Source organism: Bufo gargarizans, chromosome 2 (genome assembly GCF_014858855.1).
Source record: "Bufo gargarizans isolate SCDJY-AF-19 chromosome 2, ASM1485885v1, whole genome shotgun sequence".
NCBI classification, from domain to species: domain Eukaryota; kingdom Metazoa; phylum Chordata; class Amphibia; order Anura; family Bufonidae; genus Bufo; species Bufo gargarizans.
Genome location: NC_058081.1, coordinates 101,391,486 through 101,535,664, shown reverse-complemented (window position 1 = coordinate 101,535,664; position 144,179 = coordinate 101,391,486). Strand labels below are relative to the sequence as shown.

Genomic DNA, 144,179 nt, shown 5'->3' with positions numbered 1-144,179 from the left:
TTTCTCCACTTTAGGGGACTATAAACTTCCTTCCCGACTCCAATCAGGCCATCAGAATAACTCCCTGGATCAACGACCCCTCTCTAGTAGCTATAGCCTGTAATATTATTAAGCTCCAGAAATACGTCCAGGGCCCTCTTGAATTCCTTTATTGTACTCACCATCACCACCTCCTCAGGCAGAGAGTTCCATATTCTCACTGCTCTTACCGTAAAGAATCCTTTTCTATGTTTGTGTACAAACCTTCTTTCCTCCAGACGCAGAGGATGTCCCCTCGTCACAGTCACAGTCCTGGGGATAAATAGCTGATGGGATAGATCTCTGTACTGACCCCTGATATATTTATACATATTAATTAGATCTCCCCTCAGTCATCTTTTTTCTAAAGTGAATAACCCTAATTTTGATAATCTTTCAGGGTACTGTAGTTGCCCCCATTCCAGTTATTACTTTAGATGCCCTCCTCTGGACCTTCTCCAGCTCTGCTATGTCTGCCTTGTTTACAGGTGCCCAGAACTGTACACAGTACTCCATGTGTGGTCTGACCAGCGATTTGTAAAGTGGTAGGACTATGTTCTTATCACGGGAATCTATGCCCCTTCTGATGCAACCCATTATCTTGTTGGCCTTGGCAGCAGCTGCCTGACACTGGTTTTTGCAGCTTAGTTTGCTGTTTATTAAAATTCCTAGATCCTTTTCCATGTCAGTGTTACCGAGTGTTTTACCATTTAGTATGTACGGGTGACTTGCATTTTTCCTTCCCATGTGCATAACTTTACATTTACCAGTGTTAAACCCCATCTGCCACTTATCTGCCCAAGCCTCAAATCTATACAGATCCCTCTGTAGTAGTATACTGTCCTCATCAGTGTAAATTACTTTACACAGTTTAGTGTCATCTGCGAAAATTGATACTTTACTATGCAAGCCTTCTACAAGATCATTAATAAATATATTGAAGAGAATAGGGCCCAATACTGACCCCTGAGGTACCCCACTAGTGACAGTGACCCAATCTGAGTGTGTACCGTTAATAACCACCCTCTGTTTTCTATCACTGAGCCAGTTACTTACCCACATACAGATGTTTTCTCCCAGTCCAAGCATTCTCATTTTATATACTAACCTTTTATGTGGTACAGTGTCAAATGCTTTGGAGAAGTCCAGATATACGACATCCATTGATTCGCCGCTGTCAAGTCTAGAACTTACCTCCTCATAGAAACTGATTAAATTAGTCTGACATGACCGATCACTAATGAAGCCATGCTGATATGGCGTTATTTGCTTATTTCTGTTGAGATGCTCTAATATAGCATCTCTCAGAAAACCTTCAAACAGTTTACCCACAACAGATGTTAAACTTACCGGCCTATAGTTTCCAGGCTCTGTTTTTGGCCCCTTTTTGAATATTGGCACCACATATGCCATGCGCCAATCCTGTGGGACATTCCCTGTCAGTATAGAGTCTGCAAATATCAGAAATAAGGGTCTGGCTATGACATTACTTAATTCCTTTAGGATACGGGGGTGTATGTCATCCGGTCCTGGCGATTTGTCTATTTTAATCTTTTTAAGTCGCTGATGTACTTCTTCCTGGGTCAGACAGGACACTTTTAATGGGGAATTTATTTTTGCATTCTGCATGTCATCTGACAATTTATTTTCCTCAGTGAATACATTGGAGAAAAAAATATTTAACAGCTTTGCTTTCTCCTCATCGCTCTCTGCGACTTCCCCCTCATTACTCTTTAAAGGGCCGACACCTTCAGATTTATACTTTTTAACATTTATATAATTGAAGAACATTTTAGGGTTAGTTTTACTCTCTTTGGCAATTAATCTCTCGGTCTCTAGTTTGGCCGCTTTTATTTGTTTTTTACATGTTCTATTTTTTTCCTTATAGTTTTTCAGTGCTTCCGTGCTCCCCTCCTGTTTCAGTGAATGATATGCTTTCTTTTTGTCATTTATTGCTTTCGTTACAGTTCTATTTATCCACATTGGTTTCTTTTTGTTCCTTAACCTTTTATTGCCATACGGTATGTACCTCTCACAATGAGATTTTAGGATGTTTTTAAAGATATCCCATTTTGTGGCTGTATTTTTATTTTTGAGGACTTTGTCCCAGTTAGTTTGGCCTATGGCCTCTCTTAGTTGGCTAAATTTAGCTTTTTTGAAGTTTGGTATTTTTGTTCCTCCCTGTAGAAACGCTCTTTTGAATGATAATTGGAAGGTTATTACTTTGTGGTCACTATTTCCCAGGTGTCCCCCAACCTGCACGTCTGTTGTTCTGTCCGGCCTATTGGTTAATACTAAGTCCAGTATGGCCGTCCCTCTAGTCGGGTCCTGAACCAGTTGGGAGAGGTAATTGTCTTTGGTTATTGCCAAGAACCTGTTTCCTTTATGAGATATACAAGTTTCAGTTTCCCAGTCTATATCTGGGTAGTTGAAGTCCCCCATAATAACCACCTCATTATGATTTGCCGCCTCGTCTATCTCGTTTAGTAATAGATTTTCTGTGGACTCTGGTATATTAGGTGGTTTATAGTAAACTCCTATTAGTAATTTATTGTTGTTTTTAGCTCCATGTATCTCTACCCACACTGACTCCACATGTTCATGTCCCTCACTTATATCTTCGCGGAGTGTGGGCTTTAGACCAGACTTTACATAAAGGCAGACCCCTCCCCCTCTCCGGTTTTGACGATCCTTTCTAAACAGACTGTAACCTTGTACATTAACCGCCCAGTCATAGCTATCATCCAGCCATGTCTCAGTTATTCCCACTATGTCATAGTTCTCCTCACACATCAGTAATTTCAGCTCACCAGTTTTATTAGTCAGACTTCTGGCATTAGTATACATACATTTGAGAGGTTTATGTATATTTTTTACCCTACACCTTTCCTTCTGAACTGTTCTAGTCCCTCCTTCCATTCCTCCCCCAGTCCCATTACCTTGCCCCCGGTCTCTATCTGCGCTATCTTCCCGTCCTATAACGTAATTACCCTCCCCCCCAGTCCCTAGTTTAAACACTCCTCCAACCTTCTAGCCATCTTTTTCCCCAGCACAGCTGCCCCTTCCCCATTGAGGTGCAGCCCGTCCCTACGATAGAGCCTGTAGCCGATAGAAAAATCGGCCCAGTTCTCCAGGAACCCAAACCCCTCCTTCCTACACCAGTTCTTGAGCCACTTGTTAATCTCCATTATCTCCCGTTGCCTTTCTTGTGTGGCTCGTGGTACAGGCAGTATTTCGGAAAATACTACCTTTGTGGTCCTTGCCCTCAGCTTTTGACCTAAATCCCTGAAATCATTTTTAAGGACTCTCCACCTACCTCTAACTTTGTCATTGGTTCCGATATGGACCATGACCGCTGGATCTTCTCCAGCCCCTCCCAGTAATCTGTCAACCCGATCCGCGATGTGTCGAACTCTAGCGCCAGGAAGACAGCACACTATTCGGCGATCACGGTCTTTGTGACAGATTTCCCTATCAGTTCCCCTAATAATGGAGTCGCCCACTACCAGCACCTGTCTGGCCTGCCCTGCTCTCCTGGTTCCCTGCTTACTGGAGCTGACATTCCCCTGACTGGCAGAGGAAGTGTCCGGCTGCAGCAGTGCCGTCCCCGGACTGACATCCCCCTCATCTGCCAAACGTGCAAACTTGTTGGGGTGTGTCAGATCAGGGCTAGCCTCCCTGGCACTCTTCCCTCTACCCCGCTTTCTAACTGTTACCCTGCTAGCTACCTCACTTTCCTCAGCCTCCTCTCTGTCACCCTCCCCCTCATCTACCCCAAAGAGTGCTTGCTCGGTGAGAAGCAAACTCTTTTGCTAATTATCAATGCCTCTCAGTGTTGCAACTTGCCCGTTTAGAGACTCGATTTGCGATTCCAAACGGCTACAGGTCTACCTATTGTTTAGTAGTGATTTTCTCTAGCTATGTGATTCAAAAGACAAATACACAGTAAAAATAAAAGTCTCGAGTTTTCTAGGGATCAATAAAATGTAAATTTTATTTTAAGACTGATAGGGGTTTTGAACCCAAGAACACTGCATGTAAGGCAAGTAACTAAACTACTGAGCTATAGCTTAAGACAGCAAACTATAAGATTTTCTTTATCTATCTAATGGAGCATAGGAAAAGTACAACAAGGCTAAAAGTCAATGCAATGCTGATTAGTGAGAAGAGAAAATTCAGACATCAGGGTCACACATCACTTGAATTTGTCTCTTTTCTAGGGCTCAATAACATTTCCATTTTTTTTTTTAAAGACGGAAAGGGGTTTTAACCTCAAGAACACTGCATGCAAGGCAAGCAGCTAAACCACTGAACTATATCTTCAGACACAGAACTGAAGGATTTTCTTCCTATAACTCATTCTCACTTTGACCTTGACCTATTTAGACGATTAGTCAGAGTCAGGTGTCAGAGTCAGGTGTCACACTGGCATTATTCTGATACTTGACAATGATATCTGACCATGTCCTAAAATGATATATGATATAAGTAAACAACCGGCACTTGCAGTAAGGTATGATCTTCAATCTTTCTTTATTTCGCCATATAGAGGACTGAAAAAACAAAGCGTTTCGACACACAAACTGAGTCTTTGTCAAGCACAATTTAAACAAAAAATATGGGATTTAAATAGTCCGTCACTGATGACGCCTATAACACGTGACAACAGGGTTGTCATGGAAACAAAATACAAACAATAAACGGCAGACTACATAAGCATGGAAAGCAACATGCTGACAATATAAATGTGGATATATATATATATATATATATATATATATATACACACACACACACACACAGTGGACTAAGGATGTTAAATCACAAACATAAAGAAAAGAAACATAGACCTAATAAATTGTTAGTGCACATAGAATAAACAACCTGCAATAGATTTTTAAAAAAATCAGGTTATCTGAAAAAAATAGAAAAAGTTATAAATATATGATAAAAATTCAAATAAATACATATACATTTGATATAAAATATCCTTACAAAACAACTTATGTTTTATATTCGTATTTTACAAAAAGGCACTCCTATTCACGATTGAGTCCCTTTGGTTCCAGGGTCTGCAACCTGTGAATCCTCACGTTTTTTTAGTAACTGTATTCTATCTCCACCCTTGCGTGGTGGCAGTACGGCTCAATCACCTGAAAGTGGAGCTGGGAGATGTTGTGGCCTCATCGATCAAAATGAAAAGGAACAGGTAACAACAAATTTTTCTTTCTGATAGTAGATTTATGTTTACAAAATCTGTCCTTCCTCCTGGTCGAGGTCTCCCCAACATATATCAGCCCGCATGGACACTTCAAAGGGTATACAACAAAATTGCTGTTGCAAGTAAAAAAAGCCTTTTATAGGGAATTTTTGTCCTGTGTGCGGATGAGTAAAAAAATTCTTCCTTTATGATGCTGGAACAATGAATACATCCTAAACAGGGATATGTTCCTCTTTTTGGTGTGGATAACAACATCTGACGTGGTAAGTTTATGTTACTCCCAATATCAGCCTAGTTTTTCGGTATGAGCGAGATGATATTTTTTAATCAACCTCTTAGCATGAATCCTATTCATTGGCACCCAGGACCTTACCTCGGGTCCATAACCTTTCCAATCGACCAGGTATTGAATTGAGTTATGAACTCTCCCAACATCAATGATTTTAGAGATAATAAATTCATTTTGATCATTCAACTGTACTGGAGAAGGGATTGTCTGTGACGGAACTATGGGTTAAATATATTTCTTAAGCAATGATTTATGAAATACGTTGTGAATACGAAACGAGTCTGGCAGCTTCAACTGAAATGATATGGGATTAATAATGTCGAGAATTTCATCTGGTCCAACAAATCGTGGAGTAAATTTCCTTAAAGACACCTTTAACAACAAATTTTTGGTGGACAACCAAACTTTTTCCCCGACTTTAAAATCTACCCCTTTGGAATGCTTCCTATTAGCTTTAATTTTCTGAACCTTCTGAGCTTTTTCAAGGTTCATTTGAACCCAAGCCCAGACTGTGCACAGCTTCAGGTTTAGGTGAGGAAATCAATGAACAAGAATTAAATCAAGGATGGAAGCCAAAATTACAAAAAAATGGAGACACTCCAGTGGAAGCGTTCACAGGGTTATTGAATCAATCAGTTTGTCCATTAGTCTTGGGATAAAAAGTTGATGAAAAGGACAATGATATCTCACATCTCTGACAAAAGACTCTCCAAAACTTAGAAACAAACTGAATACCCTTGTCAGACACAAAGTTCTCAGGAACTCCATGCAATCGTACCACTTGATCAATAAAAACAGAAGCCAGAGTCTTGACATTCTGGAGCTTGGTCAAAGGAATGTAGTGTACCATTTTACTAAACCTATCGACCACTACCAAAACCACAGATATACCCTCAGAGGGTGTCAAGCCAGTAATGATATCCATAGAAATAGGTGACCAGGGTTTACTAGAAATGGGTAGTGGTCTTAACACACCAGCAGGATGTGTTCTAGGAGTCCTGGGCCTGGCACATACCTCGCAAGCAGAGACAAATGAACTGACATCCTTCGATAACGTGGGCCACCAATAAGACCTCGACACCAGTTCCCTGGTGACCACATAAAACAGAATCATGGCCTTCATCCAGCAGCTGGAGACTGAATTGCCCAGGAACAAATAACTTATATGTGGGTGTCTGTGCCGGAGCTAGGTGTTGTGCTGCCTCAATATCAGAAGCAAGATCCACGGATAATGATGCCACAATGATTTTAGCCAGTAAGATGGATTCAGGAGGAGTATCAGGAGGTTGAAAAGCACAAAAGCTTTGAGACAAAGCATCAGCTTTCACATTCTTACTGCCTGGCCTGAAAGTAATAGAGAAGTTAAAAAGCGTGAAGAATAATGCCTATCTGGCTTGATGAGGTTTCAGACGTTTCGCGGATTTGAGAAATAATACATTTTGATGGCCACTAAGAACAGTGATACAATGTTTGGCCCCCTCCAAAAAATGATCGGAGTCACCACAGTAAAAACATATACAACGGCAGCAGCATTGGTCTCTTCTGGTCATACCAAGCTGCATAGGTTCATCAGTACAAGGCTTGGACTTGACCCCCACAGGACTGGTCTCTGGTTTGGACATAATCTGTGGAAAAAACAGATGCTCCCGCTGTCTCTCCCTAATGCGTCTGTCCAGTCTCACAGCAAGAGTCATGGTTTGTTCCAAGGTCCCAGGAGAAGGATAACATACTAACATGTCTTTAAGGGTCTCAGACAGACCAAACCAAAACTGGCTTTTGAGATCACGTTTATTCCAACTAGAGGGAATGCACCATTTTCTAAACTGAGTACAGTAGTCTTCTACAGGTTGATCACCCTGCACAAGAGATTTTGACTCTCCACTACAGTAGCTCTGTCTGGTAGTGTTGAGCGCGAATATTCGAATATCTAATTTTTTTCGCGAATATCGGCACTTCGCTAATTCGCGAATATTTCGAATATAGTGATATAAATTCGATATTTCGAATATTCGTTTTTTTTTTTTTTTTTTTTTTTTTTTTTATTGTTATATTTTTTTCTTTCCCACTTCCCTAAAGTTGTTCTTACCTGTCCTTTGGATTCCTGGCTTCCTGGCTGCTCCAGTCAGTGCCCGTTGCCGCTTCTGCCGACTTCCATGCTCATGGAGCGTCCCCATCACCATGGGAACATCTCCATATACTAGAATGTACTGTCGGATTTGAGAATTACGTTGAAATCGCAATTCGATTTTTTCAAGTTATAATAATCGAATTTCGATTTTAACTTAGCACTGCTATATGCCATATTAGTTATCCTAATATGGCATATAGCAGTGCTAAGTTAAAATCGAAATTCGATTATTATAACTTGAAAAAATCGAATTGCGATTTCAATAGGAGAGTAGCCTTTAAGTTAAAATCGAAATTCGATTATTTAAATCGCATATTAATCGCGATAACAAGAATAATGACGAATATTCGATTTCGACGAATATAAAACGAATATTCTATCGAATATTCGCGAATTTCGTCGAAATCGAATATGGCACCTGCCGCTCATCACTACTGTCTGGTTCATCATATAGAGCCCCAAAGGTCTGAAAAAACGTGTCAACTGATCTAAGACACTGAGAGTTGGGGGTAACGAAAGCACCCACTCCTGGGGGGTCACCTTGTAGTAAGGACATAATAATTCCCACTCTTTGTTGTACAGAACTAGAAAAATGGGGCCGCAGACGGAAATACAGTTTACAACTCTCCTTAAAGGCTAAAAAACCATTGCAATCCGCCGAGAACCTATCTGGAAGCTTAACATGGCGTTCCGCCTGTAGTGCGGACGGAAAAAAAACAGAGGTTTCGGGCAGCTTACTGCACTTTTAACCTCTCCCCTAACGCCTGGACAATTTGGGCCAGGTTCTGGACATGATCCGTGAGAGTTTGCAATGGATCCATAGTAAGGTAAGGTAGGTCTGCGATTCTTTCACAAGTAAGGGGTAGGGAAGGGTGCAAAACTGACTCCACCCACACCTCTGTCCCTGCCTACTTGAATTTACCCATCCTAGGCAACGGAGCACAACTGGGCAGCGATCCCTAACCTGAGTAAGTGCGGGAGAGACAAGCAAGACAGACAAACACAAAGTCGTAAAGCGAGCAAGGTCTAAACCAGGAGGTCAAGGCAGTACCAGGGAGCAAGCGGAAGCTAAGTCAGAGCACAAACCAAGAGTCAATAGCAGGAGAAGCAAATAGACACAGGGAGCAGATGAGAACAAGTCAAAGGCTAAGCAGAAGTCAAATACCAGGAAATGCAACTGGACACAGGGAACAAGTGAGGACGTAGTCAATAAACGAGCCAAGATTCAAATAACCTAAACTGAAATAACACTGAGGAAGATACACTTGGTGTAGGACCTAAATCACAGGCAACCTGTGGCAAGCAGGCTGCCTGTTAAATAAAGGGGAGAAGGAGTCATGTGACGTGGCCACTGCCACAAGACTCGTTCCCCTGCATACAGCTGAGTCACTCGGCGCTCAGATTCCTACAGTAAGCATGGGAGCGGAGAACACCATCTTTTGAACTCATCGCAGGGCGCCGGTGGCACTGGGGAGGAGGAGCGCAAAGCCGGCGCCCTGTGACAGTACCCGCCCATCAGAGCCGGTGACGTCACCGGGCTGACTGCTGGGCAGAAGCCTCTGTACAGCAGTGTAATAATATAAACAAAAAAGCCCTTGCCCTGCGTGAAACAGCACAGGGGTAAGGGAGAGCGTCAGAGCATGAAATGCTCCAATGTTTATAACAGGAAGCTGTCTGGGTGAAATTGTGGGTATGTCCAGGTTCAGCTCTGAACCCAGACAACGCCTTTAAGTAACCATTTCTTGCTATTTCTAACCACAAAACTGAGTACTTCATATTGCTCCCACTTCATACCAAAAAATAGGATGCAATAAAAAAATAATAATCTGTATTCATATAGCGCCAACATATTCCACAGCACTTTACAGTTCAGGGGTTCATGTACAGTCATAAATAACATAGCAACAGACAAGTCAATAATTACAACCAGAGGAGCGAGGCCAACAGCTTACAAAATACATTTTCATACAGTCCTGATCAAAAGTTTAAGACCACTTGAAAAATGGCAAAAAATCATATTTTACATTGTTGGATCTTAACAAGGTTCCAAGTAGAGCTTCAACATGCAACAAGAAGAAATGAGAGTTAGACAAAACATTTTATGAGCATTCAATTAATTGAAAATATTGATTAAACTGAAAAAGGCTGTTTTTCAGCTGATCGAAATTTTAGGACCACATGCCTATAAAAAGCCAAATCTGTGCAAAGATGTGGATTCATTGTCATTCTCTGTCAGGTAGTCACATGTTGTGATGGCAAAGGCAAAAAAACTCTCCCTTTTTGAACGTGGTCTGGTTGTTAAACTGTATAAGCAGGGTCTCTCACAGCGCGCCACTGAGGTGGGACGCAGTAAGACAGTCATTTGGAATTTCTTAAAAGATCCTGAGGGTTATGGAACAAAAAAAGTCAAGTGGAAGACCCAAAAAAATTTCATCAGCACTGAGCAGGAGGATACAATTGGCTGTCCATCAAGACACTGGACGATCCTCAACCCAAATTAAGGCCCTTACTGGTGCTGACTGCAGCCCCATCTGACAGCATCTGAGACTGAAGGGCTTCAAAAACCAAAACTTCTTCAAAGACCTTGTCTCCTTGAACACCACAGAACTGCTTGTTTGGACTTTGCAAGAGAGCACCAAACATGGGACATTCAAAGGTGGAAGAAAGGTTTATTCTCTGATGAGAAAAAATGTAACCTTGATGGTTTCCAACGTTACTGGTATGACAAGCAGATCCCACCTGAGATGTTTTCTACGCGCCACAGTGGAGGGGGCGCCATAATGGTCTGGGGTGCTTTTTCCTTCAGTGGAACAATGGAGCTTCAGGAAGTGCAGGGGCGTCAAACGGCCGCTGGCTATGTCCATATGTTGCAGAGAGCATTCCTCATGACTGAGGGCCCTCGTCTGTGTGGTAACGACTGGGTTTTTCAACAGGACAACACTACAGTACACAATGCCCGCAGGACACGGGACTTCTTCCAGGAGAATAACATGACTCTTTTGGCCCATCCTGCATGTTCCCCTGATCTAAATCCAATTGAGAACCTTTGGGGATGGATGGCAAGGGAAGTTTACAAAAATGGACAACAGTTCCAGACAGTAGATGGCCTTCATGCGGCCGTCTTCACCACTTGGAGAAATGTTCCCATGTGAACCGAGAGCAAGGCAGGTGGTTTGACTCCGCAACCAGAAAAGAGTGCGTACGCAGAAGTTAAGATTAAGAAAATTGCATTTACTATAAATTAATAAAAGCAGGTTAACAGTGAAGTTACAGAGATAAAGACAAGCAAAATATTCAAAACAGTATAAACAATACAAGTCAAATACTGCAACAATTTTCACCTTTACTGTGTCCGTATTCACAGTGCAGACACTAAGAAATAACAGTCCCAGGAACTATCCCTAACTGACCTAATTTTCCCAAAATTGCCAAAAGTGAGCAATGCCTCAATGTTTCTCTGCTGTGCCCAACTGTGGGCTGCAATCCTAGATTAGAAGGCTAGTCCATCTAAGTGTGGTGGACGCCAAAAGCAATATGACTGAAACCATGGACAGTTAAGTTTAAAGCCATAAGAAGCCTTGCATGGCCTTAAAGTGGCCCTCAACCTTTTACAATTATTCAAAGTTTCTTTACCTCAGAAGTTACTTGGCAACGGTAACTAGTGATGATCGAGCATGCTCGGCCGAACTCCAGTTCGGCTCGAGCATCGAGATGCTCGGCACATCGTTGTGTTCGGCTGAATACTGCATATGCTCGAGTGCCCTGCTCAAGTCTCCTCCCCGCACGTTTGCTGCCTGCTACGCAGCCAATAAACGTGCGGGTAAGCACTGTCACTCACTGTAATGCCATAGCCATGTTGGTTACTGGCATTACAGTGATTGGCTGGCCAGAATGCATCATCTTCGAACTTCGGCAAGTCTTAGTCAGGGAGAGCTGTGCTGTAGAAGGGACAGATAGTGTAGGGAATTTTATTTTATTTTCTGGTTAGGCAGGGTTGGTGCTAGAGACCCAACAGTCCTTTTAAGGACTATAGTGGTATCTGGAAGCAATATATATTTTTAGCGCAACCTGCACTAAATAGCTTGCAATTGTTTGGCCGCTGCAGACAGCGACATTATCTGAGCTACATCTCCTGTGTAACGTGTGCGCAGCCTAAAAATATCTGTGACATCCAGTGTACATTTTCCATAGCCAGCGTCCACTGCGGACAGTTACATTACCTGCGCTACATCTCCTGTATAACGTTTGCACATCCTAAAAATATCTGTGATATCCAGTGTACTTTTTCCGTGGACACTGCGGACAGCGACATTAACTGTGCTACATCTCCTGTTTAACGTGAGCGCAACCTAACAATATCTGTGACATCCAGTGTACTTTTTCTGTTGATGCTGCGGACAGTGACATTATCTGCACTGCATCTCCTGTTTAACGTGTGCGCATACTAAAAATATCTGTGACATCTGGTGTACTATTTCCATAGATGGTGTCCGCTGTGGACAGTTACATTACCTGCGCTACATAGCCTGTATAACGTTTGCACATTATAAATATCAGTGACATTCAGCCTAATTTTTTCGCTACTGGTGGCAGTGACATTACCTGTGCTACATCTTCTATAAAACGTTTGCACATCCTAAATATCAGTGATATTCAGTTTAATTTATTTGTGCATACACTTACAAAACCTGCACTACTGTATGTGTGACATACTTGCAAGCAAATATACCATTTAATATGCAGAAGGCGAGCGGTAAGGGATAGGGAAGTGGCCGTGCTGCTGATGGTGCACGCAGAGGCTGTGGCCCTGGGCGCGGTGAAACTGTGCCTGCTGCCAGAGCACAAGAAACACACTCATCCACGATACCTAGCTTCATGTCCCAATTTGCAGGGCGGTGCAGGACACCACTCTTGAAGTCATACCAGTGCCACCAGGTGGTCAGTTGGATTGCAGCAGATAATGCTTCCAGTCGGTTAAGCACCACCCTATCTTTCACAAAGTCCAGTCTCAGTGGCCAAGAGTCTGGTCAACAGAATACTCACCCTGATCCTCCTTCCTCCCACCATGGAGAGTCTTGCCAATCAAGTGATCCCACACTTGGATATTCAGAGGAGCTCTTTTCAGTGCCATTCCTTGATTTGATCCTCTCGCCAAGCCCGCTTGAAGAGGGACATAAAGAGATTGTGTGCACTGATGCCCAAGCATCCACAGTCACAAAAAGATGACAGTGGGGAACGGCAATTAGTGTTTCACGAGGTGGATGATGATGATGAGACACAGTTATCAATAAGTCAACGGCAATTAGTGTCTCAAAAGGTTGATGATGATGGATGAGACACAGTTGTCAACAACTGAGGTTGTTGATAGGTCAACAAGTCAGGAGGATGATCAGAGTGAGGAAGAGGAGGTGGTGGTCAATAAAATCACTGACCAAACCTGGTAAGGTGGCAAGCCGAGCGAGGACAGCAGTACAGTTCCAAAAGGCTGGAAGAGGCAGTGGGGTGGCAAAAGGGAGAAGGCGGGCCACAGCAAACAGGCCCACAACTGTTCCCCGGAGCACCCTCTTGCGGCAATCTCCCTTGCCAAGGGCTAGGTGTTCCACAGTCTGGCACTTTTTTGAGGAAAGTGTGGACGATAAAATAATTGTCATTTGCAACCTGTTCCGTACCAAAATGAGCAGGGGCGTGTACTGTAGCAACCTCACCACCACCAGCATGATCCGACACATGGTATCAAAGCACCCTAATAGGTGGGCCGAACGCCTGGGTCCACAATCAGTGTCTGCGGGTCACACCACTGCCTCCTCTTCCCCTGTTTTTGCGTTCTTGCCAACCCCCTGTCCAGGACACAGGCCCGGATGCCGCCCGCCCTGCATCTGGACCTTTGCAAGCACCATCAGCTAGCACATCAACTTCTGTGTCCCAGCGAAGTGTACAGATGTCCATACCTTAGGCCTTTGAACGAAAGCGCAAATACCCAGCCACCCACCCACAGGCCATAGCACTAAATGCATACCTTTCCAAATTGCTGGCCCTGGAAATGTTGCCATTTAGGCTTGCGGACACTGAGGCTTTCCACAGCCTGATGGCAGCGGCGGTCCCTCGATAATCAGTCCCCAGCCACCACTATTTTTCCCTGTGTGCCGTCCCCGCCTTACACCAGCATGTGTCCCGTAACATCACCCATGCCCTGACCAACGCAGTTATTGGGAAGGTCCACTTAATGACTGACACATGGACAAGTGCTTTTGGCCAGGGACGCTACATTTCCCTGACGGCACACTGGGTGAATGTTGTGGAGGCTGGGAGCGAGTCGTACCCAGGGATGGCACAGGTGCTACCACATCAAGGTTTGCAAACCCTACTTCCATCAGGATTTCCGCCACCATCTACATTAGTGGCTTCAACCCCACCCCTTCTCCTCCTCTTCCAACTCCACTTCCACCTCTGAATTATTATCTTGCAGCACCAGTCTGCCATAAGTCAGTACCTAGAAGCAGTGTAGCACTGCAGTGGGGAAGCTGCAACAGGCCGTGCTTTAACTAATATGTTTAGGTGACAGCACACCTCTGCAGAGCTGCGTCAGGGTATATGGGACCAGACTGAGCTGTGACTCTCGCCACTCAATCTACAACCAGGCATGGTTGTGTCTGATAATGGCCGTAACTTGGTGGCGGCTTTGGAGCTCGGCAAGCTCAAATACATACCATGCCTAGCCCACATGTTCAACTTAGTGATTCAGCGGTTTCTCAAAATGTACCCAATTTGCCTGAGGTACTGGTGAAGGCGCTGCATGTGTGCCCATTCCTGAAAGTCATTGACAGCTGTTGCCATTCTGGCAACACTGCAGCAGCGCTTGCAATTGCCAGCTCACCGACTGTTGTGCGATGTGAGGATGCTCTGGAACTCTATTTTACACATGTTGGCCAGGCTTTGTGAGCAGCATAGGGCAGTAGTGGAATACTAGCTGCAACATGGTCATCGCTTTTCCAGTCAGCTTCCGCTCTTCACAAGCAACGAGTGGGCATGGATGTCTGACCTCTGTGAGGTTTTACGCAACTTTGAGGAATCAACACAGATGGTGAGCGGTGATGCCGCTATTATAAGCGTAATCATCCCACTTCTGTGTCTCCTGAAACGCTTGCTGCTCACAATGAAGGAGGAAGCTTTACATGTGGTAGAGGTGGAACCAAGGGAAGACAGTACACAGGGTGATAGCCAGACCACCCTCTGTTCGTCTTCTCAGCGTGAATTGGATGAGGAGGAGGAGGAGGAGCAGAAGACGGCTGCCTCTGCTACTGAGGGTAGTACCCACAGCAGGTTTATTCTATCTGTTCAGTGTAGATGGGCCGAAGAGGAGGAAGAGGAGATTGAGAGTCATCCTCCTGATGAGGACAGTCTTGTCTGATGGGACTCTGGCACACATGGCTGACTTTATGTTATGCTGCCTTTCCCGTGACCCTGGCGTTATACGCATTTTGACCAACACTGATTGCTGGTTGTTCACTCTTCTCCACCCCTGCTACAATGAGAACTTCTCATCTCTCATTCCTATGGTGGAGAGGGCTACCAAAATGGTGCAATACCAGAAGGTCCTTGTGGAAAAATTGCACCAGATTTTTTTGACAACGTTGGCAGCAGAGTACGTAGTTCACGAGTGTCACGGATGGTGTAACAGAAAACAAGAAGTTACAAATAAGGCTCCGACTGGCTTGATCCGAATCTAAGGAACAAAAGGGTGACCCCTATTTAAGCCCTGAAACTCTCCCTGTCTTCTCAGCCCATGCAAAGATCTCTATGATAGAAAATTGCATGCCCTCGTGCCTCGACTGTATGACACCTGAACACCCTATAATAGTGAGGAGACACGACCACCGGCTCCCTACACTTAATACAGAGGGAGTCAGGGTCACCTAGGATCAAGCAAACAAATAAATGAACAGACTTATCTGTAGAAGCCTCAGTTGCAGCATCCAGCATGTACACACTCCAGGAAGTTGTATAAATTACAAAGTGATGCAGTATGGGAGGGGATTTAAAGGGATGCAATCAGTGCAACTAGATGACAGCTGAGAGAGGGAAACGAGATGACAAAATGAAAGCAAAACAAAAGAACCTCAAGCAGGAGGTTCTGAAGAACGTCTGTCAGAGCTTTTCAGATGTCTGGCGGTGACAGTACCCCTCCTTCTACGAGTGGACTCCGGACACTCAGAGCCCACCTTCACAGGATGGGATCTATGGAAAGCCCTGATGAGACGAGTGGCCTTAATGTCCGTCACTGGGACCCACATCCTCTCCTCAGGACCATAACCCTCCCAATAAACGAGGTACTGGAGAGAACCGCGGACAACACGAGAATCCACAAGCCTAGAGAACTGAAATTCAAGATTACCATCAACCACAATCGTAGGAGGAGGCAAAGAGGAGGGTACAATGGGTTGGACATAAGGTTTTAATAGGGACTTATGAAAAACATTATGGATCTTCCAAGTCTGTGGAAGATCAAGACGGTAGGCAGCAGGATTGATGACGGACAAGATTTTGTAAGGCCCAATAAACTTAGGACCCAATTTCCAGGAGGGAACCTTCAATTTGATATTGTTAGTAGACAACCACACCAGATCACCAACATTCATGTCCAGACCAAGCACACGTCTCTTATCCGCCACACGCTTATATCGCTCACTCATGCTCTTTAGATTATCCTGAATCTTTTGCCAAATAGATGGCAAAGACGAGAAGAATCTCTTCTCATCAGGTAAACCAGAAGACCCCTCTCCAGAGAATGTCCCAAACTGTGGATGAAATCCATATGCACCAAAAAATGGTGACTTATCAGAGGACTCCTGACGACGGTTATTTAAAGCAAACTCAGCAAGGGACAAAAAAGAACACCAATCCTCCTGATTCTCCGCCACAAAACAGCGCAGATATGTCTCCAGATTCTGATTGACGCGCTCTGTCTGGCCATTCGACTGCGGGTGGAAAGCAGAAGAGAATGACAACCGAAGCCCCAAGCGAGAACAGAAAGCCTTCCAGAATCTGGAAACAAACTGCATGCCCCTATCAGAGACTATGTCTGAAGGAATACCGTGCAATTTGACAATGTGATCAATAAATGCCTTCGCCAGCGTCTTAGTATTGGGAAACCCAGGAAAAGGAATGAAATGCGCCATTTTGCTAAAACGGTCCACCACCACCAGAATCACAGTCTTCCCGAGGAACGAGGCAGGTCCGTAATGAAGTCCATGGACAGATGTGTCCAAGGACGGGAAGGAATGGGTAACGGAAGAAGAGGACCTGATGGCACGAGCGCAGGTCTCGCAGGCTGCCACAAAAACCCTCAACCGACTTACGAAGCACCGGCCACCAGAATCTCCGAGCGATGAGATCCACTGTGGCTCTACCCCCCGGGTGCCCAGCAAGGACAGTATCGTGGTGCTCCTTAAAAACCTTGTGTCTTAAAGCGAGAGGCACAAACAACCTCCCAGGAGGACAAAGATCAGGAGCCTCTGCCTGGGCTGCCTGAACCTCTGCCTCCAATTCAGGATAAAGAGCAAAGACCACCACACCTTCAGCCAAAATGGGACCCGGGTCTTCAAAATTCCCACCTCCCGGAAAACAACGTGACAGGGCATCCGCCTTTACATTCTTAACCCCAGGGTGGACTGTGACAACAAAATTAAACCTTGAAAAGAACAAAGACCATCTGGCCTGTCTTGGGTTCAGACGCTTGGCTGACTCCAAATAGGCCAGATTCTTATGGTCGGTAAACACGGTAATAGGGTGTCTGGCTCCTTCTAGCCAATGGCGCCATTCCTCAAAAGCTAACTTGATGGCCAACAACTCCCTATCTCCCACATCGTAATTTCTCTCTGCGGAGGAGAGTTTCTTCGAGAAAAAGGCACATGGTCACCATTTGGCAGGAGAGGGACCCTGAGACAAGACCGCACCCACACCCACCTCAGAAGCGTCCACCTCAACTATGAAGGGCAGAGAGATATCAGGTTGTACCAAGATGGGAGCAGAAGCAAAACTCTCCTTGATACTAGAAAAGGCCTTACGCGCCTCTACCGACCAGGAGGAAAAATCTACCCCCTTTCTAGTCATATCAGTGAGTGGTTTAACAACAGAGGAATAATTCAAAATAAACTTCCTGTAATAATTGGCAAAACCCAAAAAACGCATCAGCGCCTTCTGATTCTCAGGAAGCTCTCACTCAAGCACAGCGTGGAACTTCTCGGGGTCCATGCGAAAACCAGAAGTGGAGAGAAGAAACCCCAGAAATTGAATTTTTGGAACCGCAAACACACATTTTTCCAGTTTAGCGTACAATTTTGCTCCCGCAAGATGAGCAAGACCTGACGTAGGTGGTCCTTATGAGTTTTGAAATCAGGAGAAAAAATCTAAATGTCATCTAGATACACTAGTACAAATTTCCCCATTAAATGATAAAAAATGCTGTTCACAAAATGCTGAAAGACGGCTGGAGCATTCATCAAACCAAAAGTCATAACCAAATTCTCAAAATGGCCCTCGGGGGTATTGAAGGCCGTCTTCCATTCGTCTCCTTCTCTGACCCTGACCAGGTTGTATGCCCCTCTTAGATCCAACTTGGAAAAAACTTTAGCCCCAACAACCAGGTTAAACAGGTCCAGCATCAGAGGAAGCGGAAAAGGGTCACGAATTGTAATACTGTTCAGCTCCCTGAAATCCAGACATGGTCTTAAAGAACCATCTTTTTTCTTAACAAAGAAAACACCAGCGGCAACAGGTGACTTCGAGGGTCGTATGTGTCCCTTTCTCAGGCTCTCAGAGATATAAGCACTAGTGATGAGCGGGAGGTGCCATATTCGATTTCGCAATATTTCGCGAATATTCGATTGAATATTCATGTTATATTCGTCGAAATCGAATATTCACAATTATTCCAATTATCGTGAATAATATGCGATTTAATTAATCGCGTATTGCGATTTTTTCTTTTGATAGTATAAGGCAACGTTCCTATGACTAATTGACTATGGCTAGGCTAATATGTGTATTTTACGAAATTTCGCAATATTGCTCTAACTTCGTCTTTTAGAATATTACAAATATTCTAAAAGACGAAGTTAGAGCAATATTACGAAATTTTGTAAAATACACATATAGATTGTAATTTAGCTAATATAGTGCTATATAATCCTTTTTTTTTCTCAAATTTTTTTGCCTCTCCCGAACTTACGTTTTGTAAAATATGTACACTATTAAAAAAATTACTATAGCAGTATATTAGCTAAATTACAATCTATGTGTATTTTACGAAATTTTGTAATATTGCTCTAACTTCATCTTTTAGAATATTCGTAATATTCTAAAAGACGAAGTTAGAGCAATATTGCGAAATTTCATAAAATACGCATATAGATTGTAATTTAGCTAATATAGTGCTATAATCCTTTTTTTTCTCTATTTTTTTTGCCTCTTCTGAACTTAAGTTTTGTAAAATATGTACACTATTAAAAAAAATTACTATAGCAGTATATTAGCTAAATTACAATCTATATGTGTATTTTACGAATATTCGTAATATTGCTCTAACTTCGTCTTTTAGAATATTACGAATGTTCTAAAAGACGAAGTTAGAGCAATATTAAGAATATACGTAAAAAGTTGAAATCGCAATTCGATTATTATAACTTGAATTAATCGGATTGCGATTTCAACTTAGCACTGCTATATTCCATATTAGGCCAGAATTAACGAATATGGAATATAGCAGTGTTAAGTTGAAATCGCAATTCAATTATTTTAACTTGAATTAATCGGATTGCGATTTCAACGTAATTCTCAAATCCGACAGTACATTCTAGTATATGGAGACGTTCCCATGGTGATGGGGATGCTCCATGAGCACGGAAGTCGGCAGAAGCGGCAATGGGCACTGACTGGAGCAGCCAGGAAGCCAGGAATCCAAAGGACAGGTAAGAACAACTTTAGGGAAGTGGGAAAGAAAAAAATATAACAATAAAAAAAAAAAAAAAAAAAAACGAATATTCGATTTCGCGAATATATAGAACAATATTCTAAATATTCGCGAAATCTCGAAGTTGCGATATTCGAGAAAAAAAATCGCAATTAGAATATTCGCGCTCAACACTAATAAGCACGCATAGCAACCCTTTCAGGTTGGGAGAGATTGTATAAACGAGATTTAGGCAGCTTGGCGCCTGGGATGAGATTAATAGGGCAATAGTACTCCCTGTGAGGGGGCAACTCCTGAACACCACTCTCAGAAAACACATCCGAAAATTCAGAGAGAAAAGATGGTACAGTCTTAGTAGAAACCTCTCAAACAGATGTTGTGAGGCAAAAGTCACTCCAACCATTTATTTGCCTTGCTTGCCAATCAATGGTGGGGTTATGTTTAGTGAGCCAGGGTAGCCCCAACACTAGAGGAGTAGCAACCAGCTTAAGACGAAACATGACACATCCTCAATATGAGTATCACTCACAATCAAACGGATATTGTGAACTATGCCCTTTAACGATTTCTGAGAAAGTGGAGCAGAATCAATAGCAAAAACAGGAATATCCTTTCCCAAAGTGCCTACCTGGAAACCATGTGTTATAGCAAATTGATTATCAATGACATTGACAGCTGCTCCACTATCTACAAAAATCTCAAAAAATAAATTCTTGCTCTCTAGCAGGTAGGACAAAATGGGAACTACAAGCAAACGGAAAACCTTCAATTTCCGCATCAATCTTGCCAATGGTAACAGATGGAATGTTTTTAGAGGATTTTTTTCTTTTTGTTTCTTTATTACTCTCAAAAAACTGCCTGAATCTCCTAGAGGGACAAACATTTGCCAAATGATCTATACCTCCACAACAGAAACAAACCCTCCTCTGAGAGCTGAATCTTCTATTGTCAGAGGCAAGCAAACCCAGCTGCATGGGCTCCTGCTCAGAGGGGATTGAGAGAGACTGAGACCCCTTCACACTGAATGAGACCGCCGCACTGTCCTTGGACTGAGTATGACAGGAAGGAGTGATCTCTCCTCTCTCTCTAAGATGCCTGTCAATACGAACGGCTCGAGACATGGCAGAGTCCAATGAGGTAGGTCTCTCATGAAAGGCAAATGCATCTTTCAATCCCTCTGAAAGACCATGGCAAAATTGACTTCGGAGTGCAGCATCATTCCAACCAGTATCAGCTGCCCATCTCCGAAATTCTGAACAGTATATCTCTGCGGACTGTTTACCCTGGCATAAAAAGACTAGCCAGAGTAATACGATCCGGATAATTATATATCTGACCCAGGGCTAAAAAAGAATTATCCACTGAACGGAGGGGCCGTGCCCCCACCGGCAGCGAAAAGGCCCAAGACTGAGCATTATCCCTGAGCAGTGAGATGATGATCCCCACCCTCTGCTCCTCATCACCAGAGAAATGGGGAAGTAGGCGAAAATGGAGTTTGCAAACCTCTCTAAAATGAACAAAATTCTCACTACCCCCGGAGAACGTATCCGGGAGCGAGATCTTAGGCTCAGAACAAACTCCATGAACGCAAGCTGAACCGGTCACCTGAAACTGAGATACAGTTTTACGGAGATATGCTACCTCCAATGAAAGACCCTGCATGTGTTCAGTCAAAAGTGAAACCGGATCCATACTTGAGACGTTTTGGCGGTTTATAATGTCACAGATGGTGTAACAGAAAACAAGAAGTTACAAATAAGGCTCCGACTGGCTTGATCCGAAACTAAGGAACAAAAAGGTGACCCCTATTTAAGCCCTGAAACTCTCCCTGTCTTCTCAGCCCATGCAAAGATCTCTATGATAGAAAATTGCATGCCCTCGTGCCTCGACTGTATGACACCTGAACACCCTATAATAGTGAGGGGACATGACCACCGGCTCCCTACACTTAATATGGAGGGAGTCAGGGTCACCTAGGATAAAGCAAACAGGAAAACACAAATAAATGAACAGACTTATCTGTAGAAGCCTCAGTTGTAGCATCCAGCATGTACACACTCCAGGAAGTTGTATAAACCGCAAAGTGATGCAGTATGGGAGGGGATTTAAAGGGATGCAATCAGTACAACTAGATGACAGCTGAGAGAGGGAAACGAGATGACAAAACGAAAGCAAAACAAAAGAACCTCAAGCAGGAGGTTCTGAAGAATGTCTGTCAGAGCTTCTCAGATGTCTGGCGGTGACACCGAGCAACCGAGGAGGGGAGGGGAGGGAAACACACAGCAGTACCAACAGTGGCAAAGCAACACTCTCCAAGGCCTGGGGCAGTTTCATGACACCCCGCCAGCAACCTCACCCTGATGCGCGGCCTAGTGTCACAAGGAGAGAAAAGTTTTGAAAGATGGTGAAGAAGTACATAGGAGACCATGTCAGTGTCCTCAATGATCCTTCTGTGCCTTACAACTATTAGATGTCCAAGCTGGACACGTGTCACAAACTGGCGCTCTACGCCTTGGAGGTGCTGGCCTGCCCCGCCGCCAGCATCTTGTCAGAGCAGGTATTTATTGGTGCTGGGGGCATAATAACTGATAAGCACATCTGACTGCCAACTGAAAATGCTGACAGGTTGACTCTTACCAAAATGAACAAGGCCTGGATTGCCCCTGACTTCTCTACTCCACCAGAGGAAAGTGCCTGAATATAAAGGCACATTAAATGTGGCTTTTATGGTGTATTGAATACACTGTATTCCCATGTACCCCTTCCACCACAAAAAAGGGTATATGGTTCAATCTTCCTTTTCTCGTCCTCCTCCTCCTCCATCATATCAACATGCTTATTAGGCTACCCTCACTCCTAATGTTTTAGAGGGTAAGATCAGCAGCAGGCCCTCAACCATAATTTTTTCGATGATCTCCTCAGCAGCAGGCCCTCAACTGTAATTTTTTCGATGGTCAGCTCAGCAGCAGACCCTCAACCATAATTTTTTTGTTGGTCAGCTCAGCAGCAGGCACTCGCCCCTAATGTTTTAGAGAGTCAGCTCAGCGGCAGGCCCTCGCCTATAATGTTTTAGATGGTCAGATCAGCAGCAGGCACTAGCCGCTAATTTTTTAGAGAGTCAGCTTAGCAGCAGATCTTCACCCCTAATGTTTTAGATGGTCAGTTTGGCTGCAGGCCCTCACCGCTAATGTTTTAGATGGTCAGATCAGCAGCAGGCCAACGCCCATAATGTTTTAGATGGTCAGCTCAGCAGCAGACCCTTACCCCTAATTTTTGAGATGGTCAGATCAGCAGCAGGCCCTCGCCCCTAATGTTTTAGAGGGTCACCAGCAGGCCCTTGCTCCTAATGTTTTTGAGGGTCACCAACATGCCATCAATCCTATTTTTTTTAAGGGTGTGTATGATGCCCTCATTTATGTGTAATAAAGGGTGTATTGGAGTGCCGGATCTTTGTAATTTTTGGCAGCACTTGCACTTTATATACAAGTAAATATACAGGAAGGAATGCTTCCTAACAATTGTTCCTCTAAAATCGATTTTATCTTTGGTTTGTTGCGTATTATTGTCAGTCTGTATAAGTGGCCTACTACTCGGACAACATTGTTTCCAGCAGCGACCTGGGAGTCCAAGATGCATCCAGACATCCTCCCCATGCTGTTCCCGAACCATTTTAGTGGTGTTTCCATCAATTTCTGACCTTTTCCTATGAACCAAACACCCTCCTCTATTCAGAGCAGGGGTGCCTGGTTTAATGCTCGGGTTCTCCAATTGACTTCCATTGTGCTCAGGTGCTCTGTAGAGCACCCAAGCATTCCGAAGTGTTCTACTTGAGCACCCAAGCACTTTGGTGCTCGATTAACACTAACGGTAACTAAGAAGTGCCACTTAATTTTTTCATAACCATATTCAACCTTTTGGAATACACAGTGCATAGTGAAGATACATTACAGCAGGTTGTGTATAGTTAACCCTTTAGAAGTGAACCAGAGAGTCACTGCACACCTTCCCCATCAGTTTTTTTTAGAAACATTACACTATAGGCTCAGTGATTAGATTAGTTGTAAAACATGATTTGTTGCATGATTTTGTTCTTCATTTTTAGAAACCCACAGAGAATCCTCAAAATTTCACTCTTAACCCAACAATGAAGAGGCTATTGAACTTTATTAATTGATAAACATCTAAATGGGTCCATCTTATAACAAAATGCTACATTCTGATAATTTTGATGCTCATCTTAGTAGTTCTTTAGTTTGGAAAATATACAGGTGAAACTCGAAAAATTAGAATATCGTGCAAAAGTACATTTATTTCAGTAATGCAAATTAAAAGGAATTGCATTAATGCAGCTTAAAATTAGAATTTTGTGAAAAGGTTCAATATTCTAGGCTCAAAGTGTCACACTCTAGTCAGCTAGCTAATCCATATCCCCTGAGCAAAGGGTACCTCAAAATTGTGACTTTGGGGTTTCATAAACTGTAAGCCATAATCATCCATATTATAACAAATAAAGGCTTGAAATATCTCGCTTTGCATGTAATGAGTCTATCTCATATGTTAGTTTCACCTTTTAAGTTGCATTACTAAAATAAATGAACTTTGCACGATATTCAAATTTTTCGAGTTTCACCCGTTTCTGGAAACTGAACATCTTTACAATGCAGATCTTCTGAATGCTGTCATAACTATTAAGTTCTAAAATATTTCTTTATGTTTTTTCTAGGAATGGAAATTTTGTCTCGAGAAAGCAGAAGGATTGAATTCTGTTTTGTGGAAATACTTGTCTTAATGATGTATATGTCGTAAAAGAAACACATCACAGAGCAAGTGAAGTTGTAATTTCCTCTCTCTTTTGGCTAGCACTCGTCACATATCTTTCCATAATCCTAAAATATTGGAAATGTCCTTCATTAAATGTATAAAGTTTGGAAGAAAATCTTTATATTAACTCTAAATGAAAGGCTATTGATGTCTTACCATACAAAAGCCAGTGAATTAAAAGATATTTAGAGGTCACGTGCAAAGGAAGTGAAAGATCTACAAGTTCTAGTGCTTTAGACTACTAAAAAAACTCATTAGAATTGTGCGATGTAATGGTGATATTGATTTATTATAGAAACTGGCTGAAAATATGGAAAGCACTAGTGGCAGGAGCTATGGACCTGCCAATCTTACAATCTACAGGGTCAAACTCAACAGCTCCAACTCAAGCTCAGAGTTCACTGGTGTCCAGCTCATACAGTCCTACAAGCCAGTCATCATACCATGCTACACTTTAGTAGTATTGATTGGAATATTTGGGAACTATCTGCTCTTGTACGTAATCTGGAGAACCAAGAAAATGCACAATGTAACCAATTTCTTCACTGGAAATCTGGCTTTTTCAGACATGCTCATGTGTGCCACGTGTGTGCCCTTCACCCTCGCCTATGCTTTTAACTCCCAGGGCTGGGTATTTGGCAAGTTTATGTGTTACTTTGTGTTCCTGATACAGCCAGTAACAGTGTATGTCTCTGTCTTCACCTTGACGGCCATTGCTGTGGACAGGTAAAAATCCCTTACATCTAGTCTTTATTTATTTAAAGCATCAGTTTACAATGTCATAAAACGCTAATGTCATAACTTCAGACAATGTCACAATGATGATTTCTTCACTAACCTAGACTACCAACGAGCTCCAATTCACTGTATCTGGCTTTATGATTTTTACTGTCTGCCTTGTTCAAATGTGTTTTACTCAAACCAGAGAATAAATGCAATATGCAATATAATTATAGAATAAAAATACTCAATAATATAGACCATACTTAAGCCTACGATTCCATAAGGGGGCTCACAGAAGTTTTGTGTGTGTGTGTGTGTGTGTGTGTGTGTTGAGAGTCCATATGAATCAAACTTAAAAACAATTAACATCTGTATACTTCATTACAGAGGAATTTTTTTCACACCAATGCATTGCCTGATTTTGTTCCTTTGGGTAAATGATAATTGTGTTCCTGCTATCTTTGCTCCCATTGCAGATTACATGCCTGAATTAACAGACTGTAGTCTTCCTTGTACAGCACTACCACCATTTTTTTTTTTTTTAGAACATGATGTAGATTTTCTTGTTGACTAGAGTGAAATCAATCATAGCAGAAGCTCCTGGGCAGACAAGAATTTTTGAGATCCTTCTCCCCAATAATATCATCTTTGGCTAAGTAAGAGGAATTTTGCAGGGATTTAAGATACGACGACAACATACAGAAATAATAAAAGGTCCAATATTTTTACCTAACCAGTGCTCCTGGTTTACAAAGATACATGATCTCCACCACATCTTCTACATAATAGTGCAGGCAACCGAGCTCCAGGGAGACATCATTTTTGGTAATATATGCACAAATATCAAAACTTTTATCAACTTTAATATTGTTAGGAGAAGACTTAAAAACTTTTCGATACACAATCTCTTGTTTAGAAAATGCTTTGAGGGAGCTGGTATTTATGAGCCTATAGACATTGAAGGTCAGCAGACCATTATCCTATTTGCCCTCCCTCTAATCTGCTCCTGTTGTTGACTATGGTGACTCTTGTTTTGCAATGTTTTAGTGAGCGATTGATAAATATGCCTGAATGAATAGTTGGTGTATATCCCGTAATTAAGTAGAAGAGATGTTCATATTCTTTTATCATGCAAATTTCTCACAACAATTTGATTCAGTCTGTGCTTTTTCTGTAAGCCAATGCCAGAATATGGGCAAAGAACCATCACATGGGAGAGTTGCAAACATCCTAACTTGTTTTTTTCAGCCAGATTAGCCTTCACAAAGCCCCAGACTGTCATAGCAACCGAACGGAACCCCATAATTTCACCATTGGGGGTCCTATCAGATGTCAGAGGGAGAGCGATCCCTCTGATTATCCTTTCAGATGCCACGGTCACTATTGTCCGCAGTATCTGAGCATCATTTTAAATTACCTAGATCAGCGCTGTCTTTGATCTTGGTAATTGTGTGCAGACGTCAGCTGTATTAGAGTCCATTCACACGGCCAGGAAATGGATCCGCATACGTTCCGCAATTTTGCAGAAAGGATGCAGACCCATTCATTTTCAATGGGGCCCGAATGTGCTGTCCGCATCCACATTTGCAGATCCGCACTTCCGTTCCGCATAAAAATAGAACATGTCCTATTCTTGTCCGCAATTGCGGACAAGAAAGGGCATTTTCTATGAGAATGTCCGCAAATGCGGACGTGTGAGTGGACCCTAACGCAGCTGGTACTCTCTGCTTTTGGAGCAGGCTCAACTCTTTAGGTCAGCTCCATACATCCCTTGAACACCTCAGATGTACAGATACATGAAGGTACATAAAGGAGTTGTCCTTTTAAAGGCATTCCAATTTATCCAGTTTCTCTGAGTTGTATAAAATTAGTAAGATTATTTTTTCTGCCAGAAGCATTGCCATGTTGTGACCAGTATTGCAGCTCAGATCCACTGAAGAGAATAAGGCTGATCTGCAATGCCACACATAATCAGTTGACAGATGATCTTTGTTTCTGGGTTTTTGAAAATAATAATCAACCATGTTTTTTTAATCCACTAGAACTCCTTTAGGAAAAAAACGTGCTTGCACTTTGTCCTGCATAATGCATTTAGATAGTTGTTTAAATGTAAAATATACAAAAAGTGCTTGATAGAAAAAAAAAGTAATTGTAATTGGCCATTAGTTAAAAGTAAGCCAATATATTGTGTAATCTTACAACTCTTCCTCTTTGTAATGGGCTGAAAGCGTGTCTTATCCGCCAATTATCTTATATTTGATGCATTCGAGCACAATTTTATTCTGCTAATGGTGTTTACTTTAGATCATTTAATTTTTATGCCACCAGGCTCCGTGTGTGGTGTTTGGATTAAGTACACTTGTCTTTCACTTTGGCATATTCGCTAAGGGAACTAGCAGCAGCGCTGTCTTTGCATATTAACTGGGCCGGTGCAAGGATTTTTGCACACATTTTGCCCCCTCCCCCCACAACTCGGTGGGGGTGATGTAAAAAGGAGGGCATGATGTGACATGGAGGGGGATGAGAAATGTGACATGAAGGGGGGAGAAATGTGACTTGGAGGGGGATGAGAAATGTGACATGGAGGGGGGAGAAATATGACATGGAGGGGGGAGAAATGTGACATGGAGGGGGGAGAAATGTGACATAGGGGGTGATGTGACATGGAGGGGGAAAATGTCTCCATGTCACATTTCTCCCCCTCCATGTCACATTTCTCCCCCTCCATGTCACATCACCCCCTGCTTTTTATATCACCCCCTTTGTGTCACATTTCTCCCCCCATGTCACATTTCAACCCCTCCATGTCACATTTCTCCCCCTCCATGGCACATTTCTCCCCCCCATGTCACATTTCTCCCCCCACCATGGCACATTTCACCCCCCCATGTCACATTTTTCCCCCCTCCATGGCACATTTCAACCCCTCCATGGCACATTTCTCCCGCAGCTGTGTCATGTGTCAGACCAGTGATTGGCTCAGCAGGAAATCACTGCCCTGACACGTGACACAGCTGCAGCCACTGATTGGCAGAATGGGAAAGGTCCTCAAACAACTTGTCAGGACTCGGGAGCCCAGATAGAAGATATGAGGACCACCACACAGAGGAGAACAGCCGCAGGAGGCCGGCGGCATGCAAGTGATTAATGAATTATTATTTTTTTTTCATTTTTCCGCCCCCCCCCCCCCCTTCTCAGCACCCTAAGGTGGCCGCTTGGTCTGCCTTATTATAGCACCAGGCCTGCATATTAACCTCAGAAGGGTAGAGGACACCCAGAGAAGTAAACAAACCAAGACGCACTTTAGATGCATTAGAAACTTTTCAGTGTCTGTGAACTGGATGGTACTTTTATTTGTTAAAACAGTTTGCACTTTTTCTCATCAGTACACTCTCATGATTGCACTAGAATATCTGCTAGGAAACCACTGCTAAGGACAGGCAACAAGCAGAAGAGACTTGTTTGGGCTAAAGAACACAAGGAATGGACATTAGACCAGTGGAAATCTGTGCTTTGGTCTGATGAGTCCAAATTTGAGATCTTTGGTTCCAACCACCGTGTCTTTGTGCGACGCAGAAAAGGTGAACGGATGGACTCTACATGCCTGGTTCCCACCGTGAAGCATGGAGGAGGAGGTGTGATGGTGTGGGGGTGCTTTGCTGGTGACACTGTTGGGGATTTATTCACAATTGAAGGCATACTGAACCAGCATGGCTACCACAGCATCTTGCAGCGGCATGCTATTCCATCCGGTTTGCGTTTAGTTGTCCCATAATTTATTTTTCAACAGGACAATGACCCCAAACACACCTCCAGGCTGTGTAAGAGCAATTTGACCATGAAGGAGAGTGATGGAGTGCTGCGTCAGATGACCTGGCCTCCACAGTCACCGGACCTGAACCCAATCGAGATGGTTTGGGGTGAGCTGGACCGCAGAGTAAAGGCAAAAGGGCCAACAAGTGCTAAGCATCTCTGGGAACTCCTTCAAGACTGTTGGAAGACCATTTCAGGTGACTACCTCTTGAAGCTCATCAAGAGAATGCCAAGAGTGTACAAAGCAGTAATCAAAGCAAAAGGTGGCTACTTTGAAGAACCTAGAATATGACATATTTTCAGTTGTTTCACACTTTTTTGTTATGTATATCATTCCACATGTGTTAATTCATAGTTTTGATGCCTTCAGTGTGAATCTACAATTTTCATAGTCATGAAAATAAAGAAAACTCTTTGAATGAGAAGGTGTGTCCAAACTTTTGGTCTGTACTGTATGTGTGAAGTGAAAAGAAAGTATTAAGAGGTATGTCTCTACCAACTTTGCACATCTAGAAGCTGATTTATTTTTTCTATTGTTCTTTGCAAGATAGCTCAAGCTCAGTCAGATTGGATTGAGTGCAGCAGTTTTTATGTTTTGCCACAGATTCTCAATGGTATTTAGGTCTGGACTTTGACTGGGCCATTCTAACACATAAATATGCTTTGATTAAAAACATTCAATTGTAGCTCTGGCTGTATGTTTAGGGTCTTTGTCCTGCTGGAGAGTGAACTTCTGCCCCAGTCTCAAGTCTTTCGCAGTCTCTACCGGGTTTTCCTCCAGGATAGCACCATCCATCTTCCCATCAACTCTGACCAGCTTCCCTGTCCCTGCTGATCAAAAGCATCCCCACAGCATCATGCTGCCACTACCATGTTTCATGGTGGGGATGGCGTGTTCAAGGTGATGTGCAGTTTTGCTCCACACATAGCACAGTACCTTCTTCAACATGTTTGCTGTGTCTCCTACATGATTTGTGGCAAACTGCAAACAGGATTTCTTATGACTTGCGTTCAGAAATGGTTTTCTTATTGTCATTCTTCCATGAAGGCCATATTTGTAGAGTACACGACTAATAGTTGTCCTGGGGACAGATTCTACCACTTGAGCTGTGGATCTTTGTAGCTACTCCAGAGTGACCACAAGCCTCTTAGTGGCTGCTTCTCTAATTAGTGTTCTCCTTGCCTGGGCTGTCAGTTTAGGTGGACAGCCATGTCTTGATAGATTTGCAGTTGTGCCATACTCCTTCCATTTTCAGATGATGGATTGAACAGTGCTCTGTAAGATCTTTAGAGCTTGAGATTTTTTTTTATAACTTAACCTAGCTTTACACTTCTCCACAACTTTATCCCTGACCTGTCTGGTGTGTTACCTGGTTTTCATGATTCTGTTTGATCACTAATGTTCACTATAAAACCCCTGAAGCCTTCACAGAACAGCTGTAGTCATGCTGAAAATAAATTACACACAGGTGTACTCTATTTACTAATTAGGTGATGACTGAAGGCATTTGGTCACAATGGATTTTATTAAGGGGTATCAGAGTATGGGGGCTGAATACAAATGCACGCCACACTGTTCAGATTTTTATTTACTAAAACATTTGAAAAACATGTATCATTTTCTTTTCACTTCACACATACTTGCTACTTTGTGTTGGTCTATACTACAGGGAGTGCAGAATTATTAGGCAAGTTGTATTTTTGAGGATTAATTTTATTATTGAACAACAACCATGTTCTCAATGAACCCAAAAAACTCATTAATATCAAAGCTGAATATTTTTGGAAGTAGTTTTTAGTTTGTTTTTAGTTTTAGCTATTTTAGGGGGATATCTGTGTGTGCAGGTGACTATTATTGTACATAATTATTAGGCAACTTAACAAAAAACAAATATATACCCATTTCAATTATTTATTTTTACCAGTGAAACCAATATAACATCTCAACATTCACAAATATACATTTCTGACATTCAAAAACAAAACAAAAACAAATCAGTGACCAATATAGCCACCTTTCTTTGCAAGGACACTCAAAAGCCTGCCATCCATGGATTCTGTCAGTGTTTTGATCTGTTCACCATCAACATTGCGTGCAGCAGCAACCACAGCCTCCCAGACACTGTTCAGAGAGGTGTACTGTTTTCCCTCCTTGTAAATCTCACATTTGATGATGGACCACAGGTTCTCAATGGGGTTCAGATCAGGTGAACAAGGAGGCCATGTCATTAGATTTTCTTCTTTTATACCCTTTCTTGCCAGCCACGTTGTGGAGTACTTGGACGCGTGTGATGGAGCATTGTCCTGCATGAAAATCATGTTTTTCTTACCTTGCAGACTTCTTCCTGTACCACTACTTGAAGAAGGTGTCTTCCAGAAACTGGCAGTAGGACTGGGAGTTGAGATTGACTCCATCCTCAACCCAAAAAGGCCCCACAAGCTCATCTTTGATGATACCAGCCCAAACCAGTACTCCACCTCCACCTTGCTGGCGTCTGAGTCGGACTGGAGCTCTCTGCCCTTTACCAATCCAGCCATCTGGCCCATCAAGACTCACTCTCATTTCATCAGTCCATAAAACCTTAGAAAAATCAGTCTTGAGATATTTCTTGGCCCAGTCTTGACTTTTCAGCTTGTGTGTCTTGTTCAGTGGTGGTCGTCTTTCAGCCTTTCTTACCTTGGCCATGTCTCTGAGTATTGCACACCTTGTGCTTTTGGGCACTCCAGTGATGTTGCAGCTCTGAAATATGGCCAAACTGGTGGCAAGTGGCATCTTGGCAGCTGCACGCTTGACTTTTCTCAGTTCATGGGCAGTTATTTTGCGCCTTGGTTTTTCCACACGCTTCTTGCGACCCTGTTGACTATTTTGAATGAAACGCTTGATTGTTCGATGATCACGCTTCAGAAGCTTTGCAATTTTAAGAGTGCTGCATCCCTCTGCAAGACATCTCACTATTTTTGACTTTTCTGAGCCTGTCAAGTCCTTCTTTTGACCCATTTTGCCAAAGGAAAGGAAGTTGCCTAATAATTATGCACACCTGATATAGGGTGTTGATGTCATTAGACCACACCCCTTCTCATAACAGAGATGCACATCACCTAATATGCTTAATTGGTAGTAGGCTTTCGAGCCTATACAGCTTGGAGTAAGACAACATGCATAAAGAGGATGATGTGGTCAAAATACTCATTTGCCTAATAATTCTGCACGTAGTGTATAAAAGCCCAACGTGAAAAACATGTGGAAAGGTTTAGGGGTATGAATACTTTTTCAAGGCACTGTAAAGTGACAGAGAGATCCCTAAAACTCAAAACAACAACACAAATGTTGATCAGTGTGATTAAGTCATGAAGGAAGTATATCCTCCCTCATCACCCTCAGAGGATCATTATTAGTCACAACAAAGGTATATGAGTACAGCCCAACACGCCATCACCCCTAGGAGTTGGAAGGTGAATGCTTTGTTGGGTCATGCCCATTACACTGTACTTGTGACAACAAAATGAGAAAGAATAGATATTTAGACAGGTTAGTTTCAGGGGTGCACAATCAATTAGGCCAGCACCAGATAGGGGCAAGAGGGGGGCAGTACAAGGGCCATGGGCAATGAGCGCTTTTATTGTCGCAAAGGGGTTAGGTTAAGAAATTGGTATTGGGGGGGGTCCTCAGTTTTAGCCTCAGGCAACAGAATGGCTAGGTGCATCCCTGGTTGGTGTTAGCTGTCAGAGCAAAATATGACTTTTCATTTATTCCAGGGACGACGTAAAATATTTCAACCCACACAGGAGTATATTTAAATCTCTATATTTAATAAAGCCCCTAAATGGGTCAAAATATTGAAATAAAAACAGAATGGTTGATGGAACCCAACAATGGAAACTCTTAACATTAGTAAAAACAAAGCCTAACATGTTCCTATGTTTTTGGTTTTGCTGCCTTTGTCTTCTGCGTCCATAATTTGATGCTGTTTCTTAGTGTTATGGACTCTACCAATGCCCTTTGCTTTTTTCCTGTTTTTACTAACATAAACCTAAAGTCTCTGTCAACTTATGTGTTGTTGTCTATGATGAATCACCATTTTCTTTATTCTTCATTGTCATTTAGTAATGGTGTAGAAGATTTTTGGCTCTATACACCACCACAATGGATTGATTTGAAATTAAATGAACAAGATGTACTTTAACTGCAGACTGTCAGCTTTAATTTGAGGGTATTTACATCCAAATCAGGTGAACGGTGTAGGAATTACAACAGTTTGCATATGTGCCTCCCACTTGTTAAAGGACCAAAAGTAACGGGACAATTGGCATTTGGAATATGTTGCTGTCAACTCTCAAGATGAGATCCAAAGAGCTGTCACTATCAGAGAAGCAAGCCATCATTAGGCTGAAAAAGCAAAACAAACCCATCAGAGATAGCAAAAATTTTAGGCGTGGCCAAAACAGCTGTTTGGAACATTCTTAAAAGAAGGAACACACCGGTGAGCTCAGCAACACCAAAAGACCCGAAAGACCACGGAAAACAACTGTGGTGGATGACCAAAGAATTCTTTCCCTGGTGAAGAAAACACCCTTTACAACAGTTGGCTAAATCAAGAACACTCTCCATGAGGTAGGTGTATGTGTGTCAAAGTCAACAATCAAGAGAAGACTTCACCAGAGTGAATAAAGAGGGTTCACCACAAGATGTAAACCATTGGTGAGCCTCAAAAACAGGGAGGCCAGATTAGAGTTTGCCAAACGACATCTAAAAACGCCTTCACAGTTCTGGAACAACATCCTATGGACAGATGAGACCAAGATAAACTTGTACCAGAGTGATGGGAAGAGAAGAGCATGGAGAAGGAAAGGAACTGCTCATGATCCTAAGCATACCACCTCATCAGTGAAGCATGGTGGTGGTAGTGTCATGGCATGGGCATGTATGGCTGCCAATGGAACTGGTTCTCTTGTATTTATTGATGATGTGACTGCTGACAAAAGCAGCAGGATGAATTCTGAAGTGTTTCGGGCAATATTATCTGCTCATATTCAGCCAAATGCTTCAGAATTCATTGGACGGCACTTCACAGTGCAGATGGACAATGACCCAAAGCATACTGCAAAAGCAACAAAAGAGTTTTTTAAGGGAAAGAAGTGGAATGTTATGCAATGGCCAAGTCAATCACTTGACCTGAATCCGATTGAGCATGCATTTTACTTGCTGAAGACAAAACTGAAGGGAAAATGCCCCCAAAAACAAGCAGGAACTGAAGACAGTTGCAGTAGAGGCCTAGCAGAGCATCACCAGGGATGAAACCCAGCACCTGGTGATGTCTATGCGTTCCAGACTTCAGGCTGTAATTGACTGCAAAGGATTTGCAACCAAGTATTAAAAAGTGAAAGTTTGATTTATGATTATTCTGTCCCATTACTTTTGGTTCCTTAACTAGTATCAGGCACATATGCAAAGTGTTGTAATTCCTACACCGTTCACCTGATTTGGATGTAAATACACTCAAATTAAAGCTGACAGTCTTCAGTTAAAGTACATCTTGTTCGTTTTATTTCAAATCCATTGTGGTGGTGTATAGAGCCAAAAATGTTACAATTGTGTGGATGTCCCAATATTTATGGACCTGACTGTATATGAGGATGTGCTAATGCTTTGTAAAACTGTAAGAATATGGAGATTTGACGCAAAGTAAAACTGATTTAGTTGCCCATAGCAACAATCATTGAAAAACATATATGTGCTACCTAAATGCTTAAATAAAGACAATGACTGAATGATTCCAGATAATGGAAAGGTACAGGATTCTTGCATGCTGCATCAACTGTCCTTTTACTTCTAATCACTCTGTGAAATTTTGGCTATATTTGTCAAGATCAGTATTTTTTTAATCAAATTTATCTATTTGCTTGTAAATTGAAGAATATAATATAATCTATTATAAGTACCAGGGTGTTTAACTCTGAGGATTGTTGCTATGGTTTTATAACTCATAATTGTATTGAGATATACAGTACATCTCCTTTTATGGTGGTGCTGCAATATATGTGCAACTTCAATGTGAGCTATTTACAATATAAAATTCCTTTTTTTTAAATCAGATATTTTTATTAATAGTTTTTTTTTAAAGAGAAACACAAAAACCCAGATACAAATAGTACCAAATCCCACCCTCCCTCTCCCTCCCTCTCCCTCCCCCCTCCCTCTCAGATCTGCGGCACAGCCAGAGTCCATGTCGATGGTCAAGAATTTTGAAGAGTCTTATTTGGTCACATCGTATTTCTTCATTATGTGTGCAGTACGCAGCCCTGCCGGGTGAGCGATGGTGTGGTCACAGGGGCAGTTAACAGACCGAGGGTTGCTATTGTTACTCACAGTTTTTATATACCCTGCGCAGGCGTACAGCAGTGATGGAGAGGCTGGCACATGGATCCTCTGGGGCACTCTCTGTATATAGGAACCAGGCTGGGTGATAGGTGAGGTGCCCTGGGTGTTGAAGGTTTAATGTGCCCTATGGCAAGATCCCTTAAAGCTTGTGACGCCAGTGCCGGTAACAGTGGCACACTGATTTGTTGCAGGAATAATTGAGGAACACAAGTTGCAGTAAAACAGAACTTCCTTTTACTGAACAGTTTAACTATTTACAGTCTTTGGTTGGTTCTACATATAAAAGGTTGTAACAGGCAGGCTTTATATACACGGCAGGCAAAGTCCTTGCAAGATACTCAGAGGGAATAATATTTACAGATCAGGCTGTATTTCTCCTCAGTTCCTGTCTGGCTTTCTCCAAGGCCCGTATGCCCTATTGCTGGCTTTATCCTTGGGTAGGGAAACCTTCCTCTGGTATATATCTCCTTGCTGTAGAATATCCTTCTGCCCTTCAGCTCTCTGTTTGGCTGGAAATAAACTTGGCTCTGCACTGTACTTTTGAGGGAACTTGTTATTCTCAGGAGGCTAACTCTTCCCCTGAATGCAACTTCTGAGCTTACTTTTGCTCAGGAAACTCAGACAGACTAGACTGCACTAACTAGCCTCCTGGACTATACTGCACTGACTCTTTCCTGTCTGGGCCTAACTATATATACTAGGGGTTCCCTAGCTCCCTCTACTGTCTAGGAGGAGGAACTACCCCTAACAGGCCTGATACAGGAGATAACAGGAAAAACACATAAAAAACATCATATAAAATACAATGACCATGTTCCAAAGGAGGTGGAGAATAACGTGGCCATATTGACCCTTGTGTAGTGCCCACATTTACCTAGTGGGACACTACATGTGTAGCTTCTGTCTTCTCAGAACCAATACACTTTTAACACATTCAGCCATACATCCACACACCTAGTATAATATAACAAATAAGACCTAAACAAGTTAGAACTAGGGATGAGCGAACTCGAACTGTATAGTTCGGGTTCGTACCGAATTTTGGGGTGTCCGTGACACGGACCCGAACCCGGACATTTTCGTAAAAGTCCGGGTTCGGTGTTCGTCGCTTTCTTGCCGCTTTTGTGACGCTTTCTTGCCGCTTTTTGAAAGGCTGCAAAGCAGCCAATCAACAAGCGTCATACTACTTGCCCCAAGAGGCCGTCACAGCCATGCCTACTATTGGCATGGCTGTGATTGGCCAGAGCACCATGTGACCCAGCCTCTATTTAAGCTGGAGTCACATAGCGCCGCCCGTCACTCTGCTCTGATTAGCGTAGGGAGAGGTTGCGGCTGCAACAGTAGGGCGAGATTAGGCAGATTAACTCCTCCAAAGGACTTGATTAATCGATCGATCTGCAGCTGTGCATCATTGAGCTGCTGAAATTCAATTGCTCACTGTTTTTAGGCTGCCCAGACCGTTTGTCAGTCAGTTTTTTCTGGGGTGATCGGCGGTCTTGTGGTGCGCCAGCACAAGCTGCGACCAAGTGCATTTAACCCTCAATGGTGTGGTTGTTTTTTGGCTAAAGCCTACATCAGGGTGAAGCTGTCACACCAAGTGCATTTAACCAGCAATAGTCTGTTTATTTTTTGGCCATATACTACATCAGGGGCAAGCTGCGCCCGTCACCAAGTGCATTTAACCCTCAGTAGTGTGGTTGGTCAAGCTGTCACACCAAGTGCATTTAACCAGCAATAGTCTGTTCATTTTTTGGCCATATACTACATCAGGGGCAAGCTGCGCCCGTCACCAAGTGCATTTAACCCTCAGTAGTGTGGTTGGTCAAGCTGTCACATCAAGTGCATTTAACCAGCAATAGTCTGTTCATTTTTTGGCCATATACTACATCAGGGGCAAGCTGCGCCTGTCACCAAGTGCATTTAACCCTCAATGGTGTGGTTGTTTTTTGGCTAAAGCCTACATCAGGGTGAAGCTGTCACACCAAGTGCATTTAACCAGCAATAGTCTGTTTATTTTTTGGCCATATACTACATCAGGGGCAAGCTGCGCCCGTCACCAAGTGCATTTAACCCTCAGTAGTGTGGTTGGTCAAGCTGTCACACCAAGTGCATTTAACCAGCAATAGTCTGTTCATTTTTTGGCCATATACTACATCAGGGGCAAGCTGCGCCTGTCACCAAGTGCATTTAACCCTCAGTAGTGTGGTTGGTCAAGCTGTCACACCAAGTGCATTTAACCAGCAATAGTGTGGTTATTTTTTGGCCATATCCCAGTCTAATTCTGTCAGTAAATCCATACCGGTCACCCAGCGCCTAAATACTAGGCCTCAAATTTATATCCCGCTAAATCTGTCGTTACCGCTGTACTGTTCTGGCTGGGCAAGTTATTTAGTGTCCGTCAAAGCACATTTTTTGTTCTGGGTTGAAATACAATTCCCAATTTAGCAATTTCATAATTTAGTGGTTTCTGCTATATCAGAGCTATTTGAAATCTATCCCTAAAAGGGTATATAATATTCAAGGTGCACATAGGGTCATTCAGAATAACTTCACACACACGCTACTGTGCATTTCCAAGTTTAATTCTGTCAGTAAATCCATACCGGTCACCCAGCGCCTAAATACTAGGCCTCAAATTTATTTCCCGCTAAATCTGTCGTTACCGCTGTACTGTTCTGGCTGGGCAAGTTATTTAGTGTCCGTCAAAGCACATTTTTTGTTCTGGGTTGAAATACAATTCCCAATTTAGCAATTTCATAATTTAGTGGTTTCTGCTATATCAGAGCTATTTGAAATCTATCCCTAAAAGGGTATATAATATTCAAGGTGCACATCGGGTCATTCAGAATAACTTCACACACACGCTACTGTGCATTTCCAAGTTTAATTCTGTCAGTAAATCCATACTGGTCACCCAGCGCCTAAATACTAGGCCTCAAATTTATATCCCGCTAAATCTGTCGTTACCGCTGTACTGTTCTGGCTGGGCAAGTTATTTAGTGTCCGTCAAAGCACATTTTTTGTTCTGGGTTGAAATACAATTCCCATTTTAGCAATTTCCTAATTTAGTGGTTTCTGCTGTATCAGAGCTATTTGAAATCTATCCCTAAAAGGGTATATAATATTCAAGGTGCACACAGGGTCATTCAGAATAACTTCACACACACGCTACTGTGCATTTCCAAGTTTAATTCTGTCAGTAAATCCATACCGGTCACCCAGCGCCTAAATACTAGGCCTCAAATTTATTTCCCGCTAAATCTGTCGTTACAGCTGTACTGTTCTGGCTGGGCAAGTTATTTAGTGTCCGTCAAAGCACATTTTTTGTTCTGGGTTGAAAAACAATTCCCAATTTAGCAATTTCCTAATTTAGTGGTTTCTGCTGTATCAGAGCTATTTGAAATCTATCCCTAAAAGGGTATATAATATTCAAGGTGCACATCAGGTCATTCAGAATAACTTCACACACACGCTACTGTGCATTTCCAAGTCTAATTCTGTCAGTAAATCCATACCGGTCACCCAGCGCCTGAATACTAGGCCTCAAATTTATATCCCGCTAAATCTGTCGTTACCGCTGTACTGTTCTGGCTGGGCAAGTTATTTAGTGTCCGTCAAAGCACATTTTTTGTTCTGGGTTGAAATACAATTCCCAATTTAGCAATTTCCTAATTTAGTAGTTTCTGCTATATCAGAGCTATTTTAAATCTATCCCTAAAAGGGTATATAATATTCAAGGTGCACATAGGGTCATTCAGAATAACTTCACACACACGCTACTGTGCATTTCCAAGTCTAATTCTGTCAGTAAATCTATACCGGTCACCCAGCGCCTAAATACTAGGCCTCAAATTTATATTCAGCTGAATTTGAATACAATACATTGAGCCAAATAATATTTTTGTTGTTGTGGTGAACAATAACAATGAGGAAAACATCTAGTAAGGGACGCGGACGTGGACATGGTCGTGGTGTTGTTAGTGGACCCTCTAGTGCTGGGAGAGGACGTGGCCGTTCTGCCACATCCACACGTCCTAGTGTACCAACTACCTCAGGTCCCAGTAGCCGCCAGAATTTACAGCGATATATGGTGGGGCCCAATGCCGTTCTAAGGATGGTAAGGCCTGAGCAGGTACAGGCATTAGTCAATTGGGTGGCGGACAGTGGATCCAGCACATTCACATTATCTCCCACCCAGTCTTCTGCAGAAAGCGCACAGATGGCGCCTGAAAACCAACCCCATCAGTCTGTCACATCACCCCCATGCATACCAGGGAAACTGTCTGAGCCTCAAGTTATGCAGCAGTCTCTTATGCTGTTTGAAGACTCCGCTGGCAGGGTTTCCCAAGGGCATCCACCTAGCCCTTCCCCAGCGGTGAAAGACATAGAATGCACTGACGCACAACCACTTATGTTTCCTGATGATGAGGACATGGGAATACCACCTCAGCATGTCTCTGATGATGACGAAACACAGATGCCAACTGCTCCGTATTTCTGCAGTGTGCAGACTGAACAGGAGGTCAGGGATCAAGACTGGGTGGAAGACGATGCAGGGGACGATGAGGTCCTAGACCCCACATGGAATGAAGGTCGTGCCACTGACTTTCACAGTTCGGAGGAAGAGGCAGTGGTGAGACCGAGCCAACAGCGTAGGAAAAGAGGGAGCAGTGGGCAAAAGCAGAACACCCGCCGCCAAGAGACTCCGCCTGCTACTGACCGCCGCCATCTGGGACCGAGCACCCCAAAGGCAGCTTCAAGGAGTTCCCTGGCATGGCACTTCTTCAAACAATGTGCTGACGACAAGACCCGAGTGGTTTGCACTCTGTGCCATCAGAGCCTGAAGCGAGGCATTAACATTCTGAACCTGAGCACAACCTGCATGACCAGGCACCTGCATGCAAAGCATGAACTGCAGTGGAGTAAACACCTTAAAACCAAGTAAGTCACTCAGGCTCCCCCTGCTACCTCTTCTGCTGCTGCCGCCTCGGCCTCTTCTGCTGCTGCCGCCTCGGCCTCTTCCTCCGCCTCTGGAGGAACGTTGGCACCTGCCGCCCAGCAAACAGGGGATGTACCACCAACACCACCACCACCTCCGTCACCAAGCATCTCAACCATGTCACACGGCAGCGTTCAGCTCTCCATCTCACAAACATTTGAGAGAAAGCGTAAATTCCCACCTAGCCACCCTCGATCCCTGGCCCTGAATGCCAGCATTTCTAAACTACTGGCCTATGAAATGCTGTCATTTAGGCTGGTGGACACAGACAGCTTCAAACAGCTCATGTCGCTTGCTGTCCCACAGTATGTTGTTCACAGCCACCACTACTTCTCCAAGAGAGCCGTGCCTTCCCTGCACAACCAAGTATCCGATAAAATCAAGTGTGCACTGCGCAACGCCATCTGTGGCAAGGTCCACCTAACCACAGATACGTGGACCAGTAAGCACGGCCAGGGACGCTATATCTCCCTAACTGCACACTGGGTAAATGTAGTGGCAGCTGGGCCCCAGGCGGAGAGCTGTTTGGCGCACGTCCTTCCGCCGCCAAGGATCGCAGGGCAACATTCTTTGCCTCCTGTTGCCACCTCCTCCTACTCGACTTCCTCCTCCTCTTCTTCCACCTGCTCATCTAGTCAGCTACACACCTTCACCACCAACTTCAGCACAGCCCGGGGTAAACGTCAGCAGGCCATTCTGAAACTCATATGTTTGGGGGACAGGCCCCACACCGCACAGGAATTGTGGCAGGGTATAGAACAACAGACCGACGAGTGGTTGCTGCCGATGAGCCTCAAGCCCGGCCTGGTGGTGTGTGATAATGGGCGAAATCTCGTTGCAGCTCTGGGACTAGCCAGTTTGACGCACATCCCTTGCTTGGCGCATGTGCTGAATTTGGTGGTGCAGAAGTTCATTCACAACTCCCCCGACATGTCAGAGCTGCTGCATAAAGTGCGGGCCGCCTGTTCGCACTTCCGGCGTTCACATCCTGCTGCTGCTCGCCTGTCTGCGCTACAGCGTAACTTCGGCCTTCCCGCTCACCGCCTCATATGCGACGTGCCCACCAGGTGGAACTCCACCTTGCACATGCTGGACAGACTGTGCGAGCAGCAGCAGGCCATAGTGGAGTTTCAGCTGCAGCACGCACGGGTCAGTCGCACTACAGAACAGCACCACTTCACCACCAATGACTGGGCCTCCATGCGAGACCTGTGTGCCCTGTTGCGCTGTTTCGAGTACTCCGCCAACATGGCCAGTGGCGATGACGCCGTTATCAGCGTTACAATACCACTTCTATGTCTCCTTGAGAAAACACTTAGGGCGATGATGGAAGAGGAGGTGGCCCAGGAGGAGGAGGAGGAGGAGGAAGAGGGGTCATTTTTAGCACTTTCAGGCCAGTCTCTTCGAAGTGACTCAGAGGTAGGTTTTTGGCAACAGCAGAGGCCAGGTACAAATGTGGCCAGCCAGGGCCCACTACTGGAGGACGAGGAGGATGAGGATGAGGAGGAGGTGGAGGAGGATGAGGATGAAGCATGGTCACAGCGGGGTGGCACCCAACGCAGCTCGGGTCCATCACTGGTGCGTGGCTGGGGGGAAAGGCAGGACGATGACGATACGCCTCCCACAGAGGACAGCTTGCCCTTACCCCTGGGCAGCCTGGCACACATGAGCGACTACATGCTGCAGTTTCCTAATTTAGTAGTTTCTGCTGTATCAGAGCTATTTGAAATCTATCCCTAAAAGGGTATATAATATTCAAGGTGCACATAGGGTCATTCAGAATAACTTCACACACACGCTAATGTGCATTACCAAGTCTAATTCTGTCAGTAAATCCATACCGGTCACCCAGCGCCTAAATACTAGGCCTCAAATTTATTTCCCGCTAAATCTGTCGTTACCGCTGTACTGTTCTGGCTGGGCAAGTTATTTAGTGTCCGTCAAAGCACATTTTTTGTTCTGGGTTGAAAAACAATTCCCAATTTAGCAATTTCCTAATTTAGTGGTTTCTGCTGTATCAGAGCTATTTGAAATCTATCCCTAAAAGGGTATATAATATTCAAGGTGCACATAGGGTCATTCACAATGGACTGTGAAGCCAGATTCTCTTCTATGGGACCTCTCTCCAATTGATTTTGGTTAATTTTTATTTATTTAATTTTTATTTTAATTCATTTCCCTATCCACATTTGTTTGCAGGGGATTTACCTACATGTTGCTGCCTTTTGCAGTCCTCTAGCCCTTTCCTGGGCTGTTTTACAGCCTTTTTAGTACCGAAAAGTTCGGGTCCCAATTGACTTCAATGGGGTTCGGGTTCGGGACGAAGTTCGGATCGGGTTCGGATCCCGAACCCGAACATTTCCGGGAAGTTCGGCCGAACTTCTCGAACCCGAACATCCAGGTGTTCGCTCAACTCTAGTTAGAACCTCTAGATTATTTCTTAATCCCGTTTAGAACTATCCCGGTCCCTATAGAGTAATGTTATAATGCTGCAACCATGGTCTCCATTTTTTGACTGTTTCTTTTCTAGCAAACATAGCTTTCCATACGAATCAAGGTATGCACCTTTTCTACCAGCTCTGAAACTTTCGGAGGATGTTGATTAATCCAATGATATGCAATCAATTTCCTAGCTTGGTATAATATACGTGTTAAGGCCAATTTAATTTCGGGAGACCTTTGCAGCGTTCTAACATGCCCCAATACACAGAGAATTGCTGACTGACCTATCTGCATATCTTATACCTGCTGTAATAAATCGACAATCTTATTCCAGTATCGTCTAAGTCTGGGGCAGTTCCACATAAAGTGGATTAGATTAGCATTTTGCGTTCCACATCTTGGGCAATTATCGTCATCCCTATATCCAATTTTCTTTAATAAAACCGGAATTCTATAGACCCTGTGTAATAGAAACAGCTGGGACACTTTATGGGCCTCACTTACCGCCACTGCCGTGAACTCCTCCAGTACCCCTTCCCATTGTTCCACAGTTAGTCCAGGAATATCCTCCTTCCATTTATCATATAACTCTAAAGGAAACTTTTTGAGTTGCACCTCTAGCAAAACTTTATAATGTAGAGAGATGACACCACTGGAACTCCCTTGCGAGCCAGTAAGATCCAGAATTGAATTTTTATTAGCCGGTGCTATCGTTTCAATTTGCTCCTGTGTTTGTATCACATGTCGGAGCTGCAGATAAAGATATAACTGACTTTTGGGTAGAGAATACTCTTTTTGTAACAGCGCAAACTCTTTAAGAGATCCATTCTCAAAGAGCTGATGCATACTGTTAAGCCCAAATTTTTCCCACACCCGAGCATTTTCTATTTTATTCAATTCTTTATACGTATGGTTGGGCCAAATGGGGGTGAATTGAGTGTATCCACTGAGCCCCACTACTGTTTTGGTCTAACACCACACCTTGTGTATAGTGTTGAGTAAGCCAACATGTTTCCCAATTTCCAGAAATGTGCCATCCTGTATAGCCGACACTATATTTTTATTATCGGCCCAATGTTTTACAATCCTGCCAGATGTGTTAAAGCCTTCATCCACCCCCCAGCCCCTAATATGCTGCAGCTGAGCCGCCAGATAGTAGATCCATGGGTCTGGGACACTCAAACCTCCTTGGGTTTTAGGTAAACACAAAGTAGCCAGTTTTATACGTGGTATTCCCTTTTTCCAAATTAGGTCTCTGAATATAGCGTTCACAGTATAGAAAAATCGGAGGGGAATCCAAAGTGGGGCATTATGTAGCATATAAAGAAGTTGGGGCATGAAAATCATTTTGATTAGATTTGTTCGCCCGATCATAGTAAGGGGCAAGCGTTTCCAAGCCTGAACTTTTTGTCTAAACCTGTGTAGCAACGGTGTCAGGTTAAGTTTCTCATATTTCTGCACATTATTCGAGATTTGGATGCCAAGGTATTTAAAAGAGGAGACTATTTGCAAATCTGCTGCATGTGTTGAGGAGGTTTCTCCATTGTTGTTAGATAGCGGTAGCAATACCGATTTTGTCCAGTTTATGGTCAAACCGGATAACCTCCCAAAACTATTTATAATGTTCATGGCTTCTGGAAGAGAAGAACTCCAGCTGTCCAAAGACAGGAGAAGGTCATCAGCATATAGCGCTACCTTTTCCGTTAATGATCCATACCTAAGTCCTTTCACTGTCACCGCCTCCCTTAAGGCTTGTGCTAGGGGTTCTATCGCCATTGCAAACAGCAACGGGGACAGAGGACATCCCTGCCTGGTTCCTCTAAACAGTTTAAAGGGTTTAGAAAGTCTACCATTTAATTGAATTCTTGCTGTGGGGGAATTATACATTAACTGTATCCATTGAACAAATACTGGTCCTATACCCATTCTCTGGAATACTAGCCATAAATATTGGCACTCCACACTGTCAAGGGATGCGACCACCTAATTCAAGGCATGGACCTGACACCCCTGGATATTAAGGAATAACCTCCTAATATTTACAACTGTTGACATATTAGGCATGAATCCTGCCTGATCAGTATGTATAAGTGAGGTTATCACTAAGTTGGGGGAGAGGACAGGGAGGTTATTGGCACTTATATCTAGGGCTCAACATCCATCAGCATACATTCCTGCTCTAAGTAATTCAGCCGGGGTTATGTGCACAGCAACAGATCAGATCCTAGAAGTGATGCATGAGTTATATTCCTCATTATATAAATCAAAGATAGATGTCACAGATGCAGAGATTAAAAGGTTTCTGGATAGACTGCAACTCCCTTCACTATCTGAGGAGCAGCAAACCTTCTTAGACGCCCCTATAACCATAAAGGAAATGGAAGACGCCCTGGGAACTATGTCAAATAATAAGGCACCGGGAGGTGATGGGTTGCCTGTGGAAATATATAGAACTTATGCCTCAACACTTTTGCCTCAAATGTTAGAGGTTTATAAGGAAGCGCAAAGACAGGGTACACTACCTGGGTCTATGAATGAAGCTATTATTGTGGTCATACCCAAACCTGAGAAAGACAGCATGGAGGAAGAATCATATACAGTAGGCCCATATCCTTGCTACAGGTAGTTGATAAAATTCCTTAGTAGTACAGGTTGCTTTGTATCTGACTACTGCATTAAACAGCCATCTGTGTAGAGGTTACATGTCAGGAATATATTGGAGGTACGGACAAGGACAGCAAGGGTCTGAACTGAGACCACCCCGCTGTCCCTACCTACTTGTAGTATCAGCCCTAAATGACTGAACTGCAACTGGACGACAACCGAAATAGGTGCAGAGACGAACACATGGACAGACCAAACACAAAAGTAGAGTTGACAGAAATGGATGAAAACCAAGGCTGCGCAGTACAAGAACATGAGACAGAGGTCAGAAATACAGATTACAAACAGCAGTACAGGAATCGGGAACAAGGGAACAACACAAGTGAACCCTGGATCAGAACCTGATAGGTCCAGTAGTCCAGCACTACATAGATCAGAACACAAACCCCACTTATGACTGAGCAGCTGCTTGTCTCCCTCAGCGCACAAGTACTGTGGGGAGAAATAGAGCATTGCATCCCATTGCTAGGGATACAGTTGAATCACTAGGGGGCATGGCTCAGCAGCGCATCTCTCCCAGCGTGAGCGTGCCGAAGCTGAGGATCATGCCTCTGGAGCCTGGACTGGTACACTGTACATTTATTACATTACAAGTTGAGATGAGCGAATCGAAGCTTACAAAGTGTAATTCAATTTGAATTTCAGGAACAATTCGATTCGCACCGAATGCAAATTTCCTTGCACCTCATGGTAAAGAATTGCATTTTTTCCTAAAATGGCTGCTACACGTGTGAGGACATGGGGCAAGGAACTCTGGAAAGGCGGAATCACCCATACTGATATGCATGCAGCCAATCAACAGCAGCCAAGCCTGTGATGTCACAGCCCTATAAATACGGCAGCCATCTTAGATTCTGCCATTCACCAGCGTGCTTAGTGCAGGGAAAAACGTGTCTGCAGGCGCTAGGGACAGTGCTAGGAAAGACTTGATTGTGGTAAAAAAAAAATGATTTACAAGTGCAGGGAAAGATTACTCAAGGTGTAGGGAAAGGATAGGGAGGAATCAATCTACAGCACTTATGTTGAACAGGGTTCAGTAGGGGAGTTTACAGCCTGGTCAATAGGAACAATCCTTATTACACCTTACAGCACTGACTGCGGATGCAAATTGCCATTATACTGCTCTGTAATTCCAGCAAACCTGTCTTATTAGGGTGCGAGTGCGGTTTGATACAGGCATTAACAGTTTTTTTTTTACAAGGAAATATTTCTACGTTTTATTTGCCCTTAATGTGGTGCAGTTATACTGTATGTTCTAAAGTATTTTTTGGCTTGTGTTAGTGGGAAAATTGATTATTAGCTGTTGTGTGGTGAAGGGCGAAAATTACAGCACTTTTTGTTGTGTATTAGTGGGAAAAGTAAACTATATTTGCCGCTCAGCGGTGCAGTTATCTGTTTTAAAGCCCTTTTTTGTGTGTATTAGTAGAAAAAGGAAAAATAAATATGCCGCTCAGCGGTGCAGTTATCTGTTTTAAAGCCCTTTTTTGTGTGTATTAGTGGAAAAAGGAAAAATCTATTTGCCGCTCAGCGGTGCAGTTATCTGTTTTAAAGCCCTTTTTTCCGTGTATTAGTGAAAAAAAATATATAAGATTTGCCGCACAGTGGTGCAGTTATCAGGTTTAAAGCCTTTTTTTGCATGTATTAGTGGAAAAAGGACAAATATATTAGCCGATCAGCAGTGCAGTTATCTGTTTTAAAGCCCTTTTTTCTGTGTATTAGCGAAAAAAGAAAAAATATATTTGCTGCTCAACGGTGCAGTTATCCGTTTCAAAGGCCTTTTTTGAGTGTATTCGTTGAAAAAGGAAAAATATATTTGCCGCTCAGCGTTGCAGTTATCTGTTTTAACCCCTTAAGGACTCGGCCCTATTTCACCTTCTGGACTTGGCCATTTTTTGCAAATCTGACCAGTGTCACTTTAAGTGCTGATAACTTTAAAACTCTTTGACTTATCCAGGCCATTCTGAGGTTGTTTTTTTTTCGTCACATATTGTACTTCATGACACTGGTAAAATGAAGTTAAAAAAACTTTTTTATTTATAAAAAATACCACATTTACCAAAAACGAAGTAAAAAAATTGCAAATTTCCAAGTTTCAATTTCTCTACTTCTATAATACATAGTAATACCTCCAAAAATAGTTATTACTTTACATTCCCCATATGTCTACTTCATGTTTGGATCATTTTGGGAATGATATTTTATTTTTGGGGGATGTTACAAGGCTTAGAGGTTTAGAAGCAAATCTTGAAATTTTTCAGAAATTTTCAAAAACCCAATTTTTAGGGACCAGTTCAGGTCTGAAGTTACTTTGCGAGGCTTACATAATAGAAACCACCCAAAAATGACCTCATTCTATAAACTACACCCCTCAAGGTATTCAAAGCTGATTTTACAAACTTTGTTAACCCCTTAGGTGTTCCACAAGAATTAATGGAAAATAGAGATACAATTTCAAAATTTCCCTTTTTTGGCACATTTTCCATTTTAATCATTTTTTCCAGTTGCAAAGCAAGGGTTAACAGCCAAACCAAACTCAATATTTATGGCTCTGATTCTGTAGTTTACAGAAACACCCCATATGTGGTCATAAACCACTGTACGGGCACACGGCAGGGCACAGAAGGAAAGGAATGCCATATGGTTTTAGGAAAGCAGATTTTGCTGGACAGTTTCTTTTTACACCATGTCCCATCTGAAGCCCCCCTGATGCAACCCTAGAGTAGAAACTCCATAAAAGTGACTTCATCTAAGAAACTACACCCCTCAAGGTATTCAAAACTGATTTTACAAATGGTGTTAACCCTTAGGTGTTCCACAAGAATTTATGGAAAATAGAGATACAATTTCAAAATTTCACTTTTTGGGCAGATTTTCCATTTTAATATTTGTTTTACTTTTATAAAGCAAGGGTTAACAGCCAAACAAAAAATCAATATTTATGGCCCTGATTCTGTAGTTTACAGTAACATCCCATAGGTGGTCGTAAACTACTGTACAGGCAAACGGCAGGGCGCAGAAGGAAAGGAATGCCATACGGTTTTAGGAAAGCAGTTTTTTTTACACCATGTCCCATCTGAAGCCCCCCTGATGCAACCCTAGAGTAGAAACTCCTTAAAACTGACTTCATCTAAGAAACTACACCCCTCAAGGTATTCAAAACAGATTTTACAAACAAATGGAGATGAAATTTCAGAATTAAAATTTTTGAGCAAATTTTCCATTTTAATCCATGTTTCCCAGTAACAAAGCAAGGGTTAACAGCCAAATCAAACTCAATATTTATGGCTCTGATTATGTAGTTTACAGAAACACCCCATATGTGGTCGTAAACAGCTGTACGGGCACACAGCAGGGCTCAGAAGGAAAGAAATGCCAATACGGTTTTTGGAAGGCAGATTTTGCTGGACAGTTTTTTTTTACACCATGTCCCATTTGAAGCCCCCCTGATGCACCCCTAGAGTAGAAACTCCAAAAAAGTGGTCCCATTTTAGAAACTACGGGATAGGTTGGCAGTATTGTTGGTACTAGTTTAGGGTACATATTTTTGGTTGCTCTATATTACAAGAAATAGCTGTTTTGGCACCGTTTTAATTTTTTGTTATTTACAACATTTATCTAACAGGTTAGATCATGTGATATTTTTATATACCAGGTTGTCACGGTTGCCTAATATGTATACTTTTTTTATTTATGTAAGTTTTACACAATGATTTCATTTTTGAAGCAAAAAAAAATCATGTTTTAGTGTTTCCACAGAGCCATAATTTTTTCAGTTTTTGGGCGATTACCTTGGGTAGGGTATGATTTTTGCAGGATCAGATGAAGGTTTTATTGGCACTATTTTGGAGTGCGTGTGACTTTTTGATCGCTTGCTATTACACTTTTTGTGATGTAAGGTGACAAAAAATGGTTTATTTAGCACAGTTTTTATTTAAAATTTTTTACGGTGTTCATCTGAGGGGTTAGGTCATGTGATTTTTATAGAGACGGTCGATACGGACGCGGCGATACCTAATGTATATTTTTTTTATTTATGTAAGTTTTACACAATAATATCATCTTTGAAACAAAAAAAAATCATGTTTTAGTGTCTCCATGTTCGAAGAGCTATAGTTTTTTCAGTTTTTGGGCAATTATCTTAGGTAGGGTCTCATTTTTTGCGGGATGAGATGATGGTTTGATTGGCACTATCTTGGGGTGCATATGACGTTTTGATCGCTTGCTATTACACTTTTTATGATGTAAGGTGACAAAAAATGATTTATTTAGCACAGTTTTTATTTTTTATTTTTTACGGTGTTCATATGAGGGGTTAGGTCATGTGATATTTTTATAGAGCCGGTCGATACAAACGCGGCGATACCAAATATGTATACTTTTTTTCCCACTATTTATTACCAATTTTATTTTACTTTATTTGGGGAAAATGAAGTTTTTGTTCATTTTTACTTGATACTTAAAATTTTTAATTAACTTTATTTTTAATTAACTTTATTTTTTCAACTTTTTTTCCCGTTATTTTTTTGTCCCACTTTGGGACTTGAACTTTTGGGGGTCTAATCCTTTACAATGCATTCCAATACTTCTGAGTGTATTAGTCATACAGCTTCCGGCCTGTGAGATCCAGGGGGCTGGATCTCAGAGGCTCGTCACCGGAAGGCAGCGCAGATGCCTCAGGAAGGCATCACGCTGCCTTCCATGCCATCGGGTCCCCCCACAGCCCCATGGGGACCCGATGGCACCACCGCCGCTGCACCAGGTAAAAGCCGCAAACCGCAGGTCTGAATTCACCTGCGGTTTGCGGCAATCCCCGACACGGGGGGGGGGGGTCACATTTAGCCGAGGTGCCTGCTCAATGATTTGAGCAGACACCTTGTTCCGATCACCGCCCGCCAGGTGGCGGTGATCGGAACAACACATGACGTACCAGTACGTCATGGGTTCTTAGGGACTCAGGAACCATGCTGTACCGATACGTCATGGGTCCCTAAGGGATTAAAGCCCTTTTTTGAGTGTATTAATGGAAAAAGGAAAAATATATTTGCTGCTCAGCGGTGCACTTAACTTTAAAGCCCTTTTTTGCTTGTAGTAGTGAAAAAATATATATATATTTGCCGCTCAACGGTGCAGTTATCCGTTTTAAAGGCTTTTTTTGTGTTTATTAGTGGAAAAAGAAATAAAAAATTGCCGCTCAGCGGTGCAGTGATATATTTGGAAGCTCTGTTTTCAGTGTAATACTGGCAAAATAAAAATATATTCGCCGTCCAGCATTGTACTTCTCTGTTGAAAAGCATGTTGTGTAAAAGTAGAACAAAATTTGGGCCTAATTGACGTTCTGCAGTGCAGTGATCTATTGTGAAGCCCTGTTTGCAGTGCATTACTGGCGAAATAAAAATATATTCTTCGTCCAGCTTTGCATATATTTGTTGAAAAGCCTTTTGTGTAAAAGTAGAGCAAAATTTGTGCCTAATTGACGTTCTGCAGTGCAGTGATCTATTCTAAAGCCCTGTTTTCATTTTATTACTGGCAAAAAATATATATATTCTCCGTCCAGCGTTGTTCTTCTCTGTTTGCAGTGTATTACTGGCAAAATAAAAATATATTCTCCGTCCAGCGTTTCATATATTTGTTGAAAAGCCTGTTGTGTAAAAGTAGAGCAAAATTTGTGCCTAATTGAAGTTCTGCGGTGCAGTGATCTATTCTAAAGCCCTGTTTTCATTTTATTACTGGCAAAATATATATATTCTCCGTCCATTCTCATCAGGTAAACCAGAAGACCCCTCTCCAGAGAATGTCCCGAACTGCGGATGAAACCCATATGCACCAAAAAATGGTGACTTATCAGAGGACTCCTGGCGACAGTTATTTATAGCATACTCAGCAAGGGACAAAAAAGAACACCAATCCTCCTGATTCTCCACCACAAAACAGCGCAGATATGTCTCCAGATTCTGATTGACGAGTTCGGTCTGACCATTCGACTGTAGGTGAAAAGCAGAAGAGAACGACAACCAAACCCCCAAGTGAGAACAGAAGGCCTTCCAGAATCTGGAAACAAATTGTGTGCCCCTATCAGAAACGATGTCTGAAGGAAAGCCATGCAATTTAACAATGTGATCAACAAACGCTTGCGCCAGCGTCTTAGCATTAGGTAACCCAGGAAAGGGAATGAAATGCATCATTTTGCTAAAACGGTCCACTACTACCAGAATCACAGTCTTCCCCGAGGAACGAGGTAGGTCCGTAATGAAGTCCATGGACAGATGCGTCCAAGGACGGGAAGGAATGGGTAGCAGGAGGAGAGAACCCGATGGCCGTGAATGAGGGACCTTGGCACGAGCACAGGTCTCGCAGGCTGCCACAAAACCCTCAACCGTCTTACGAAGAGCCGGCCACCAGAATCTCCGAGCAATGAGATCCACTGTGGCTCTGCTCCCCGGGTGCCCAGCAAGGACAGTATCGTGGTGCTCCTTAAAAACCTTGTGTCGTAAAGCGAGAGGCACAAACAACCTCCCAGGGGGACAAAGATCAGGAGCCTCTGCCTGGGCTGCCTGAACCTCTGCCTCCAAATGAGGATAAAGAGCAGAGACGACCACCCCTTCAGATAAATGGGACCCCTTCAGATAAATGGGACCCGGGTCTTCAAAGTTCCCCCCTCCCGGAAAACAATTGACAGGGCATCTGCCTTCACATTTTTAACCCCAGGGTGGAATGTAACAACAAAATTAAACCTAGAAAAGAACAAAGACCATCTGGCCTGTCTCGGCTTCAGACGCTTGGCCGATTCCAAGTAGGCCAGATTCTTATGGTCTGTAAACACTGTAATAGGGTGTCTGGCTCCCTCTAGCCAATGGTGCCATTCCTCAAAAGCTAATTTGATGTCCAACAACTCCCTATCTCCCACATCGTAATTTCTCTCTGCAGAGGAGAGTTTTCGTGAGAAAAAGGCACACGGTCGCCATTTGGCAGGAGAGGGACCCTGAGATAAGAATGCACCCACACCCACCTCAGAAGCGTCCACCTCAATAATAAAAAGTAGAGAGACATCAGGTTGTACCAAAATGGGAGCGGAAGCAAAACTCTCTTTGATATTAGAAAAGGCTTTCAGCGCATCTACCGACCACGAAGAAAAATCTACCCCCTTTTTAGTCATATCAGTGAGTGGCTTAACAACAGAGGAATAATTAAAAATGAACTTTCTGTAATAATTGGCAAAACCTAAAAACTGCATCAGCGCCTTCTGATTCTCAGGAAGCTCCCAATCAAGCACAGCACGGACCTTCTCAGGGTCCATGCGAAAACCAGAAGCGGAGAGAAGAAAACCAAGAAATTGAATCTCCGGAGCCGCAAACACACATTTTTCCAGTTTAGCGTACAATTTATTATCCCGCAGAATCAGCAAGACCTGACACAGGTGGTCCCGATGAGTCTTGAAATCAGGAGAAAAAATCTAAATGTCATCTAGATACACCAGTACAAATTTCCCCATTAAATGATTTAAAATGCTGTTCACAAAATGTTGGAAGACGGCCGGAGCATTCATCAAACCAAAGGGCATAACCAAATTCTCGAAATGACCCTCAGGGTTATTGAAGGTCGTCTTCCATTCGTCCCCTTCCCTGACCCTGACTAGGTTGTATGCTCCTCTAAAATCCAACTTAGAAAAAACCTTAGCCCCAACAATCTGGTTAAACAGGTCCGGGGATCAGAGGAAACGGATATGGGTCACGAACCATGATACGGTTCAGCTCCCTGAAATCCAGACAAGGTCTTAAAGAACCATCTTTTTTCTTAAAAAAAAAAAAACAGCGGCAACAGGTGACTTCGAGGGTCGGATGTGTCCCTTTCTCGGGCTCTCAGAGATATAAGTACGCATAGCGACTCTTTCAGGTTGGGAGAGATTGCAAAAAACATGATTTTGGCAGTTTGGCGCCTGGGATGAGATTAATAGTGCAGTCGTACTCCCGGTGCGGGGGCAACTCCTGGACACCACTCTCGGAAAACACATCCGAAAATTCAGAGAGAAAAGATGGCACAGTCTTGGTAGAAATCTCTGAAAGAGACGCCGTGAGGCAATTCTCTCTGCAAAACTCACTCCAACCATTTATTTGCCTTGCTTGCCAATCAAAGGCGGGGTTATGTTTAGTGAGCCAGGGTAGTCCCAACACTAGAGGAGTAGGTAATAAAACATGACATATCCTCAACATGAGCGTCACCCACAGTCAAACGGATATTGTGAACTATGCCCTTTAACGATCTTTGAGAAAGTGGAGCGGAATCGATAGCAAAAACAGGTATATCCTTTTCCAAAGTGCATACCTAGAAACCATGCGTTATTGCAAATTGATTATCAATGAGATTGACAGCTTCTCCACTATCTACAAAAATCTCACAAACAATGTTCTTGCTGTCTAGCGTCACCCTGGCAGGTAGGAGAAAATGGGAACTACAAGTAAATGGCAAACCTTCAATTTCCGCATCAACCTTGCCAATAGTAGCAAATGGAAAGTTTTTAGAGCGTTTTTTCTTTTTGTTTTTCTTTTATTACCCTCAGAAAACTCCATGAATCTCCTAGAGGGGCAAACATTAGCCAAATAATTTATACCCCCACAACAGAAACAAACCCTCCTCTGAGAGCTGAATCCTCTACTATCAGAGGCAAGCAAACCCAGCTGCATGGCCTCCTCCTCAGAGGAGATTGAGAGAGACTGAGACCCCTGCGCACTGAATGAGACAGCCCCACTGTCCTTGGACTGAATATGACAGGAAGGAGTAGTCTCCTCTCTCTCTCTAAGACGCCTGTCAATACGAACAGCTAGAGACATGGCAGATTCTAACGAGGCTAGTCTCTCATGAAAAGCAAATGCATCTTTCAATCTTTCCGAAAGACCATGGCAAAATTGACTTCGGAGTGCAGCATCATTCCAACCAGTATCAGCTGCCCATCTCCGGAATTCTGAACAATATATCTCTGCGGACTGTTTACCCTGGCATAAAAGACGCAGTTTAGATTCAGCCAGAGCAATACGATCCGGGTCATCATATATCTGTCCCAGGGCTACAAAAAATTCATCCACCGATCGGAGGGGCTGTTCCCCGACCGGCAGCGAAAAGGCCCAAGACTGAGCGTTATCCCTGAGCAGCGAGATGATGATCCCCACCCTCTGCTCCTCATCACCAGAGGAATGGGGAAGTAGGCAAAAATTGAGTTTGCAAGCCTCTCTAAAGCGAACAAAATTCTCACTACACCCGGAGAACGTATCTGGAAGCGAGATCTTAGGCTCGGAACAAACTCCATGAACGCAAGCAGAACTGGTCACCTGAAACTGGGACACAGTTTTACGGAGATCTGCTACCTCCTGTGAAGGACCTTGCATGCGGTCAATCAAGGCTGAAACCGGATCAATGCTTAAGACGGTTATGGTGGTTTATAATGTCCCGGATGGTGTTGCAGAAAGCTGGAACTTATAAATAAACATCCGACTGGCTTGATCCCAAACTAAGGAGCATATGGGTGAGTCCTATAAAACCCCTAGAGCTCTCCCTGACTGCTATGCCCATGCAAAGGTCTTTATGGTAGACGATCGCATGCCCTGGTACCTTATACTATGTGACACCTAATAGTGAGGCGACATGACCACCGGCTCCCTGCACTTAATACGGACGGAGTCAGAGTCACCTACAATCAAGCCAGCAAGGAACCACAAATAAAGGAAACAGACTTATCTGAGGAATTAGGAGAAGCAGCCTCCAGCAGTGAACACAATCCAGGAAGAAGTATAAACCACAAAGTGAGGCTGTATGGGAGGGAATATAAAGGGAGACAATCAGTGCAAATAGGTGACAGCTGGGAGAAGGAAAGGAGATGAGAAAGTTAAAAAAAAACAAAGAACATTATACAACACGTAGAGAAGAACGTCTGCCAGATCTTCTCACCGTGCTGGCTGTGACAGATATATTCTGAAGCCCTGTTTGCAGTGTATTAGTGGCGAAATAAAAAATATTTCATCTAACATTGGATTATTTTATCTAATCGTGTCAGACAGAGACTTGCCAGGCCCTGCAAAGGGGAGTGGCGGAGGCGTAAATGTTTCTGGTGCAGGCAGAGGTCGCAGCAGAGTAAGGGGGCATGGCAGCAGGGGTCACGTTTGGACCAGCAACCCAGGGGTTCTTGAATGGTTGACTTGGTGACACCTGACACCCCCAATTGACACCCGCAATCAAATGTCGGTGGGATCCTCTGATACGATGCTTAGTTGGCAGGCCCGGGAGCAGGCCTTGTGCTTTCACCTGTCCTCAACCTGCCTCTGTCCTTTTCTGTTCCCTCAGCCAAAGAAGTATTATATGCTGTGGGCTCAGCTCCACTTTTCAGTGTGGACGAGCTACTAGATGACAGTCAGCAGCTACTGACCAGCAAAGATATGGAGGAGACATCCACCGCTTCCTCCACTAGGCGGGCAAGTAGTGATGAGGAGAGTGGTGTGGGAGCTGGTGTTGCGAATGGTCAGGCTCCTGACCCAGAGACGGTTGAGGAGGACACCAGTGACATGCAGACAGTACTCGATGATGATGATGTAGTTGATCGCACTTGGGAGCCAAGTGACAAAGGGGCTTCATCATTATCGGGAGAAGTGGGTGGCAGCTTGCCCGTGAGCCAGCGGCGGAGTGAGCAAATCACTAGCGTGGCTGGGAGTGAGCAGCGTGGCAGCAGTGGGAGGTCGGGAGTGAAACGTGCCTGGGGTAGACCACCCGCTTCACAGGAGCCTACCTGCCCGGGAAGTAGCGGTGCAAGGGTTCATGGAGGCAGCGACAGTAGCAGTCAGTCAGTGTGGATTGTTAGGGGTAAAATCACCTACTCGGTGGTGTAGCAGTTTTTTGTTAAGCCGCCAGAGGAGTTGAACATTGCCATATGTAGAATATGTGGGCAAAAGGTGAATGTTGGCACCACGGCCCTGAATCAACATATGCAGCGTCACCATAAAGTGGCTTGGGTCAACCGTGGCTCCGATGTAGTGGTCTAGCCTGCCACAGCAACCGCTGCATCACCCAGTAGCACACACCCAATTTTAGGCAGTCAAGGCTCCACCACCTTGGCCAAAGAAAGCTGTCTGTCCTTCCCATCATCTGCTGGTCCTGATGCTCCTGCTCCTCCTCCTCCTACTACTACTCATGAGTTATTCCATCAGCAATCAAACACTAAAGTGATTGCCAAGAGACAACAGTATGGGTGCACGCATCCAACGGCGCAGAAGCTGCATGTGTTCCTGTCCAAGTTGCTGGTGCTGCAGCCCTCCCTTTTCAAGGGGTGGACTCTGCACTTTTCAGAGAACTGATGGCTTGTGCAGAGCCGAGGTGGAGAGTCTGAAGCTGTAATTTATTTGCAAAAAAGGCAGTACCAGCCCTGCACACAGATGTAGAACAGAAGGTGGGTCAGTCCTTGAGCCTGACGGTGTCTGCCGAAATGCACTGCAGCGCCGACGTTTGTAGCTGTAACTATAGGCAGGGACAATACATGTCCTTTACAGCCCACTGGGTGAATGTGGTTCCTGCACAGCCACACCGGCAACTTGGACAGGTGACGCCGCTTCCGCCTCCACGTTCCCACACCGTTGGGCCTGCTACAATGTCCGCCTCTGCCTCCTCATCCTCCACCATGTCCTCAGCCTCGACTGCAGAGATAATTCACAGGGGCCCTCTAGGATACTACATGTTCAGGGCACGGCGATGTCACGTTGTTCTGCACCTTGTTTTCCAGGGCAAATGGAGTCACACAGGGGAGGAACTGCTCCGTGTTCTTCGTCAAGAAATCGAATCCTGGCTTTCCCAGCGACAACTGAAAATTGGAACCATGTTGACCGACAACGGGAAGAACATTATGTCGGCCCTGGATCAAGGAGGGCTGAGCCATATGCCCTGCATGGCACACGTGTTCAATCTGGTTGTCAAGCGGTTCCTGAAGTCTTCCACCCATCTGCAAAACATCCTAAAATGGCCAGGAGACTTTGCATGCTTTTCAGCCACTCGTTCACCGCAAAGCACACCCTCCTTTAGCTGCAGCGGCAGAAGGGCATCCCCCAACATAGGCTGATATGTGACGTTTCCACCCGTTGGAATTCCATCCTCCATATGTTATACCGACTAAACGAACACAGAAAGGCCATAAACTATTTCTTAATGATCCAAGAGGACAGGAGTACTCCCCTGCGTAACTTCAATGTCAGTGAGTAGTAGCTCATGCGTGACACCAGCCATCTGCTCAGGCCCTTTGAGGATGCCACGTTATTTGTCAGTGTACTACGGGATGAACAATGTCATTCCACTGCTTCATGTTCTAGATCAGATGCTGGTAAATATGGCTGGTTAGGGGACTGGAGATGTGGTGCCTCGATCCAACGGCCACATGAGCCCTGTGAGGGCTGAACTGGAGGAGGAGGAGGACATTGGAGCACAAGCAATGTGTAGTAAAATGGGTGGTTTTTCTATACAGGTGACAGGAGAGGAGGAGCAGATTCAGAGGAGCTACAGGGTGATGAGGAAGATGAGGCAGAGGACCCAGACACACCGTGGCAGTATGCAGTGGAGATGGAGGCAGGGAGTCCCTCCGAGTCACTGGCACAAATGGCCCTATGCATGCATACTTGCTTGCGTAGTGACAGCTGAATTGTCACCATTCAGCAAAGGGATGACTTCTTACCCTCCACCTTGTTGGACCCTCGCTACCAGTCCAAAATGTGGGCTTTTTTTTATACCCGCGGATAGGGAGGACAAACTGAACTACTATAAAGACATCCTATGTAGTCAGTTGGCCGCTGCCTATCTGCGCCATAGTCCATCCTCTCGCAGGTCCGACCGGGGGGGCCCTCTGCTATCAAGTTCCACTCGCCAGGACTATGGGATGAACAACGTTTCCACTGCTTCATATCCTGGAACAGATTCTGGTACATCTGGCTGGTCAGGGGACTGAAGACATGACACCTACATCTCACGGCCACATGAGCCCTGTGGGGGCTGAACTGGAGCAGGAGGACATTGGAGCACAAGCAAGGTGTAGCGAAAGGGGATGGTTTTCTACACAGGTGACAGCAGAAGAGGAGCAGGAGCAGCCGGAGGAGCAAGAAGAAGAAGAGGAAGACAAGGCAGATGACCCAGGCACACCGTGGCAGTATGTAGTGGAGATGAAGTCAAGGAGTCCCTCCGAGTCACTTGAGCAAATGGCCTGCTGCATGCTCACTTGCTTGGGTAGTGACAGCCAAATTGTCACCATTCGGCAGAGGAATGACTTCTGGCTCTCCACCTTGTTGGACCCTTACTACCGGTCCAAAATGGGGGCCTTTTTTTACACCCGCTAAGAGGAAGGACAAACTGAACTACTATAGAGACATTATATGTAGTTAGTTGGCCGCTGCCTATCTGCTCCATCATCAATCCTCTCGCACGTCTGACCGGGGGGCCCTCTGCACTCACGTTCCACTGCCATGGCTGCTGGGGAGGGGTGGGGTGGCAGGAGCAGTAGCAGCTTCAGCCTGAGTCTAGAGTCGTTGATAAGCAGCTTTCTTCACGTGCATAAGAAAGTACTCACCAACCATAGTCCTGCCCCAAAAAGAACTCGCCATTCCACCCAAAATGTGGAGAGACTGACCTTTGTCAAGAGGAATCAGGCATGGATCAGCCAGGATCTCCACCCACCAATTCCTAATGCTTCAGATTAGATCATCCATGCTGCCTCACCCAAACCTTGACTAAAGAGACCGGTTTCTTCTGGCTACCTGCCTAAGCTACTATTCTGATGCTGCCACCTGCTGATGCCACACATCTGATGCCAAGTGCTCCTTCTTACACCCACCTTCGTCAGCGGGTACTGTTATTGCCACCCACCTCCACACACTGTCGTCATGCCACTCTGTGGCCTCCTGATGATGCTGCTGCCACCTCCACTCTCTGTCATTGGGCCACTCTGTGGACTCCTGATGCTGCCACCACCTCCACACTCTGTCATTGTCCCACCATGTGGCCGTCTCCTGATGCTGCTGCCACCTCCACAATCTCTCGTCATCGTGCCACTCTGTGACTTCCTGATGTTGCTGCTGCCACTTCCACTCTCTGTTGTCGTGCCACTCTGTGGCCTCCTCATGCTGCCCCCACCTCCAGACTCTGTCATTGTGCAACTCAGTGGCCTCCTGATGCTGCCGCTACTTCCAGACTCTGTCATTGTGCCACTCTGTGGCCTCCTGATGATAATGCTTCCGCCACTTCCACACGCTGTGATTGTGCCACTCTGTTAACTCCTGATGCTGCCATCACCTCCACACTCTGTCATCGTCCCACCCTGTGGCCTCCTCCTGATGCTGCTGCTGCCACCTCCGCAATCTCTCATCGTCAGCCTCTGTGGCTTACTGATGTTGCTGCTGCCACCTCCAGACTCTGTCATTGTGCCACTCTGTGGCCTCCTGATGATGCTGCTTCCGCCCCCTCCACACTTTGTCATTGTGCCACTCTGTGGCCTCCTGATGCTGCCTCCACCTCCAGACTCTGTCATTGTGCCACTCTGTGGCCTCTTGATGCTGCTGTTGCCACCTCCACAATCTCTCGTCGTCGTGCCACTCTGTGCCTTCCTCATGCTGCTGCCACCTCCACAATCTGTCGTCGTCGTGTCACTCTGTGGCCTCATGATGCTGCTGCCACTTCCACAATCTCTCATCATTGTGCCACTCTGTGGCCTGATGCTGCTGCCACCTCCGCAATCTCTCGTCATCGTGCCATTCTGTGGCCTCCTGATGCTTGTGCCACCTCCGCAATCTCTCGTCATCGTGCCACTCTGTGGTCTGCTGATGCTGCTGCCATCTCCGCAATCTCTCATCGTCATGCCACTCTGTGGCCTCCTGATGCTGCTGCCACCTCCGCAATCTCTCGTCGTTGTGCCACTCTGTGGCCTCCTGATGCTGCTGCCACCTCCGCAATCTTTCATCGTCTTCCCACTCTGTGGCCTTCTGATGCTGCTGCCACCTTCACCACTCTGTGAATTTCTCATGCTGTTCCCACACTCCCCTCTTCATGACTGGGCAACTATTTTGCCTTTTTGGCCTGGTTGACATCATTTATTTGACCCGTCTTCTGATTTGTCATGTATGGTCCCATCAGAATTGGCTTGTGATTTGGTAACCAAAAGCAGGATGGATACAAAACACAGGAGACATGCAAATATTCTGTTAATATTCCATCTCTGTTTTGGATCCACTCCTGTTTTTTTTTTGGCATTAGCAAATGCTGACCGAGTGAATGCAAATGCTCAACAGACAGGTTCTGTTTTTTGTGGGTTATTGTTCTGACTGATCAGAGGAAGGGCAAAATAATCAGTGACGTCAACACAAACTTACTGCTGACACCCTCTCTGTGGGGGGGGGGGGACTCTACTTGTATAAGTGTTTAATAGAACAGGTTCTGTTTACATCTATGTGGAATCAGCTGACAACGGTGTAAAAGGAGTGCGCTTCTTTTTGACGCTAACATTGACCTGTAAGGCTGAGTTCATACTTGAGTTATTTGGTCAGGTTTGGCCCTGTGACTGCCCAAATAAGTGAAGTGTGCTGTGATTCTAAGAGCGACGCCTGTCACCTGAATGTCATACGGACTCAGAGTATTATTTCACTACCAAAGCCACTATAAAGGCTCTCGGCAGCCAGGAAATAGCAGTTTTTTTACATAATTCGCTGCGAATATATTCTGATAGAACTGAATTTTTCCCGAAAATTTTTTGAAAATTTTTGAAATTCGCTCATCTTACATTCGTTCAATTACAAGCTACCTAAATGCTTAAATAAAGAAAAAATGACTGAATGATTCCAGATAATATAAAGTTAGAGGATTCTTGTACGCCGTATCCACTGTCCTTTTACTTCTAACCACTCTGTGGAATTTTGGCTACATTTGTCAAGATCAGCATTTTTTTAAATCAAATTTATCTATTTGCTTATACGTTGGAGAATATAATATAATACATTATATTATCAGTACCAGGGTGAGGATTGTTGCTAAGGTTGTTTTACTCATAACTGTGTTGTGATAAATGTGACTTACCGTATATGGACAGGGGTATAGGCTCCTTCTTTCACCCCATGGGATTGTAAAGTGCTTATGAGTTAGCATGGCAGCAAGAGGTGTAACAATGGCCTCCAGGGCTGTCATATACAAATGCCTAAAATGTATCCTGTCTGATTTACTGTAGCTGACATAAACTTTAATACAGTAGTAATGAAGTTGCAGAGATAAATCTCGTACCCAGACTCAATCAAGAAGGAAAAAAGAAAAGAAAAAAATTGCCTTGAAAAATAAAATAAGAATAATGTAAAAAATAAAAATTGTTCTCTTTGGCACCTCCAATAACAGGAGGCACACTGCAAGCTTTTAAGTATTTAAAACAGTGGGCCATAAAACAAGGGACTAAACCATTGGAAAAGTAGGAATGTATTGAACTTGCTGCAAATAAAATAATGGGAGACTTTGAATAAAGAATGTAAAGTGCTTTAGTTAAAATGATGCCTATAATGGTATGATCCTGCTGTTTTGTACTGGAATAGTTTTATGCATTGTATTTTGCAGATGTGGCAATTACATTTGACAGAAATACTTAGTGGTGAAATAAGACACTCAATAGAAGGCTGACTAGCCTGGGATTGTGCTTGTTTCCTTAGTTATTCCAACCTTCTCACCTGCTGGCACTATAGCGTGTTTATATAGGGGAGAAATGAATGCTTTCAGTACCTGATTTATTCCATTTGTCATATAATGGATGTACTTCAGCTACACACTGTATTTATACAATGTAATGAACGCACGCTGACATCATCGTCTTCCAGTTTTTGGATTTCTATAAAGTATTATTTCCTGTGATGATACTTTATATTTGGAGTTTTCTGTTTTCCTTTTTAGTTTAACTTTTTATTACAAGCTTTCACAGCAGGGCAATAGCTACATCAGGCATGCTCAACCTGCGGCCCTCCAGCTGTTGCAAAACTACAGCATACCTGAACAGCCTACAGCTATCAGACTACAGCAGGGCATTGTGGGAGTTGTAGTTTTACAACAGCTGGAGGACCGCAGGTTGATTATGCCTGAGCTACATGAATGTAAAAGAGATTATTTAACAGTAAACAGTCAGACAGATATAGTAATCCTGTGAACGGGGGTCATGTATAAAGTGTGCTGTGCCAGAAAAGTGGACCGATTTTGGCTGGTTTGTCATGGAGTAGGAAATTACGCCAAATTTCTGATGCATTCTGTAACATTTTTATGGGGTTTTACAGCAAATTGCATATTTTCAGGGTTAGACAGATGTTTTGTGGGCAAGATTTTATTTTTAGCCAGATTTAACTTGTTTTGTCAAAGTCCCAAGTAACCTAAAAACAGGCTCAGTTCAAGTTAAGGCTCGAAGTGGCAGACCAAGAAAAATCTCGGATAGACAGAAGCGACAAATGGTGAGAACAGTCAGAGTCAACCCACAGACCACCACCAAAGACCTACAACATCATCTTGCTGCAGATGGAGTCACTGTGCATCGTTCAACCATTCGGCGCACTTTACACAAGGAGATGCTGTATGCGAGAGTGATGCAGAGGAAGCCTTTTCTCCGCCCACAGCACAAAAAGTGCCGCATGAGGTGGGCTAAAGCACATTTGGACAAGCCAGCTTCATTTTGGAATAAGGTGCTGTGGACGGATGAAACTAAAATTGAGTTATTTGGCCATTACAAGGGGTGTTATGCATGGAGGAAAAAGAACACAGCATTCCAAGAAAAACACCTGCTACCTACAGTAAAATATGGTGGTGGTTCCATCATGCTGTGGGGCTGTGTGGCCAGTGCAGGGACTGGGAATCTTGACAAAGTTGAGGGACGCATGGATTCCACTCAGTATCAGCAGATTCTGGAGACCAATGTCCAGGAATCAGTGACAAAGCTGAAGCTGCGCCGGAGCTGGATCTTTCAAAAAGACAACGACCCTAAACACTGCCCAAAATCCACTAAGGCATTTATGCAGAGGAACAAGTACAACGTTCTGGAATGGCCATCTCAGTCCCCAGACCTGAATATAATTGAAAATCTATGGTGTGACTTAAAGAGAGCTGTCCATGCTCGGAAGCCATCAAACCTAAATTAACTAAAGATGTTTTATAAACAGGAATGGTCCAAAATACCTTCAACCAGAATCCAGACTCTCATTGGAACCTACAGGAAGCGTTTAGAGGCTGTAATTTCTGCAAAAGGAGGATCTACTAAATATTGATTTCATTTATTTTTTGTGGTGCCCAAATTTATGCCCCTGCCTAATTTTGTTTAAACAATTATAGCACACTTTCTGTAAATCCAATAAACTTTGTTTCACTTCTCAAATATCACTGTGTGTGTCTCCTATATGATATATTTAACTGACATTTTTCATCGTAACGACCAACGATTTATACAGGAAAATCATGACGATTAACAAGGTTGCCCAAACTTTCGCATCCCACTGTATATAAGCAAAAAAAAGGATACATAGCAAAGTAAAGTGCACATCATGGAAAAACTAATACAAATAAATAGAAGCTTTATCAGACATACAAAGTTAAAAACACTTAAACACCATATACAGTAGAAATGGGGCATCCCCAAAAATACATGTATCAACAATCTAGGGAATTGCCCTCCGCAGTGCAAACCCTGGTACAGTAGGCATAATAATATGATACAACAATAGAGAAAGGTTAAAATGCAATTTAACATACGAAAATATATCTTACCATATGTTCCAAAGAGATCAAGCTAAAGTAACATAAAATAACCATAGAAAATGAGAGAGAAATGCCTATAGGCTGATGTAAATGTAAATTTATAAATACCAAACTTGTGACATCACAAGAAAAAAATGTACTAAAGAGAATGCATGTATACGACCTACAAAAATGAAAGAGATAAAAGCAATCATTTTCATTTTTGCAGGTCATATCTATGCATTCTCATTTATTTATGTACATTTTTTTATATAGCACATATAGTACTTTATTTTATTGTGATGTCAGAAGTTTGGTGTTTATAAATTGATATGGCTATTTAACATCATTCATAACAGCCTATAGGAATTTTTCTATTTTTTCTATAGTTATTTCATGCTTCTTTAGATTGGTCTCTTTAGGGCTTCTGGTAATATACAGTGGCATGCAAACATTTTGGCACCCCTGTTCAAAATTATTGAACAGTTAAGCAAGTTTAATATGAAATAATATCCAAAAGGCATAAGGTTAAAGATTATTATTTTTATTATTATTGTTATTATTTATCATTAAAGTGCCATTCATTCTATGGTGCTGTACATATAAAAAGGGGTATACATACATAATAAAAAAACAAGTACTATAAGCATAAACAAGACAAGTTACAAACTGGTACATATGGAGAGAGGATGCTGCCCGCAAGGCTTTACAATCCAAAAGGGATAGGAGAATGTAAAGTAGGTAAGGGTAAAGCTGGACATGTCAGTATAGTAGCAGCAAGGTTACTCTGAGGGCTCATGCACACTACCGTATGTATTTTGTGGTCCGCAAAAAACGGATCTGCAAAAAATACGGATGACATCCATGTGCACTCCGTATTTTGCGGAACAGAACAGCTGGCCCCTAATAGAACAGTACTATACTTGTCCGTGATGCAGACAATAATAGGACATGTTTTATTTTTTTTGTGGAATGGAAATATGGACATATGGAAACGGAATGCACATGGAGTAACTTTCATTTCTTTTTTTGCGGACCCATTGAAATGAGTGGTTCAGCATACAGTACGCAAAAAACTTTAATGGTCAAGGAAAGAAAATATGTTTGTGTGCATGAGCCCTAAGTAGTAGGCTTGTCTGCAGAGGTGGGTTTTCAGGTTTCTTTTGAAGGTTTCCACAGTAGGTGAGCATCTTACATGTTGGTGTAGAGAGTTCTCGAGTGCAGGGGCTGCATAGGAGAAATCTTGGAGGAAATTGTGGGAAGAGAAGATAAGAGGAGAGTAGAGAAGGAGGTCTATTGACGATCGAACATTGTGTGTGGGAAGGTATGGGGAGATCAGGTCACAGATGTATGGAGGGGAAAGGTTGTGGAAGACCTTGTATGTCATAGTGTTTTGTACTGGATTCTCTGGGCAACAGGGAGCCAGTGAAGGGATTGGCAGAGAGAAGAGTTAGGAGAGTAACGGGGGAGAGGTGGATTAGTTGGGCAGTAGAGTTGAGGATAGATTGGAGAGGTGCAAGAGTGCAGATGGGAGGCCACAGAGGAAGATGCTGCAGTAGTCTAGGCGGTATATGACGAGGGCATGTACAAGCATTTTTGCACCCTCTGGATTGAGGAATGTGCAAATCGAGGAGATATTTTGAGTTGGAGGCGGCAGGAGTTAGAAGGTACTTTGATGTGCAGTTTTAAGGACAGAGCAGAATCACAGGTTACCCCAAGGCAGTGGATTTGGTTAACCGGGGAGAGTATGCAGCCATTGACTGTGATAAAAAGGTCTGATGAGGGGGCTTAGTGAGATGGAGAAAACGTAAAATTTCTGTTTTATTCATGTTTTAAAAAGTGAGACGAGAAGGAGGTTATATAGGATAGGCATTGGGGGATTATGGGTAGAAGGGTGGTGATATCTGTACCAGAGAGATACATTTGTGTGTTGTCAGCATAGAAGTGATAATCCATGGGTCTCAGGATGAAGGTGTTGATTGAGAAGAGCAGGGGTCCTAGGACAGAGGCTTGAGGGACAATGACAGAGTGGGAACAAGGTGAGGAGGTGTTGTGTGAGTGGGAGACACAAAATCTCCAGTCTATAAGGTATTATGTGATCCAGGAGAGGGCCAAGTCCGTGACATCAAGACATGAGAGAGTTTATAGCTGATGACACATTCCCTTTGTATTTTAAGTCAAAACTATTTTTTATTTACGGTAAATTATTTTATTTATCTTTTACATTTTCAAAATAACAAAAAAGGAAAAGGGCCTGAAGCAAAATGTTTGGAACCCTGTATTGTTAGTACCTAGTAGCACCCCCTTAAGCAAGTAATGCTTTTTGTAGTCAGCGAAAAGTCTTTCACTTCTTGTTTGAGGGATTTTCATCCATTCTTCCTTGAAAAAGTCTTCCAGTTCTGTGAGATTCTTGGTCCATCTTGCATGCACTGCTCTTTTGAGCTTTATCTACAGATTTTTAATGATGTTCAAGCAAAGGCTCTGATTTGCCTTTCTAGCAATTGTATGAGCAGCTGTCTCTGACATTTTTCTTGGTCTTCCAGACCTTCTCTTGACCTCCAATGTTCCTGTTAATTGCCATATCTTAATTACATTTCAAACGGCAACCTGAAAACACTTTGCTATCTTCTTATAGCTTTCTCCTGCTTTTTGGGCCTCAATCATTTTCAGACTGTTAGGCAGTTGCTTAGAAGAACCCATGGCTGCTGTTTTTTGGGACAAGATTAGAGGAGTCTGGGTTTTTATAAAGCTTTGAAATTTGTACCACCTTGCCTTTCCTAACAATGATTGTGAACAAGACTTAACCCTAACAGGCTATTTAAGGTCTGAGATCTCTTTGGGTTTCCATATTTCCGCAAAGTAGTCCTTTTCTTTTTTCACTCTAAAATTGTAGAAAAACAAATAATACGGCTTAAAATGTTGAAAAGTATGTTTAATTTTTAAATGGAATCTGTCAGCTCCAAATCACCCCCCAAACTAGAGAAAGCGGTGTATAGTGTAAGTGATGCAGAGTCCGGTTATGTATTTATTATCCTCATACTTTCTTGTATTCTGACATTGTGCTGCAACAAACCAGCAGTAAAATGCATTGAGAGGACTCCTCTTGGAGTCCTCTCCATTAGGTGTGTGAGCACAGGAGTCCTCTCAATACATTTTACTGCTGGTTTGTCGCATCACAGTGCCAGAATACAAGCAAGTATAAAGATAAAAAATACATAACCAGACTCTGCGTCACACTATACACCATGTACTCTAGTTTGGGGGGTGTTCCAGAGATGACAGATTCCCTTTAACTTTATGCCTGTTGGAGATCATCAACAGTAATTTTGACCAGGGGTTCCCAAACTTTTGCATGCCACTGTATATTCTTCTATTTTGAATTACAACATTGTGGACTTTCTCTATTGTTGTATCATATTATTACACCAGGGTTTGTGCTGTGGAGAGCAATCCCCTAGATTGTTGATGCATTTTTTGCAATCCCCTAGATTGTTGATGGATTTTTTTGATATATCACAGTATAAGGAATTTAACTAGCCCAATAAAAAAAAAGACTTTAGTGGGGTGACAGAAGCCCTTTAACTCTGTATGTCCAATAAAGATTCTATTTATTTGTATATGTTTTACACCTTACTTTGGTGTGCATCTTCTCTTTTTTTTTTTTTGCTTATAACATTAGTAAATCTTGGTCAGTGTTTCACTTTTTGACTAATAGTCGCATGCAGATTTTCTACATAGATATGGACTGACAATAGTGCAGAATTACAAATTTGTCCACCCATTTTGAGAAATCGACATGCATATGTTATATTTTGAGCTATTTGTTTATCATTAAACTTACAAAGTTACTTTTTTATATATAAAAGTGGCTCAGTGTTTATAGACATGATCAGAGGAGAAACTATTAGCGGTTGGTGGGAATAGCATTATGTGGCTACTGCACAGCTTTATGATGCTTAAGTGGGCAAATATGGTTCTGTATGGGCAAATTATAGCACTGTTTGGAAACTAATTTGGATAAAGTAAAGCACTATGTAGGTACTGGCATTATGTGGGCACTTATGTGGTCTTAACAAAGTTACATTATGCAGATATGCAGTGCATGACAATACCCGGAAACTGTATGTATATGTGCAGTGTTTGCAATAAATGAGTGCAACATGATACAATGTGAGTATTGTAGGACCCCCTTTTGGCAATGTAATGTATGCACTAGTTACTTGAACACAGTACTGCATTATTTATCATAGAAATACTGGTATCATGGTAGTATATTTTTGCATAACTTTGGAAATTATTAGAGTAGAGCCAAAGTCTAAAGAGTTTGTAATCGAAGGTGCATTCCCATGGGAGCGCAAAATTCATTGTGTTTTACATGTAGAATTTGTCATGGATTTTCTTGCATGTTTGACAGGGAGTGAAAATCCATAAAAAGAATTGACAAGCTGCAGATTTAAAATCAGTACTGCATGTCAATTTATGCATGGATATTCTTCCACAGCATGTACTGCAGACATAATTTTATCCATCTACTCTACAGCGACTATAATAGACTATAGATTTTCGCCCCCCAAATGCAGATTTCCTCTGTGAACATAGTGAAAGAAGCCGTAATTTCAAAGGGGTTGGTCACTCCTGAGGATAATTTTTACAGAACCTCAGCAAAGCTGGACCCACGGTGGTAAAACTACTTACCTGATCCCCACTATTGGGTTCCAGATTCATCGCTGGTTCTGCAGGTCCCTGGTCTCCCTGCATCAACATCCATTTTGAACCAGTCATTGGCTGCAGTGTTCATGTGACCTGTGTCAAAATGGGTGTTGATGTGAGGAAATCCAGTACCTGCAGAGCTAGTGGAGCAGTGATGGAGCCGAAACCCAGCAGCAGAGATGAGGTAAGCACAATTAACACCATAGGTCCAGCCACACTGGGGGGCGTCTGTAGAAAACATCCCCAGAGGTGAACAACCCCTTTAATGCATGGCCAGTACAAAAACACTATTTAAATTAATATATTTAGAAGACCACATTCTAATGCATTTTTTTTTTGCAATGCCAGGAAATATTAGAATATAGTCTTAGTCTGAAAACATTGTGTTGCCAGTTATTTTAGTTCTAGTGCTATTTGCTAAGCAAGTACACTTAACTCCAGCACAAAGTGGGGATTTTCCGAGAATTTGATATTGATGGCTTATTCTGAGTATCTGATTGGTAAGGGTCCAACTCCCAAACATCTGCCATTCAGCTATTTGAAGACCAATCACAGCAACATACATTAGATAGTGTCTGTGCTTGATATTGCAGCCCAGGACCATTCATTGAGCTGCAAATAGGCCATGCAACCCATAAACATGACATCTTCTGGCCTAGGTGTGACTGTAGACTCTTCAAACAAGGATAGGCCCCCAATACTGACCCCCCAGAAAACGCCTTTAACATTCTACATCAGTGTGTCAGTTCGATCTCCCAATGCATCAAGAAGAGCCGGGAGTTAATCAATCGAGGACACGCAAACATGTGCACTGAATTGAGCAGACTTAAGCATTCAACTTTCCCTGGGGCTCTTTAAAACATAGTTTATCAAAATGGGTCAATTCAAGTAATCAATGTAATTAATCAATGTTTTGCTAAGAATATTTTTTACCCGTTTATGGAGTATCTTGCCCTAATAAACAGACTGAGTGATTATTGCAGATGAAAAGAATAATAAGGTGGTTAAGTTATCATTAGGGGACAGAATCATCGTGCCTTATACCCATGGTGCAGATGTGTTTATACCAGTCAGCAGTAATACCAGGAGATGCCTGTGATTACTTGGAGATTTGGCAAAAGTAGGTAAGAAAGGGCACCAAACTGAAGACATAATAGGGCTGGATAAGAGAATCAAACTTTGTGGAGATGGAGAAGAACTTTCCTTTGTTTCATGGGGTCCTAAGATCAGGAATGTAGTAGGTCTAATATAGACCATGCTGAGCCCACCCATCAGTTGTGGCTATTCATCTACTGAAGAGGCCGCTGGTGTAAGACAACTAGTGCATGGGTTTCAGTTTTGTTCTTAAGTTTGCCCAGGAAGATGGAAGAGTTGACCACAGACTCTTTAGGAAACTGTAGAAAAGTGTGAGAGAAACCACCAAGCTGTATACCTCTTTTTGAGACTGTAAACATGTAAGTATGTATAACACAGGGACAAAAACTGTTTTTATTGTGCTTTTATGTGAGAAAAATGCAGTAAAAGTATCTCCTGCAACATTCCAGTGGAGTACTAAACCCATTTCTTTTGTTGCCTGTATAAACTTATGAGTACTACCTGGTAATAGTAATTGTATAGTATTATATTTCAAATTATGATCTGTAATGTGAATGAAAACTTTGTTGAAAATGGTGCTTTATTTCACTTGGCTTCAGAATATTTTGTCCCGTAGAAAGCTTATGGAAAAATTATCCAAAAATATAACGTTTTCTGAAACTGCTTGCTGCTTCAGCTAAGGACAAATAATATTTATAGCCATTGTGTATTTCCTGTAACACTCAGCTACTGTAGCCAGCCCAGGAGACAGGCACATAAAGAGGTCCAACGTTTCCACGTCCAACCTCTTATTGTTCATTATAACAAAGCTTTTGAATAAGAATGACTTTGGGGAACCGATTATAATAAATTCAAGAGAACAAAGATGTTTGAAATCTCAATAAAGGCTAATGAATTCAACTTCCCAAAGAGAAATACAGATGAGTCAGTTTTGAGTTGTTATACATTAAGTCTTGAAGAAAATTAAGATTCTGACTGTTTAAAGACGAACATCAACCTAAACGATGTTTGGCTCAAAAGTGTTGTCTCATGAAGACAACTCCTGTTAAAAAACAAACTGGCATGGCAACGAGATGAATTCCATGGGTCCGGCTTCCCTTAGTTCTGTGGATCAACTGGTATTGCCATTGAAAACCACAGCCACCACACATTTTCCCTGCAGTGGCTACCGCATGAAAGGCTGTCCATGGACTGCATAGGTTTGCCAGAGCGGGAACTGCTCTTGGAGAGTGACTCTGCCATTTGGAAAATAGAGAGAGGTCCCAAGCAGGGAATTTGTAGCTTTATATCAGAAAAGGATTGCAATATCATAATGTATTTCATTTGCAAGGAAATGGTTATTGAGATGAAACCAATATACGACATTCACTAGTACACTCCGGAAAACTATGCCCAGTTCTGGAATCACACTTGCTATGATAAATGTAACAACAAGGCATATTTATACTTATATGCGGAGATAGAAAAATGGGAAGAGGGTCATGGTACTAAGCTATAAAAAACATTCAACAAACTGCAACTTAAGATCTGTCCCGTCTCGTAGATTGCTTGCTTTGTTTACTGAGATAATTGCACGTTACAATCAATCTGCATTTTAGTCATAGCTCAACTGTTCCCAAAAAAGGGAACCAACATTTATGATCTCCTATACATTAAGAATAGACCATTTTCCTGAAAACAACTACAGTAAATGAAGTATAATTATGTATCTATGCTCTTTATTATAAACCATTTTTTCATTTTGTTGGTGCTGGTCACCCGCTCATCTATTACGTGGATTGAATTGGTAAGATGTGGAATTCAATTTAGATATCCTGGTAACAGAAGTTAGTAAGTTGCTAAGTAAGCACCGGCTATTCATAATGAATCCTGTGTAATTGAAGTAATTATGTTCTATTAGCCAGAAGGGCTTATAATAATAAGATTAATGGATCTCCCACTCTTCCCTGAAATCATGGTAGTGAACGTTTCCTCTTCCTCGTCTTTGTATGAATGCTTCACCAGCCTACAAAGTGGACATTCAGGGACACAATGCAGTACATTTATAGGAAACCAATTAAGAGAAGTATTTGAGACAAAGTCTGAAGTAGGAAAGTATTCTGGGTTTTGGAAAAATACAACATACTCCTGTGATGAGTAATCATGGTGGACAGGCTGCTCTCGCAACTTGTTTTGCAATGCCCATTATTAGTCTTGAGTAAATCGAGCTTTAAATCATAGATCCAAAGTCAATTCGTTCAAAAACTTCATACAGTATTAAAACGTATAGGCATCGTCTAGGCAAAATTCGTATTGCGCAAAGACGTGCAAGACGTCGGTGAATTAATACTGTATTCCTATCTGCGTCTTTAAAAACATGCTAAAATAGGAATCTGATATCAGCTTTGGTAAAAAGGTACCAGCCGTACCAAACCCAACTTTGAATTCTTACTTTAAAATGTCACAGATAGGAATATCAAATTTATTCATCGAAGTCTTGCGCGACTTCGGCCTATATTAATTACTACCTACGTGCAGTCCATACATTTGAATTTTGTACTGAGACAGCATTAAAATTGAAGTTTTTTAATGAATGGAGTTCAGATCTATGATCCGAAACTCTATTCTCTCAAGATTATCTGTCATCAATATATGTGGGAAGGCTACATACTGTGGCACCTGGCAAATGGCAAATGGATACTGCAAAATGTAGTGTCAAACTAGTCAGGCTGATAGGATATCAATAACTTTGTGTTAATGGGCGCTTGTTCTATTATTCTATTCTATTGTTCTATTCTAGAATGTGCTTTCTTTATAGAGTCCTGAAATGACAACTAGGCAAACTGCTCGTCCACTGTAGATGCAGCACAACCTTGATTGTGGCTGCAGTACATTCTCCAGCTACATATATACCCAAGTGTATGCAAGAAAATCAATCAAATAAAATCTCCCAAATAGCTATTCTGCCAACCACATATGAAGCCGTAAAGTTTTCCAGGTTATTGAATGTTTTTACATTTGAAGCCAATCCTTCTGTGCTTGTTGAAAAAAACATACTCCTGCTCCACGTTACTGCATTTTGGCTCTTTGACTCCCTTCTCTGGTCCCTGTTAGTAAAATTCTGTATGGATGGGTTCATCTGCATGACTGCAGCCAATGACTGGCCTCCGCAGTGATCTGTCCCCAAGAGTCACATGGCACTATACTATTGGACAAGTCACCACGAGGCCAGTCATTAGTTGCAGCATCAGACTTGAACCTGAAGAGGGCAGAAGAGAGCCAGGGAGTCAGGGAACTGGAATAGAGTACCGGGGAGCTGGTCATTTATCCTTTTAAATCAGGTACAACAGGATTAGCTTCATAAGCCTGCCATACAGGAGACAATGATTAGCTACATTGTGACCGATCGGTTGCCTTTGGGACCCAGCCAGCTACAGTACATGCAACACAAAAAAAAAAATGACTCCCTGGTGCACAAAGGCAAATGAGCGGCTAAATTCAGTCAATCATGGCATACAAGTCTAATTTCAGTCAACAAAACCAGACAATCTGGCAAACCCTGTCGGCCATTGGCTATTCGCTCTAAGTGTTTCAGACAATGTTTGGCTGAAATGGGCCAATCCACAATACATACATTAATCCCATGTGTATGGCCAGTTGTAGTTTTGATTTAATGACCCTAAGGCTCAATCACACCATATTCATAGTAATCATAGTAATATTAACATATACACTGGAAAGAAATCCTGACATTTATGCTAACATATCTATAGGGGAAATATATGTCAAAAGAGCATCCCTCTGCTACATTTTGGCTTGGATCCATTAGTCCCCATAGCTGCAATAAAATCTCAATAATACTCTATAAAAAAAATGCATGATGATATATTTTTAAAAGGGCATCTGTCAGCGGATTAGTTCCTATGACACTGGTTGACCTGCTACATGTGCACTTGGCATCTGAAGGCATCTGTGTTGGTCCCATGTTTATATGTGTCCATGTTCATGAGAAAAATTACGTTTTAATATATACGAATAAGCCTCTAGGAGCAACGGGGGCTTTGTAATTACACCTAGAGGCTCTGCTATCCCTGCATCTGCTGCGCCCCCTGTTCCTTGATTGACTTTAGGAGACGTCAGGGTCAGGCGTGATCTCGTTTACACTGATTACACTCAATCCAGGTGGAGAGGGAGCGGCAGTGTGAGAGAGAGCAGAGCCTCTAAGTTTAATGGCAACACCCGCATTGCATCTAGAGGCTCATTTGCATATATTAAAACTTTTTTTTTTCTCAGCAATCCCGGCACATATGAACATGGGACAAACACAGATGTCTTCAGCTGCCAAGCGCACATGTAACAGATCAGCCAGTGTCATAGGCACAAATCTGCTGACAGATGCCCTTTAATTGCAGTCAATGGCAAACCAATTCTGAATGTAAGCACCAGGTGCTGTGTGAATGTAGTCTAATTAGGGCATATTATAAACTATATCAATATAAACAACAAAAATATGGATTATAGTTTTACATATTCTTACATAAATAAAAAATATTTGGCATGGAAATTTTTTTGCAATGTTTACTGACTGCAATGGCCATACTTCCAAATATTAAATAATGTGTGTTTAAAAATGTTTGAATAAACCACAGCATCAATCAAAGACCTCCCGAGAAGAGGATTAATACAGAGAGTTACTACCAAACATGACTAATGAACAGAAACAGCTACAGACAGTAATATATTTATGCTGGGATCTGATGACCACATTCACACATACAGCAGGGGATCTGAGTCTAGTTATTGCTTTATGAAAACATCAAAGCCTCCTAAAAGAGCCAACCGTTCAACAATCTGTATTTATGTGTAATGAGCGATCAGAAAATCTCTACTGCTCAAAGACAAACCATTTGTTCACCATCATGGCATGAAAGAGATGAGATGAACAAGAAATGAATTGGGCATTGCACAGCATAGATTACTATTCACAGACTGTAGAATAGTTAAAAACGTTATTTAGTTATTGCTGAGTGCCTGCATAAAAACAACATTGCATATAGAAAGTCAGTGGGTACAGCAACATGCAAAAAGGAAGGACCATAGAAATCAAAATGGGGCATACTTGAAGTAATGGTCAGGACCAGGGGTACAGCTAGCCGTTCTGCTGCCAGAGGCCAAAATTGAAATGGTGTCCCTCCCTCCCCCCCTTGCCAAATTCTCAATCTAACCCTTCTCCTCCAGACCTACTGTTAAAAGACATGCTTACAAAACATTCAGTATGAAACATACAGAGTAATACAGCACCACATGCCTCTTACATCCAGTGACCTCAGTCCTCTGACGTAGGCGTTCTCTTCCTCCATCTTCTCCATTTCTATCATCCTCCCTTTTCACCAAATTTATCCTGCTCCCCAATGTCCTCAAAATACTATACTGCAGAAATAACAGGGCCATCCAGATAGACCCCCATATTGTACTAATGTTACCAGGCTGTCCTCAATAGTAATAGTGCCACCGACAGTACCCCAATAACAAGAATGCTCACCAAGAGTGCCACCGTTAGTAGCAATGCCCTCCATAATAGTTTTAGCATTTTGGGACATGGCCAATACCAATGATCTTTTATTTTTTATTTTTAATGTGGTGAAAGGGATGATTTAAAAAAAAAAAATTCAAAACTTTTTAAAGTCCCCATAGGGAACTTTAACATGCGATTGTCTGATTGCTTCTCCCATAGACTGCAATGATTTAACATTGCAGCTGATTAGATATTCACTGTGTTCCTGTCTGCCACAGACAGGGCTCCATAGGAACATATAGTAGCTGTGGAAGGATCCATCAGAAGGCCCTAACGGCTCCATCAATCTCGGAACAGGGGAGCCGTTCGATCTCTGGGAGTACAGTGCACCTGGGGAAGGCCTGCTAAAATGCTGGGGTCCCAATTGACCACGGCATCTGAAGAGTTACAGTAAAAATGTCCAGACATTCAGTCCAGGTGTCTGTTCTGTAAAACAGCCTTCTCAGCGGGTGCTATGTTTAAACCCTGGATTTCCGCTACACATGTATGACAGAGGTCCTGAAGGGCTTAAAATACTTTAGGCTAGGTTCTCCCTGCTTTTTAGCCCTCCACAGTGCTTTCTATATGGAAAAATTACAGTGAAAACACAGCTGAACTACAGTGACTAACAGGCAGAAATGTACCCACCGGGCAGGCTGAATAGTCAACCTGGACTGGAGACTGAAGGCAGGCAGAATGTGTTCAGGTCAGGGCAGCAGACTAGGAAATGTGTGGACTGTGGTTTGCACACTGCACACTCAACTCTTCTGCAGGTGGTGTTTGGTGCACATGAAAGGCAGAGCATACTGTAAATGGCTTTGCTCCACACTGGCTGTTGTACATGTCCTCTTGACACTTCCAGTGTGATCATGTGACATCACCACGCCAGGAGTGTCAGATCCTGCTACGCTGGCCTGCTTCCCTGCTGGCTGCTGCTGCTCAAAGGTCCTGCGCCATGCAGACATCGCTCGGTCCCTATCACCGATGACAGTCTGGGCTACAGGCAGCTTAGTCAGGACATCCTTGTGCGGCACATCTTGAGCTGGTTCTACAGCACATACTGTACAATAAAAATACTGCTGCATTGCCAATGTCCCCCACTTTCCTCTAGATGGCAATGCCTAAAGCAATCACCTCACATGACCTCATTGACAGTGCGCCCCTGGTCAGGGGTACCATTCAAGTGTTTAGAGGCTCTGCATTACATAGACCTTATACTATTCTAACTCTTGAAGAAGAGAATGAAGCAATAATTTTTGGTAAGTCCTCATTTTCTGGTCAGGACTGGGGAAGTGAAAGACAAGCACAGGTTTATTGTACCTGTGTGGAAGGGGATTATATAAACTTGAGCTGGACACAAGTCAGTCTACAGGAAATTGGGATATACACATGGTCCAACAAACTAGGCCATACCCAAAGCTCATTGCTTTTAAAGGGGTTAATTAGGCTTTGAAAATTGGTGGGGGCCTGACATCCCTGCCAATAAGTTGTTTGAAGTGTCTGTGGTGTTCAGACAATTTCTGCTTACTCCGTTGTTTAGATTGATCTGGACATTGGTCCATACAACTCAATGTGATAGATAGATAGATAGATAGATAGATAGATAGATATGTAGATAGATAGATAGATAGATAGATAGATAGACAGATAGATTAAGACTGTTTTGTTACAAAAAGTTCTAATACTCTTCCAGTTCATCACAGGCAAAAATATATTATATTCTGGCTTGCTGTAGAGGTGTTATGGGAATATTATGTAACTGTCATCTGCCATGATTTCTGCTTAACATAAGAAATGGTGTTGATCAAGCACCAAAGTGCTCGGGTGTTCGGGTGCTCGGGTCGAACATCTCGGGATGCTCGGGTGCTCTACCAAGCACCCAAGCACAATGGAAGTCAATTGGAGAACCCAAGCAATAAACCAGGAACCCCCTGCTCTGAAGAGGGGAGGGTGTCTGGTTCAAAGGAAAAGGTCAGAAATTGATGGAAACACCACCAAAATGGTTTGGGAACAGCATAGGGAGGATGCTTGGATGCATCTTGGACTCCCAGGTCGCTGCTGGGAACAATGTTGTCCGAGTAGTATGCCACTATTACAGACTGACAATAATACGCACAAAACCAAAGATAACATCGATATTAGAGAAAAAATTGTTAGGAAACATTGTTTTCTATATATTTACTTGTATATAAAGTACAAGCGCTGCCAAAAATTACAAGGAAGAGGCACTCCGATTCAACCTGTATATCATAATGGATGGCCTCATTCACATTGTGGTACAATTGTTCAGGTAGTGCAGGGGTAGGCAACCTCCGGCTCCCAGCTGTTGTGAAACTATAATTTCCAGCATGCTCCATTCATTTCTATGAGAGTTCATAGAAGAGCAGAGCAAGTATGCATACTGGGAGTTGTAGTTTCACAACAGCTGGGAGCCGGAGGTTGCCTACCCCTGAGGTAGTGGGACTACTACACTCATAAAGCCTATGCACTAAGTGAAAGGGCTTAAAAAAATTACAAGGAACCGGCACTCCAATACACCTTTTATTACACATAAAGGAGGGCATCATACACCCTTGAAAAATTATGATTGAAGGCCTGCTAGTGACCCTCAAAAACATTAGGAGCAAGGACCTGCTGGTGACCCTCTAAAACATTACGGGCGAGGGCCTGCTGCTAAGCTGACCATCTAAAACATTAGGGATGAGGGTCTGCTATAGAGTTGAGCATCGAAAAAATGATAGGCGAGTGCCTGCTGCTGATTTGACCATTGAAAAAATGATGTGCAAGTGCCTGCTGTTTAGCTAACCATTGAAAAGATTATGGGCGAGGGCCTGCTGATGAGCTGACCCTGTAAACATTATGGTTGAGTGCCTGCTGGTTAGCTGACCCTCTAAAACATTACATGTGAGGGCCTGCAGGTAAGCTGGCCATCTAAAAGATTGTAGGTGAGGGTCTGCTAGTAAGCTGACCCTCTAAAACATCATATGGGAGGGCCTGCAGGTGAGCTGACCCTCTACAAAATTAGGAGCGAGGGCAGACTAATACGTTTTTTTATATGATGGAAGAGGAGGAGGACGATAAAAGGAAGATTTAACCATTTACCCTTTTTTTGTGGTGGAAGGGGTGCATGGAAATACAGTGTTTTTAGTACATTATATAAAAACACATTTAAAGTGCCTTTATGTTCAGCCTCTTTCCTCTGGTGGAGTAGAGAAGTCAGGGGCAATCCAGTTATTATGCCCTCAGCAGCACTAAATACCCTCTCTGACAAAACACTGGCGGCAGGGCAGGCCAGCACCTACAAGGCGTAGAGAGTCAGTTTGTGCCACGTGTCCACCTTGGACACCCAGTAGTTGTAAGGCACAGAGGGATCATTGAGGGTGCTGACACGGTCTGTTACGTGCTCCTTCACCATCTTCCAAAATGTTTTCCTCCTTGTGACACTAGGCTATGCATCAGGGTGAGGGTGCTGGCTGGGTGTCATGAAACGGTCCCAGGCTTTGGAGCAGTGGCGGATCCAGAGCCTGGTCTCGGAAGGGGCACTTTCAGATAATTTTCTGTCCGCCGCCACAAAACAATGGTGCTTATAGAACAAATTCCACAGTGTGGGCTATATGTGTATAACAATCATATTTCACATGAACACTTACAGTTACTTGGCTTGGCCCTTGGGGGTCTCGGACGCCACTTCCACACTTTGGCCGGGGGCTCGGCGGAGCTGATGTTGTGCTTTATCCTAATGAGAAAGATTTCATAATAAGTATTTGGAGAAGGGGCAGAGGGATAGCAGAGCAGGGAGAGGCCAGTGCTGCTACTAGGGGGTCATACCATGGGGGAGTAATAAAGCCCACCATAATGCCCCCCCCCCCCCCCCCGTAGTAATAATTCTCCTTATAATGTGACAGTGAAAAAAATACCCCCTTGTAATGCCCCCAGTTGAGCTAATGTCCCCATAGTGCCCCCATAATGTGCCAGTATAAAATACCCCTATATAGTGCCCCTAGTAAATGACCCCATAGTACTCCACACCCTCCTTCCTCCTAGTGCCCCCATAATGTGCCAGTATAAAATGCTCCAGTAGATGCCCTCAGTGTCCCCCATAATTTGCAAGTATAAAATACCCCTTCTTAGTGCCCCCCGTAGATGACCCCATAGTACTCCTCTCCCCCCTTCCCCATAGTACCCACCATAATGTGTCCCAGTATAAAATTGTATTGTACAGAGTGCCCATATAAAATACCCCTTCTTTGTGGCCTCAGTAGATGCCCCTATAGTGCCCCCAATCATGTGCCAGTATTAACAGCCCCCCCGTGCCAGTAATAATAGCCCCCTATGCCAGTAATAGCAGCCCCCTGTGCCGGTAATAGCAGCCCCCTGTGCCGGTAATAGCAGCCCCCAGTAATAACAGCCCCCCTGTGCCAGTAATAACAGCCCTTCTGTGCCAGTAATAACAGCCCCCAGTAAAACAGCCCCCAGTAATAACAGCCCCTCTGTGCCAGTAATAACAGCCCCCAGTAATAACAGCCCCTCTGTGCCAGTAATAACAGCCCCCAGTAATAAGAGCCCCCAGTAATAACAGCCCCCTCAGTAATAACAGCCCCCCCCTTTGCCAGTAATAACAGCGCCCTTTGCCAGTAATAACAGCCCCCTTTGCCAGTAATAACAGCCCCCCCTTTGCCAGTAATAACAGCCCCCGCCAGTAATAACAGCCCCCCCTTTGCCAGTAATAACAGCCCCCGCCAGTAATAACAGCCCCCTTTGCCAGTAATAACAGCCCCCACCAGTAAAAGTATTGTATATAGTAAAAAAAAAAAACACACATACTTACCTCCATGTCAGTGATGCGATGCAGGCCTCTTCTGGCCTGTGTCCCACGCTGTATGGCTCAGGCGGCGCTATGACGTCATCGCGCCGGTTGCGCCGGCCTCTGATAGGCTGCAGGCACTAGGCCGGCAGCCTATCAGAGGAAGGGAAAGGGACACGCCTCTCCCTCCCCTACCGCAGCACAGGCAGGCATCTGTATCGCTGTCCTGAGGACGGCGATACAGATGACTGGAGATGAGCGCTTCCACAATGGAAGCGCTCATCTCCCTGTGCCCAGCCGCCGCCGCTGCCCGCCGCCAGCTCAGGGGGGGCAATTGCCCCGTTCCCCCCCCCCCACCCTGGATCCGCCACTGCTTTGGAGAGTGTTGCCCTGCCTAAACTGCTGTGTGTTCCCCTCGTCTCCCCTCCTCGGTTGTCCAAGGAAATACGTACTCTGCAGCCAGCATTGTCAGCTGGAAATTTTGTGAGCAATTTTTACACAAGGACCTTCTGGTATTGCACCATTTTGCTTGTGCTCTCCACCACAGGAATGAGAGATGAGAAGTTCTCTTTGTAGCGGGGGTCTAGAAGGCTGAATAACCAGCAATCGGTGTTGTCCAAAATGCGTAAAATGCGTGGGTACCGGGAAAGGCAGCCTAACATGAAGTCAGTCATGTGTGCCAGAGTCCAAACAGTCAAGACAAGACTTTGCTGTCGCCATCAGGAGGATGACTCTCAATCTCCTCATCCTCTTCCTCCTTTTTGGCACATCCACGCTGAATAGATGGAATTAAACTTCCATGGGTAATACCCTCTGTAGTGGAGGCAACTGTCTCCTGCTCCTCCTCATCATCATCCAATTTGCGGTGAGAAGACGAACTGAGGGTGGTCTGGCTATCACCCTGTGTAATGTCTACCCCCATTTCCACCTCTTTCACATGCAAAGCGCCGGCCTTAATTGTGAGTAACGAGCATTTGAGTACACAAAGAAGTGGGATGGTGACGCTGATAATAGCGTTATCACCGCTCACCATCTGTGTTGATTCCTCAAAGTTTCTTAAAACCTCACAGAGGTCAGACATCCATGTTCACTCCTCGCTTGTGAAGAGCGGAAGCTGACTGGAAAGGCAACGACCATGTTGCAGCTGGTATTCCACTACTGCCTTCTGCTGTTCACAAAGCATGGCCAACATGGGGAACGTCGAGTTCCAGTGCTTGCTCACGTCGCACAACACTCAGTGAGCTGGCCATTGTATGCACTGCTGCAGCATTGACAGAGTTTCAGAAGCTGTCGATGTCTTGCGGAAATGGGCACACACGCGGCGCACCTTCACCAGTAGCTCAGGCAAATTGTGGTCGGTTTTGAGAAACTGCTGAACCACTAAGTTTAAGATGTGGGCTAGGCATGGTATGTGTGTGAGCTTGCCAAGCTCCAAAGCTGACACCAAGTTACGGCCATTATCAGACACAACAGTGCCTGGTTGTAGGTTGAGTGGTGAGAGCCACAGCTCAGTCTGGTCTCTTATCCCCTGCCACAGCTCTGCAGTGGTGTGCTGTTTGTCACCAAAGCAGATCATCTTAAGCACGGCCTGTTCACGCTTCCCCACTGCAGTGCTACACTGCTTCCAGCTACCGACTGATGGCTGACTGGTGCTGCAAGAGGATAATTCTGAGGTGGAAGTGGAGGAGGAGTCGAAGGAGGAGAAGTGGGGGTTGGAGCCACTAACGTATTTGGTGGCGGAAATCATGATGGAATTAGGGCCCGCAATCCTTGGCGTCGGTAGCACCTGTGCCATTCCAGGGTACAACTGGCTCCTGGCCTCCACAACGTTCACCCAGTGTGCCGTCAGGGAAATGTAGCCTCCCTGGTCAAAAGCACTTGTCCATGTGTCAGTGGTTAAGTGGACCTTCCCAGTAACTGCATTGGTCAGGGCACAGGTGATGTTACGGGACACATGCTGGTGTAAGGCGGGCACAGCACACACCGTGAAAAATTGTGGCGGCTAGCCACTGCGTAACGTAACGTGGCAGCACATGCTGATGTTAAATTGGGAATTGTATTTCAACCCAGAACAAAAACTGTGCTTTGACGGACACTAAATAACTTGCCCAGCCACAGCAATAACCACAGATTTAGCTGACTATAAATTTGAGGCCTATTATTTAGGCGCTGGGTGACAGGTATACGTTTACGGACAGAATTAGACTGGGATATGCACAGTAGCGTGTGTGTGAAGTTATTGAGAATGACCCTATAAGCACCTTGAATCTAATATACCCTTTTAGGGATAGATTTAAAGTAGGTCTGATACAGCAGAAACCACTAAATTAGGAAATGGCTAAATTGGGAATTGTATTTCAACCCAGAACAAAAACTGTGCTTTGACAGACACTAAATAACTTGCCCAGCCACAGCAATAACCACAGATTTAGCTGACTATAAATTTGAGGCCTATTATTTAGGCGCTGTGTGACAGGTATACGTTTACGGACAGAATTAGACTTGGATATGCACAGTAGCGTGTGTGTGAAGTTATTGAGAATGACCCTATCAGCACCTTGAATCTAATATACCTTTTTAGGGATAGATTTAAAGTAGGTCTGATACAGCCGAAACCACTAAATTAGGAAATTGCTAAATTAGGAATTGTATTTCAACCCAGAACAAAAACTGTGCTTTGACGGACACTAAATAACTTGCCCAGCCACAGCAATAACCACAGATTTAGCTGACTATAAATTTGAGGCCTATTATTTAGGCGCTGGGTGACAGGTATACGTTTACGGACAGAATTAGACTTGGATATGCACAGTAGTGTGTGTGTGAAGTTATTGAGAATGAGCCTATCAGCACCTTGAATCTAATATACCCTTTTAGGGATAGATTTAAATAGGTCTGATACAGCAGAAACCACTAAATTAGGAAATTGCTAAATTGGGAATTGTATTTCAACCCAGAACAAAAACTGTGCTTTGACGGACACTAAATAACTTGCTCAGCCACAGCAATAACCACAGATTTAGCTGACTATAAATTTGAGGCCTATTATTTAGGCGCTGGGTGACAGGTATACGTTTACGGACAGAATTAGACTTGGATATGCACAGTAGTGTGTGTGTGAAGTTATTGAGAATGAGCCTATCAGCACCTTGAATCTAATATACCCTTTTAGGGATAGATTTAAAGTAGGTCTGATACAGCAGAAACCACTAAATTAGGAAATGGCTAAATTGGGAATTGTATTTCAACCCAGAACAAAAACTGTGCTTTGACGGACACTAAATAACTTGCTCAGCCACAGCAATAACCACAGATTTAGCTGACTATAAATTTGAGGCCTATTATTTAGGCGCTGGGTGACAGGTATACGTTTACGGACAGAATTAGACTTGGATATGCACAGTAGTGAGTGTGTGAAGTTATTGAGAATGAGCCTATCAGCACCTTGAATCTAATATACCCTTTTAGGGATAGATTTAAATAGGTCTGATACAGCAGAAACCACTAAATTAGGAAATTGCTAAATTGGGAATTGTATTTCAACCCAGAACAAAAACTGTGCTTTGACAGACACTAAATAACTTGCCCAGCCACAGCAATAACCACAGATTTAGCTGACTATAAATTTGAGGCCTATTATTTAGGCGCTGGGTGACAGGTATACGTTTACAGACAGAATTAGACTGGGATATGCACAGTAGCGTGTGTGTGAAGTTATTGAGAATAACCCTATCTGCACCGTGAATCTTATATACCCTTTTAGGGATAGATTTAAAGGAGGTCTGATACAGCAGAAACCATTAAATTAGGAAATTGCTAAATTGGGAATTGTATTTCAACCCAGAACAAAAACTGTGCTTTGACGGACACTAAATAACTTGCTCAGCCACAGCAATAACCACAGATTTAGCTGACTATAAATTTGAGGCCTATTATTTAGGCGCTGGGTGACAGGTATACGTTTACGGACAGAATTAGACTTGGATATGCACAGTAGTGTGTGTGTGAAGTTATTGAGAATGAGCCTATCAGCACCTTGAATCTAATATACCCTTTTAGGGATAGATTTAAATAGGTCTGATACAGCAGAAACCACTAAATTAGGAAATTGCTAAATTGGGAATTGTATTTCAACCCAGAACAAAAACTGTGCTTTGACAGACACTAAATAACTTGCCCAGCCACAGCAATAACCACAGATTTAGCTGACTATAAATTTGAGGCCTATTATTTAGGCGCTGGGTGACAGGTATACGTTTACAGACAGAATTAGACTGGGATATGCACAGTAGCGTGTGTGTGAAGTTATTGAGAATAACCCTATCTGCACCGTGAATCTTATATACCCTTTTAGGGATAGATTTAAAGTAGGTCTGATACAGCAGAAACCACTAAATTAGGAAATTGCTAAATTGGGAATTGTATTTCAACCCAGAACAAAAACTGTGCTTTGACGGACACTAAATAACTTGCCCAGCCACAGCAATAACCACAGATTTAGCTGACTATAAATTTGAGGCCTATTATTTAGGCGCTGGGTGACAGGTATACGTTTACGGACAGAATTAGACTTGGATATGCACAGTAGTGTGTGTGTGAAGTTATTGAGAATGAGCCTATCAGCACCTTGAATCTAATATACCCTTTTAGGGATAGATTTAAATAGGTCTGATACAGCAGAAACCACTAAATTAGGAAATTGCTAAATTGGGAATTGTATTTCAACCCAGAACAAAAACTGTGCTTTGACAGACACTAAATAACTTGCCCAGCCACAGCAATAACCACAGATTTAGCTGACTATAAATTTGAGGCCTATTATTTAGGCGCTGGGTGACAGGTATACGTTTACAGACAGAATTAGACTGGGATATGCACAGTAGCGTGTGTGTGAAGTTATTGAGAATAACCCTATCTGCACCGTGAATCTTATATACCCTTTTAGGGATAGATTTAACCACCTCCCGACCGCTGTACGCGTATATGCGTCCGGGAGGTGGTTGCTTTATTCCTCCTGGACGCATATACGCGTCTTCTCGCGAGACGCGAGATTTCCTGTGAACGCGCGCGCACAGGCGCGCGCGCTCACAGGAACGGAAGGTAAGCGAGTGGATCTCCAGCCTGCCAGCGGCGATCGCTCGCTGGCAGGCTGGAGATCCGAATTTTTTAACCCCTAACAGGTATATTAGACGCTGTTTTCATAACAGCGTCTAATATACCTCCTACCTGGTCCTCTGGTGGTCCCTTTTGTTAGGATCGACCACCAGAGGACTCAGGTAGGTCAGTACAGTCCCACCAAACACCACACTACACTACACTACACCCCCCCCCCCCCGTCACTTATTAACCCCTTATAAACCCCTGATCACCCATGATCACCCCATATAAACTCCCTGATCACCCCCCTGTCATTGATCACCGCCCTGTCATTGATCACCCCCCTGTCAGGCTCCGTTCAGACGTCCGTATGATTTTTACGGATCCACGGATACATGGATCGCATCCGCAAAAAGCATACGGACGTCTGAATGGAGCCTTACAGGGGGGTGATCAATGACAGGCGGGTGATCACCCATATACACTCCCTGATCACCCCCTGTCATTGATCACCCCCCTGTCATTGATCACCCCCCTGTAAGGCTCCATTCAGACGTCCGCATGATTTTTACGGATCCGATCCATGTATCCATGGATCCGTAAAAATCATGCGGACGTCTGAATGGAGCCTTACAGGGGGGGTGATCAGTGACAGGGGGGTGATCACCCTGATTACCCTGATCACCCCCTGTCATTGATAACCCCCCTGTAAGGCTCCATTCAGACGTCCGCATGCGTTCTGTGGATCCGATCCATGTATCCATGGATCCGTAAAAAATCATGCGGATGTCAGAATGGAGCCTTACAGGGGGGGTGATCAGTGACAGGGGGGTGATCACCCTGATCATCCCCTGTCATTGATAACCCCCCTGTAAGGCTCCATTCAGGCGTCCGCATGCGTTTTGTGGATCCGATCCATGTATCCATGGATCCGTAAAAAATCATGCGGATGTCTGAATGGAGCCTTACAGGGGGGGTGATCAGTGACAGGGGGGTGATCACCCTGATTACCCTGATCACCCCCTGTCATTGATAACCCCCCTGTAAGGCTCCATTCAGACGTCCGCATGCGTTCTGTGGATCCGATCCATGTATCCATGGATCCGTAAAAAATCATGCGGATGTCTGAATGGAGCCTTACAGGGGGGGTGATCAGTGACAGGGGGGTGATCACCCTGATCATCCCCTGTCATTGATAACCCCCCTGTAAGGCTCCATTCAGACGTCCGCATGCGTTTTGTGGATCCGATCCATGTATCCATGGATCCGTAAAAAATCATGCGGATGTCTGAATGGAGCCTTACAGGGGGGGTGATCAGTGACAGGGGGGTGATCACCCTGATTACCCTGATCACCCCCTGTCATTGATAACCCCCCTGTAAGGCTCCATTCAGACGTCCACATGCGTTTTGTGGATCCGATCCATGTATCCATGGATCCGTAAAAAATCATGCGGATGTCTGAATGGAGCCTTACAGGGGGGGTGATCAGTGACAGGGGGGTGATCACCCTGATTACCCTGATCACCCCCTGTCATTGATAACCCCCCTGTAAGGCTCCATTCAGACGTCCGCATGCGTTCTGTGGATCCGATACATGTATCCATGGATCCGTAAAAAATCATGCGGATGTCTGAATGGAGCCTTACAGGGGGGGTGATCAGTGACAGGGGGGTGATCACCCTGATTACCCTGATCACCCCCTGTCATTGATAACCCCCCTGTAAGGCTCCATTCAGACGTCCGCATGCGTTCTGTGGATCCGATCCATGTATCCATGGATCCGTAAAAAATCATGCGGATGTCTGAATGGAGCCTTACAGGGGGGGTGATCAATGACAGGGGGGTGATCAGGGAGTCTATATGGGTGATCACCCCCCTGTCATTGATCACCCCCCTGTCATTGATCACCCCCCCCCCCCCCCCCCCCCCCCCGGTAAGGCTCCATTCAGACATTTTTTTTGGCACAAGTTAGCGGAAATTTTTTGTTTGTTTTTGTTTTTGTTTTTTCTTACAAAGTCTCATATTCCACTAACTTGTGTCAAAAAATAAAATCTCCCATGGACTCACCGTACCCCTCACGGAATCCAAATGCGTAAACATTTTTAGACATTTATATTCCAGACTTCTTCTCACGCTTTAGGGCCCCTAAAAAGCCAGGGCAGTATAAATACCCCACATGTGACCCCATTTTGGAAAGAAGACACCCCAAGGTATTCCGTGAGGGGCATATTGAGTCCATGAAAGATTGAAATTTTTGTCCTAAGTTAGCGGAAAGTAAGACTTTGTGAGAAAAAAACAAAAAAAAATCAATATCCGCTAACTTATGCAAAAAAAATAAAAATCTAGGAACTCGCCATGCCCCTCATTGAATACCTTGGGGTGTCTTCTTTCCAAAGTGGGGTCACATGTGGGGTATTTATACTGCCCTGGCTTTTTAGGGGCCCGAAAGTGTGAGAAGAAGTCTGGGATCCAAATGTCAAAAAATGCCCTCCTAAAAGGAATTTGGGCCCCTTTGCCCACCTTGGCAGCAAAAAAGTGTGACACATCTGGTATCGCCGTACTCAGGAGAAGTTGGGCAATGTGTTTTGGGGTGTCATTTTACATATACCCATGCTGGGTGAGAAAAATATCTTGGTCAAATGCCAACTTTGTATAAAAAAATGGGAAAAGTTGTCTTTTGCCAAGATATTTCTCTCACCCAGCATGGGTATATGTAAAATGACACCCCAAATCACATTCCCCAACTTCTCCTGAGTACGGCGATACCAGATGTGTGACACTTTTTTGATGCCAAGGTGGGCAAAGGGGCACATATTCCAAAGTGCACCTTTCGGATTTCACCGGTCATTTTTTACAGATTTTGATTGCAAAGTACTTCTCACACATATGGGCCCCTAAATTGCCAGGGCAGTATAACTACGCCACAAGTGACCCCATTTTGGAAAGAAGACACCCCAAGGTATTCCGTGAGGGGCATGGCGAGTTCCTAGAATTTTTTATTTTTTGTCGCAAGTTAGTGGAATATGAGACTTTGTAAGGAAAAAAGAGAAAAAAAAAAATCATCATTTTCCGCTAACTTGTGACAAAAAATAAAAAATTCTAGGAACTCGCCATGCCCCTCACGGAATACCTTGGGGTGTCTTCTTTCCAAAATGGGGTCACTTGTGGCGTAGTTATACTGCCCTGGCAATTTAGGGGCCCAAATGTGTGAGAAGTACCTTGCAATCAAAATGTGTAAAAAATGGCCTGCAAAATCTGAAAGGTGCACTTTGGAATATGTGCCCCTTTGCCCACCTTGGCTGCAAAAAAGTGTGACACATCTGGTATCGCCGTACTCAGGAGAAGTTGGGGAATGTGTTTTGGGGTGTCATTTTACATATAACCATGCTGGATGAGAGAAATATCTTGGCAAAAGACAACTTTTCCCATTTTTTTATACAAAGTTGGCATTTGACCAAGATATTTTTCTCACCCAGCATGGGTATATGTAAAATGACACCCCAAAACACATTCCCCAACTTCTCCTGAGTACGGCGATACCAGATGTGTCACACTTTTTTGCTGCCAAGGTGGGCAAAGGGGCGCATATTCCAAAGTGCACCTTTTGGATTTCACCGGTCATTTTTTACACATTTTGATTGCAAAGTTCTTCTCACACATTTGGGCCCCTAAATTGCCAGGGCAGTATAACTACGCAACAAGTGACCCCATTTTGGAAAGAAGACACCCCAAGGTATTCTGTGAGGGGCATGGTGAGTTCCTAGAATTTTTTATTTTTTGTCGCAAGTTAGTGGAATATGAGACTTTGTAAGAAAATAATAAAATAAAAAATCATCATCATTTTCCGCTAACTTGTGACAAAAAATAAAAAGTTCTATGAACTCCCTATGCCCATCAGCGAATACCTTAGGGTGTCTACTTTCCGAAATGGGGTCATTTGTGGGGTTTTTCTACTGTTTGGGCATTGTAGAACCTCAGGAAACATGACAGGTGCTCAGAAAGTCAGAGCTGTTTCAAAAAGCGGAAATTCACATTTTTGTACCATAGTTTGTAAATGCTATAACTTTTACCCAAACCATTTTTTTTTTTGCCCAAACATTTTTTTTTATCAAAGACATGTAGAACAATAAATTTGGCGAAAAATTTATATATGGATGTCGTTTTTTTTGCAAAATTTTACAGCTGAAAGTGAAAAATGTCATTTTTTTGCAAAAAAATCGTTACATTTTGATTAATAACAAAAAAAGTAAAAATGCCAGCAGCAATGAAATACCACCAAATGAAAGCTCTATTAGTGAGAAGAAAAGGAGGTAAAATTCATTTGGGTGGTAAGTTGCATGACCTAGCGATAAACGGTGAAAGTAGTGTAGTGCCGAAGTGTAAAAAGTGCTCTGGTCATGAAGGGAGTTTCACCTAGCGGGGCTGAAGTGGTTAAAGTAGGTCTGATACAGCAGAAACCACTAAATTAGGAAATTGCTAAATTGGGAATTGTATTTCAACCCAGAACAAAAACTGTGCTTTGACGGACACTAAATAACTTGCCCAGCCACAGCAATAACCACAGATTTAGCTGACTATAAATTTGAGGCCTATTATTTAGGCGCTGGGTGACAGGTATACGTTTACGGACAGAATTAGACTGGGATATGCACAGTAGCGTGTGTGTGAAGTTATTGAGAATAACCCTATCTGCACCGTGAATCTTATATACCCTTTTAGGGATAGATTTAAAGTAGGCCTGATACAGCAGAAACCACTAATTTAGAGAATTGCTAAATTGGGAATTGTATTTCAACCCAGAACAAAAACTGTCCTTTGACGGACACTAAATAACTTGCCCAGCCACAGCAATAACCACAGATTTAGCTGACTATAAATTTGAGGCCTATTATTTAGACGCTGGGTGACAGGTATACGTTTACAGACAGAATTAGACTGGGATATGGCCAAAAAATAACCACACTATTGATGGTTAAATGCACTTGGTGTGACAGCTTGACCTTGATCTAGGATATAGCCAAAAAACAACCACACTATTGAGGGTTAAATGCACTTGGTGACAGGCTCAGCTTGCCCCTGATGTAGTATATGGCCAAAAAATAACCACACTATTGATGGTTAAATGCACTTGATGTGACAGCTTGACCGATGTAGGATATAGCCAAAAAACAACCACACTATTGAGAGTTAAATGCACTTGGTGACAGCTTGCCCCTGATGTAGTATATAGACAAAAAATAACCACACTATTGATGGTTAAATGCACTTGGTGTGACAGCTTGACCCTGATGTAGGATATAGCCAAAACACAACCACACTATTGAGGGTTAAATGCACTATGTGACAGGCTCAGCTTGCCCCTGATGTAGTATATGGCCAAAAAATAACCACACTATTGATGGTTAAATGCACTTGGTGTGACAGCTTGACCGATGTAGGATATAGCCAAAAAACAACCACACTATTGAGGGTTAAATGCACTTGGTGACAGCTTGCCCCTGATGTAGTATATGGCCAAAAAATAACCACATTATTGATGGTTAAATGCACTTGGTGTGACAGCTTGACCCTGATGTAGGATATAGCCAAAAAATAACCACACTATTGAGGGTTAAATGTACTTGGTGGCAGCTTGTGCTGGCGCACCACAAGACACAAAATGGCCGCCGATCACCCCAGAAAAAAGTGAATGAAAAACGGTCTGGGCTGCCTAAAAACAGTGAGCAATTGAATAGCAGCAGTTCAATGATCCACAGCTGCAGATCGATCACTGAATGAAGTCTTTTGGAGGAGTTAATCACTGCCTAATCTCGCCCTAACGTCGCAGCTGCAGCCTATCCCTACACTGATCAGAGCAGAGTGACGGGCGGCACTACGTGACTCCAGCTTAAATAGAGGCTGGGTCACATGCTGCACTGGCCAATCACAGCCATGCCAATAGTAGGCATGGCTGTGACGGCCTCTTGGGGCAAGTAGTATGACGCTTGTTGATTGGCTGCTTTGCAGCCTTTCAAAAAGCGCCAAGAAAGCGACGAACACCGAACCCTAAACCGGACTTTTACGAAAATGTTCGGGTCCGTGTCACGGACACCCCAAAATTCGGTACGAACCCGAACTATACAGTTCGGGTTCACTCATCCCTAGTCGCTAAAGTCAGCAGAGGCTAATATAAAATTACAGGGAATGTCACAGGTATTTGGAAACGTTACACAGGAGAAACACCGCAGATAATGTCGCTTATGTCAGCAGAGGCTAATATAAAATTACAGGGAATGTCACAGGTATTTTGGATGTGGAAACGTTACACAGGAGAAATACTGCAGATAATGTCGCTGATGTCACCAGCGGCTAATAAAAAATTACAGGGAATGTCACAGGTATTTTGGATGTGGAAACATTATACAGGAGAAATACCGCAGATAATGTAGCTGATGTCACCAGCGGCTAATAAAAAATTACAGGGAATGACACAGGTATTTGGGATGTGGAAACGTTACACAGGAGATGTACCCCAGGTAATGTCACTGTCCGCAGCAGACACTGTCTGCAGAAAAAGTACGCTGGATGTCACTGATATTTTTGGGATGTGCACACGTTACACAGGAGATGTAGCGCAGCTAATGTCACTGTCCGCAGCAGACACCGTCTACAGAAAAAGTACACTGGATGTCACAGTGGGATGCGCACACATTACACAGGAGATGTAGCGCAGATAATGTCGCTGTCTGCAGCGGCCTAACTATTGCATGTTATTTAGCACAGGATGCGCTAAAAATAGATATTGCTGCCACACACAATAGTCCTTAAAAGGACTTTTGGGTCTGTAAAGTTTTAGCAATTTAGCGCAGGTTGCGCTAAAAATATATATTGCCGCTGCCACACACAAGAATAGTCCTTAAAAGGACTTTTGGGTCTCTGACAAGTTTTTCAACTTAAAAAAAAAAAAGAAATTTCATCTTTCCCTTCTTCCGCACAGCTCTCCCTGACTAACACTGAGCCAAACATGAGTCATCGCACCCGATGACGCGTTCCTGCCAGCCAATCACTGTAATGCCAATAACCAACAGGGCTACAGCATTACAGTGAAGGGCAGTACTTACCTGCACGTTTACTGGCTGCGTACCAGCCAATAAACGTGCGAGGAGGAGACTCGAGAATTGCGCTCGAGCACATGCAGTATTCAGCCGAATACTACCATGTGCCAAGCATCAAGATCATGCTCGATCAACACTAGTAAGAAACACAACATTTCAAGGGAACTGAAGACTCAGATCCTGGAACTTACTAAATGCAATGTCTGCTTCAGAAATGAGTTTGATAAACTAAAATAGCCACAGGTTTTTTCCTATAATTTAACCCTTTCAAAATACCTGCCATACATGTACGGCAGATGTCGGCACTTAATAGATGATGCCTGCTCCAGTGCGGAGAAGGCACCATAGCTACCATGTTTCCCACAGCAGACACCCAGGGCTAATCTCTGCTATCAGCGATAATGCTAATTGTAGACATTTAACTCCTCAAATGTGGTGGTCAATGAGGCCCCAGTGGCTTTCCCACGCTAAGATCAGAGAAGCCATTTATTGGTGGTTATAGACTGGAGCTTGCTGGAGGCTACCAGGCTTATCACAGGTATGTTCTTTTGGACTCCTGCAGGTGACAGTGCTCTATAAAAATATACTGAATCTCTCATACACTGCTGTATTAAATTACAGTATAAACAAGTATTACAGAAAAAATTTAAATATTACATTTAAAAAATATCAAAAAATTCTAATCAGCTCCCTCTCCCCATAATAAAAATAAACAATAAAAAGATTATTTGCACTGACACATCCCAAAACGCCCGAAATATTAAAATATAAATGTATTTATCCCATACGGTGAACACTCTAATGGAAAAAAATCAAAATGGCTGATTCACAATTTTTCCATCACTTTACCTCGCCAAAATATTGAATAAAAAGTGATCAAAAAGTCATATACATCCCAAAATGGTATAATTGAACACTATAGATAACCCCACAAAAATGAGCCTTCACACAGCTCCTAAACCTAAATGTGAAAAAGTTATGGTGGGTCAGAATTTTGTGATGAGAATAAAAAATTTTTTTTCCAAGTTCTTTTTTTTAAGTATTAAAATAAAATAAACACGATACAAATGTGGCATTGCTGTGACCCAGAGAATGAGCGGCCCAGGTCAGTTTTACTGCAAAAGGAATGATGTAAAAATTCCATCCTATTTGAATTTTTTTCCCAGCTGCCTACTACATTGTATGCAATATTAAATGATGCCATTAAAATGTACAACTTGTCCTTCAAAAAAAAAAAAGCCCTTATAGATCTATGTGAATGGAAAAATAAAAAAGTTACGGCTCCAGGAAAACAGGGAGTTAAAAACAAAAAAAGGCAAAGGCACAAAATCGCAGTAAGTGGTTACGTTCCCATAGAAACTAATCAGATTTGTAGCTATATCAGCCATGAGATATTTGCAGAAAATTAATGCAGAAAATATTATGTACAGTACTTAATATAATCCGATATGATTGCTATGATTCTGCTTTTAAAGGGAACCTGTCACCAGGATTTTGTGTATAAAGCTGAGGACATGGGTTGCTAGATGGCCGCTAGCACATCTGCAATACCAAGTCCCCATCGCTCTGTGTGCTTTTATTGTGTCAAAAAACCGATTTGATACATATGCAAATTAACCTGAGATGAGTCCTGTCACTGACTCATCTCACCTACAGGACTCCTCTTAGGTTAATTTGCATATGTATCAAATCGTTTTTTTGACAATAAAAGCACACAGAGCTATGGGGACTGGGTATTGCGGATGTGCTAGTGGCCATCTAGCAGCCCATGTCCTCAGCTATATACCCAAAATCCAGGTGACAGGTTCCCTTTAAGTCACTCAATAAAAACCTCTTACCGAAAGCCCTAATGTATGGCCAGCTCTACAAAAAGACCTTGTAGTTGTAGCTGCTAGACTTTCCTTCATCTGGTGAAAAGATTCAGATACCATAGCACTATATCTAAAAAGTCTAATCAAAGCAGACTGGCTACTTTTCACCCCTCCAACCAACTCCTGAGGCACATGCTTTTGTAGCTACACCATTAGGCCCCATTCACACGTCCGCAAAGGGGTCCGCAATTTTGTGGAACGGGTGTGGACTAGGGATGAGCGAACTCGAACTGTATAGTTCGGGTTCGTACCGAATTTTGGGGTGTCCGTGACACGGACCCGAACCCGGACATTTTCGTAAAAGTCCGGGTTCGGGTTCGGTGTTCGTCGTTTTCTAGGCGCTTTTGTGACGCATTCTTGGCGCTTTTTGAAAGGCTGCAAAGCAGCCAATCAACAAGCGTCATACTACTTGCCCCAAGAGGCCATCACAGCCATGCCTACTATTGGCATGGCTGTGATTGGCCAGAGCACCATGTGACTCAGCCTCTATTTAAGCTGGAGTCACATAGCGCCGCCCGTCACTTTGCTCTGATTAGCGTAGGGAGAGGTTGTGGCTGTGACAGTAGGGCGAGATTAGGCAGATTAACTCCTCCAAAGGACTTGATTATTGATCGATCTGCAGCTGTGCATCATTGAGCTGCTGATACTCAATTGCTCACTGTTTTTAGGCTGCCCAGACCGTTTGTCAGTCACTTTTTTCTGGGGTGATCGGCGGCCATTTTGTGTCTTGTGGTGCGCCAGCACAAGCTGCGACCAAGTGCATTTAACCCTCAATGGTGTGGTTGTTTTTTGGCTAAAGCCTACATCAGGGTGAAGCTGTCACACCAAGTGCATTTAACCAGCAATAGTCTGTTTATTTTTTGGCCATATACTACATCAGGGGCAAGCTGCGCCTGTCACCAAGTGCATTTAACCCTCAATGGTGTGGTTGTTTTTTGGCTAAAGCCTACATCAGGGTGAAGCTGTCACACCAAGTGCATTTAACCAGCAATAGTCTGTTTATTTTTTGGCCATATACTACATCAGGGGCAAGCTGCGCCTGTCACCAAGTGCATTTAACCCTCAATGGTGTGGTTGTTTTTTGGCTAAAGCCTACATCAGGGTGAAGCTGTCACACCAAGTGCATTTAACCAGCAATAGTCTGTTTATTTTTTGGCCATATACTACATCAGGGGCAAGCTGCGCCTGTCACCAAGTGCATTTAACCCTCAATGGAGTGGTTGTTTTTTGGCTAAAGCCTACATCAGGGTAAAGCTGTCACACCAAGAGCATTTAACCAGCAATAGTCTGTTTATTTTTTGGCCATATACTACATCAGGGGCAAGCTGCGCCTGTCACCAAGTGCATTTAACCCTCAGTAGTGTGGTTGGTCAAGTTGTCACACCAAGTGCATTTAACCAGCAATAGTGTGGTTAATTTTTGGCCATATCCCAGTCTAATTCTGTCAGTAAATCTATACCTGTCACCCAGCGCCTAAATACTAGGCCTCAAATTTATATCCCGCTAAATCTGTCGTTACCGCTGTACTGTTCTGGCTGGGCAAGTTATTTAGTGTCCGTCAAAGCACAGTTTTTGTTCTGGGTTGAAATCCAATTCCCAATTTAGCAATTTCCTAATTTAGTGGTTTCTGCTGTATCAGAGCTATTTGAAATCTATCCCTAAAAGGGTATATAATATTCAAGGTGCACATAGGGTCATTCAGAATAACTTCACACACACGCTACTGTGCATTTCCAAGTCTAATTCTGTCAGTAAATCTATACCTGTCACCCAGCGCCTAAATACTAGGCCTCAAATTTATATCCCGCTAAATCTGTCGTTACTGCTGTACTGTTCTGGCTGGGCAAGTTATTTAGTGTCTGTCAAAGCACATTTTTTGTTCTGGGTTGAAATACAATTACCAATTTAGCAATTTCCTAATTTAGTGGTTTCTGCTGTATCAGAGCTATTTGAAATCTATCCCTAAAAGGGTATATAATATTCAAGGTGCACATAAGGTCATTCAGAATAACTTCACACACATGCTACTGTGCATTTCCAAGTCTAATTCCGTCAGTAAATCTATACCTTTCACCCAGCGCCTAAATACTAGGCCTCAAATTTATATCCCGCTAAATCTGTCGTTACTGCTGTACTGTTCTGGCTGGGCAAGTTATTTAGTGTCCGTCAAAGCACATTTTTTGTTCTGGGTTGAAATACAATTCCCAATTTAGCAATTTCCTAATTTAGTGGTTTCTGCTGTATCAGAGCTATTTTAAATCTATCCCTAAAAGGGTATATAATATTCAAGATGCACATAGGGTCATTCAGAATAACTTCACACACACGCTACTGTGCATTTCCAAGTCTAATTCTGTCAGTAAATCTATACCTGTCACCCAGCGCCTAAATACTAGGCCTCAAATTTATATTCAGCTGAATTTGAATACAATACATTGGGCCAAATAATATTTTTGTTGTTGTGGTGAACGATAACAATGAGGAAAACATCTAGTGAGGGACGCGGACGTGGACATGGTCGTGGTGGTGTTAGTGGACCCTCTGGTGCTGGGAGAGGACGTGGCCGTTCTGCCACATCCACACGTCCTAGTGTACCAACTACCTCAGGTCCCAGTAGCCACCAGAATTTACAGCGATATATGGTGGGGCCCAATGCCGTTCTAAGGATGGTAAGGCCTGAGCAGGTACAGGCATTAGTCAATTGGGTGGCCAACAGTGGATCCAGCACGTTCACATTATCTCCCACCCAGTCTTCTGCAGAAAGCGCACAGATGGCCCCTGAAAACCAACCCCATCAGTCTGTCACATCACCCCCATGCATATCAGGGAAACTGTCTGAGCCTCAAGTTATGCAGCAGTCTCTTATGCTGTTTGAAGACTCTGCTGGCAGGGTTTCCCAAGGGCATCCACCTAGCCCTTCCCCAGCGGTGGAAGACATAGAATGCACTGACGCACAACCACTTATGTTTCCTGATGATGAGGACATGGGAATACCACCTCAGCATGTCTCTGATGATGACGAAACACAGGTGCCAACTGCTGCGTCTTTCTGCAGTGTGCAGACTGAACAGGAGGTCAGGGATCAAGACTTGGTGGAAGACGATGCAGGGGACGATGAGGTCCTAGACCCCACATGGAATGAAGGTCGTGCCACTGACTTTCACAGTTCGGAGGAAGAGGCAGTGGTGAGACCGAGCCAACAGCGTAGCAAAAGAGGGAGCAGTGGGCAAAAGCAGAACACCCGCCGCCAAGAGACTCCGCCTGCTACGGACCGCCGCCATCTTGGACCGAGCACCCCAAAGGCAGCTTCAAGGAGTTCCCTGGCATGGCACTTCTTCAAACAATGTGCTGACGACAAGACCCGAGTGGTTTGCACGCTGTGCCATCAGAGCCTGAAGCGAGGCATTAACGTTCTGAACCTTAGCACAACCTGCATGACCAGGCACCTGCATGCAAAGCATGAACTGCAGTGGAGTAAACACCTTAAAAACAAGGAAGTCGCTCAGGCTCCCCCTGCTACCTCTTCTGCTGCTGCCACCTCGGCCTCTTCTGCTGCTGCCGCCTCGGCCTCTTCCTCCGCCTCTGGAGGAACGTTGGCACCTGCCGCCCAGCAAACAGGGGATGTACCACCAACACCACCACCACCTCCGTCACCAAGCGTCTCAACCATGTCACACGGCAGCGTTCAGCTCTCCATCTCACAAACATTTGAGAGAAAGCGTAAATTCCCACCTAGCCACCCTCGATCCCTGGCCCTGAATGCCAGCATTTCTAAACTACTGGCCTATGAAATGCTGTCATTTAGGCTGGTGGACACAGACAGCTTCAAACAGCTCATGTCGCTTGCTGTCCCACAGTATGTTGTTCCCAGCCGCCACTACTTCTCCAAGAGAGCCGTGCCTTCCCTGCACAACCAAGTATCCGATAAAATCAATTGTGCACTGCGCAACGCCATCTGTAGCAAGGTCCACCTAACCACAGATACGTGGACCAGTAAGCACGGCCAGGGACGCTATATCTCCCTAACTGCACACTGGGTAAATGTAGTGGCAGCTGGGCCCCAGGCGGAGAGCTGTTTGGCGCACGTCCTTCCGCCGCCAAGGATCGCAGGGCAACATTCTTTGCCTCCTGTTGCCACCTCCTCCTTCTCGGCTTCCTCCTCCTCTTCTTCCACCTGCTCATCCAGTCAGCCACACACCTTCACCACCAACTTCAGCACAGCCCGGGGTAAACGTCAGCAGGCCATTCTGAAACTCATATGTTTGGGGGACAGGCCCCACACCGCACAGGAGTTGTGGCGGGGTATAGAACAACAGACCGACGAGTGGTTGCTGCCGGTGAGCCTCAAGCCCGGCCTGGTGGTGTGCGATAATGGGCGAAATCTCGTTGCAGCTCTGGGACTAGCCGGTTTGACGCACATCCCTTGCCTGGCGCATGTGCTGAATTTGGTGGTGCAGAAGTTCATTCACAACTACCCCGACATGTCAGAGCTGCTGCATAAAGTGCGGGCCGTCTGTTCGCGCTTCCGGCGTTCACATCCTGCCGCTGCTCGCCTGTCTGCGCTACAGCGTAACTTCGGCCTTCCCGCTCACCGCCTCATATGCGACGTGCCCACCAGGTGGAACTCCACCTTGCACATGCTGGACAGACTGTGCGAGCAGCAGCAGGCCATAGTGGAGTTTCAGCTGCAGCACGCACGGGTCAGTCGCACTGCGGAACAGCACCACTTCACCACCAATGACTGGGCCTCCATGCGAGACCTGTGTGCCCTGTTGCGCTGTTTCGAGTACTCCACCAACATGGCCAGTGGCGATGACGCCGTTATCAGCGTTACAATACCACTTCTATGTCTCCTTGAGAAAACACTTAGGGCGATGATGGAAGAGGAGGTGGCCCAGGAGGAGGAGGAGGAAGAGGGGTCATTTTTAGCACTTTCAGGCCAGTATCTTCGAAGTGACTCAGAGGGAGGTTTTTTGCAACAGCAGAGGCCAGGTACAAATGTGGCCAGCCAGGGCCCACTACTGGAGGACGAGGAGGACGAGGATGAGGAGGAGGCGGAGGAGGATGAGGATGAAGCATGGTCACAGCGGGGTGGCACCCAACGCAGCTCGGGCCCATCACTGGTGCGTGGCTGGACTGTTGCAGTGGTGGGTGACGTGAAGCCTGATTCTCTGCTATGACATGAAGACTGATTCTCTGCTGACATGAAGCCAGATTCTCTGTTACGGGACCTCTCTCCTCTGCCTGGGTGCTGGGCCTAAATATCTGACAATGGACTGTTGCATTGGTGGCTGACGTGAAGCCTGATTCTCTGCTATGACATGAAGACTGATTCTCTGCTGACATGAAGCCAGATTGTCTGTTACGGGACCTCTCTCCTCTGCCTGGGTGCTGGGCCTAAATTTATGAAAATGGACTGTTGCAGTGGTGGGTGACGTGAAGCCTGATTCTCTGCTATGATATGAAGACTGATTCTCTGCTGACATGAAGCCAGATTGTCTGTTACGGGACCTCTCTCCTCTGCCTGGGTGCTGGGCCTAAATATCTGACAATGGACTGTTGCATTGGTGGCTGACGTGAAGCCTAATTCTCTGCTATGATATGAAGACTGATTCTCTGCTGACATGAAGCCAGATTGTCTGTTACGGGACCTCTCTCCTCTGCCTGGGTGCTGGGCCTAAATTTATGAAAATGGACTGTTGCAGTAGTGGGTGACGTGAAGCCTGATTCTCTGCTATGACATGAAGACTGATTCTCTGCTGACATGAAGCCAGATTGTCTGTTACGGGACCTCTCTCCTCTGCTTGGGTGCTGGGCCTAAATTTATGAAAATGGACTGTTACAGTGGTGGCTGACGTGAAGCCTGATTCTCTGCTATGACATGAAGACTGATTCTCTGCTGACATGAAGCCAGATTGTCTGTTACGGGACCTCTCTCCTCTGCCTGGGTGCTGGGCCTAAATTTATGAAAATGGACTGTTACAGTGGTGGGTGACGTGAAGCCTGATTCTCTGCTATGACATGAAGACTGATTCTCTGCTGACATGAAGCCAGATTGTCTGTTACGGGACCTCTCTCCTCTGCCTGGGTGCTGGGCCTAAATATCTGACAATGGACTGTTGCATTGGTGGCTGACGTGAAGCCTGATTCTCTGCTATGATATGAAGACTGATTCTCTGCTGACATGAAGCCAGATTGTCTGTTACGAGACCTCTCTCCTCTGCCTGGGTGCTGGGCCTAAATTTATGAAAATGGACTGTTGCAGTGGTGGGTGACGTGAAGCCTGATTCTCTGCTATGACATGAAGACTGATTCTCTGCTGACATGAAGCCAGATTTTCTGTTACGGGACCTCTCTCCTCTGCCTGGGTGCCGGGGCCTAAATATCTGAGAATGGACTGTTCCAGTGGTGGGTGACGTGAAGCCAGATTTTCTGCTATGGGACCTCTCTCCAATTGATTTTGGTAAATTTTTATTTATTTAATTTTTATTTTAATTCATTTCCCTATCCACATTTGTTTGCAGGGGATTTACCTACATGTTGCTGTCTTTTGCAGCCCTCTAGCCCTTTCCTGGGCTGTTTTACAGCCTTTTTAGTGCCGAAAAGTTCGGGTCCCCATTGACTTCAATGGGGTTCGGGTTCGGGACGAAGTTCGGATCGGGTTCGGACCCCGAACCCGAACATTTTCGGGAAGTTCGGCCGAACTTCTCGAACCCGAACATCCAGGTGTCCACTCAACTCTAGTGTGGACCCATTCATTCTCTATGGGCCCGGACGTGAAGTGGAGAGCACACTATGTGCTCTCCGCTTCCACATTTGTGGAGTGCGGCCCCAAACTTCCTGGTTTTATTTTAATTTTTTACAGTGTTCATCTGAGGGGCTAGGTCATGTGATATTTTTATAGAGCCGGTTGATATGGACGCCGCGATACCTAATATGTATACTTTTAAAATGTATGTAAGTTTTACACAATGATTTCATTTTTGAAGCAAAAAAAATCATGTTTTAGACTAAGTGTTTCCATAGGGGCATAATTTTTTCATTTTTTGGGCGATTACCTTGGGTAGGGTATGATAATTGCGGGATGAGATGACGGTTTTATTGGCACTATTTTGGGGTGCGTGTGACTTTTTGATCGCTTGCTATTACACTTTATATGATGTAAGGTGACAAAAAATGGTTACCTTACAGGCTTGTCACCGGAAGGCAGCGCGATGCCTTTCTTAGACATCGCGCTGCCTTCCATGCCATCGGATCCCCACCACAGCCGCATGGGGACCCGTTGGCACCGGCCTCAACCGCAGGTAAAAGCCGCAAACCGCAGGTCTAAATTGACCTGCGGTTTGCGGTGATCGCCAATACGGGGGGGTCACATGACCCCCCCTGCATTGTGAAAGGATGCCCGCTGAATGATTTCAGCAGGCATCCTGTTACTATTAACCCCCGCTGCGCCGCAATATACTTTTAAACTTAGGACGTACCGGTACGTCCTGAGTACTTAACCACCTCAGCCCCCCTAGCTTAAACACCCTTAATGACCAGACCACTTTTTACAATTCTGCACTACACTATTTTCACCGTTTATTGCTCGGTCATGCAACTTACCACCCAAATGAATTTTACCTCCTTTTCTTCTCACTAATAGAGCTTTCATTTGGTGGTATTTCATTGCTGCTGACATTTTTACTTTTTTTGTTATTAATCGAAATTTAATGAAATTTTTGCAAAAAAATGACATTTTTCACTTTCAGTTGTTGTTTTTTTTTAAAAAAACAACATCTATATATAAATTTTTCGCTAAATTTATTTTTCTACATGTCTTTGATTAAAAAAAAGTTTGGGTAAAAAAAAAATGGTTTGGGCAAAAGTTATAGCGTTTACAAACTATGGTACAAAAATGTGAATTTCCGCTTTTTGAAGCATCTTGACTTTCAGGGCACCTGTCATGTTTCCTGAGGTTCAACAACAATGCCCAGACAGCAGAAAAACCCCACAAATCACCCCATTTCGGAAAGTAGACACCCTAAGGTATTCGCTGATGGGCATAGTGAGTTCATGGAACTTTTTATTTTTTGTCACAAGTTAGTCTCATATACAAAGTCTCATATTCCACTAACTTGTGACACAAAAAAAAACTTCCATGAACTCACTATGCCCATCACGAAATACCTTGGGGTGTCTTCTTTCTAAAATGGGGTCACTTGTGGGGTAGTTATACTGCCCTGGCATTTTAGGGGCCCTAAAGCGTGAGAAGTAGTTTGAAATCAAATTGTGTAAAAAATGCCCTGTGAAATCGAAAGGTGCTCTTTGGAATGTGGGCCCCTTTGCCCACCTAGGCTGCAAAAAAGTGTCACACATGTGGTATCGCCGTACTCAGAAGAAGTAGGGCAATGTGTTTTAGGGTATCTTTTTACATATACCCATGCTGGGTGAGATAAATATCTCGGCAAAAGACAACTTTTCCCATTTTTTTATACAAAGTTTGGCATTTGACCAAGATATTTATCTCACCCAGCATGGGTATATGTAAAATGACAACCCAAAACACATTGCCCAACTTTTCCTGAGTACGGCGATACCACATGTGTGACACTTTTTTGCAGCCTAGGTGGGCAAAGGGGCTCACATTCCAAAGAGCACCTTTAGGATTTCATAGGGCATTTTTTACACATTTTGATTTCAAACTACTTCTCATGCATTAGGGCCCCTAAAATGAAATACCCCACAAGTGACCCCATTTTGGAAAGAAGACACCCCAATGTATTTTGTGATGGGCATAGTGAGTTCATGGGAGTTTTTATTTTTTGTCACAAGTTAGTGGAATATGAGACTTTGTAAGAAAAAAAAATCATCATTTTCCGCTAACTTGTGACAAAAAATAAAAAATTCTAGGAACTCGCCATGCCACTCATGGAATACCTTGGGGTGTCTTCTTTCCAAAATGGTGTCACTTGTTGGGTAGTTATACTGCCCTGGCATTTTAGGGGCCCTAATGCGTAAAAAGTAGTTTGAAATCCAAATGTGTTAAAAATGCCCTGTGAAATAAAGGTGCTCTTTAGAATGTGGGCCCCTTTGCCCACCTAGGCTGCAAAAAAGTGTCACACATGTGGTATCGCCATACTCAGGAGAAGTTGGGCAATGTGTTTGGGGGTGTATTTTTACATATACCCATGCTGGGTGAGATAAATATCTCTCTAAATGTCAACTTTTCCCATTTTTTTATGCAAACCGGATTCCAAAAAAGTTGGTACACTAAACAAATTGTGAATAAAAACTGAATGCAATGATGTGGAGATGGAAAATGTCAATATTTTATTTGTAATAGAACGTAGATGACAGATCAAACGTTTAATCCGAGTAAATGTATCATTTTAAAGGAAAAATACGTTGAAAAAGTAAATTTGAGCATAACGAAGAGCTGGAAGACCAATTAACACTAATTAGGTCAATTGGCAACATGATTGGGTATAAAAAGAGCTTCTCAGAGTGGCAGTGTCTCTCAGAAGCCAAGATGGGTAGAGGATCACCAATTCCCACAATGTTGCGCAGCAAGATAGTGGAGCAATATCAGAAAGGTGTTACCCAGCGAAAAATTGCAAAGACTTTGCATCTATCATCATCAACTGTGCATAACATCATCCGAAGATTCAGAGAATCTGGAACAATCTCTGTGCGTTAGGGTCAAGGCCAAACCATACTGGATGCCTGTGATCTCCGGACCCTTTAACGACACTGCACCACAAACAGGAATGCTATTGTAAAGGAAATCACAGAATGGGCTCAGGAATACTTCCAGAAACCATTGTCAGTGAACACAATCCACCGTGCCATCCGCCGTTGCCAGCTGAAACTCTACAGTGCAAAGAAGAAGCCATTTCTAAGCAAGACCCACAAGCTCAGGTGTTTTCACTGGGCCAGGGATCATTTAAAATGGAGTGTGGCAAAATGGAAGACTGTTCTGTGGTCAGACGAGTCACGAGTCGAAGTTCTTTTTGGAAATCTGGGACGCCATGTCATCCGGACCAAAGAGGACAAGGACAACCAAAGTTGTTATCAACGCTCAGTTCAGAAGCCTGCATCTCTGATGGTATGGGGTTGCATGAGTGTGTGTGGCATGGGCAGCTTGCATGTCTGGAAAGGCACCATCAATGCAGAAAAATATATTCAGGTTCTAGAACAACATATGCTCCCATCCAGACGTCATCTCTTTCAGGGAAGACCCTGCATTTTTCAACAAGATAATGCCAGACCACATTCTGCATCAATCACAACATCATGGCTGCGTCGGAGAAGGATCCGGGTACTGAAATGGCCAGTCTGCAGTCCAGATCTTTCACCTATAGAGAACATTTGGCGCATCATAAAGAGGAAGGTGCAACAAAGAAGGCCCAAGACGATTGAACAGTTAGAGGCCTGTATTAGACAAGAATGGGAGAGCATTCCTATTTCTAAACTTGAGAAACTGGTCTCCTTGGTCCCCAGACGTCTGTTGAGTGTTGTGAGAAGAACGGGAGATGCCACACAGTGGTGAAAATAGCCTTGTCCCAACTTTTTGGGGATTTGTTGACACCATGAAATTCTGATTCAACATATTTTTCCCTTAAAATTGTACATTTTCTCAGTTTAAACTTTTGTTCTGTGATTTATGTTCTATTTTGAATAAAAAATTAGAAGTTGGCACCTCCACATCATTGCATTCAGTTTTTATTCACTATTTGTATAGTGTCCCAACTTTTTTGGAAAAGACAACTTTTCCCATTTTTTTATACAAAGTTGGCATTTGACCAAGATATTTCTCTCACCCAGCATGGGTATATGTAAAAAGACACCCCAAAACACATTGTCCAACCTCTCCTGAGTACGCCGATACCACATGTGTGACACTTTTTTGCAGCCAAGATGCGCAAAGGGGCCCAAATTCCTTTTAGGAGGGCATTTTTAGACATTTGGATCCCAGACTTCTTCTCACGCTTTAGGGCCCCTAAAATGCCAGGGCAGTATAAATACCCCACATGTGACCCCATTTTGGAAAGAAGACACCCCAAGGTATTCAATTAGGGGCATGGCGAGTTCATAGAAGATTTTTTTTTTTGGCACAAGTTAGTGGAAATAGATTTTTTTGTTTTTTTCTCACAAAGTCTCCCTTTCCGCTAACTTGGGACAAAAAGTTCAATCTTTCATGGACTCAATATGCCCCTCAGCGAATACCTTGGGGTGTCTTCTTTCCGAAATGGGGTCACATTTTCATCAACATGGGCATTTTAGGGGCCTTAAAGCATGAGAAGAAGTCTCAACCAGGGTCAGACTAGGGGCTAAAAATCTTATTTTAAATTTGCCTTTATTAAAAATATTGAGTCATTCTGTCACAAAGAGTTAACAGTTTTTCTAATTACCCTTATCTCTAAACTATTAAGAGGTCAAAAACACTTATTTAAGCCACACCCTTATCAGTAAGATAAGAACTGAGCTTTAATGAGTTTTTATAATGTCAGAGAGCCAAGATAAGGAGTCTGTTTGCTCTCCAGATGACGGAAAAGACAAAAAAATCCACAGCCTGCTGCTAGACCATATAAGCTTGGTACAGAAAAAAGGACTCTGTATTTTTTATTAAAAGCCATATGAAAAAACTATTTTTAGCTCAAAATAAGTACAATGCAATAATAAAAATAAAAAAATGCCCCAAAAGGTGTATACAGCCTTTAAAGTGGCTCTGGAAACCTAAAAGTGGCCCCATGTTATAGGAGAGTCCAAAAAGACAGAAAGCAGAGCAACCCAAGTAAGGCTACTCTCACATCTGTGCTTTCCCTTTCCGCTATTGAGATCTGTCATAGGATCTCAATAGCGAGGGGGGGATGCTTCCGTTTTGTCCCCATTCATTGTCAATGGGGACAAAACTGAACTGAATGAAATAGAGTAGACCAGAATGCATTCTGTTCCGTTTGGTTGCGTCCCCATAGCGGACAGAATAATGCTGCAAGCAGCGTTTTTTATGTCCACGATGTGGTGCGGAGCAAGACGGATCCCTCCTGAATCACAATGTAAGTCAATAGGGACTTTTTCTCTGGCACAATAGAAAACGAATCCGTCCCTCATTGACTTTCACTGGATTTGTCATTGCTATTTTAGAGATAATACAACCAGATCCGATTATAATGGATGCAGACGGTTGTATTATCTTGATGAAAGCGTTTTTGCTGATCCATAAAGGATCCAGCAAAAACACTGGTGTGAAAGTAGCCTAAGCAGGGACAACACAAGTAGGCAGGGCCAGCAATTCTGTAGTGCAGCATAAAATACCGCCCTTTCAGAGCCAAATACCACAGTGCAGCACAAAATACCACCGCCCTCGCTGTAGTATTCTAGTGTGTCGTACAGTTGAATTCAGGAGGACACCTGTGACCCAAGAGGAAAATATAATATAGATAAAAAACTAACAATTTTATTGTACATATATTCCAGTAATGTCCTATTCATTGAGTAGTAATACTTTTCATGGGATAATCCCTTTCATGATTTCAGCAGCATGTCACAAGCACACACATCATACCCAATTCATTACAATGGAAGCAAGCCATGATGTTGCACAAAATGATTTGCCCTTTATTAGGCTCTAACAGAATCCATTCAACTCATAATAGATCACGCAGAATTTTTGCATGCAACTCAAAGCACTACTATCTGAACCAAAGGAATATGACTGTCTTGCCATATCAGCTTTACTAAACTGCCATTGTACAGTACATACACCAAACAACCCACTTACAACAAAAATCACGGACAGTCGTCTTCCAGCCATTCAATGTTTCTGGAATGGACACTGATCTATGGAAAGACAAATAGCTGTTCTGCTCATGTGCTTATACTGTACGTCCATCAATGTGCATGCCCAGAAGTTTATCTGCATGAGCAGCAGGATGGTTGCACGTATGACCAACGATACCAGTACGTGATACATGAAAGTTGATTCGATGCACTTGGTCAGTAAATAACCCCCTTCATTTTTAATTGGCAGGATGATATTTGTCTTGTTACCATGTCTGGAACATTGGGCTCACAGAGTTGTATTGATCTGCTTCAGACACAATCACTGCACCACTGCTGGATGTTTTATCAGCAATGACATAAATATATTGATTTAAAGATCAGCGTCCGCTGTCGCCGGTCTCTAAGCTACTTGTACCGTATCTGCCCCAATTGTATCTCCATGCATTTGAGGCTGGAGAGCAATTACTTTTTTGAAGGCTTATACTTCTTGCTTAGAAGAGTTATTTAATATTACATACATACCAGCTGGCACAAAAGCCATGTTGTAAAGTTTAAAAGAATTTAGTTCACCCATATCTAGTTTGTATTTCTATTAAGTGTAAATTCAAATAAAAAGAGGACAGGAAAGATATTTGAAAGAGGCTTTATTGGTTGCCGAAACAAACAACGCGTTTCAGGGATGAAACATCTCCTTTATCAGACTCACTGGCAACATGACACACATGGTAACAAAACGGATTTAAAACATCTTGGCGGTAAAAATGGGAGGTGGGGCTTTCAGATTTACTTTCCATTTAATCACAATATTTAGTAATGTCCTTAATTCCGTTGCCTGCTGCAAGCGCTGCCGGTATCCAGGGGAAGTGGGTCCAATTCACAGCCTAAGCACAAATAACATCAAAGGAAGCTGGATCACAGTCAGTCTCCGTGCAGAAACCGATGCAGTCAATCATCCATCGGCAGGTATCACTTGTCCTTTGGTTTATACCATCCTATATGTAACCGAAAGGCGAGCACCAATAGTGAAGCAACGCAAAGTGAGATTGAATAAATAATATTCTCACAAAGAAAAAGATATCAACAGAGTATCAAAATAGAAATGGAGTTCCTCATATCACATCCGACCTAAGTTTCGCTTTCGCTTCATCAGGGGCCTATGTTTACTCTCATTGTTGCCTTCATTTTATATCCCTTTGGGTCAACAGGAAGACCCCCCCTCTCAATTCACTTGCATTATGCTAAGGACTCCAATCATTAATACATATACATTTCTTTGTGTATTTACATCTTAAAACATCATATATCTTACATATTCCTTCCAAAATTTTACATTGTTAAAACAACATTTTTATGAAAACGACATTATTATAAAAAGCGATCCGTTTTTTTGTACACATATTCCACTTATCCACATCTTGTGCCTATCCCTAAGTATCATACTATTCTATCAGGTGACACATATCTCCCCCACCACGTATCTTCGGTTAGCTCGCCCTGCCACTAGCTCCAGTTGTTTTCCATACTTAATTCGATCTGGTGATCAGATACAGCCAGTGAAAAGTTCATCTGATTTCCCATTCTTACTTTTTGACGATCACTTGCTTATGCCAGCTAGTGACTCCTCCTATTCCATACACATTTTTAACTACGTGGTACCAATTGACCAGTAAGGGATTTACTGCTTCATTCCCATTTACTGCACCTGTCCACAGCACCCACACAACATAGAGCCAGTATCAGTTCTAATTCCCCGGCCATTTTCTTCATATAGTTCACACTATATGACCACACAGAATAAAAATCCTCTCATCGCCCAGTACCAAAGCTGAAATTAAGCATGGTTTTAGGTCGAACTCAATATTTAGTCTATGCGTCTCCAGGGTGCCTAGTTTGTAAATCCATACTTTTAATGATTTGAGCTACTGGGTCCCCTCCCCGCCATTTATAATTGACTTGTTCGACCCCCATGAATAAAAGTCCACTGGGATCTTTATTATGCATCTTTTATAAATGTGACAGAACACCATGAGTCTCAATTCCCGTCTGGATATTCCTAATATGTTCCTGCACCCTAGTCTTCAATTTTCTCATAGTCCGACCAATGTACTGGAGACCACAAGGGCACTCCAGTACGTAAATAACCCCCAAGTGTACACATGTAATCTCACCTTCAATTTTGAATCTTGATCCCTCCTTAGTGGACTGTACTTCACAACTATTTAGTCTCCTAGTCTCTATCTTGCGGTTTTTGCAAGGAAGACAAAATCGGCACCATGTGAACTTGTGCCTATTGGTCTTTTTTCTTTCGTGGAAATATAACTGTGGACTAAATGGCTTTTTAATACTTTTGTAGATTAACTCTGGCTTATCTGGAATCACAGATCCTAACACAACAATTCCTAAAATTCTGGGGAATTGAAAAGGCATTTTTAGGCCCAAGGGGAGGAAACTTGGATAAACAGTTATAGCAGATTGAGGCCTGTTGGATCTACAAGTTCAATACAATGAGCCCCATGGTCCTTAATTAAGGTTTTTCTTTCTCAGCCTTCATATGATGAATATGGGAGAAATGTATAATAATAATATTGATAAAAAAAATACAGTAAAAAGTGAAAAAGCCATAAGAGAGAATAGAAGTCACCTCAGTCAGAAATTAGAAAAATATACATTAGTCTATCTACCACTATAAATAAGCTTATACCAAAAATAGTAACATCTAATCATGAGAGGGTAGTGCGCATTTATTTTATTTTATTATTTTATGTTTTATAGATACAATATAAAGCAAATGGACGTTGAAAATAGAACAAAAATGTTATTGGAGTAATACAAATAAAAAAAAAATGAAGAGGTGTGTGACCTAAAAGACTATAAGTAAGTGGGCTATCTGGGGTCAGATACATCAATAAAGGGGTCCACTCGGACTATGTCAGTCCAATGCAATTATCGCGCTATCTGTCAGTATGTGGACACCATAGAATATCCAGACCCAGTTAACAGAGATCCAAACCACCTGTGGTCAGTAAAGTATGTCTGAACAATATAGCCGAAAAACCCCAGCGGGGGCTAAAAAAGGTGGTTGGACCACTGAACTAGAGGTGGATACCCTACCAGTATATGTGGCACATATGTGGAAATTGGCAATGCTGTGTATACACTGCCACAAATCACCCAAGGCTACAGGTAGGGTTCACCCTCCTGGCTCAAGAAGAATACCCAGAATAGGCTAAAAACACCATAGAACAGTAGAGCTGGATATATAGTGGTCTGTAAGGGGATGGCTGTGCACATTTCCATCCACTGCAGACACTCACAGTGGTGCTGCGCTCAGGCTGGTGGAGGGAACAGCTGATGTGGCTCATACACAGCCAACTATCAGCAACACCTGCCGGAGGTAAAAAATACTATGGCTCGACGTTTCTGTGCAAAAACTGTGCACTTCATCAGCAGCTGAACACACTTGGCACCAAAAACCTGCCTAAACCGTGCACCTCTAGTCTGAGGGAAGGCGTATTAGTATGACAGAAATACCAGTCCCTGGGCATTATTTCTGTCATACCACATCAGCTGTTCCCTCCACCAGCCTGAGCGCAGCACCACTGTGAGTGTCTGCAGTGGATGGCAATGTGCACACACATCCCCTTACAGACCACTATATATCCAGCTCTACTGTTCTATGGCCTTTTTAGCCTGTTCTGGGTAGTCTGCTTGAGCCAAGAGGGTGTACCCTACCTGTAGCCTTGGGTGATTTGTGGCAGTGTATACACAGCATTGCCACTTTCCACATATGTGCCACATATACTGGTAGGGTACTATCCACCTAGAGTCCAGTGGTCCAACCACCTTTTTTTAGCCCCTGTTGTTTTTTTTTTGCTATATTGTTCAGACATACTTTACTGAACACAGGTGGTTTGGATCTCTGTTAACTGGGTCTGGATATTCTATGGTGTCTACATACTGACAGATAGCACGATAATTGCGTTGGACTGACATAGTCTGAGTGGACCCCTTTATTGAGGTATCTGACCCCAGATAGCCCACTTACTTATAGTGTTTCATTGTTGTTTTGTTTGTATTACTCCAATAAAATTTTTGTTGTTTCATTTTCAACGTCCCTTTACACATTTGCTTTTTCTCGATTACACAAGTGGACGTATATCCTTTAATTATTTAGTACCTATTTTGTTTATAGATACAATATAACATGAATTATGTCGGACAATCATGATTAATAAATTAAAAATAAATAGATTGATAATATATCTGAAACGTAAAAATTACCATGATTCCTTTGAAAAATAATAAAATATTAAAATATGTATTGTTAGAATGAAATCCCTGTAATATTAAATGTATACTTTTTATCAGCAATCATGATTAAAATAAAATATTTAAAAAAATGAAGAAGTCATTTATTATTATGTAACAATGATAAAGAAATCTGTAGTAATTGATATCTATAAGTAAAACCCTTTTTTTTGGGGGGGGGGGGGCAAACTATAGCTAAAGAGAGAATTAATAAATAGAATAAATAAAAATGTAAGAAGTTTTGGTTGTCTATAATTTGAGGTTTTTAAATAAGAATAAATAATTTAGTCTGATTCCCCCATTAATAAGTATACACTACTCCCTTAAAAAAAGACTAAGTGCAAATGCATGCGCAGACAGGGTAAAGAAAGCAACGATTAAAGAAAGCAACGATGAAACTAAGTGCACAAATGTACGTAGTGGAGAAGCATGAATAATTACGAAGACCCATTACATGCGCTATTTGCACAAAGGTTTTGACTCTTAGACTAAGTTTTACACGCCAGCGGCAGGTACCGTAAGTTATCTCATAGGTCCGTAGATACGATCGTTAGATACTTGAAGCGCTTGGTACAGGTGGTGAGAGACGTTATCTCACCTTTGTAAGGTGTACAGCATCTGTCATTTAAACACTTGAAGCGCTCCAAATGAATAAGAAGATAGGAGGAGGAATTACCTCCCCTGTAAATGCACACCGAAAGGAGCGCTCGTGTTAGATGCTCCAAACCCCTGAAGACGAAACATATCGGGGGAGCACTAATTAGGTTTTATAAAAGAGCATTTGTGATTACTCTAGGGAGCCGTACTGCAGACATAGCCCTAGGTATTGCTTATAGAGATTGAAAAAGACATGATATCCCTTTGAGAACAATAAATCTAGCGGTGAGCCTTTTTAGGGCAACTTCAGTTGTTTAGTATCTGGCAGTAAGGGACAGTTGAACATTGCTAGTTAGATCATGATCTCTGTAAACTGATAAGTAACACTTTCATAATAGATACAGTTGTTATTAACAAGGGGACTCTAGGAAGCAAATCTCTCCCTGAAACCAGGTGGCAACATTTAATGTGTGTAAACTAAACAATCAATGTGAAAAGACAAATTGATATTTAGTATATCAGAGTAAAGATAGTGAAAAAATAACACATCTTTTTGCTTTTACATAGAATTAAGTCCAGGCCCCGCCATGGATAATATACAGCAAAATAAAAAAATAAAACACCAATGCTCTTTGGTTTTTAGTATCACGTAAGGCCTTTTTTTTTTTTTTTTTTTTTTTTGTAAATAACTGCACATATTTATTTGTTTAATAGTTTATTTAAATAAAAATAAAAGTTATATAAAAAAAAAAAAAAGGACAATTACAGAACCTCATAGCCTATGCTATTTGATTTAGTAATATTTTTAAACATGTTCTGGGCCAAAAAGGGTCATCGTTTCTAAATAAATTCTATTAATCCCATCCTCAATATCATTAATAAATAAATTAAGCAATGGGGACCCAGCACTGAATTTTGACCACAACTCTCTGGACACGGTCCTTCAGCCAGTTCACTCCAATTAAAAACTATCATTTCTAAGCCTATAGACCTTATTTTACCTATTAAACGTCTATGAGGCACCGTTTTCAAATGCCTTTGCAAAGTTCAAGAACACGACATCCACAGCCACCCCTGCCTGTGTCTAGGCTTCTGCTTCCCTCCTCATAAAAACAAATTAGGTTTGTCTGACAACTTCTGTCCTTGATAAACCTGTGCTAGTTATCACGTATGATATTGTTAACAGTCACATACTATTATATATAGTCCTTTAAAGAGGACCTTTCACCCCTCCTTACATGTCTGCTTTAATAGCTTCGTGCATTCCCCATGTAATAACAATTCTGGAGCATCTATTCTTATGGCTCTGTGTTGTGAGATTCCTTTATCATTTCTACTAGAAGTTATAATTGAATTGCTATTAGCCTTCAGTAAGGGTACAGAGGGGGGGTAACCACTCGGGGGGGATGTACCTGGACAGTCTGAATATGGCAGCACTGATTGGATAGAGTGAGTCTGTGCAGGTACAGGCAAAATGATCCTGACGGCTCATCCTCCATCTATACAGAACATACGCATGTTGACTTTTAGTTGAATCATAATTAGCATTGTTACTATCATCACACACAGGATAATAATTAATAGGTTACAGTGCTCCCTCAAGATACAATGGCCTCAGGATACAATATATTCACCATACAATGGTCTTTCCTGGGTAATCGTAAGTTGAAACTAGACGCAACATACAATGTCAAACCAATTGACATTACTCAGGTAAAACACCTGGACTGGTTGTCTAGTAGCTGCTCTTTACAGTATAGTGTGGTACTACATGTCCTGTACTGCCCCCTGCCTGTGCCAGCAGGAGCTACTCCTTTGGACATCAGGTGATGGTAGATCCACTTTTTATTTTTCTCATACACTGTGTATTATACAGGACACTGAAGAAACTCCTGCCATCCTCATAGAAAGTGTTTTAAAGTTTTCAGCATCTAGTCCTGGCTGTCGACTTGCTTTATCTGCTTATTTTTCCTAAATCTTAATTTCCCTTTATCTTGTAATAACATTTTAGGGCTTTGAAACCAATTACTAGTTTTCCATACAGCTACAGTTACAATGGTATCAACATACAATTGTCATCCCGGAACCAAGTAATATTGTAAGTTGAGGGATCACTGTATTCAACCCCAAAAGAGATAAAAATTAATTAGAGATGAACAAACTTTGCGAAAGTTCACCGAAAATGTGATTTGTGACGAATTACTTTGTCACTAATCGCATTAAATTGTACGTATGTATGGCGATCGCGCCGCCTCCCCCCCCCCCCCCCGTCATTTAACCCCTCAGATGCTGTGTTCAACCCTGATTTTCTGTTTTAACCCCTGATTAACCCCTGAGAGGCCTTATTGTGACTGTCAGATGCCGCATCTGACAGTCACAATAAGGCCTCTCAGGGGTTAATCAGGGGTTAAAACAAAAAATACATACCTCATTCATTTGCTCACAGAGAGGCCGTCGCTGCCATCTTGAATGAAGAAAAGGCGTGAAATCTTGCGCGCAGACTCGATGATGTCACCACACTGGCCAGACATTGTGACATCATTACTGATGACATCACGGCGTCCAGCCAGCATGATGATGTGGTGACGCGTGAGATATTTTGCTCATTTTCTTACCAGTGTACGAAGTACAGAGTTTTCAGTTTCTCAATGGGGCCACAGTGAACGGAGTACGGGCAGGAGCGCACAGTGCTGCTCCTGCCTGTGCCCCCTGAGGTTTACTAAATGCTGGCACAGCACATGGGTACCTTGTAACCATGTACTATGTCAGGATTAGCTGAGTGGAGCGGCTCCTGCCTGTGCCTGCTACACTAAGTAATAGTTGACAATTGACATGCAGGTCTCTTATCTCCACTCAGCTAATCCTGGCATAGCCTATGGTTACAGGATACCCATGTGCTATGCGAGCATTTAGTAAACCTCTGGGGAGCACAGGCAGGAGCAGCAATATGAGCTCCTGCCCGTACTCCGTGCGCTGTGGCCCCATTGAGAAACTGTAAACTTTGTATTCCATACATTGCAGTGTACAGAAAAGTCAATTTTAAGTGCACAGGGGAAGGTACGCTTTAGGGAGGGAAAAGTCTATTAAAAATACAAAAAGCCTTAATAAAGTATGTAACATAATCTGAGGTCTGACATTCTCAGAGGAAACTTCATTTAGCGCTGGCCTGTGACTTACAAGCCATATGGGCATACTAATATGAAGACCTGGAAGGGGCCACTTAAAATGCAGAACAAACTCCAGACATGGTGACGGCTAACCCAGAAGGTGGTATAAGCCATTCAGTAGGTGGATGAAATAATATCAGAAGCCATAACTCCGACCTCATAACACCCACGTCCTCAGAACCCTGGTAATTGTGTTCAGCCTGACACGGTCTTCAGGAAGAATCCAGACACCCCGGACTGGACATGAGTCATTTCTTTGTATTCAGGATCTGGCCTTCTGGAAATCATAACCCGATCATATTTGGTGTCTGTATGACCGGGACTGGGCGACTTAGGTTATGGGATCTTACCTGTACCCGCAGTCCCTGTCATACAGCGAGGAATCGCAGTGATTCATATTGCCACATCGGTCAGCCGTTTGGGAAGGTGGGGCAGAAGCCTGAATAATATCAGACATCCCAAAAAGCCGGACTGAAAGGAGGGAGGTTCCATCACAGCCCACCCCTCGGCTGAGGGGGGATAAAAATGGGTGGTAGGGAACAGTTAGGTGTCAGCCATTTTGGCGATCCACATTGTTTGGAGTGACTGCCCATATCTTCAGCTGTCCCCACAGCCGGAATATGACTGCTGCATCTCAGTAAGCCAATATTCTGTATTTTATCCCTTTTATTTTATTTGTTCACTGCATTGTTATTGAATGTATATTTAGTTTTTATCTTTTATCTGACACTTTCTTTTGTATTTCTTTTTTAGTTACTCTTTAATACCATATAAGAATTCTTTAAACCTTATTTTGAAATCAGTTATACTGTATGTACTGTAAGTGGGTATATGCCTGTTACCTAGTTATACTTTATTTGGTGCATACTGTCTAGTTAGGAAATAGTTAATTGCAACTAATGCCTGAATCTAATTGTTTCTTGTCCACCTGCATCTTAATAAACTAACACCAACACATTATTCAGCTGGCTAATAGTTTGACCAGTATGCTTTCACATAAACTGTTACTGAATGATGTAAAAGCCACACTTATATTAATGCGTGTTGCGTGCAAATTACCTCGCAGCAGTCATCAGTGCTGTGCCTGTGAATGGTCACGCAGTCCGCGCTGTTACCGTGCCTATGGTGCCATGATTGACATCCCAATAAGGTTCCAATATCATCAGGGCCTCTGCTTAAATCTATGTCACCTCGGCCTCCTTTTGGCGAATGTGCAGTGAGGCCGGGTATTCTTCCTTTAAATTCATCTTCAGCTTACACGATTTAGTGGATAGTTAGCTATGTACCTAGATCTGGAGGCTGACCAATTACATAGGGAAGAGCTAGCAGTCTGCTATCTGTTACTACCTCTTTAGTCGTTCTGTCCAAAGCTTGATATGATTGACCTGAAGTGAATACTAGTCTTAATTGGGCGGTTATCTTCTAGTTAATCGGCAGTTATTGTCTAGTTAATTGGGCAATTATTGTCTACTTAATCATGTAGTAATCTTCTAGCTATTTAGGCTTTTATCTTCTACTTAATCTGGTAGTTAACTTTAAGTTAATTCAGTATTTATCTTCTTGTTAGTTAAGGCTACTTTCACACTTGCGGCAGTGTGATCCGGCGGGCAGTTCCGTCGTCGGAATTGCCCGCCGGCTCCGCCGATCTGGATGTGACTGAAAGCATTTGTGAGACGCATCTGGATGAGGATCCTTCTCACAAACGCATTGCAAGAACGAATCCGTCTCTCCGCTTGTCATGCGGACAGACTGATCCGTCTTGTATCTTTTTTCACATTCTTACCGGTCTGCTCACGTATTCCAGTATTTAGAATGCCGGATCAGGCACTGACACATTCCCATGGGGAAAAATACTGGATCCGGCATTCCGGCAAGTCTTCTGTTTTTTTCGCCGGAGATAAAACCGGAGCATGCTGCGGTTTTATCTTTTGCCTGCTCAGTCAAAACGACTGAACCGAAGACATCCTGATGCAAACTGAACAGATTACTCTCCATTCAGAATGCATGGGGATATGCCTGATCAGTTCTTTTCCGGTATAGAGCCCCTGTGATGGAACTCTATGCTGGAAAAGAAAAACGCTAGTGTGAAAGTATCCTAAGCAGTCATCTAGTTCATTAACCGCCTCAGGACCGCCGAACGCAGGATTGCATCCTGGCGGTGGCCCTGTTGTTCCTCCTGGATGCGCCGATGCGAGATTTCCTGTGAACGCGCGCACACAGGAGCGCGCGTTCACAGGATCGGATGGTAAACCAGTGGATCTACAGCCTGCCAGCAGCGATCATTTGCTGGCAGGCTGTAGATGCGATTTTTTTTTAACCCTTGAAAGGTATATCAGACGCTGTTTTGTTAACAGCGTCTGATATACCTGCTACCTGGTCCTCTGGTGGTCCCTTTTGCTTGGATCAACCACCAGAGGACACAGGCAGCTCTGTAATAAGTAGCACCAAGCACTACACTACACTACACCCCCCCCCCCGTCACTTATTAACCCCTTTTTAACCCCTGATCACCCCCCTGTCATTGATCACCCCCCTGTAAGGCTCCATTCAGACGTCCGTATGTGTTTTGCGGATCCACGGATCGGCAAAACACGGACACTGCGGATCAGCAAAACACGGACACCGGCAATGTGCTTTCCGCATTTTGCGGATCCGCACATTGCCAGAACTACATAGAAAATGCCTTTTCTTGTCCGCAATTGCGGACAAGAATAGGACATGTTCTATAGGCTCTACAAAAAACGCAGGCCTGATCTTGTGCGCACACTTGCGTTCAGTCTGCCCCACCGCAGTGACAGAAATATAGTTTTTTTCTGATCACTGCAAAAACACTGTAAAATCGCTGTGGCGCTATAAAGATCACTTTTGAGGGGCATGGCAAGTTCATAGAAGAATTATTTTTTTTTGGCACAAGTTAGCGGAATTTATTTTTTCTTTTTTGTTTTTTTTCTTACAAAGTCTCATATTCCACTAACTTGTGACAAAAAATAAAATCTCACATGAACTTACCATACCCCTCACGGAATCCAAATGCGTAAACATTTTTAGACTTTTATAGTCCAGACTTCTTCTCATGCTTTAGGGCCCCTAAAATGCCAGAACAGTATGAATACCCCATAAGTGACTCCATTTTGGAAAGAAGACACCCCAAGGTATTCCATGAGGGGCATGGCGAGTTCCTAGAATATCATTTTTTTGGCACACGTTAGCGGAAAATGTTTTATTTTAATTTTTTTCTCTTACAAAATCATTTTCCGCTAACTTGTGCCCAAAAAAATATTCTAGGAACTCGCCATGCCCCTCACGGAATACCTTGGGGTGTCTTCTTTCCAAAATGGGGTCACATGTGAGGTATTTATACTGCCCTGGTATTTTAGCAGCCCTAAATCGTGAGAAGAAGTCTGGAATCCAAATGCCTAAAAATGCCCTCCTAAAAGGTACTCATTGGAATTTGGGCCCCTTTGCGCACCTAGGCTGCAAAAAAAGTGTCACACATGTGGTATTGCTGTACTCAGGAGAAGTAGGGCAATGTGTTTTGAGGTGTATTTTTACATATACCCATGCTGGGTGAGATAAATATCTCTGTAAAAGACAACTTTGTATAAAAAAATGGGAAAAGTTGTCTTTTACAGATATATTTATCTCACCCAGCATGGGTATATGTAAAAATACACCCCAAAACACATTGCCCTACTTCTTCTGAGTACGGCGATACCACATGTGTGACAATTTTTTGCAGCCTAGGTGCGCAAGGGGGCCAAAATTCAAAAGAGCACCTTTAGGATTTCACAGGGCATTTTTTACGCATTTGGATTCCAAACTACTTCTCACGCTTTTGGTCCTCTAAAATGCCAGGGCAGTATAAATACCCCACAAGTGATGTCATTTAGGAAAGAAGACACCCTAAGGTATTCTGTGAGGGGTATGGTGAGTTCATGTAAAATTTTATTTTTTGTCACAAGTTAGTGGAATATGAGACTTTGTAAGAAAAAAAATTAAAAAAATCATTTACCGCTAACTTGTGACAAAAATAAAAGCTTCCATGAACTCACTATGCCCATCAGTGAATACATTAGGGTGTCTACTTTCTGAAATGGGGTAATTTGTGGGGTGTTTCTACTGTCTGGGCATTGTAGAACCTCAGGAAACATGACAGATGCTCAGAAAGTCAAAGTGCGTAAATTCACATTTTTGCACCATAATTTGTAAACGCTATAACTTTTACCCAAACCAATAAATATACACTTATTGCATTTTTTTCATCAAAGACATGTAGAACAATAAATTTTGAGAAAAAATTATATAAATGTTGTTTTGATTGAAAAACTTTACAACAGAAAGTGAAAAATTTCTTTTTTTGCAAAAATTTTGGTCAATTTTGATTAATATAAAAAAAAGTAAAAATGTCAGCAGCAATGAAATACCACCAAATGAAAGCTCTATTAGTGAGAAGAAAATTAGGTAAAATTCATTTGGGTGGTAAGTTGAAGTAGTATAGTGCAGAATTGCAAAAAGTGGTCTGGTCATTAAGGGGGTTTAAGCTAGGGGAGCTGAGGTGGTTAAGGAGTTACTTTTTTTTATTCAAGAGTACGCCTTGAAAGGTCCATCTTTGCAAGTACTTTTTGTAAAGGTCCTCATACCTGGGCATGCTGTCGGGTTGCCTGCCGCAGCAATAATTTTCATACTAGGCCATGTCTCTAACTCCACCTAAAGCATAATGCTACACACCCAGTCCCCTTAATGCCCCTACATAGTAATTATTCCCCCTTTGTGCCACCACGCAGTAGTAATGCCAACACTGTGCACCCTTCGCAGTAGTTATGCCCACATTGTGCCACCTTCACAGTAATCATGCCCATATGTGTACCCTTCATGGTAGTAATGCTCACAATGGTCACCCTTCACAGTAGTTATGCCCAGATAAGCCCTCTCACAGTAGTTATGCCCAGATATGGGCCCTCTTCATAGTTGCTATGCCAAGATATGTCTCCCCTTTAAAGTAATTATGCCCAGATATGTGCCCTCTTTACAGTTGTTATGCCCAGATATGTGCCCCCTTCACAGTAGCTATGCCCAGATATCTGCCCCCTTCACAGTAGCTATGCCCAGATATCTGCCCCCTTCACAGTGTATATGCCCGGATACGTGCAGAGGGTGATTCCGGGCCAGCACCGCTCCTACTACACAGCCTAGAGGTGTGACAGCATTGGGCAGCTTGTTGGGGAGCTGAATGTTGAAGCAGGGAGTGAACTGCTCCCTGCTTCACCATTACAGGCTACTGTCTCTGTATCCTACAGTCTCAGAGACACCTGTGAGTGGGACATGCCTCAGCCATTCCGGGACTGTGGGACAGCCACTGACATCCGAGACTATGGCACCGGATCCCCTTAAAGTGGTTTCTGTAAAACCAGGATCAGAAAGAAAGCCGGCAGCACTATTTTTGCCATTAGAAACCTTGAAGGAAACCTGACAGGTCCTGTTCTAAGTCAGTGTGACTTATATAGACTCCAAATTGTAGACTAGTTGACATCCGGGTAAAAACAGCATCATCACTGCTGTCATGGCTTCCTTAACAATGGAAGCCATGACGCTGATGTCAACAGAACCTAATATATCATGTTTCATGAGGCAACATGCACCTAACATAGGACAACTTACCAGTCAAAGACTACTCATATGGAGGTAACACTTTGTGTTCAGGCAGATTGTGCTATCTGTTCTACATCAATATGGATACATCATACTAGTGTTATATGCTGTGATTACTGCACCGTTTCCGTTATCTTCATGTCCCTATTTGTGGTACACCTGGTGTAATATGCTCACATCTGTATAAACATGTCTTTGTCTGCCTGTGAATAGTGGTTATTGGAAACTGACTTTCATTTGAATGTCATAGGTATGCTTGAATGGATGATAGACAGTGGAACCCTTAGCAACTTCCAAGTGTCAGATAGTCAATACAATCAACTTTCAGCTCATGTCAAGAAGTCAGTCCACTCTCCTCATTAGACTTCAAAGTAGACTTGATAAAGTGTTGACATGACATTGTTGAGTACTTGATGTGGTATGAGACTCCCTTGCTTAAGTCATCGAAAGGTTTTCTGAAAAAGTAAGGTCAACGAGCTTGAATCTTATTAACCTCTGTCACGTCTCACCCTTTTACTCTGATGAGTAGTCCAGGGGATCACAAGAAGAGTTTGCAGTGAGTTGAACTGGATATTCAAATGGCAGGCAATTAAATCACACATTATTAGCTTAACTTTTCAGTAATTTGACACTTATTAGTCTTAAAACACTTTATTATAACACAAGGCAAGAATAACTTCTGATAAAAACAAGAAGAAGAATATATTCACAATAGCACCGTATGTTAATGGCAATATCTCACCATGAAACACAGCCCTGAACTACTATAACGTATATATATATGTGTTGATTATATACAGTACAGACCAAAAGTTTGGACACACCTTCTCATTCAAAGAGTTTTCTTTATTTTCATGACGATGAAAATTGTAGATTCACACTGAAGGCATCAAAACTATGAATTAACACATGTGGAATAATATACATAACAAAAAAGTGTGAAACAACTGAAAATATGTCATATTCTAGGTTCTTCAAAGTAGCCACCTTTTGCTTTGATTACTGCTTTGCATACTCTTGGCATTCTCTTGATGAGCTTCAAGAGGTAGTCACCTGAAATGGTCTTCCAACTGTCTTGAAGGAGTTCCCAGAGATGCTTAGCACTTGTTGGCCCTTTTGCCTTCACTCTGCGGTCCAGCTCACACCAAACCATCTCGATTGGGTTCAGGTCCGGTGACTGCGGAGGCCAGGTCATCTGGCGCAGCACCCCATCACTCTCCTTCATGGTCAAATAGCCCTTACACAGCCTGGAGGTGTGTTTGGGGTCATTGTCCTGTTGAAAAATAAATGCTGGTCCAACTAAACGCAAACCGGATGGAATAGCATGCCGCAGCAAGATGCTGTGGTAGCCATGCTGGTTCAATATGCCTTCAATTTTGAATAAATCCCTAACAGTGTCACCAGCAAAGCACCCCCACACCAATACACCTCCTCCTCCATGCTTCACAGTGGGAACCAGGCCTGTAGAGTCCATCCGTTCACCTTTTCTGCGTCCCACAAAGACACGTGGTTGGAACCAAAGATCTCAAATTTGGACTCATCAGACCAAAGCACAGATTTCCACTGGTCTAATGTCCATTCCTTGTGTTCTTTAGCCCAAACATGTCTCTTCTGCTTGTTGCCTGTCCTTAGCAGTGGTTTCCTAGCAGATAGTCTACCATGAAGGCCTGATTCACACAGTCTCCTCTTAACAGTTGTTCTAGAGATGTGTCTGCTGCTAGAACTCTGTGTGGCATTGACCTGGTCTCTAATCTGAGCTGCTGTTAACCTGCGATTTCTGAGGCTGGTGACTCGGATGAACTTATCCACCGCAGCAGAGGTGACTCTTGGTCTTCCTTTCCTGGGGCGATCCGCATGTGAGCCAGTTTCTTTGTAGCGCTTGATGGTTTTTGTGACTGCACTTGGGGACACTTTCAAAGTTTTCCCAATTTTTCGGACTGACTGACCTTCATTTCTTAAAGTAATGATGGCCACTTGTTTTTCTTTGCTTTTTTCTTGCCATAATACAAATTCTAACAGTCTATTCACTAGGACTATCAGCTGTTTATCCACCTGACTTCTCCACAACGCAACTGATGATCCCAACCCCATTTATAAGGCAAGAAATCCCACTTATTAAACCTGACAGGGCACACCAGTGAAGTGAAAACCATTTCAGGTGACTACCTCTTGAAGCTCATCAAGAGAATGCCAAGAGTGTGCAAAGCAGTAATCAAAGCAAAAGGTGGCTACTTTGAAGAACCTTAGATCAGGATCAGGAACTATTAAAATATCATGTAATTTATCCCGCCCAGTGAAATCCGTACAGAAAAGAAATCCCCAATGGCAAAATTGGGCCTGTCATTTATAATTCAATGGGCATGGGGGAGGGAAGGCAAGTGATCACATTAATGTTCCCATTAACTTGAAAAACACAATAATGGCCCCTGTACACAGCACAACCTGGCCAACATAACCACTTGCAGATTACTGCTAATTGCTGCGCTAGTACTTGTGTTAAAATTTGCAATCTGGCAATTTGCATTAATCTGCACATGGTTACTGTGGCTCTGCCACAAAGGGCACCATCATTATGACATATAAAATGTAGTTTTGCAAGTGTATAACCTATTGCTTTCTCAATCAGAATGGCACCATGAAGATACGTAATGGTTATAGCAGGGACTTACAGTTTGGTTGTGATGTCTTAATCCCAGATGCTCCTCTGTGGGTGCTGTTCTCCTGCGTCTTTCCAATTTTCTTCTTTTCTTTTTTTATTTTTTATTTTTGGTGCCGTTCGGGATGAGGGAAGGTTTGGGGAGCTGGGCCCTAATAGTAACAACTGTTTTTTAAATAAGGATATTACTTGAGCTTGCCCCGGCCGGTGGCGCCGCTCGTGATTTAAAAGAAGCCGCTTGTTCGCGCTCGCTAGGAGCGCTGCGTGACGTCACGACAGTGGCTACGGTGGACCAGGAGGACCAAAGTTCTCTCCAACGCGTTTCGATTAGTTCGCTAATCTTCGTCAGGGATGCGTCCTCTGTCTCCCGATGCTACTTTTGAAGGTAAGTAACTCCTCCCTTCCCTGATTCCTACATCCCTGGCTTGCTTGATTGATATCTTAGTTGAAGGCAAATAGTTCTATTTCTGAATTGAGACCCGAGGGTACCAGAGTGTTTAAATTAAATATCCAGCGGCTTTCTGATCTGGACATTTTCTTGATAAAATCTCCTCCTCTTTTATCTTTTTTAACTATTTCAATACCCCGGAAAGTGGTGCCGCTATATTTTCCTCCGTGTTTGTCCTTATAGTGTCTGGAAAGTGGGTGGCCCTCGTATTTCCTTCCTATGTTATAAATGTGTTCCCCTATTCTTTTACTTATAGTTCTCTTGGTTCGTCCTATGTATATTTTTTTGCACGGACATGTTATAGCATATATTGCACCCTGACTGCTGCAGGTTATATGATCTTTTATTTTATATGTTTCTGTGTCCCCTGTCCATTCATTTTTTATTTCTATGCTGGTGTGCTGTTTTTTGTTTGTCTTTAGTTTTTTGCAGACACTACAATAGCCGCATGGGACAAAGCCTCCCTGGGATTTTGTTCCAAGAATGGTTTTTTGTTTCTCATTCTGTTTACTCAAGCATTTGTTAGTGGGGGCTATTATACTGCCCACATTTTTGGCCTTTCTGTATATGAATTTAGGATTTTTTGGGATTTGGTCTCCTATTATTTTGTCTTCCTTCAAGGTTTCCCAATGTTTTTTGATGATCCTTCTCAGTATTCCTGCTTGGCTATTGTATTGTGTGATGATTGGTGGCATTTCAAAGGTTTCCGTTTTTATGTTTTCTTCTGGTTTTTTCTTCTTTTTGATTAACTCCTGTCTGTCTAATTTTCCTACTGATTCTTTCTGAATTTGTAGCTTATCCATGTTGTAGCCTTTCTCTTCAAATTTCTTTATCATTTTGTCTGCCTCGGTTCGGTATTCACTTTCCTTTGTACAGTTACGTTTTAGTCTCATCAATTGTCCCTTAGGAATATTTTCCAACCACTGTGGGAGGTGGCAGCTTTCACGGGATATGAAGCCGTTGACGTCTGTGGGTTTGTTGTATGTCCTGGTTTCTATTTTCTATTGAAAATGAGAAAGGATGTAACGCAGCCAAAACCTGCTTACAGAACCAGGGAATTCTCCCCGAGAAACAAATAGATTTTATTGGTGCATGCATTATGTTCATTCTAAAAAGAAACTACTTCATATTTGAGGACAAGTTCTACATACAGCAATGGGGGACCGCGATGGGGACGAGATTCGCACCGGGGTTCGCTAACATATATGTTGGACAGTGGGAACATCAAGTCATCTATCCCCACGGCGAGCTCCGGTCGAATCTCGTCCTATGGAAACGTTTCATAGACGATATTATATTCATTTGGGCAGGAGAAAAGGAAGCCCTCAATAAATTTTTCGAAGAAATTAACAACAATGATTACCACCTAGAATTTACACCTATATTCAGTCAGAATGAAATAAATTTCTTGGACCTAACCATCTACATAGAGGATGGCAAAATAGAAACCAGGACATACAACAAACCCACAGACGTCAACGGCTTCATATCCCGTGAAAGCTGCCACCTCCCACAGTGGTTGGAAAATATTCCTAAGGGACAATTGATGAGACTAAAACGTAACTGTACAAAGGAAAGTGAATACCGAACCGAGGCAGACAAAATGATAAAGAAATTTGAAGAGAAAGGCTACAACATGGATAAGCTACAAATTCAGAAAGAATCAGTAGGAAAATTAGACAGACAGGAGTTAATCAAAAAGAAGAAAAAACCAGAAGAAAACATAAAAACGGAAACCTTTGAAATGCCACCAATCATCACACAATACAATAGCCAAGCAGGAATACTGAGAAGGATCATCAAAAAACATTGGGAAACCTTGAAGGAAGACAAAATAATAGGAGACCAAATCCCAAAAAATCCTAAATTCATATACAGAAAGGCCAAAAATGTGGGCAGTATAATAGCCCCCACTAACAAATGCTTGAGTAAACAGAATGAGAAACAAAAAACCATTCTTGGAACAAAATCCCAGGGAGGCTTTGTCCCATGCGGCTATTGTAGTGTCTGCAAAAAACTAAAGACAAACAAAAAACAGCACACCAGCATAGAAATAAAAAATGAATGGACAGGGGACACAGAAACATATAAAATAAAAGATCATATAACCTGCAGCAGTCAGGGTGCAATATATGCTATAACATGTCCGTGCAAAAAAATATACATAGGACGAACCAAGAGAACTATAAGTAAAAGAATAGGGGAACACATTTATAACATAGGAAGGAAATACGAGGGCCACCCACTTTCCAGACACTATAAGGACAAACACGGAGGAAAATATAGCGGCACCACTTTCCGGGGTATTGAAATAGTTAAAAAAGATAAAAGAGGAGGAGATTTTATCAAGAAAATGTCCAGATCAGAAAGCCGCTGGATATTTAATTTAAACACTCTGGTACCCTCGGGTCTCAATTCAGAAATAGAACTATTTGCCTTCAACTAAGATATCAATCAAGCAAGCCAGGGATGTAGGAATCAGGGAAGGGAGGAGTTACTTACCTTCAAAAGTAGCATCGGGAGACAGAGGACGCATCCCTGACGAAGATTAGCGAACTAATCGAAACGCGTTGGAGAGAACTTTGGTCCTCCTGGTCCACCGTAGCCACTGTCGTGACGTCACGCAGCGCTCCTAGCGACCGCGAACAAGCGGCTTCTTTTAAATCACGAGCGGCGCCACCGGCCGGGGCAAGCTCAAGTAATATCCTTATTTAAAAAACAGTTGTTACTATTAGGGCCCAGCTCCCCAAACCTTCCCTCATCCCGAACGGCACCAAAAATAAAAAAGAAAAAAAGAAAAGAAGAAAATTGGAAAGACGCAGGAGAACAGCACCCACAGAGGAGCATCTGGGATTAAGACATCACAACCAAACTGTAAGTCCCTGCTATAACCATTACGTATCTTCATGGTGCCATTCTGATTGAGAAAGCAATAGGGAGTACAAGTCGCGCAGTACCTACATATACATTACTTACATCATTTACTTGATATCAAACGGTGGCGATACCGTTGCGGTACCGCTGCGTCAGCTAAACTCATTGCAAGCGCCGGTGTACTACTAAAGTGTATAACCTGCTATATTGATGATCAGCGCTAGTTATTAGCAATGTATCTGCAATAAAAGAATTATAACATTTTTGCTGTCTGTCGGGCGCCATATGGTTAATTACACGGCCTTCAAAAAATGGCAAGGAAATACTTCTTTCATCAGTGTATTGTAAGGGTATTTTTAAGTGACTGGTTTTCCTCTTTAATTCTGTTTAATACTCTGTGTAATAGTTTATAAGTTTGCCTTGTAATGATGTGGGTTAGAGATAGTACCCATCCCTCATTGTGCTGATAAGACCACATTCCTGAGTGATCTCAGAGACATGCATGATGCACACTGGAGGAGGGGCTAACAGGTTATAATAGTATAAATATGCGGCACACAGAATATTCTTTGCAATTTAAAGGTAATTTTATTTAGTGATTTTCACAATAAGAGGTTCATGATCCAGTTTATAGGAAATTAAATGCTGCATAACCACTTTCCATATATGAGCCGGATGTTTCAGTCCATAGGGACCTTCGTCAGCGGCTTGGAATTTCTGTGGTCAGAGATAAAGGGATATCCCTTTTAAACTCTGCTACCAACCATCTCTCAGCAGACTCCACCAGGCCCTCCATTCTAGGTAGGATGTGAGCATAATTGTCCTATTACTCTTGTACACCCTGGGGTGTTGGTCATGTTTTATAACGGGGTAGACATCCCGTTATAGCTGTCTCCACCCCATTTTGGCTAGTGATGTTCATTTACTTTTTATTATTCTGTATGTGATTTATTTGTGTTCGTATATTTAATCACTTAGTAAATATATTTATTCACGTAGCCTGCGTAAGCTTATTCATTCTGAAATCTTTTAAATTCACTTTACGTTACAATTAGTAATGCAATTCCTGGCCACATCCCAGCTGTAGCTTGGTTGTGCGGCACCCGATACCTGTGCCATCTCTCTAAAAGAACCCCTAATTATTAATAAACCACAGCAGATTCTCATATCGAATGTAATTCTGGCCATTTCAAAGATCATTTGATAAGAGGTAACAGTTGTGCTGGTTCTCTAGCTGAGACATTAGTTTTCTGCACTATTTTCAGCTCTTCAAAATAATAGAAATTTGACAAGTGACAGAAATCACAACATGAAGGTTCCTTATAACTTCCATTACATTGAAACAAAGGATATGTCTCACAGTGTCTCTGGTTACTTTTGGTCACTCATATCTGTCCACTTTTGTACAAGTCTGCTGCTTAAAGAGAACCAGTCACCATGAAATGCAGTGCAATCTGCAGGAAGCATGTTGTACAGCAGGAGGAGCTGAGCAGATTGATTTATAGTTTTGTGGGATATCAATCAGTAAAACGTGTAATTTATACATTTAAGAGCTCATTCAGAAGACCTTATGAATGAGTCCGCATCCGTTCCACAATTTTGCAGAACGGCTGCGGACCCATTAATTTCTCTGGGCCTCAAAAGATGCGGACTGTACACTGTGTGCTGTCCACATCCTTTGCTTTGTGCCGTGGCCCTGCAAAAAAAAAAAATAGAACATTTCCTATTCTTGCACGCAATTGCGGAAAATAATAGGCATTTTCTATGATAGCTGCGGCAAATTGCAGAACAACAGTCGTGTGAATGCAGCCTAAATCTTTTCTACGTCTCACTTCTTTGTCCACGGGAGAGGTGTTATCAGAAATTGACAGCTACCTCTGTATAAACACTTAGGCTACATTCACACAACCATTTGTGTTTTGCGGTCTGCAAAACACTGATCCGCAAAAAATATGGATGGCATCCTTTTGACATCCATATTACATTCATTTTCTTTTGCAGATCCAATGCCTATCCTTGTCCACAAAACGGACAAGAATAGGACATGCTCTATAATTTTTGCTGGGCTACGGAACGAACATACGGATGTGGAAAGCACACGGTGTGCTGTCCGCATTTTTTGCAGACCCAAATGGGTCCTCATCCAATCCGCCCAAAAAACTGACACAGGAACAAAATACGTTTGCGTGCATGTAGGCTTAGAGCTCATTCACACGACCATATGTATTTTGCTATCCGCAAAACACGGATCCGCCAAAAATACAGATGACAACCGTGTGCATTCCTTATTTTGCGGAACAGAATGCTATCAATTACTTGTAATAAAACTACATATCAATCTGCTCAGCTTCTCCTCTATAACATGCTGCCTGCAGAATGCATTGCCTTGTTAAGGATATCGTCACATATGGCAGAATTAGTCCTATTCATTCAAATGAGAATTGTAGAAATCCATGTGCTTGTCGGCAAAACAACCCTATTCAGTTGAATGGAATTGATATCCAGTTGAATACATTTCTGCAACCCCTAAAGGGGTTTTCCGTTTCTTTGTTAATAAGGCTTAATGTCTATATAAATGGAATGTTCAATTCTGTAAATTACTTGGGGGGCATTTATTAAAGGGGCTTCTTCGTGCATTTTGTCTAGTGTCTACTAGGGTAATAAGTCTATGGAGGGAAGATCTTTTACATAGAACTTAATGTCCCTCGCTCCCCGGATGCCTCCATCTCTACTGCACTCGCACACACTGCAGACTCTACTGCCTGAGTCCATTAACTATAATGCAGGTGAACAGGTAAAAAAACAGCCACATCTGGTCAGTAGCCAAATGGAAGAGCCCACAGAATTGAAAAGTGCAGCGGTGATGGCAGCATCGGGGAAGCCAGGTAGGGTAAGTACTATATAAAATATCTTCACTCCACAGGTTAGTCACAACTACTAAATAGACAAAATGCCCAGAGAACCCCTTTAAGAATGGTGTTACTTATGCCAGTCTGAATTTTTTTTAAAGGCTGGTATAAGATGTGCCTGCCTCTTCTGAATATTGGTGCGTGGATTAGTGAGTGGATTTTGGTGTATAGAAAAGTAACTGTATTCCAGCAAGGAGTTGGCATATATTTATTGTTTAATGTACAGCGCAAGTAAGAATTAAATGTATTATCTGAATAGGTCCCAACCGTGTCCCCCAGTCCCCTACTATTTAGAAAACTAGCAAACATGGCATAAACAGGGGGAAGGATGTACACATGACGCAAAATGATATGTGTGCTAAAATTTAGACTTTTCTATGCTAGAAAACTGGTGAAGGACTTTTAGTAATTTCTCCCCTTTTTGTCTAAATTCTTCAAAGCATTAATTTGCTGTCAGTGAATGCTTTCAGAGACAGCAAACCAGCACATAGCTAGTGCTGTTTGCTGATAACAGGATACAGTTGTTTTACAATAAATTCTAAGGTTCAGGAATAAATAGGCTTAAACAATGTGAATAAAACATGCACTGATAAAAAACATATGCAAAAAAAGACATATACAGCACGTAACCTGAAAAGGAAGCTCCTCATTGCTGGCCAATAAATTAAATGGTAGATACAAAGGACATGGTAGTCTTATCACAGATGTCTTGTTTGGAGCTTACCTCTATCACATATACAGATTTTTTTATGCCCCTAGCCCAGTGACCCCCCTCTCAAGAGGCTTCCAGTAAATTATTCAGTATGTATATCCTGAGCTAACTACTCAGAAATGTGATATGGTTAAACTCCAAACTAGGTGCATACCAGTTTCTACCCATTAACACATAATTTTCAAAAGCTAGTGTAGAACAAGCTACTGTTTCTTCTGCCATTAATGTATGTGCGTATAAACAGGGGCAAGGGTTTTCCCCCACTAGCGCATAATTTTTGAATGCTTGTGCAGAACAAGCCACAGTTTTTTTTATGACATTAATGGATCTTCCCCCATTCCTATTATTACCAAAAATTCTGTTATACATGGCAGATCTTAAAGGGATTTTCCATGACCCAGGCATAATTTAAAATCCACATTAATTACTAATCATTCCTTAAATATTCTAATATACTTTCTATCTTGAAGTTACATCAATTGGAAGCTCAGGAACCTGGTGATGAGGCACTCATCTTCTGAAAATCCTGCTTCTGCCATCTTTTCTTTTGGCAGGTTTCAGGCTGAAAATCCTGCTTCTGCCATCTTTTCTTTTGGCAGGTTTCAGGTCTGTCAATGCACATAATTTCCCCTGTGGATGGGGCCAATCCTTACAATTTTCATATGGTAAGTATATTTGAATCTTTCTTCCAGAGGCAAGATATGAGTAATTAAGGTGGGTTTGTGGGAGCTGCTGGGTCCCAGAAATCCCATATAAAAGGGTTTGATCATCCCAGACATTGAAGGTATAGCTCTAGAATGGGGCCTGCAAAGTGAACAGAGAGCAGCCATGTAGCTATGGCCAATCGTCACTGCTGTGGTAGTTCCAAAATAGGTGACTGCCAGCTTGGCTATTTCTGGCAGTCCCATAACAGTAAATGGAGCGATGGTCATGTTTGCACAGTGAGTACCTCCATTCACCACTCCCATAGCAGTAAACGGAGGGTTGCCATACATGCACCGCTGTTCTCTGTTCAATTTGTGGTCCCTGTTCTGGAGATAGAAGCCAACTCCTTTAAGTGTAACTAAGGTGCAAATAAATCTATGCCACAGTTTGGCAGTCAGTCTGTGTGGACTTGCTTTACAAGTGGGCACAAAAAGTATATTTTTTTTAAGACCAATATGTTGCATTCAGAAACATTAAGGAGCAAAGCAAATCAATGTCAGTGAGCATAAACTAAGTTGTTCATTTCTCTGTGCTATAAAAAGTGGTCAAGATATTTAGCTAAAAGGACAGCAAGAGTCTCAAGAGAAATTCACACAAGCCACCTAACAACTAATAATGAGGAAATCTATTGCAAGGCAATTACTGTGTGTTCCCTGTCTCTAGTGTTTCTTCACATCACATATGCACTGCCTAATTAATGAAGTATACAGATCTGTTCCTCAGGGCCAGTATTAGCTTTGCATGATACAGTAAATACCGCTGTGGATCACTGGATCACTTGATGTGCCAAGAACGTTTCAGAAAATCTCATTATTGATACTTTTTCGGCTCACATAATTGGTTTCATTGAATAGTTTTGGCTTGTTAAATCAGATGTTGCATCAAAAAGGTTTTAGGGCTCATGTTCACAGCACAGATGTGTGCACAGAGCCTGTGTGCCAATGCATGGAGGTGGTACGGGTTCCTCATTCAGGCTCTATATTGCACAGGTTACATTGGATATCATATACAGTTGCAAGAAAAAGTATGTGAACCCTTTGGAATGATATGGATTTCTGCACAAATTGGTCATAAAATGTGATCTGATCTTCATCTAAGTCACAACAATAGACAATCACAGTCTGTTTAAACTAATAACACACAAAGAATTAAATGTTACCATGTTTTTATTGAACACACCATGTAAACATTCACAGTGCAGGTGGAAAAAGTATGTGAACCCTTGGATTTAATAACTGGTTGAACCTCTCTTGGAAGCAATAACTTCAACCAAACGTTTCCTGTAGTTGCAGATCAGACGTGCACAATGGTCAGGAGGAATTCTTGACCATTCCTCTTTATAGAACTGTTTCAGTTCAGCAATATTCTTGGGATGTCTGGTGTGAATCACTTTCTTGAGGTCATGCCACAGCATCTCAATGGGGTTGAGGTCAGGACTCTGACTGGGCCACTCCAGAAGGCGTATTTTCTTCTGTTTAAGCCATTCTGTTGTTGATTTACTTTGCTTGGGTCGTTGTCCTGTTGCAACATCTATCTTCTGTTGAGCTTCAGCTGGTGGACAGATGGCCTTAAGTCCTCCTGCAAAATGTCTTGATAAACTTGGGAATTTATTTTTCCTTCGATGATAGCAATCCGTCCAGGCCCTGATGCACAAAGCAGCCCCAAACCATGATGCCCCCACCACCATACTTCACAGTTGGGTTGAGGTTTTGATGTTGGTGTGCTGTGCCTCTTTTTCTCCACATATAGTGTTGTGGGTTTCTTCCAAACAACTCAACTATGGTTTCATCTGTCCACAGAATATTTTGCAAGTACTGCTGTGGAACATCCAGGTGTTCTTGTTCAAACTGTAAACGTGCAGCATTTTTTTTGGACAGCAGTGGCTTCCTCTGTGATATCCTTCCATGAAATCCATTTTTGTTTAGTGTTTTATGTATCGTAGATTCGCTAACAGGGATGTTATCATATGCCAGAGACTTTTGTAAGTCTTTAGCTGACACTCTAGGATTCTTCTTCACCTCATTGAGCAGTCTGCACTGTGCTCTTGCAGTCATCTTTACAGGATGTCCACTCCTAGGGAGATTAGCAGCAGTGCTGAACTTTCTACATTTTTAGACAATTTGTCTTACCGTGGACTGATGAAATGCAAGTCTTTTGGAGATACTTTTATAACCCTTTCCAGCTTTATGCAAGTCAACAATTTTATGTTTGAACTGTTTTATTTAAACATTTTATATGAATATTAACAAGTGTAGACAGGAATAAATAGCGTACAGTGTCAGTTTACAAGGATCTGAGAAGGCAATTTACCTAGACATGCGTAATTTTATTACAAATTCCAAGTGTGCTATTTAACTCCCGTAAAAAGGGGGAGCGTCCTTGGTTCAGTCATTGCCTAGGCACCTACACTGAGATGCTTTAACAAAACATTGCTACAAACTGGGGAGAATAGCAAGAGAGAAAGTAGAAAGAAAGGAAAGAGAGTAAAGAAAGGGGGTGGGAGAAGGGACAGGTGGGGCGGGATAGGGATAGTCTGTAATGGCTAAGCAGAGACTCATACAGACAGCATGGAAATGGAATCTGGTGACCGCTGGAAATCCATCCAGTCAGGCCAAAACCGATGGTATTTGGCAGATTGTCCGGAGCTTTCAGCAGAGACTTCTTCTATTCTTGCTATATATAGCATTTCTTGTTACCACTCTCTGATGGAGGGTTCATGGGATGTACGCCAATGTCGGGGGATCACCAACCTTGCCGCCGAGACACAAAATCTCAAGATACTTTTCTTTTGAAAGGCAATAGAGCCTGGCAAGAAGGAGAGGAGCTCCAATTGTGGGGTATTTGCAACTGTTTGTTTCGTAATATATCTATAAATCACAAAAACCTTTTCCCAAAAAGGTTTGATCTGATTGCAGGCCCATCAGATGTGAAGCATTGTACCTTCAGCTACTCCACAACGCCAAGTGTCAGACACAGAGGGGAATATCCTATGTAGCTTGACCGGATATCTGTACCAACGCTTCAGAATTTTATAATTTTTTGGGCAGAGGAAGCCATGGATAGCTTGTGTATAAAAATAAACACCTTCTGTTCATCTGCGGTCATCAAAGGGGACCCTAATTCCTGCTCCCATCCCTTCAAGAAGCCAGGAGAATCTTTGTACGTACCTTCTAAAAGTTATTAGTATAATGTGGAGATCAGGTGTGTCGGCAGGGATGTCAAGAGAAACAATTTCTCCATCTCAGATAGGGAAGAACTGAAGAAGCCTTGTTCCCCTTTTGAAGAAATATACAATTTCATCAGCAGGTATTCTAGCCAGAAGTCAACAATTTTTAATCATAGGTCTTCTGAGAGCTCTTTTGAGGCATCATTCACATCAGGCAATGCTTCTTGTGAAAAGCAAACCCAGAACTGGTGTGTGTTTTTTATAGGGCAGGGCAGCTGTAACCAACACCCCCAATCTCATCTCATTGATTGGACTCCAGTTGGCTGACACCTCACTCCAATTAGCTCTTGGAGATGTCATTAGTCTAGGTGTTCACATACTTTTTCCACCTGCACTGTGAATGTTTACATGGTGTGTTCAATAAAAACATAGTAACATTTCATTATTTGTGTGTTATTCATTTAAGCAGACTGTGATTGTCTATTGTTGTGACTTAGATGAAGATCAGATCACATTTTATGACCAATTTGTGCAGAAATCCATATCATTCCAAAGGGTTCACATACTTTTTCTTGCAACTGTATATGGGGAATGTTTTCAGACATATGGCGTGAAATGGAGGATTCCAAGATTTTTCTTGATGGTCCCAGGGTGTCTTATGGTATTAAGCCAGATGCATCATGCAATGACAATACAATAACTGATCAGTGCTGGTGGAAGTCATTGGCTGCTGGATAGATAGTAGCATTAAAGGGAATCTGTCGCCATAGACACGTAGCCAAGGTTCACTTGATTAAAATGCTGTTTTTCTTTTGGTAATCTGATGCTCCGTTCCTGAGTTAAGATACGTTTTCTTTATATGCAAATTAGGCCTTTGGTGCAATGAGGGTGTCGCCATAGCTTTTGTTGAACCCAAGCTCCACTCCTTTCTGTGGCCTGACCCTCCCTTGCTGCTTTGCCACTATCTGGCCCTGTCAATCAAAGGTGAACCACATTTATGTGTCTATGCAAAAAGTTTGATAGGGAGGTCACTGGTGACAGATTCCCTTTAAGAAAGAGGACTCCAAGGAGTATAGGGCAGGTGATCTTTGGCCATGTGATAAGTGTCACAGCCAGAGCTACTGTGTGGCCCTAGCCTTAGTTTAATGTTACACATACAGGGGGACATTTATCAAGACTGGTCTTAATTCCCCCTTTGTTGTTGGAGGATGGGCCGAATGTATCCAAATTTAGCTGGCATAGATTTAAGGATTTCTTCAGCCCCAGAAAACTGGCATGAAGAATGTGGCGGGCCTGTGGCACCACCCGTTCCCCACTCAGGGCACATCTCCTTGGTAGGGGGAAATGTTGCACATTTTGTCCCACAAATAGCATGTGACAAATTGTTCGAACTTCTTTCTAATTACTGCTATTCATCTTTTTTTCTCCGGTTTTAAACTTTTTTCACAGATGATGACTATAGATTGTGAATGATATTACATTTTCCTGGCGTGCAAAAAATATTATGAATTCTGTGTGGTTTTTAAATGTGCTTTTATGGCTTTTTTTTCCATACAGAAAATGTTAACAATCGTTTGTTAGGCTTTTTTTAAGTGCAGTCTATGGGAAAAAATGCCTTACCAAGAGCATGTCGCATTTTGAAAAAAAAAACAACAACATAAGCCCCAAAACCTCCACAAAATTGCACTACTTGTAGCACAATTCTACATTGTAGCATAGTGATTTTGGGTGCTGTCCAAAAGATACAATCACCTGATGAACAAGCTGGGTGATCAGTGGCACATTTCCATAGGACAGTTATTGGAAATGAGTGTTTCTATGAACACTCATCCCCGATAATTTTCCAGATGATGATTTTCCAAAGGACCTTAGTCTAGAATTGATGTAAGTAATAATGCCTGTAGTTGGCTTCTGTGCTTTAGGCTTCAAACTCCTTTGGATCCTAATGCAGCCTACAAGAGGGCAGGGTAGAGTTTTAAAATGTTCTTGCATACACCCTTAGTTTGGAAGTGCGTTATACAAATATATGGTATGGTACTCAAGAAAAATCGATGGGTCTATACTGTTCTTCTACGTGCCTTCGACTCAATACACAGGTCTTAATGGCCATTCACATCAGGATGTTACCGTTACCATATGGGACTCTACTGTACCTTCAAACACCTATAATTTCATATACAACAGGAAATAAATTGTTGCCTGCTCCATAGGATGCCATACTATGGAGGTATTTTGTCTGTAGGTACTGCTGCGAAGATGACAGCATGTGTCATATGGAGCTCAGTGCACCTGTACTGCCTCTGTGCACGTGGCTTTATCACGTTCACGAGGCCTCAAGCGAAGGTCAATTCTTTCATATCGCTGAGTGTTTTTTGTTAGAGTGTATTAGGGACTGGTGCGGAAGTATGGAACCACACAAGAGCTACACAATGACGTTCATACATATTTCCAGTTGGCTTATCTCATGTAATAGTGCTTTTAGTAGCCTGGTAACTAAAATGATTAACTAAGCTTGTTTCCTAGAACAATCTTTATGCTACTGAAAATTATAATTAAAAAAATTGGTTGTCTCAGTTCAGCAAATGGTGGCTGATTAATTAACATGCACTCTTAGCATTTGAAGTCGCATAAAAAACGAAATATTTTAATAAAAAAAATAAAGAATGAAAATTATATAAAAACCATAGATCCAATTGGAATGAAACGAGAAAGCACCAACAATATATCACCCCCAGTAATTCATCAAAATTCATGAATATATCACTCTCATTAGGTTATCAACATAGCGTCGCATAATTTCATATAAAACTTCATGAAAAAAGATATAATCAGGGAACCAAATTTTGAATTCTTATTTTATATATCATGGGAACTGAATTTTTAATTCTTATTTTATATGAGTTTTAAATTTCTCATTTAATTCCAATTGGATCTATGTTTTTTATATAATTTTCATTCTTTATTTTATAATTAAAATATTACGTTTTTAATGCAACTTTAAATGCTAAGAGTGTATGTTAAGTAATCAGCCACGTATTGTACATTCATCGCTTTTGGGTGAAGGTCCATATAACTTATCACCTGAATTCCAGTTGTTTAAATAGGTGAGCCACCATATATACTATTTCAAACTCAGTTCAGCAAATGTTATTTATCATGTAGCTAAAGTTAATACAGGCCACTTGCTGACGTATTACTATTGTCCTTTCTGCCTCCTTTGCTGGCTTGATTTATTTTTCCATCACATTATACACTGCTCGTTTCCAGGGGGTATGGCCACCCTGCAATCCAGCAGAGCTGGCCATGCCTACACACTATAGGAAAAAACATTCTCCCATGGTCCCGGGCACCAGAGAGGCCAGGGCTTCCTTCTATAGTGTGCAAGCACAACCACCGCTGCTGGATTGCAGGGTGGTCTTAACCATTGAAACGAGCAGTATATAATTCAATGGAAAAATTAATCAAACCAGCAAAGGAGGCAATATGGACAATCACAATACATTAGTAAATGCCTTGTATTAACTTTGTCTACATAACAAATGCCATTTGCCAAACAGAACACAGTATCTATAATGCTTGTAGGTAGGGACAGATAAGGATACTGAGCCCTAACCTAGAAGTCAGCCTGCTTTCCCTAACTACTTGCAGTATAAGTCCTATTTGGCACAACCGCAACTGGACAACGGTCCCTACTCTAAATAAGTACAGAGATGGACAAACACCAACAGACAAACAAACACTAAAGCAGAGTCGTAAGGAAAAGAGCCTAAAACGCTGTTCTTAATAAATGTGCCCCATAGTTTTTATGTGTTTTTTTACTTTTGTAAGTTTATGGTTGTTTTTTTAAACTTTTCTTTAAACTTTTTAAGTCTTAATGAAAAGCCAATAGGAAAAAAGCCACTTTTGTGAAGTTCATGGTTTTTATTTTTGGCCCAGTAGTCCAGCATGCTATTTTGCTAAATAAAAGCCATGCCAAAACTTTAATTGCCTCTTTGACCTGCTTTTTAAGGATTTTTTTGTAAACTAAAAAGATGTGAAAGATGCCTGTAAGAACTGAATAGCTGGAAATAGATTTGGCTGTTTGTAAAGATGAATTGTAGTAAATAGCCTGTGCAGCTGAAAGAGGGAAAAATAGCCTGTGTAGCTGAAAGAATGAAACCCAAAAACACCTGTTCATTCACAGTTATGATTCTACAATGAAGCACACCCATTGTGCAAACCTATTTAGAAGACGTACTAATGTAGTAGAGTTAACACTCATGATTTCTGAGATGTGTTATCGAAACTAAGCAAACACCTTCAATTGCTTTTCCATGGCTTTTGTTTCAAGATAACACAATAATTTAGGAAATTTGAGTTTGAGTGCTAACCCTGCTACACCTAGGTATGCTTTAAGAATATGTAGACACCATAATGGGTGGTCCCCCATCTCGAGGGCACAAGCCGCAGATTTGGGCCATCTACTGTACTACATGGTTGAGGATTGCAGAGTAGTTGATTACATCTTTCTTAACATAATAAGCTCAGCAGATCATTACAGTGACTTCTATATTAAAGGGATTGTGATATAAGAGCAGCCACTGGTGAACACATGACAGGATAGCTCACCCTTCAGAAGACATATGAGGTTTTCACCCACAAGATAGAACCGTCGTTATTCTCAGATTCATTAGAATAACACATTAATTAGACATAAAATGACTTCTTTGCCAAATATGTAAATGGAATGAAGATACAACACAACTAAAAGATTTTTCTTTCAAAAGCTAAATTACTGTAAGAAGTAATTAATGTCGAGAGACATTTCAAGTCAACACCATATGACTGCAGTTGCGGGAGCCTCTAATTATGTTTCCTTTTTTCTGTCGCTCTCCAGGTACTATGCAACTGTACATCCTTTGAAGAAAAGAATATCTGTTACCACGTGTGTATACGTTCTGGGAGGTATCTGGCTCCTGTCATTCGCTTTGAATGGACCCGCCATCGCTCATACTTATCATATAGAGTTCCAACAGCAAGGCTTTGCCATCTGTGAGGAATTTTGGTTTGATAAAAAGACAGAAAGGTTGGCCTATGCCTACAGCACCCTGATCATCACGTATATCCTCCCTTTGTCTGCAGTGTCATTGTCGTATATTTGCATTACAGTAAAGCTGAAGAACAGGGTGGTCCCGGGCCACCCCACACAAAGCCAAGCAGAGTTTGATAGACTCCGCAAGAGGAAGATATTCAGACTCATCGTATTGGTGGTAACAGCCTTTGGAATATGCTGGCTTCCTATCCACGTTTTCAATATTATTCGGGACATAGACATCAATCTCATCAACAAGCATTATTTCCTACTCATTCAGCTTCTTTGTCACTGGTTTGCCATGAGTTCCTCTTGCTGCAACCCTTTTTTGTATGCCTGGCTTCATGATCGATTCCGCAGTGAGCTAAAGAAGATGTTCACCTTTAAACGTAAAATTATCCCGACCAACAATTGCGTAGCCGTCAGTGTGATGCTCTAGAAGACGTGTAGGCTATGGTTCCTAGCAGAGATAACCTAAGGCTTTAAAGCTGCTATAAAACTAACTTTTCCAGCCCAATGTTGCAAGTTGTGTTCTAAAGTCTATGCTATTTTCTTGATCACTATATGCTTTCTCAATAGGTAGTTATGATCCATAAGAGATTCAGGTGTTCTGTAGTTCCCAGTAGATGGAATAGACTGTGGATACTTCTCCAGTTTAGACAGAGGGGAATTGTAGTTCCTTAAAAATCAAAGAGATATAGATTAATTTCTGATGAACAGTTGGACATCCCTACAATTGACAGGAAAAGATTCTGATAATAGTATGGATTTGATCATTTTACCATCAACTGCAGTGAACCATACACCAAGAAACCCAGGTATCATCACCATGGGAGACTCTTCAGAATACAGGATAATAACACTGATTAAAAAAAAAAAGTGCCTTCTAAGAGGTTGTGCATCAGCTGTAATTTTTCATTGTGTATATTTTTATTATAAAGGACTTTACTATGGTCTTAAGGGCTGACCCCTCTTGAAAACATATTGCTGCCTGGACGATGCACAAAAAGATGCTGCACTGCAAACTTGACTCAGTATGATTGTATTCACAGTTCATCATTCAATAATCAAGACTATCACATCTTAAACATTCAAGCCATCGCTTTCCTAGCTGCAATTCTGAAGCATATATATGTCCACTCCTAGTAAATGAAACTAAAAGTTAACATTAAAAAAGTGTGTCTGTAAAAGTTAGAATTGACAAAAAATTGAGGTTAAAGGGTCAATAATAAAAAAATATCCTTAATTGTAACTCATATTGTTAGTTTTTGATTGATTCATCACAATGCTTTCTTTTAAAGGGGTTGTCCTACAAAAAGTATTCTGCAATTTTTTGTTAGAAAAAGGTTGTCTAGGACTATATAATGTACGATGGGATCATTATAGCGGAGGAGAAGAAGCCATTCACGCAGGAGCCTTAATTTCACAGTCCAACAGCAATCCAATAATGCATTTGAATATGGTGTTACTTTATTGACCCATGCTATAGCCATGTTTCATCTCTCTACAGGCTCCATCGATGTCCAACAACAACATCCTGCTCCATCAGGCTCCATCAATGTCAATATCCGGTTGACCAGATCCCCTTGCGTTATGTGACTATTTCTCATGATGTAAGGGGAGCTGGATACCGCTGCGTGTCCAGTGATTGGATGCGGCAATGTCAAACCAGATATTGCCATCAATAGAGCTCAGCGGAGAATTGCAGGAGCCGGTGGAGTCCATAGATGAATCGTTTAGACTCCATTTGTGTCGTTGAAGTGAATGTATCCATCGCAGTGAAACAACTCAGTATCCATCCCAGTCAAAAATATATATATAATGTTGAGAAAGAGTTTTGGACCATTCTGCCCTGCAAAAGTGTCTCAGGTATTTATATTTCTGGGATGTCCTGCATGCACAGCGCTCTTCAGCTCTTGCCACAGCGTCTATGGTTACTATTCTTTACCTACATATAAGTATAATTCTTAGCAATGGTCTGATTATTGGGGGAGGAAGTAGTCAGGTATGGAGTCTGTATATGCAATGGGAGTTTGTATACAGGAGGAGAGGGGTGTTGTATAAAGAGGGTCTGGCCTGGGGTCTATATATTTAGGAAGTCTAGTGTGTGGTCTGTAGTTATCTTGGCCTTACAGAAGGGGAGCATGTGTACTATTTTTTCGGTCAAATTCCATTGGTTTGAGCATGAGGAACAATGTGGGGCATTAATTGGTCATTTTGTGCTCCCTATTTCAAAATGGAGACCATGACGTAGAGCTGAACCCACTCCCCACTTCATTTGCTAACTTGCAGTTTTCGCAGTGCCCTACTGCAGCTGCATGGTCTGCCTCTACATCAAGGATCGGCAACCTCCTGCATCCTCCTTCTGAAACTTCTACTCCTAAAATCCACCTTTCACTGCTATAGGAGTTCAAAGAACAGCCTAGCAATTCTGCATGATGGGAGTTGTAGTTTCACAGCACCTGGAGTGCCAAAGGCAGCCGATCCTTGATCTATATTATCTACTTTCTTGCATCCACTACATGTTCAAAGCAATGGCAATGATAGAACATATAGAGAAATGAAATCCCCACCCCAGGGCTCCCGTAGATGCCATTGACAGCCAAAGTGAAGCAAAACAGCTGCAACAACGCTGAATAAAAGGCTCTGAACAGACTCATTTTCTATGGAATTTTCTGTAAAAAAAAATTTTACAAGTAAAGCATCACCCAGTGCTCCTATTCCTGTTCACAATCACATCTGAACCAGATTCTGTCTCCACATAAAGATCATTATTTATATCACCAATTGAACTCCATTCCAGAATATGTCAAATGACATCAAAGTGGATCTAAATGCATTTTAAGGTTATATTAGAGGTTGTTTGTCTTCCACCTTGAAGAGATGATGTCGCCTTGTGGGAAAAATGCAGCTTAGAGTTAACATTGAGACAACACGACAAATGTTATAAGAATAAATTGTTCCGAGAGCATAATTACTTATTAGAATAGATGAAGGACAGATTAAGAATGCCATGAAAGATAAATTACTGGCATATAGTGCTGGGAAAAAAGCATAGAAACGGGACGTATAAAAGAGCAGCTTGTGAAAAGAGCTTTTAATTTCAGTCACATATATGAAGAACTGGAGATAAAGGAGTATCAGCCATCTGATAATAGTATGATTATTCTCTTTCCAGTCTTATCTGAATACCTTTGTAATTGCATGTAATTAAAAATGTATTATAGTCACTGAGTTCAATGAAATCTCTCTGTATAGCGCCACCTGCTGTTTGCTCTTTTTCTAATTTCTCTGTCCTGCTCACTGAGACAGAAGCACATGCTCAGTACCATCCTCCAACTGACACCAGCTGCAGCAGGAAGGGCACATCCACTGAGAAAGGACATGTTCCCTAAGCTAACAGCCTGAAATCTAGCAGAACAATATGAGACTTCTACTGTTATAGCTGGCTAAGTGTACATCTATACACATGACAGCTGCCCCAACACACCTAGCACTGCTATATCTGTATATGACAGCTGTCCCAGCACACTCAGCTCTGTTATATCTCTATATATGAGCAGCTGTCATGTGTATAGATGTACAGCCAGCTATAACAGTAGAAGTCTCATATTTTTTCAGGCAGCAGCAAGTCAGCTGGTATGGTCTGGTGGTTAGCTGCTTTGCCTCTGAAGCAGAAGGTCATGGGTTCGAATCCCAGCAGAAACTTTTCTGAAATACAAGCACTGACTCCATATATGGACATACAGGGCGGGACACATGAAGAGGCTGCATCGCTGACATGGAGGTAAGTAAAAGTGTTTATTATTTTTTTTTAATACCCGACTTTTACTGCCATGGGGGAGCGGGAGGCACCTGATACTGGCACCTGGGGGGAGGGGGGTTGGCACCTGATACTGGCACCTGGGGGGGAGGGGGGGTTGGCACCTGATACTGGTACATGGGGGGAGAGGCACCTGATACTGGCACATGGGGGGGAGAGGGGTTGGCACCTGATACTGGCACATGGGGTGGGGGAGGGAGAGAGGCACTTGATACTGGCACTTTTTTTGTGTGGGGGCAAGATGGCACTATGATACTGGGACATGGGGGGGAGAGGCACCTGATACTGGCACCTGGGGGGGGGGTTGGCACCTGATACTGGCACATGGGGGGGAGAGGCACCTGATACTGGCACATGGGGAGGGGGGAGGGAGAGAGGCACTTGATACTGGCACTTTTTTGTGTGGGGGGGGAGATGGCACTATGATACTGGGACATGGGGGAGGAGAGAGGCACTTGATACTGGCATGTGGGGGGGGGTTGGCACTATGATACTGGCACATGGGGGAGAGAGGCACTTGATACTGGCACTTTTTGGGGGGGGAGATGGCACTATGATAATGGGACATGGGGGGAAGAGAGAGGCACTTGATACTGGCACATGGGGGGTTTGGCACTATGACACTGGCACATGGGGGTGGGAAGGAGAGAGGCACTTGATACTGGCACATGGGGGTGAGATGGTAGTATGATACTGGGACATGTGGGGGGCATCTATGGGGACACTAACTGGCACATTATTGGGGGGCATTATGGGGGACACTAGGCCGGCAGCCTATCAGAGGCCGGACACTGAGGGGCATCTACTGGGGCACTATATATGGGGCATTTTTTACTGGTACATTATGGGGGGCACTAGCAGGAAGGGGGGAGAGGAGCACTATGGGGGAATTTACTGGGGGCACTATATAGGGG

General features: G+C 42.8%; 1 protein-coding gene across 1 annotated transcript; it reads left to right on the top strand.

Moving 5' to 3' along the window:
- The first annotated feature begins 24,755 nt into the window (after window positions 1–24,755).
- PRLHR (prolactin releasing hormone receptor) lies at window positions 24,756–139,881 on the top strand. Its single transcript, XM_044283249.1, has 2 exons — window positions 24,756–25,171; window positions 139,248–139,881. Exons 1-2 carry the CDS (start codon window positions 24,756–24,758, stop codon window positions 139,879–139,881), a joined length of 1,050 nt encoding a protein of 349 aa, XP_044139184.1.
- The last annotated feature ends 4,298 nt before the right edge of the window (window positions 139,882–144,179 follow it).

Excerpts from the sequence above, each read along its gene's own strand:
- PRLHR (XM_044283249.1), top strand. The coding sequence starts at position 24,756 with ATGGAAAGCACTAGTGGCAGGAGCTATGGACCTGCCAATCTTACAATC. Across the intron at positions 25,172-139,247 it reads ACGGCCATTGCTGTGGACAG|GTACTATGCAACTGTACATC; the intron begins GTAAAAATCCCT and ends GTCGCTCTCCAG.